This window comes from Dasypus novemcinctus, chromosome 17 (genome assembly GCF_030445035.2).
Source record: "Dasypus novemcinctus isolate mDasNov1 chromosome 17, mDasNov1.1.hap2, whole genome shotgun sequence".
In the NCBI taxonomy this organism is placed as follows: domain Eukaryota; kingdom Metazoa; phylum Chordata; class Mammalia; order Cingulata; family Dasypodidae; genus Dasypus; species Dasypus novemcinctus.
The window spans coordinates 56,360,029-56,504,207 of NC_080689.1; the positions used below are offsets into that span (position 1 = coordinate 56,360,029).

General features: G+C 37.6%; 1 long non-coding RNA gene and 1 pseudogene across 1 annotated transcript; both read right to left on the bottom strand.

Moving 5' to 3' along the window:
• Nucleotides 1–60,022: 60,022 nt before the first annotated feature.
• Nucleotides 60,023–120,324, bottom strand: LOC111759575 (uncharacterized). Its single transcript, XR_009181167.2, has 4 exons — nt 120,048–120,324; nt 104,295–104,350; nt 101,415–101,529; nt 60,023–60,796 (listed from the first exon to the last, which is right to left on the bottom strand). It is a non-coding gene; the product is annotated as an uncharacterized lncRNA (long non-coding RNA).
• Nucleotides 120,325–136,679: 16,355 nt separating this feature from the next.
• On the bottom strand, nt 136,680–137,366 carry LOC101427054 (3-hydroxyisobutyrate dehydrogenase, mitochondrial pseudogene; annotated as a pseudogene).
• Between the last annotated feature and the right edge of the window lie 6,813 nt (nt 137,367–144,179).

Consider the following 144,179-nt stretch of genomic DNA (forward strand, 5'->3'; position numbering starts at 1 on the left):
TTTGATATGTATTTTATAATGCACTCTTATTTTACATTGTTAAATATGAAAAATATTGACAGAATTTGTAATTCCCTCACCACTTGCTATGAAAGAAAAGTCCTTTGTTATGCTGAGCTAGATGGTGGACAGTGACTCAAACTAACAGAACCAAAGTCATTAAATTGATCAGTACAGAAAGGATGAGCAGATTTGGAAAAGCATATCTTGGTTAGGAGAAAAGAAGAACAAATGTAGACAACAGAAATGGTGAGAGAACCTGAAGGGAAAACAAGACAGAGAAAAGGAAGAGTATATGAGAATGAAGGAGAGAGATAGCAACTACTATAGAAATTTAAATGTTAGGGAAAGAGGAAGATAATTAGATAATCAGAGGAAAGTTTGATGTGTGATATGCAATGAAAACGTCCCCCTCGATCTGTACATATATTTTTATTTTTATTTTTAAAGATTTATTTTATTTATTTCTCTCCCCTTCCCCCAACAGCCCCCTGCCCCGGTTGTCTGTTCTCTATGTCCACTTGCTCTGTGTTCTTTTGTCTGCTTCTGTTGTTGTCAGTGGCACAGGAATCTGTGTTTCTTTTTGTTGTGTCATCTTGCTGTGTCAGCTCTCCTTGTGTGCGGTGCCATTCCTGAGCAGGCTGCACTTTCTTTCACGCTGGGCGGCTCTCCTTACAGGGCGCACTCCTTGAGCGTGGGGCTTCCCTACACAGGGACACCCCTGCGTGGCAGGGCACTCCTTGCGCACATCAGCACTGCTCATGGGCCAGCTCCACAAGGGTCAGGGAGGCCCCGGGTTTGCACCACAGACCTCCCATGTGTTAGACGGATGCACTAACCACTGGGCCAAGTCTGCTTCCCCCGTATATATATTTTTTAAATGTACTCTATTCATCATGATTTATACACCAGATTCTTCTTTCTTTGGGGAGGATGGAACAATCTACAAAATGTAACAATTATTTCTAAGTGAAAGGCAGGCTGATCTAAGGAAGCTACATTTGGAAGGGAAATATATATGTTTGTGTTTGGGGCAGGGAGTTATGTGGGTGCATATGTGCACATTTATATCTATTAAACTCAATGTATACATGCACACACATACATATGTAGTGGTTATTTTAGAGTCTTATTTTAAATTTCTCTTTTGGAGGGGAGAATTCTTTGTTGCTTAACAGAATAATCCTCTTCTGATCATTTGATTATTAGATTTTTTAAAATTTTTTTAATTCATTTTTTTAAAATATTACATTAAACAATTATGAGTTCCCATTCAACCCCACTGCCCCCACCCCCACCACTCCCTCCACAGCAACACTCTTTCCCATCATCATGACACATCCATTGCATTTGGTAAGTACATCTCTGGGCATCGCTGCACGTCATGGTCAGTGGTTCACATCATAGCCCATACTCTCCCACGTTCCATCCAGTGGGCCCTGGGAGGATCTACAATGGCCAGTAATTGTCCCTGAAGCACCACCCAGGACAACTCCAAGTCCCAAAAACGCCTCCACATCTCATCTCTTCCTCCCATTCCCTGCACCCAGCAGCCACCATGGCCACCTTTCCCACACCAATGCCACATTTTCTCTGTGGACCTTGAATTGGTTGTGTCCATTGCACATCTATGTCAAGAGGAGGCTTAGATTCCACATGGATACTGGATGCAATCCTCTTGCTTTTGGTTGTAGGCACTCTAGGCTCCATGGTGTGGTGGTTGACATTCTTCAACTCCATGTTAGCTGAGTGGGGTAAGTCCAATAAATCAGTGTAGGTGTTGAAGTCTGTTGAGGCTCAGGGCCTGGCTATCATATTGTCAGTCCAGAGATTCAAATCCCCTATCTTAAACTCCAGTATCAACTACAATTCTAGTAAAGTAGCATGAAAGTCTTGTGACAAGAGATCCCATCTGTGTCCAGCTCCATCACGCAGAAACACCAGCTCCAAAGAAGGGCCAACTGACATGGCAGTGAACCCCATCTGCCATGACCATAGAACCTGTGGGTCTCTTTAGCCCTCAAAAGAACCAATACCTGGGGTTGTATCTACTTTATCTGTCTCTGAGACTCTGCTCAGGTGTGCATAAGGGCAATCCTTCTGACAATCTCCAGACTCTTTTTTTATTTCTCCTTTCCATTTCCCCCTTACATTAGAACTCCTGTTATTATATGTAGACAGGGATATTCTGCTGGTCCGCGTTGAACCTTTAATTCAAGGTCATTTTCTAGTTGCATCATCAGCTGGTACTTGGTAGTGATCCCTCGGTGCCAGGGAGGCTCATCTCTGGGTGTCATGTCCCACGCTGGGGGGAATGCATTGCATTTACATGCTGAGTTTGGCTTCGAGACTGGCCACATTTGAGTAACATGAAGGTTGTCAGGAGGATACTCCCAGGCACAGTGCTGCTCTAGGCCTTGTTCTTATTTCAGGTGTATAGGCTCACGAGCATAGTCATTAGTATCAGGGGCTCACTGTTGCACCCTCATTCCTTCCTGGTCCTTACCGTTGCACCTGGGGGACTGCCGCTGCTCCCCTAGGGACCACGACAGAGCACCCCCGGCCAGGAACCCAGTAACCCCCCCTTGTTGTTTTTAATTGTTGCCACTATGAGTATATCCAAACATTACCATGCACCCTGGACATATGCCCTCTATAACTCCCTGTCAACCATATATCACCTGTCAATAACATCCCATACCAGTATTCCTCTGCTGCCATTGTTGAACCACTCTGTGATCCAAAACTTCCTGAAAAGTGAAGCCCAATATAATGTCAGGATCCCTTACTAGTAAAATGGAATATAGCGATGGGTTTAAAGGTTAGATATAGAATACGTATTGATTTGGAAAAATTCTACATCCTATCTTTTTCTTTTCTTTTTTCCTAATTATTGAGCTTCTCTTCACAAGAGCCTTAGATCACAGTAATTCATATATACAATATACAGTACTCCCACACATACACCATAAAACCTTTTCCCTTCCACAGCGATATTCTTATAACTTATTCATATCATATTTGCTTACACTGCTGTACAGACTCTGAGACAATAGTTTTCAAACAAGGTGACATCTGTGCTTACATTGTGGTCCATACTTTAGGATATACAGTTTTCTAAATTTTTAGCTATCCTATGTTTTACATTATGGTTTACATTATTAGTCTGTTGTCCCCTATATGTTTTTGGTGTAATATTACATGTTTTATATCCATCCTTGTGTACTCTCTCAAAACTCCTCTCTTACCCCCACATTTACCTTGGTTCCATCCATTCAACATCCATTTTCCCCTCCCCTTGGGGCCCACAGCAACAGCCAAATCTCCATTTCCCAAGGAGCCACATCCAGAGATACTTGCAACAGTGTTCAGGGCCTGACTTGCTCAACTGCGCTAATGCCCTGGGAGCCACCCTTTCTCTCGAGAGATACAGTTCCCTCTTTTTTGATGGCATTAGTCCTCCCCAGGATGTGGGTCCACCCCCACTCTCACTACTTGGGTCTCTATCCAATGGTACAACCCACCCTGGCAAAATGAGCATTCAGACATTCCCCAGGAGTTCGTCCCATGTCAGACCATCCCCTCTGAGCATCGTAAACAGGTAACCCTCTTAATTATATTTTGACACGGTTTTCTCAGCATTTTACTCTCACCGACACCTGACACTCTCCTATGTTCATATGTTGCCCCTCTCTCCCCCCAATTTTTTGGGCACTATTACCCATCCACCCATCCCCAGCCCCCCTCAAATCCGCAAATCCCCACTCAAAGGCAACCCCTTGCCCCCATTTTATCTCTTCTTTGTGCTCATACTTACCACCAGCTCATCATAGATTCCACCCCTGCAGACGTCGGCTCACATCCTTCCTCCACCCCCTGATTTCCTGTAAGCCTATCTTCCAGTCTCTGGCTTTCTGAGGCAGCTTGCTTATTTCATATCATTGAGGTCATGTAGTATTTGTCCTTCAATGCCTGGGTTGCTTCACTCAACATAAGGTTCTCAAGATTCATCCATGTTATCACGTGTGTTTGTAGTGTATTTGTTCTTAAAGCCGAGTAGTATTCCATTGTATGTATATACCACATTTTATTGATCCACTCATCTGTTGATGGGCATTTGGGTCGATTCCAACTTTTGGCGATAGTAAACAATGCTGCTATGAACATTGGTGTACATATATCGGTTTGTGTCTTTGTTTTCAGTTCTGCTGGGTATATACCTAGCAGTGCTATTGCTGGGTCATATGGCAAATCTATGGTTAGTTTTTTGAGAAACTGCCAAACTGTCCTCCAGAATGGTTGGATCCTTCTGCATTCCCACCAGCAGTGGATGAGTGTTCCCATTTCTTCACATCCTCTCCAGCATTTGTATTCTTCTGTATTTTTCATAGCTGCCAATCTTATGGGAGTAAGATGGTATCTCATTGTAGTTTTGATTTGCATTTCCCTGATAGCTAGAGATTTGGAGCATTTTTTCATGTGCTTTTTAGCCATTTGTATTTCTTCTTTGGAGAAGTGTCTGTTTAAATCATTTTCCCATTTTTTAAATGGGTTGTTTATCTTTTTATTTTCAAGATATAGGAGTTCTTTATATATGCAAGTTATACGTCTCTTATCAGATACATGGTTGCCAAATATTTTCTCCCATTGTGTGGGTTCCCTTTTTACTTTCTTGACAAACTCCTTTGAGGTGCAGAAGGCTTTAAATTGAGGAGACCCCATTTATCTGTTAGTTCTTTTGCTGCTCATGCTTTTGGTGTGATATTCATGAAGCCATTTCCTATTACAAGGTCCTGTAGATGTTTCCCTACACTGCTTTCCAAGGTCTTTATGGTCTTGGCTCTTATATTTAGGTCTTTGATCCATCTTGAGTTGATCTTTGTATAAGGTGTGAGATGGTAATCCTCTTTCATTCTTCTACATATGGATATCCAGTTCTCCAGGCACCATTTGTTGAATAGGCCATTCTCTCCCAGTTGAAAGGGTTTGGTGGCTTTATCGAATATTATATGGCTATATACATGAGGTTCTATATCAGAACTTTTAATTTGATTCCATTGGTCTGTGTGTCTCTCCTTATGCCAATACCATGCTGTTTTCACTACTGTAGTTTTGTAGTATGTTTTGAAGTCAGGTAGTGTGATTCCTCCAATTTTGTTTTTCTTTTTCAATATGTCTTTGGCTATTCGGGACCTCTTTCCTTTCCAAATAAATTTCATAGTTAGTTTTTCTAGTTCCTTAAAGAAGGCTGTGTTGATTTTTATTGGGATTGCATTGAATGTGTAGATCAGTTTTGGTAGGATAGACATCTTAATAATATTTAGTCTTCCTATCCATGAACAAGGAATATTCTTCCATTTATTTGGGTCTTCTTTGATTTCCTTGAACAGTCTTGTATAGTTCTCAGTGTGTAAGTTTTTTACATCTTTAGTTAAATTTATTCCTAAATATTTGATTTTTTTATTTACTATTGTAAATGGTATTTGTTTCTTGATTTCCTCCTGATCTTGCTCATTGTTGGTGTACAGAAATGCTACTGATTTTTTTGCATTGATCTTATAACCTGCGACTTTACTAAACTCATTTATGAGTTCTAGAAGCTTTGTTGTAGATCTCTCAGGGTTTTCTATGTATAGGATCATGTCATCTGCAAATAATGAAATTTTGACTTCTTCTTTTCCAATTTGAATGCCTTTTATATCTGGTTCTTGCCTCAGTGCTCGAGCAAGTACTTCTAAGACAATGTTAAATAGAAGGGGAGACAATGGGCATCCTTGTCTTGTTCCTGACTTTAGAGGGAAGGATTTTAGGATTTCTCCATTGTAAACAATGTTGGCTGTAGGTTTTTCATATATACTTTTTATCATGTTCAAAAAATTTCCTTGTATTCCAATCTTTTGGAGTGTTTTTATCAAGAAAGTGTGCTGTATTTTGTCAAATGCTTTTTCTGCATCTATAGATATAATCATGTGGTTTTTTTTTCCTTCAATCTGTTTATATGGTGTATTACATTGATTGATTTTCTTATGTTGAACCATCCTTGCATACCTGGAATGAATCCCACTTGGTTGTGGTGTATAATTTGTTTAATGTGTTGTTGAATATGATTAGCAAGTATTTCGTTAAGTATTTTTGCATCTAGGTTCATTAGAGAAATTGGTCTGTAATTTTCCTTTCTTGTGGTGTCTTTGTTTGGCTTTGGTACTAGGGTAATGTTGGCATCATAGAAGGAGTTAGGCAATGTTCCTTCTGTTTCGATTTTTTGGAATAGTTTCAGCAGGATTGGTGTTAGTTCTTTCTGGAATGTTTTGTAGAATTTACCTGTGAAGCCATCTGGCCCTGGGCTCTTCTTAGTTGGGAGGTTTTTAATGACTGATTCTATCTCTTTACTTGTGATTGGTTTGTTGAGATCATCAATTTCTTCTTTCATCAATATGGGCTGCTTATGTGTTTCTAGGAATTTGTCATTTTCCTCTGAATTGTCATTTTTGTTGGAATATAGTTTTTCAAAGCATCCTCTTATGATAGTCTTTATTTCTGTGGGGTCAGTGGTGATATCTCCTTTCTCATTTCTTATTTTGTGTATTTGCATCTTCTCTCTTTTTTTCTTTGTTAGTCTCGCTAAAGGTTTGTCAATTTTGTTGATCTTCTCAAAAAACCAGCTTTTGGTCTTGTTTATCTTTTCAAGTGCTTTCTTATTTTCTATTTCATTTAGTTCTGCTCTTATCTTTGTTATACCCTTCCTTCTTCTTCCTGTTGGATTACTTTGTTGTTTTTTTCCTAATTCCTCCAAATGTGCAGTTAGTTCTTCAATTTTTGCTCTTTCTTCCTTTTTGATATATGAATTTATGGCTATAAATTTCCCTCTCAGTACTGCTTTTGCTGCATCCCATAAATTTTGGTATGTTGTGTTATCATTATCATTTGTTTCAAGATAGTCGTTGATTTCTTTTGAGATTTCCTCTTTGACCCACTGTTTTTCTAAGAGTGTGCTGTTTAATTTCCAAATCATGGTATGAAATCTGGGCCTCTGACCCTTGCAAATTTCCAGCTTCACTCCACTATGGTCAGAGATATTATTTTGTATGATTTCAATCTTTCTGAATTCATTAAGCTTTTCTTTGTGGCCGAGCATATAGTCTATCTTGGAGAATGATCCATGTGCGCTTGAGAAAAGTGCATATCCTGCTGTGTTTGGGTGTAATGATCTATATGTCTATTAGCTCCAGCTCCTCTAATATACTGTTCAAATGTTTTGTTTCTTTAGTGATTCTCTTTTGAGATGTTCTGTCCAGAGTTGATAGTGGTGTATTAAAATCCCCACTATAATTGTAGATGCATCTATTCTTTCACTATATTATTTTTTTAAATGCCAAAATATATAGTCTGGAAAATGTAGGGTAAAGACAAAGAAATAAATTTCTCTCTATAATAAAACAGAAGTTCTAATGTTTTGGCCACCTGAGGTAAAAAGGGCAGCTATGAGGAATGGTGAGAAGCTGGGATATATGAGGCAAGGTGAGAGAAGAAGAGAGAAGCAGAAGGCTGGGCCTTGAGGAGAGAGAATGCATGAGGCATTCCTAGTGGAAGATGCTGTCAAGCAACTTTTAAAACTGAATTTTTTAAACTATTCAATTTTAAGTTTTGTGGGTTTTTTTGTTGTTGTTGTTGGTGGTGGTGGTTTTTGTTACTGCTCTGATGTGCTGGCATCTCTTCTCTCCTTCCCCTGTACACAAACCTAACTTCTACTTTTAGTAAATACCTGTCTTAAATCTCGAGGTATTTTGGGGGAAGTTAAGGACTGGATTTGGAGCAGGGTCTATCAAGGCATCATGTGAGGCAATACAAGGGCAGAGTGTGCAGAAGACGAGAGGAGGTCGGGCTCAGAGCAATAACCCAGCGAAAGCATGAAATCTGAGCCAGAGCTGACTAGAGGACATAGATCCTTCAGCCAGATTCTTCAGAGATACGAGCAAGCAAATGTTAGATTTCGCATGAAGTCTGGATGTAGATGCAAACAAATCACAGCAAAAAAGATTTAGACTACATGGTTTATAAAGTTCTTTATTTCTCATCTTAAAAGTCTGTGATTCTCTGAGACTGAGACTGCATTCTAATTTTTATTGTTCTTTTCTTTACACATGGTATGCTTTGATTTAATTTAGTATTATCATTCAATGAGTACTCAATATTAATTGATGGCAATGATGAAGAGGATGGCAGTGGTGGCTGCTGTGATGAAAATGAGATACCATAGCCATTAAGGAGGAATAGTGTTATTGCTATAGATAAGGAACACTTGCACAGTAAGGATTCCTACTTGGCATATGAACGCATCCTCACAGGAGACAAGCATACACAAAAGAGAGAGAAATCATCATCTTGGTCTCTTATCTCCAACCTGAAAAAGAAGATCACCTTAATTTACAAGTCAAATTTACACAAAGTAGCTCCTTTATAGTATCCAAGTATGGAGTAAATACCTCAGGTTTCTGTTTACCCCACAAAGAAATTCCACATTCTAATATATGCCTCTCTCAGGTTCAAATTGGACCTTCTATGAGAGCATTATATTTGCTGTATGGTTTATACTTTAATTGAATTGTAGTTATTTTGGTTTTCCACTCTGAATAATAAATATTTCCTTATGTGGTTGAAAAGATGGGTGGATGAAGAGAAATCGGGCAAATTCCTAAGTGTCTGAGCACTCCACAGTTTCTTAATCTCATCCTGGTGGTTTTTAACTAAGAACTCTACAACAGAACGAGTTGCTGTAAGGTGTATCATGGGAACGCAGGCTCAGGAAATAAAAACTTTTAGCAGATGATGACTTTATTACTTAAACAGCACAAAGGATCCGAAAGAGCAGGGGAAGAGATCCCATTGTGGTTGCCTCCTGGGGAAGTCAAACTGCTTGGTCAAGGTCAGTGAATGGCAGCTCTGCTTGTCCCACTTTGGGTCAGAGGGGAGAGACCTCATGCTGTTTGATTAAGAAGTATTTTTTTACCCCAGGGTTTGAGGGCCCTGCCACTGAGAATTCCTGCGCAGATCAGTATCTGAGCCTGCTTGGTCCTGGTTTCTGGGTTTAAGATCAGGTCTTTTCATTAGACTTAACATCTCCCCTGGGTTATGGAACAGAAACAGACTGAAACATCCTTGCACAATAGGAGAGGAGGTGGGGTATATGTGAGGGCTGAGAGACGGCCACTAAGCATGTCTCCATGACTTCCCCAGCATCTGATACTGCATCACTAATGTTGTGTGCCAAAACCCATGACTGTGATAATAAACATTCATAGACTTACCTTTACTATATAAAGCCAAAGAGAAACAGAGTCCATAACCAATTCTCCCACATATTTGGCTCGAAATTTCAATATTACAGGGCATGAAATGCAGTCTATTGCCAAATTGTGGTATGGAGAGGGGTGTGCAGCTATGTGTCCATGGGTTACAGGGATTGTGTGGTGAAAGGTAAATCTTAGCACTTTTAAGCTATGTGGCAGTCGAGTCATAGCTAGCCATCCAGTCTAATGGCATTAAAACCCAAACCACATCTGATTTTCTCTATTTCAAGAATGAACCTGTTTTTAACAATACTGATTTTTTATTTTGAGTTTCTCTGTGCCTGCAAACCTTTCACTGTAATTAGAAAGGAAAGTTATAGCATGGGAGACATAGGAAAATGTTGATTTGGCTGTCTCCTGGGGCCTTGTACAAAGCTAGGCCGTGGTGTGTTGCAAAATGTGTTCTGTCTGTCTGTCACTGAGTTGCTGGCTGGCTTGCCTATTCAACAGTCAAGGGAGAATAGGGAATAAACTTGCTTTCTGCTAACTTAGTCCTCTCCAAAAAAGGTTTTCTTTGCAAGCTCTTTTTTAAAAAAATCACATCAACATTAATTCCAATTTCTGCAAACAAAAACTGAACCAGGAAAATTTTATGGGTGTGACTGTTCATCCACAGCATTTCTGTCAGAAGTTCATGATGGTTGCACAAATAGTAGTAAGCTAAGGAAGGCTTTAGGAAAAGATGAAAGGTGGATTTAGTTTAAGATGTTAGCTACTGGACTCATATTTTCATTATGTAATTATCACTCCCTGGGCTGGTTGCCAAACTTTCAGAGAAAGCCAGCAACCATGACAAGAGGTCTAGACTTGGTTTGAAAGTCATTGGATCAGAAATGGGAAACTAAATGTACTGGTTATAAACTAGGACTCTGGAATCAAACAGATTTAAGTTCATGTTCTACTACATGTGACAATGGGCAAGTAGACTACGTCTGTAAGTCTCAGTTTGCTTCAGTTTCCTTACCTGTAAAATTGAAATGATAGTATTTATCTCATTTATTAATTGATATTTTAATCTATGGAATTGAAGAGATCAGTAAGAACTCTCAGTATAATATATATCATTCCCTAGCACTAAGAGGTCCTTATTTATTCTTATTAATAAATAAGAGCTACTTTACTCTTTCATTAATTTACATCACTGTGAATTTGAGGATTTGTATTTTATTAAAATGATCATGACCTATTACTCTCAATATTTATTTTGAAGCTTAGATTGTCCCAGATTAAATGAGTGAGGACCCCTTCAGAGTAATATTTGTGTTCTTTTGAAATAATCCTATCATTTTCAAAGCATTTCCTTGCTTCCTGGCACAAAAGATCTTTTAGTCCCTCTTCTTTCCTTCTTACCCCAACCTTTCCTAAGCCTTAGAATTAGTGGATTCTCCAAGGAGCCTGGGTTCCTTTAAGGGAGAATGGTAAATAGAAACTAAGCATGCTTATTGCTACTGAGGTATCACTGCTTTTAGGACCTCTTACTGCTAGGGAATGGTACATATTATAATGAGTGTTCATATTGATTTCTTCAATTCCAATACAAAACCAGCAGCTTACTTTAGCTTCCCTCCTTCCATAATTGTATTTCCCATCTCTGACAGTGAGAACTGTGGTTCCTAGTATCTTGGATATAATTAATTATATGTGCACGCTCCTGCATGGAGCCAACTTCTGATTCTACTAGTGCCTCCTTGATTGAAGGCACTCCTTGTATGGGCTCTGACTGCCATCACACTGCCTTCCCATCTTGCTTGAGAATGCCTGGTAAGTTTTCAATTAAGAAAGAAAAAAGGAAGGAAGGAAGGCTGGGAAGAAGGAAGGAAGGAAGGAAGGAAGGTAGAATGCAGAATGGAGGAAAGAAGAGAGGAAATATTTTCAATTGAGGACTCAGTATGCCTTCACAAATGTCTTAGCTAGGAGGAGGTATGGATAGTATTGTTTAAGTTATTTAAATGAACTTAATGAAACACAGAGAAAAAGGATAAGAAATGAAATGCAAGAATCTACTTAGGGCCAGCAATTATAACCTCTGCCTTGCTAGAAATGTGTATTAAAAACAGAAATAACTGAAGAAAAACATTATGAGTCTTTCAACTGCAGTTGATGGGTAGAGCCAATAGAGAATGGCTGTATTTGTCTTCTGGAAAGAAATTTATTTACATTAAAGGATTTTCATACTCTTTCAAACCACTCTCTGATGTTATTCAATCTATTCTCTTTCACCCTTCCCTTCTAGAGGTACATAATTGGAAAACATGTTCCACTGTATCAAAATTTCTGAATTATACTTCTGGTTCCTATATTCTGATTTTAACTGAGAATCAGAATTTTTGTGCTCTGAAATATGAGATACTCTGTGCATCCCATTTGTACAATGTTAAAGAATATAAAAGTTTGCAGTGTTAAAATTACATATATATGGGTACTTTAAACCACAGATTTCACCCATAATTTTATACTAGCCACCTATGTACCACTAGAATATATTAAAATGTCATGAATTAGACTCACCTGAAAACTTACAAGGACCATTATCCTGTTTTAAAATATCAGATAACATTAAAACACCAACATACTGTATTTCAAAACATTTTAGCACAAAACCATGTAGAAGACAACAGATCATTTTTTTTAAGTGAAAAAGAAAATAACATTGCTTTAAAAGCACCAAGCCTGGAATATTGAGGAATTACAGAATTACCAGACTGAGATTTGGGAGATCTGGGAGACAAAGGGAATCCAGAAACATGAATCTGGAATTTAGTGACTTTTTTTCTACACCAAAGAAGCAGCATAGAGACTGAGCTGTACTTCTAATATCCTCAGACCTATTGGGGCAGAAGTCACAGTACAGGCCCTATTGAAATTGGGGAGCTGGCAAATTTTCCTCTACTTTGGGCTGAAACTTAGAATAGATAAGTGGTAAATAAAGCAATCCTTGTACACACTGTAGTCCTGCTTTTAGGCATTTAGCTCATTAGACCTTGAATTTGGATTAAAGTGATTCTGCATTCTAAGTCACTCAAGTACCCAGCAAGAGCAACAGAAAATCATCTTAGAAAGAAAAGAACAAGCTAGTCTTTAAATTATTTCTACATGTAGTTTTTACACAATAGCCAGCATGAATTCAAAGATTATAAGAAACATGATTCAATATCATACAAGAAGAGAAACAACAGAAAAGAGAAGAAAAAACAAAGAAAATACCAAAACTGGAATTATCAGATAAAAACCTTAAAACAAGTATACTCATTATAAAAAATTTGATGAATGCCAAGCTTGAACATTTTGATATATTTCATTTAAAACATATCAAAATATGCTTTGTTAAATGAAATAGTCACTTCAAAATAAGAGCAAATAGAAATTTAAGAACTAAAAAATAGGGGAGTAGAGAATATTTAAGAAATAATTTGTGGAATCACAATAGGTAAAAAGAAAGATCAATAAGGAATCACAGAGGCACAGAGTAAAGGAAATTACAGCTATAAGGTAGAGGTATAGAAGATACAGTTGGAAGGCCCAACTTTCATATAATTAGAGTCCCGTAAGAGAGAATGGAACAAAAGACTAAAGAAGAGATTATGGTTGAGAATTTTTCAGAACGGAGGGAAAAAAATCAATCTATGAATTTAAGAATCTCACTGAATCTTAAGCAGTGCAAATAGAATGAAATCTACAGAAAATACAACCTAGTAAATTTGCAGAAGCCAAAGACAGAGAGAGAATATTAAAAGCAAAATCCTCAGGATTGGAGAATGAACAGTGGACTAAAGTGGACTTACTATTATTCTATTATAGAATTATTGTTTCTAGCAGTGGAAGAACTTGAATCGTTGACATAAAGGCAGTGGCCACCAGAGGTTCTGAGGGGAGGGAGAGGATATTATACCTATTTTTGATGTAATATGGGAGCATTTCAGGACATTGGAATTGTCCTGCATGACATGGAAATGACAGATACAGGCTACTATATATTTTGTCATAACTTAAAAAATTACGCAGGATAGAGTGTAAACTATAATGTAAACTTAATCCATGGCTAGTGGCAATGCTTCAATATGTGTTTATCAATTGTAATAAATGTACCTCACTAATGAAGGATGTTGTTAATGTGGGAAAGTGTGGGATGGGTAGGGAGTGGGACATATGGGAATCCCCTATATTTTTTATGCAACATTTATGTAATTTAAAGCTTCATTAAAATAAATAAGTAATGAGAAATTAAACTCAAAAAATCATAAAAGGAATAATGATTTATGAAATGTGAAAATTATGAAAGTTATATGAAATTCAAATTTCCTTATCCATAAATAAAGTTTTATTTGAACATGGGCCCACCTACCAAAAAAAAGCAAATAGGTAGAGAAAAAATATCTACAAAGGCTTAGAAGTCAGAATAACAGCTGTTAATTCAAGCACAGCAATGGAAGTTAGATGAGTATCCCTGTGTCCCTGTGAATGTGTTAAGAGAAAAAATAAATACATCTGTAACAGTCTTCAAGAATGAGGATGAAACACACACAAGCAAATAACTGACTTGCAATAAAGAAAATTCCAGAGGGTGTTAGTCAAGCAAAAGGAAAATTGTGTAAGAGGGCGTTCAAGAATACAGGAAAGTATGAAGAGAAAAGGAAGTGGTAAATGTATGTGTCAATCTAACTAAATTTTAATTTTAAAAACAATAATAATGTGCAGAGATATAGTTATAGATACATAAATTGTTACCTAGAGAGGGAGAAGAAGATAGAGCAAGAGCAAGCCACACGTAGACAAATGGGTAGTTAAAATGCATAATCAAGTTAGCACAGGTGTTGAATTCAGTTATTCTAAGTTCTTTGACTGGCCAGGGAATAAAGAATAATAATAATAATTTTTTTTAAAAGATTTATTTCTTTAATTTATTTCTCTCCCTTTCCCCTCTTCCCTCCCCCAAGTTGTCTGTTCTCTGTGTCTATTTACTGCGTCTTCTTCTTTGTCCACTCTGTTGTTGTCAGCAGCATGGGAATCTGTGTTTCTTTTTGTTGCGTCATCTTGTTGTGCCAGCTCTCCATGTGTGCGGTGCCATTCCTGGGCAGGCTGCACTTTCTTTCACACCAGGCGGCTCTCCTTACTGGGCACATTCCTTGTTCATAGGGCTCCCCTATGCAGGGGACACCCCTGCATGGCACGGCACTCCTTGTGCACATCAGCACTGTGCATGGTCCAGCTCAACATGGGTCAAGGACGCCTGGGGTTTGAACTGCAGACCTCTCATGTGGAAGGTGGACACCCTATCCATTGGGCCAAGTCTGCTTCTCAAGAATATTTATTGATTAAAATTAGTCTTGAATAATTCTTTGAATGAATCTAAAGTTATTGATGTATAATGAAATTTCTGGAATAAGTACTAAAAGAATAGTAAAACCATGTATAAACTCCAAACTACCCAAAGTTAATAGGGGAAAGAGTGAAAAATAAAAATTATTCCAAAAGAAGCAAAATAGGAGAAAAATATAACATAGACAACAGAACAATTAGAAACTACACAATAAGACGTTAAACAAACATATATTTGTGTGTTTATTTATATATGTTTTATATAAATATATCAGTAATTATGTTAATTGTAAAGGGTGTATATGCTCCAATCGAAATACTATTATTAGATTGTATTAAGAAACAGCTCTTTGCTTTTAGGAAAATACATTTCTAAAACATAATGACAACACATGTATAAATGTAGATATAGATACAAATACACATACATGAATACTTTGCATAAATATATATGTATATATAAATGACTAACCAAAAGAAAGCTAGAATAGGTTTATTATAAGGAAAACAAGATTTTAAGGTAATAGCATTATTATATTACTAAATAAGGTAAAAATTTCTATTTATCAGGATGAAAAGTAATTCTAAAAATTTCTTTAACTATAATGGGGTGAACCTTATTATGCACAAACTGACAGTACTGAAAGGAGATATAGACACATTCATAATGATATTGGGAGATTTTAAATCACCTCTATTAGTAATTGACAAAAGATGACTATCAATGATAATATATTAGAGATGAGCCATATAATTACCAATTTAGACTGAATGGGCATGTATAGCAGTGTTACTAAAAGTGTGAACCATATATCAGATTGGTTCAGGCCCACAAACTATCTATAAGAAGATAAGTAAAGAAATTGAAACTAAACATTTAGATGCCTTTATAGACATTTAATGGGAGAAATTTTGTATTTTTCCAAATTTAAAAATAAAAATCATGATTCTAACAATAAAAAAATAAAATGCAATGTCTTTTTCTATTTAATTTTTCTAGTAATGCATTTTTATGGTATTTCACAAAATTATTTGTTCATTAGTGATTTGAAGTGAAAATCTGGTACTTCACTGCAAATAGATTGAGAAGCCCTTACATGTAGAGACTGATCCTATTGACAACTGAAGAATAAACATTCTTTTTAAGCACACAAGAAACATGTATAAAACAATAGACCATAAAGCAAATATAAGTACATTTCAGAGTACTGACACAATATATATGAAGCTAAAAATCAATAATAAAAAGACAACTTGAAAATCCTTGTATGCAACATACGAACATAGGAGATTGTCAGGTGTTCGTTGAGAGTATAATGCTGAGAAAACCTTTTCAAAAATATAATAAGGAAAGTTACTTGTTTAAGATACTTAAAGGGGATAATCTGACACAGGACAGACTCCTAGGGAATATGTGAATGCTCATTTTGCCAGAGTGGGTTATATCATTGGGTAGAGACCCATATAATGAGAGTGAAGGTATACCCTCATCCTGGGGAGGACTGAGGTCATCAAATAGAGGGCACTGTATCTCTCAAGAGAAATGGTGGCTCCCAGGGCATTAGGGCAGTTGAGCATGTCAAGTCCTCAACACTGTTGCAAGTATCTCTGAACATGGCTCTTCAAGAAATGAAGATTGATTGTCACTGTGGGCCCTAAGGGGAGGGGGAAATAGGTATTGAATAGATGGAACCAATGTAACTGTGTGGGCAATAGAAGTGTCTCACAAGAGTACACAAGGATGGATATAAGACATGTAAAATTACACCAAAAAAATATAGGGGCTGATAGGCTAAAATTTAAATCATAATGCAAAACATAAGATAACCAAAAATTTAGAAAATTGTATAGTCTAAAATATAAACCACAATGTAAACACAAATGTTACCTTGTTTGAAAGCTATTGTCTCAATATCTGTACATCAGTTTCAGTATATATGGTATGAATATGTTAAAAGATTATTGCTGTGGAAGGGAAAAGGTTTTATGTTGGATATGTGGGAGCACTGTATATTGTATATATGAATTACTGTTATATAAGACTCTTGTGAAGATAAGCTTAATAATTAGAAAAAAGAAAAGAAAAAGATAGGATGTAGAATTTTTCCAAATTAATATGTATTCTATATCTAACCTTTAAACTCATTGCTATATTCCATTTTACTATTAAGGGAACCTCGCAATATATTGGGCTTCACTTTTCAGGAAGTTTTGGATCACAGAGAGGTTCAACAATGGCAGCGGAGGAATACAGGTGTGGGATGTTATTGACAGGGGACACATGGTTGGCAGAGAGTTCTACAGGGCACATATCCAAGATACATAAAAATGTTTGGGTATTTTCATAGTGGAAACAATTAAAAACAACAACTGAGGGAGTGCTGAGATCCTAGCCAGGGGAGCTCTATCACAGTTCCTAAAAGAACAGCAACAATTTCCCAAGTGCAATGGCAAAGACCAAAAATGAATGAAGGTCCAACAATGAGCCTCTGATACTAATGACTATGCTTATGAGCCTGTGCACCTGAAATAAGAACAAGGCCTAGAGCAGCAATGTGCCTAAGAGTTACCTCTTGAGAGCCTCCGTGTTGCTCAAATGTGGCCAGTCTCGAAGCCAAACTCAGCATGTAAATTCGTTGCCTTCCTCCCAGTGTGGGACATGACTCCTGGGGATGAGCCTCCCTGGTGCCGAGGGATCACTACCAAGTACCAGCTAATGATGTAACTAGAAAATGACCTTGAATAAAAGGTTCAACTAGGACCAGCAGAATATCGCAGTCTACATATAATAACAGGAGTTAAAAATGCTTTTTGACCTAAATCAAGGGGGAAATGGAAAGGACAAATGAGTTTATATGGTTATGAGTCTCTAAAAAAGAGCTGGGAGGTTATCAGAGGGGTTGCCCTTATGCACACCTGAGCAGAGTCCCAGAGACAGATAAAGTAGATACAACCCCAGGTATTGGTTCTTCTAAGGGCTACAGAGACCTACAGGCTTTATGGTCATAGCAGATGGAGTTCAGTGCCATGTCAGTTGGCCCTTCTTTGGAGTTGGTGTGTCTGTGTAATGGAGCTGGACTCAGATGTGATCTCTTTTCACAAGTCTTTCCTGTTACTTTACCAGAATTGTAGTTGGTGCTGGGGTTTAATATATACCCAGGGGACCTGAATCTCTGGACTGACCATGTGATAGCCAGGCCCTGAGCTTCAACAGACTTCAGCTCCTACACTCTGGTTTATTTTGAAGAATGTCAACCACCACACCAGGGAGCCAAGAGTGCCTACAACTGAAAGCAGGAGGATTGCATCCAGCATCCATCTGGAATCTAAGCCCCCTCTTGACATAGATGTGGAATGGACACAACCAATCCAAGGTCCACAGGATGGAGGAATAGAGTATGGATTGGAGTGGACTTACTGATATTCTACCCATTGCAACGGCTTGCTCGGTCGGTAGAGGTGGGTTCTGGCTGCGGACGAGGGGTCGGTCCCACTTGGGACGAGGGGTCGGTCCCGCTTGGGACGAGGGGTCGGTCCGGCAGCAGACGAGGGGTCGGTCTCACAGGGGTTGCGCGGTTTGGCTGACGGGGTCGCCCGGCGAAGCCGGCGACGAGGGGGTCGCCCGGAGAAGCAGGCGACGAACTGGGGACAAGGGAGGCCAGGCCCTTGTCGGGGGCTCTCAGGACTGGAGGGCGCACGGCAGAAGAACTACCGCGGAGACAAGGTAAACAGGCAAGTCCACTTTATTGAGGGAGAGGCAACAGTTTTATAGGGGCTGGGGAAGGCTGATTGGTCGAAGCCACGCCCTGTTCTGATTGGTTGCCGGAGAAAGGTCAGTGGGCGGTACTGGACGGGGGAGGGGTGGTGATTAGGGATTGGCTGTTGCTGTTGCTGAGGGAAGTGGCAGGGTTTAGTGATTGGTGGCTGCTGTTGCTGGGGTAGAGGGCAGACTCAAGTTTCCCGCCCACGCCTGGCTGTTGCTTCCGGCCGGGGGGGAGGGAAAAGGGCAGACTGGATTTTTCCGCCCACGCCTGGCTGTTGCTGCTGTTGGGGGGAGGGAAAAGGGCAGACTGGATTTTTCCGCCCTGCGCCTGCGCAGGGAGAAAGAAGGCATTGTGTGGCGCTATCTGGGAGGAGGGGCGGCCGCGGAAGCATGGCTGCCGAGAAGGGGAGACCCGAGGGCACTCTGCGCCCATGCCGAGCTCCCTTCAGGGGTAGCGGTGAGTCCGACCAGCCACCCTATTATGGGGGCAGCGGAATTAGGCCTACCGCGGCTGCTCCCCTGCCAGGCCAGCAAACCACACTTCAGCCCGAGGGGTGGCCGCAACTCATGAACTATTGTGATTAGTAATCAAAGAAAATGTGGCATTGGTGTGGAGAAAGTGGCCATGGTGGCTGCTGAGTGTGGGGAATGGGAGGAAGAGATGAGATATGGAGGTGTTTTTGGGACTTGGAGTTGTCCTGGGTGGTGCTGCAGGGACAATTACCGGACATTGTAGGTCCTCCCATGGCCCACTGGATGGAACGTGGGAGAGTGTAGGCTATGATGTGGACCATTGACCATGAGGTGCAGCAATGCTCAGAGATGTATTCACCAAATGCAATGAATGTGTCATGATGATGGAGGAGAATGTTGCTATGGGGGGAATAGTGGGGAGGTGTATGGGGACCTTGTATTTTTTGAATGTAATATTAAAAAAATGAATTAAAAATAAATAAATAAATAATAAAAATAAAAATAAATTATGAAGCTAAAAATCAATAACAAAAAGACAACTTGAAAATCCTTGTATGCTTGGAATTAAGAAATACGTTTCTGAATCTATGGGCTTTAAAACAAATTATACTGAAAATTTTTAAAAATATATTTTAATTTGAATTATGGTAAACTATAATACATGTCCTTAATTATGGGATGCTAAAACAGTAGTCAAAGGAAAAGTCTCATCTTTCAATGTATATATTAAGAACAAGTAAAGGCTGAAATTTATGCTCTAAGAATTTACATTAAGAAGTTATTAAAGTAACCTAAAAAAGTATAGAAGACTGGAAAAATAAATATAAAAACAAAAAATGATGAAATAGTAAACAAATATACAATAGAGAGTGTCAACAAAGCCGTAAGTTTGTTCTTTGAAGAGAAAAATGAAGATTAGCATATATCAGGTAAGACTGAAGAAAATAAAAAGAGTGGATGCACAACTACTCAATATCTGGAATGAAAAGGGAGACATTACAAAAGATATTGCAGATATTAAAAATTAATGAATGGATACTATAAACAACTTTATGTAAGAAATATGACAATCTAGCAAAAATCAACAAATTCTTGGAAAAATACAACGTATGGAAAGTGACACAAGAAGAAATTTAAAAAATTATTAGTTCTATCACTATTAGATAAATTAAATTGCTAATCAAAACCTTAACACTAAGAAAACTCCTGATGCTCATGACTTCACCAGTGTCTCCTACCTTTCATAGACAGAAAACATCTCCAATCTTACTCAATCCTCCAGAGAACAGAAAAGGTGAATATACTCCCCATCACATTTTATAAAGTTACTGTAAGCTTGATATCATACCCAATGAAGACACTAAAAAGGTATATAAGAGGTATCTCTCACCAATAAACTAAATTTTAGCAGAGTGATTCCTATAATTTAAAGAAAGAATAACATCATGACCACGTTTTCTCTCCTAGAAATGCAAACATTTTAACATTAAAAAATAGAGCAGAGAAATTTAATGTAACCAATATAAGCAGAAAAATCATATGACCATAGAGGATGATAAATTTTTTTTACAAAATTGATAAAATTCAACAAATGTAAATAATAAAACCCTTGGAAAACTACAGGAATAGAATCTTACTTTGATTATGTTTATCCATTACAGCAATATAATGGAAAAATATTGAACACTTTTCCTCAGTTTGGGAATGAAAGGGTGCATTCTATTATTACTTTTTACTAGCACAGTAAGACAGTAAATACCTACATACACAAATAAGTAAATACCTAAGGATTAAAAGAATAAGTAAAACTTTCACCAAAGATACTATTTGTACAAAAGAAATCCAAAAGTATTCACAAATAAAATATAAGATTAATAAGAAACTTCAGCAAGGTTTCTGAATACAAAATCAATACAAAAATCAATTTTATATTTATATACTATCACCAATTAGAAAACAACAATTAAAATAAGTATACTATTTATAATGGCATCGATAATATAAAGTACATGGAAATAATCCAAGTGTAAAATTTGCAAAATATCTGGGGAAAACTACAAAACTTTATTGAGAGATATGAAAGGGTATATAACGAGTGACAATATATGCCATATTCATAGACTAGAAGACTCAACAGATCAGTTCTCCTCAAAGTGATCTATAGATTTAATGCTGCAGAATGGCAAATTTTAAAATATCTGATAACACCAAGACAAAACTAATTCTATTGTATAGGAATTTATACTTAAATAGTGAAATCATGCAAGCCAGGATACTGGTTAAATTGAACGAGTGAAGAGATTGTGGTGCACAGAAAGCTTCTGAGGGACTAACAATGATCTATTTCTTGACTAGAGTGTTTTCAAGATGATTTGCTTTTTGGTAATTTGTTAAGTGAATATTTATGTTATATGAACATTTCTCTCCCTGTTATATTTCACAGTAATTATTTAAGTACTCACTTTAAACCATTTAGAAAACACTGTCACTGTTAACTTTGTCAAAACAGAAAAAACTAGACAGTAAATACCATAGAGGGTTATTTCATTAGCCACTTGGCATCCCCCCCTTCATCTCTCTTGGACAAAATTTTAATACTCTAGTGACTAATAATTTTTAGGCACATAAACAATAACAAAACCTAGGCATGTTCAGCATATGCTTCCAAAAATAAGTGGTTATGTTACTATTGGTCTTTGGACTGTGTAAGCATGTAAAAATCCATGTTTTTGTGGATGGTTGTAGAAGGATTAGGATCAAGCAATAAGTAAATATTAGTGGTGAAAGAATCCTTCTCTGTCTAGCTCCTTTCCCTGTTTACAATTCCATAGTACCTATCATTACATGACATTATACTTTATATTTTTAGAATGTGTGCAAATCATTGCCCTATGTTGGCTGTCAGGAGGGAACTAATGGCCATAGGAGACCAGTGCTCACTACTGAACTGACTTTGCTCTGTCTCTTCTCTACATGAGTAAAATATTGTTCTAACCAATGCGTGTGTGCATTGTCTTCCTTGGCGACTGTGATACTGTGGTACTGTGGAGAGGGCAGAAATGTTTGGACTCTGTCTCTTGGTGGCTGGCATGCTCATGGTCTTTGCCATCCTCCACATAGTTAGACCTTTTGCCCTGAGATCGGTAGCTGGTGCTTACTTGCTTGACAATGAAAGACTAAAGCCAGCACGAGATGAGACAGTTTGAACTTCAAAGGTAGCTAAGAGAAAGCCTGGTCCTAGCCCTAACCTGCCAGATATTGCCAGAGGTGTTGAAGATTCCAATCCAAACACCACCAAAAGATTGTGAGGTTTTTTAGGATATCCTCATTCTACGTAATCTGAAATAGTGATTAAGCATGGGTTATGGCACCCTTAGGAACATATCTACTGTTTTACTAGTAATATTAAGGTATCTTCCACATTTTCCTCTTTTTTTAATCCCATGAGACAACTTAGTATAATCTTAGTATAAAGTCTTAAAGATAGTTTTAGGCAATCTTTTAAATTCTGATCTCTGCTTTCCAGAATACTACTTTTCTGTTCCTTTTGAGAGTTGGAGGGATGACCTGAACTACACGTATTAGACTCTGTCCCCACTAGAACTTTTCCCTGTATGACTTGGATTTCATATTAAAATTTGGAGGAAAAAAGAATTTGCTCTTAACATTGGAGTTATTTTATTTTTTTGGTCTGCATTTGGAGGACTGAGACTATTAAAAGACTTGTGTAGTTTATTGAGTATTTTTCTACATAAAAAAAGCTGAAAATATAGCTTCTAAATAGTACCTTGAGGCAAAGCCTATTTTCAAGATGAGACATTATCAGAAAATGCATGATATTCAAACAAACTTTTAGCCAAGCTAAAGCATACTTCTGTAAGTGAAACTTTGATAATAATTCTATTCAACTATCAACAAAATTTAAGATTGTACCTACTCAACATACACTGATAAACTAAACAGAAACAATTTTTCCAAGGAAAATGATCAACTTTTGAATATGTCCATCTTAGCTTGTTGAATTACTCCAGTTTGTGGTTTAAAATAAATTCTGAATGTTGGAGATATTGTTCTCTCAATCCCCTGTACTCTCATGGAAAAACTTTCTCCATGCTTGGTGTGATTGTTGCTTTTATTTATAGTCTTCCCCCATATATCCTTTAATCTCAAAATGTCTTCCAATAACTTTTTGGAATAAAGCGGTGATCAGTACAACTATTGAGTTACTAGGCCTTTAATATCATGGGGGGGGGGGGGGGGCGGTGATACAATACATATATGAGGGAAATAATAAGTTTTATTATTAGTCATTCTAGGACACACATCTCATACTTGATGATCAAAGATAGATGAGTTCCTGCCAAGATCAAGAACAAAATAAGGACATCAACTCTTGCAACTTCTATTCCACATTGCATTGGAGGTTCTAGCAAGGGCAATTAGTTAAGAAAAAAAGGCATTGAGATTGGAAAGGAAGAAAAACTATATTTACGGAAGACATGATATTATATATAGATATTCCTAAGGAATCCACTAAAAACTATAAGAACTAAAAAGCAACTCCATCAAGACTATAGGATACAAATATTTCAATAAAATTTTATTTTAAAAAATCAATCATATTTCTATGTACTTGCAATGAAAAATCCAAACATGAATTTAAGAAAATAATTCCATTTACAATAGTATCAAAAAGCATATTATGCTTTAGAATGAATTTAAGAAAAGTTTAAAATGTATAACTTGAAAACTACAAAACAATATTAAAACAAAGAGGATCTAACTGAAAGGAGCCATACCCCATGCCTACTGATTGGGCAACTTAATATTGTTAGGATGACAATACTTCTCTGAAGAGCTCTAGATTCAATGTAATCCTATTAAGAATCCAAGCAGGTTTGTTTGTAGAAATTAACAAGCTTATCCTAAAATTCATATGGAAACTTGAGGCACCCAAATTAGTCAAAACAACCTAGAAAAAGAACAAAGTTGGAGGACTCATACTTCCCAATACCAAACTTTCTGAAAGCCACAATAATCAATTCTGTTTGTTACTGGCATAGGAATAGACACAAAGATCAATGGAATAGAATTAAGAGTCACCTATGTGACTCTCAAATATGTGAGAAATAAACTCACATATTTATGGTCAGTTGATTTTTGACAAAGGTGCCAAGATCACTGAAAGAAAGAATAGTCTTTAGCAAATGGTTGGACAGCTGGATAGCCACATGCAAAAGAATCAAATTGAACTCCTTCCTCAAACCATATAGAAATATTAACTCAAAATGGATCAAAAACCTAAAGTAAGATGCAAAAAATATTTTAGAAGAATACATAGGGATAAATTTTCTTGACCTTGGGTTTAGCAATGAGTTCTTAGTTATGACACAAATAACACAAGCAACCAAAGAAAAAGCTGATAAATTGTACTTCAACAAAACTAAAAATTTTTGCATTTCAAAGTACTACATTATTTTAATTAATTTATATGCATTAAATTTCATTCTTTGTGGTGTACTATGGGTTTGCCAAATACATAAAGTTGTATCTATCACCACATTGATCAAGACTTTGATTATCTCATCTTTAACTAAGAAAAATAAATTTGAGATTCATCCATAGTTCTATGTAAATCAATATTTTGTCCTTTTAATTGCTGAGTTGTTATTGTTCCATTGTATGTCTGCACTCCTCACTTCTATGCAAAGTAGAAGTGAGGAATGCAACAAGACAAGGAACAGAAATAAGAGATACCCATATTGGAAAGAAAGAAAACTCTTTGCAGATAATATTTGTGTAGAAAATTCAGTGTAATCTACAGAAAAACTAACAGAACAAGTAAGTGAATTAGACTACGTTACAAAACTCAAGACCAACACAGAAAAATCAAATGTATTTCTATGTACTATTAACAATCAGAAACTGAAATTTTTTTTTTAATTTTTTTATTTTTTATTGACTTTGTAATAATATTACATTAAAAATATATATGTGAGGTCCCATTCAACCCCACCCCCCCACCCCCTCTCTCCCCCCCCCCCCAACAACACTCGTTCCCATCATCATGACATATCCATTGGATTTGGTAAGTACGTCTTTGGGCACCTCTGCACCTCATATACATTGGTTCACATCATGGCCCATACTCTCCTCTATTCCATCAAGTAGGCCCTGTGAGGATTTACAATGTCCGGTGATTACCTCTGAAGCACCATCCAGGGCAGCTCCATGTCCCGAAGACGCCTCCACCTCTCATCTCTTCCTGCCTTTCCCCATACCCTTTGTCCATTATGTCCCCTTTTCCCAATCCAATGCCACCTCTTCTATGTGGACACTGGATTGGTTGTGTCCATTGCACCTTTATGTCAAGAGGAGGCTCAGATTCCACCTGGATGCTGGATGCAATCCTCCCATTTTCAGTTGTAATCACTCTAGGCTCCATGGTGTGGTGGTTGTCCTTCTTCACCTCCATCTTAGCTGAGTGTGGTAAGTCCAATAAATCAGATTGTAGGTGCTGGAGTCTGTTGAGGCTCAGGATCTGGCTATCACATTGTCAGTCCAGAGATTCAAATCCCCTAAATATATCTTAAACCCCAACATTAACTGCACCTCCAGCACATTAGCATGGAAGTCTTATGAAGGGAGATCCCATCTGAGTCCAGATTCATCACACATAACCACCATTTCCAAAGAGGGGCCATCTGCCCTGGTAGTTAACCCCATCGGCCATGACCATAACTCCCATGGGTCTCTTTAGCCCTCAAAGGAACCAATATCTGGGGGTTGTATCTGCTTTATCTGTCTCTCTGACTCTGCTCAGTTGTGCATGAGGGCAAACCTTCTGCCAGCCTCCAGACTCTTTTTTAGAAACTCGTAGCCATATAAACTCATTTCTCCTTTCCATTTCCCCCTTACTTTAGGTCAAACAGCATTTTAAAGTCATGGTATTTTATGTAGACATGGATATTCTGCTGATCCGCATTGAACCTTCCGTATAAGGTCATTTTCCAGTTGCATCATCAGTTGGTAGTTGATAGTGGTCCCTCGTTGCCAGGGAGGCTCATCCCCGGGTGTCATGTCCCACGCTGGGGGGAAGGCAAGAAACTGAAATTTTAAAAATATTCTTTACAATAGTATAAAAACATGAAACACTTATAAATGTGACAAAAATTGTGAAAGACATGTACATTGAAAACTACAAGACATTGCTGAGATAAATTTAAAAAGGCCTACATAAAGAAAGATATATACACTGTTCATGGTTAGGAAGACTGAATATTGTTCTGGTGTCCACTCTCTTTTCTCCAAATTGATCTACAATGTAATTCCAATAAAAATTCCAGTAAATACTATGAGTAAATTGGTAAGTGATTTATGAAATTCAACTGTAAATGGAAAAGGAAACAGAACGGGCAAGCATTGATAAAGAAGAAACTGTCTAACTTTCCAGACTCACTATAGAGTTACATTATAATACGTGTGATATTGGTGTCAAGGTAGAGAAATAGAACAATGAAACAATAGAGCAAAACAGAGCTCAGTAATAGAGCCATATATATACCAATACAAAGGTGCAAAATGAAGAAATGATAGGCTTTTCAAAAAATTATGATAGAACAATCGGATATTTGTTGGCAAGAAAATGAGCCTTTATCCATACCTTACTGTAAACAAAAATTAACTCAAAATAGGTGATAGATGTACATTTGAAAAAAATATAAATTAAAACTATAAACCTTTTGGGAAAAAAGAGAAAAACTTTATAATCTTGTATTAAGGCAAACATTTTTACACACAGTGTAAAAATCACAATTCCTAAAGAAAGGAAGGATAAACTGGACTTGGTCAAATTTTAAAATGGCACTTTTTTGAAAACATGGTTAAGCATATGAGATCCAGGCCAAATATCTAGTATTATGTCAAATAGAAATGGTGACAGTGGTAATCCTTATCTTGTTCCTGATATTGGGGCAAAGGTATTCAGTCTTTTATCATTATACATTATGATATTTGCTATGGTTTTGGGGAGATGTCTTTTATGAAAACTAACTTTTATTTTTATTTTTCTGAGAGATTTTATCGGAAATGGATGTTGGATTTTGTTAAAGGTTTTTCTCTGTCTATTGAGATGATCACATGCTTTTTTTCTTTTTCAGTTTTTTAATATGGTAAAATACATTGAATGACTTTTGAATGGGAAATCAGCCTTGTTTTCTTGAGATGACCCACACTTGGTCATGATACATTATCCTCTTTGATGAATTAGGTTTGCAATAATTTGTATCAAATATTTGCCTCTATGATTATAAGTAATATCTGTCAGATTTTTTTCTTGGTATATTTGTGTACCGTTTAGATTGAAAGAATTTTGTGATGGCTTGGTGTTATTTCTTCCTTAAATATTTGGCAAAATTTACCAATAAAGTTATCTTGGCCTGTAAATTTCTTCCTAGGAAGGTTTTTAATTATAAATTCACTTTCTTTAATGATATAGGCTAAGAAGTTCATTGATTTCTTTTTGAGGGAGTTTGGTTGTTTGTATCTTTAAGGAATTTGTCCATTTCATCTGTATCATTGAATTTATTACCATAAAATTGTTCAAATTTTTTCTATATTATCCTTTCAATACCTGTGAAATTGGTAATGAAGTCATTTCTCTCTTTTTTTCATATTATGAACTTGTATATCTCTTGTTTTTACCAATCAGTATGTCTAGAGGTTTGGCAATTCAATTGGTATTCTCAAAAAGTTTTTAGTTTCATTGATTTTTTTCCCCCAATTTTTTCTATATCATTGATTTCTGCTCTGACCTTTTAATATTGAAATATATCACTCATACATAAACATACATAAACAATAAATGTGTAATAGTTGAGAACTTACAAAACGGACATATAATATCAAACATATATAACATTTCACCCTACCACCAATAACTTGCATTGTTTTTATTATTTATTTTTTTTTATTTTTTTAAGATTTATTTTTTATTTATTTCTCTCCCCTTCCTTACCCCCAGTTGTCTGCTCTCTGTGCCCATTCATTGTGTGTTCTTCTGTGACCGCTTCCACTCTTATAAGCGGCACCAGGAATCTGTGTTTCTTTTTGTTGCGTCATCTTGTTGTGTCAGCTCTCCATGTGTGTGGCGCCATTCTTGGGCAGGTTGCACTTTCTTTCACGCTGGGTGGCTCTCCTTACAGGTCACACTCCTTCTGCGTGTGGCTCCCCTATGTGGGGGACACCCCTGCTTGGCAGGGCACCCCTTGCATGCATCAGCAGTGCACATAGGCCAGCTCCAAACGGGTCAAGGAGGCCCGGGGTTTGAACCCCGACCTCCCATGTGGTAGGTGGATGCCCTATCCGTTGGGCCAAGTCCGCTTACTGCATTGTTTTTAAGCCTTCTCAACTAATGATTAAAGAGCATTGTCAAAATATTACTACTAAACAAAGTATTTTTCCCCTAACCAATCCGATTATTATCTTTATATCATTTATATATGAACATACATAAACAATTAAGTGTACAGCAAAAGTTGTGTACTTACAAAGCAAACATGCATAACATCATAGAGGGGTCCCACACATCAACCCTCCACCAACACCTTGCATTCTTGTGAGATATTTGTTACAAACTATGAAAGAACACTATCAAAATCTTACTACTTATCATAGTTCTTTTCTTACATTTGGTGTGTTTTTCCCCCAAACCACCCTATTATTTTTTTTAAATATTTTTTTATGACAGAAGTTGTAAATTTATAAAACAATCATGCACATGTGCAAAATCCCCAAACAACACCCCACCATCAACACACCACAATGTGGTGTGTCATTTGCTACAGATAAAATAATATCATCTAATTATTCCCATGGCCATAGCGTACACTTGTCTCACTTTTTCCGTGCTGCCTCAGTATCAACACAGGACATCTTTTGCATAGATTCAAGAATATTATATTTTACTACAAACCACAATTCATAGGTCACTCCAGCTCTATTTTTCCCATGCTTCTCTACATTCCCAACAACCTGCAGTATTGATATACATTTGTTCTAGCTAACAAAGGACAATCTTGCATCTGTACCATCAACCACCTTTTGGTTTACTGTGCTATCCAGTTCCTAGATTATTCTCAAACATTCTGTCAATTGGCATTTACATACCTAGACTACCATTTTCAGTCACGTCCCCATTTATAAACTAGCTGTTACTCAATGTGTGTTACCATCCATTCTACACATTTCCACAATTTTACAGTAAAGCTAATTAAAACTTCTACATACATTAAACATCGGTAGTCCACTCAGTCCTTCTCTTATCTCCTTTAAGAATCCACCACCTACCACCCGATCTTGAAGATATTTTCCAATAATTTCTTCTAGAAGTTTTATGGTTCTTGCTTTTATTTTTTGGTTTTTGATCCAATTTTTGGATAAGGTGTGAGATAAGGGTCTTCTTTCCTTCTTTCAGCTATGGATGTTCAATTCTTTCAGTACCATTTGTTGAATGGATTGTTCTGCCTAAGTTGTGTGAGTTTGATAGGCTAGTCAAAAATCACTTGACCATACCTGTGAGGGTCTGTTTCTGAAACATAAATTTGATTGCATTGGTCTATTGTGTCTGTCTTTAGGCCAGTGCCATGCTATTTTTACCACTATAGGTAGAGATTATGATTTAAAGTCTGGAGATGAGGGTTCACTTTTCTTTTTTATGTTTCTGGCTATTCAGGACACCTTACTCTTCCAAATAAATTTAATGGTCATGTTTTCTATTTTTTCTTTAATGCTGGTGGAATTTCTATCAGGATTGTACTAAATCTGTATATCAATTTGAATAGAATTGACATCTTAATGATATTTAGTCTTCCAATCCATGAGCATGGAATGTTCTTCCAGTTATTTAGACCTTTTTTGATTTGTTTTAATACTGATTTGAAGTTTTCTGAATACAAGTGCTTTACGTCCTTGGTTAAGTTTATTCCTGACTATTTGAGTTTTATCTGTCATATTTTATTTTCGCCACTCTTTTGGCACTTTTAGTTACTTTTATTGATATAATCTTCATTTCTAGACTCTCTTCCAGGCCTCTCTCTTCTGTCTTTTCTTTTCAGGTTCTAGCACACCCTTTAGTATTTCCTGAAAATCTGGTCTCTCGCTTAGAAACTCTCAGTTTCTGTTTGTCTGTGAATATTCTAATCTCACTCTTAATTTTGAAAGACAATCTTGCTGGATATAAGATTCTTGGCTGGAAGTTTTTCTCTTGCAGTATCTTAACTATATCTGACCATTGTCTTCTTGCCTCCATGGTTTCTGGTAAGAAATCAGCACTTAATCTTATTGGATATCCTTTACATCTTATGCATTGTTTTTCTCTTGCTGCTCTCAGAATTCTCTCTTTGTCTTTGGCCTTTGACATTCTGATGAGTATGTGTCTTGGAGTTGGTATAATTGGAATTTTTCAGATGGGAATACTTTGTGCTTCTTGGACAGGGATATCTATATCCTTCAATAGGCTTGGGAAATTTTCTACCATTGTTTCTTTAAATATTCCTTCTGCCCCTTTTCCCTTCTCTTCTCCTTCTGGGACACCCATGACATGCATGTTTGCATGCCTTTAGCTGTCATTTAGTTCCCTGAGCCCTTGTTCAATTTTTTCTAATCTTTCCTTCATCTCTTCTTTTGTATGTTCACTTTCAGAGGCCATTTCTTCAGGCCCACCAATCCTTTCTTCTGCCTCCTCAAATCTGCTATTACATGATTCCAATGTTTTTTTTTAATTTCATTGATTGCACCTTTCATTCCCATACCTCTGCTATTTTTCTATGTATGCTTTCAAATTCTTCTTTGTGCTCATCCAATGTCTTCTTAATACCTTAATCTCTTTAGCCATCTCATTGAATTTATTAAGGAGATTTGTTTGAACATATATAATTAGTTGTCTCAACTCCTTTATGTCATCTAGAGGCTTATCTTGTTCCTTTAACTGGGTCATAGCTTCCTGTTTCTTGGTGTGGATTGTAATATTTTGTTGGTGTTTTGGCATCTGGCTTACTCGAGTATTTATTCTGGATGCATTTTTTTCTCTTTAGTTTAGGGCTTCCTGCTGTTTCTCCCTTTCTCGTTGCACAATAGGAGCCAACTATGTAGTTGGTGCTATAAGCTGTGGAGGTTCAAGCTGCCCTCATTCCACCAGGGACCAATGATGCTTCTTCCAACTTTTTCCTTTGCCGGGGATAGGGACAGAATCACAGCTATGTGGAATAATCCACATGCGGGTCTAGACTGTAGTTGCCCAAAGAGACTGATGAAGGTTCACATCCCTTTCTCCCCTGCCTGGGGCAGGGATGGAGCTGCAGGTATTGGCTGCAATGTATGCCTTGCGGGTCCAAGATGACCACAGTTGCCCTGGTATACTTCTGATTATTCAGTCTGTGCCATCGAAAGGTACCTGCAGTTACCTAGATAGGCTGGTGCAGGGCTCCTCAGCCTCCTCCCCACCAGAGGCGGGACTGAAGCCTAGGCTGGGACTGCAGGCTGATCTGTGTGAAAGAAACTGGTTCCTGCTGACACTGAGAGTTTCAGCCAGCCCGGCTTCCCCTCAGGCTGGTGGTGGAGTCAGAATGGTGACTACTGGCCTCTTTCTGACTTGGGCTGGTTCTCACCCCAGCTGTTCCCAGGGTTATCTCTTAGCCAGTCAAGTCTCCCAATCCATGGCTGAAATCAGCAGCCAAATGTCTCCTTCTCCCTTGTTTCTGGGTAATGGAACTTCCAATTCCCATCACAGAACAGCTCCTGGGGCGGCTTGTGCTGCCAGAGTAGGATAATCACTGGCCTCTGTGGCTTGGCTGATAATTTCCCAGAGAGGCTGGCACAGGTCCCCGCAGCTTCTTCCCTGCTGGAGGTGGCACTGGGGCCTACGCAAGACCTGCAATATGATCTGGATGGGAAGAAGCTGGTCTGCACCAGCACTGGGATTTTCAGTCTGCCTCTATTCCCCTCATGCCAGGTGTGGAGTTAAGATGGCACCTCCCAGCCTCTTTCTGACCTGGATAGGCTCAAAACTTAGCCATTCTTAGGATCATACTGTAGCCCACTGAATTTCCTCATCATAGCTGAAATTGGTACCCAAATATCTCTTCTTCCCCCCATTTTGGGGAAGTGGAGCTTTCAATTCCAGCTGTGGAACAGCTCCTAAGGTGGCTTGTGCCTCCAGTGGAGGATGGGCACTGGCCTCCATGGCATGGAGTGCTGTACTTATGAGTCTTCTGTGCAGATGGGCAGTCTCCTCCTTCTACTCCTTCAAGAATGTTGCAGGATACCCTTCTGGCCTCCTGAAGCCCCCAAACAGGTGCTTCAGCTAGCTCTAGAGAGCTCTGGGTGTTTGCTAACTTCCCTGTAGCAGGAGCTGACTCTAGGAGCTCTTTATTCTGCCACCATCTTGATGGCTCTCTTCTCTGCTCTGACTTTTATTATTTCTTATTCTTGCTTTCTACTTACTTTGAGAATATTTTATCTTCTTTTTCTAGTTTTAAAGGAAGAATTTGAGATTATTGATTTGAGACACTTCTTCTGATCTAATTAAGGTGCTTTTTGGATTATATTCTGCTTCTTTCCAGGCCTGGTAATTTTTAAATTTTATTTATTTTTAATAATAATATTCATTTACTAATACATGAATAATATTTTAATAATAAATGAAGTATATCATTCATACATGAACATCCATAAAAAATAAATATAGAGTAAAATTTTTGAATTTACAAAACCAACATGCATATCATCATATAAGGCTACCGTACATCTCCCCACCACCAACACATTGCATTGATGTGAAACATTTGTGACAATCTATGAAAGAGCATCATCCAAATATTACTACTAATTATAGGTCATATCTTACATTTGGTATATTTTCCCCAACTCACACAATTATTAACACCCTATATTAGTATTATCTATTTGTTTTCATTCAGGAGAAAATGTTCTCATATTTGTCCTGTTAACCATAGTCCATCATCTATCACTGGATTTCCTCTTATACAGTCCCATGCTTTGGATATAATCCATTCAAAATGTTTCGGCAGTGGCTTTCATTTTCATTGAGTTGTGCTATCATCACTTCAGCTAATTTTGAATGTGCTCATTCCTCCAAAACAAAAAATTTCATACCCTCTTATACTGTCCCTATTGTTGTACCTCTGTATTTTAAAAATATCTTCTTGCCATTGCTGCAAAATATTACAATATTACCATTAACCATTATCCATATGTTACATTAGTTGTAATTAGTTGTCATCATATTCTTAGCATTTTTAAAAGAAGAATGTTCTTATATTTATGCTATAACCACAATTTTCACACACCACTGAAATCTCTATGCTATACATTCCCTAGATTATTCTCCAGTTTCTTTTCAATTGACATATACTTCCATAGACTACCCCTTTCAGCCACAATCACATTTATAAATAAGCAGTGTTAGTAATACTCATTATAATGTGTTCCTCTCAACTCTATTCCTTTCCATACTTTTACAGGTAACCTTATTACATACATTAAACATCATTTCCCATTCTCAAGCCACCTTCTATTTCTTAGTAACCTATACTCTAAAGTTTACCTACATGAGTTTACTCATCACATTTAGTTCATATTAGTGAGACTGTACAACATTTGTTCTTTTGTGTCTGGCTTATTTTACTCAATATAATATCCTTTAGGTTCATTCATGTCATATGCATCCCTATTTTTATTGTTTCTTACATAATGGAATAGTATTTCATTATGTGTATATACCACATTTTGTTTATCCATTCATTGATTGACAGACACTTGGTCATGCCTGGTAATTTTTTCTTAGATGCTAGACATCGTAAAATTCACCTTGCTATATATTATATGTTTTTGCATTTCTATGACTATTCTTGAGCTCCATTCTGGGGCACAGTTAAGTTACTTAGAAAAAAATTGATACTTTTGGTAATTTCATTTAAGATTTGTGAGAAAAAAATTATCAGTACTCTTTGAAAAGCTAATTATTCCCCACTACTGAGGCAAGATCTTTCCCACAATTCCCAATGCCTTGGGAATTTTTCATGTCTTGCTGGTGGGAACTGGTTCTAATCCTGACCCTGTATGCTGTATGATCTTTTTTGCACTGTTTCCTTTCCTCCAACCCTTTCCATTTAGATAGCTTCTTTGCACATATGCACTGATCATTATCAGCTGAATTTTTGAGAGAGACCCTCTGCAGATCTCTGGAATTCTCTCCATTTGTGGATTTCTCCTCTCCAGTATTCTTCCTTCTGAATTCTTCCTTCCTTCTTCCTTGTCTCTCTGGACTCTTTATCTCTTCACTTCAACTTCAAGGGTGTCCAGCAGACTGTGGTACCTTCAATTAGATTTCATTTTTAGTAATTCTCTAGCTTTATTATTGTTCTAAAAGAGTTTTGGTCTAACATAAACTAGTTTAACATTGTTGGATACAGAACTCCTATTCTGCAATCAATTTTTCAACTTTATATTTTGCCATCTACTGAATTATTGGTATATTCACTAAGATCATTGATTTATCTTTCCAGTCATACATGGAGCAATTCAGGTGGCTTTCCTTTATTTACAATTGTGTAAAAGGCCTCTACAAAGCAATGTGAGAGATTACAAAATGATGGAAGACTTGGCCCCTATCAATCAGATTTTTAAGGGCCAATTCACAAAAGGATAATTAACAGAGGAAGACAAGTGTATATAATAATACTCTATTTATTTTTATTTTTTAATGTTAAAGGACACTTAATTGGCTGACAAAACATGGAGGTAAAGTATTTGTGAGAGTGTTTGCATTTTCATTAAGGCAAACTTTTGCTACATTTAGGTGTTCATACAACCATTAGCACATCAAAATGATATCATAGCTTGGATTACCTAGAGCAAATCAAAGACTCGTAAAATGCAAATATTACTATAAAATGTAGTCTTCATTTTTCTTACTAATTAATTTATTTATATAACATGAATTTGAATCCTCAAAAGTTGTTCTAGGCCCTAAAGTAGCAAAGATCACTGAAATAAGATATAACAAACAAACCTGTAATAAGTTGATACATAAACTAATTCAGAAATTGGTACTAAAATTAAAATTTTAAATAAAAATCAGATTGGGATTTTTCTAATTTTATTTCAGTTAGATTGATATAAATTAGAACTTATCAAAGAAATCATTTATGAACTCACAAAAATATGTACACACGTATATACATAAACAGATATGCAAAGATTGTTAGTTTAAATTTAAATAGAGCAATAAGCATACCTAAATAAGAATCAGAAAAGGGGCTAGTCATTAGAGCTCTGCTATCATGGGAGATACTGAGTAAGTACCTATGAAGGCTTAAAGTAGTGAGTTTAGTTGTTTGTGTTTTTAATAAAGTTTCAAGATGTGGCTCTTAGAACCATTTCAATTATTCTTTGAAAATCAGGTGACAATAAATACACCACAAATGGCTTTGAGGAAGGATAAGTTTGTTTTTGTGAACAACTCTTGTACCACAACAGTAAGCAGTTTATTAGCCCAGTCAGTCATTGGCTATTCAATTATGATTTTTTTTTTTGAGAGGACAGAGAGTACCCTGTCCTCTCAAAGTATCATATAGGGCATGTGGATCAAAGACCAAGAACCAAACACACTGAGTTTCTTAAGTCCCTTGAGGTCTAGATTTCAGTCAGGATACAGTCGGAAATTTAGATTATTTCTCTGAGCAAGTACTTATGGATAATCCAGATAAAAATATGATTTGCAAGGAACTCCTCATGGTCTTTGATAAATCAGTTTGGGATAGGTCAGTAAAAATATTAAGTCAAACTTGCCTAACCAAAATTTTCTAGTGGCATGATAATAGTTCTTTATATTTTCATCCATATTTATCCCAAACTATTCTACAAGGATCTTCCTTTGCAATTACGACCTTAAAGTTGAAGAAAATGGTGAATTATCTTTCAGAAGCATTTTGGATATTAGCTTTATGAGAACTTTTGCTTTTAAAAAGATTATTCAGTTCTGAGTCTGCAATTAGAAATTGTATATTTCAATGAAAGAATGTTCTTAATAGCCATAATTTCTTTGTCAGTATTACCTTCATATTATACTCAAATCCCATCTTCCCAGTCTACCGTTAGACTTTCTGGAAAATGAATAAAATGGTCTTATGGGTTCAGAAATTTTCCTAAATACATAGAGAAAAATAATGATCTCTTGTTCTCTCTTTAGTCCATCTATCTATCATCTATCTATCTACCTATCTATCATGTATCTATCATCAATTCATTTAAATTTAGATTTATCTAAAGAGATACATATATTTCTCTATATATCACTTTCTATATATAGATAAATATATACACATATATGTGTACATATGGCTATATGCATATGTATAAAGAGATTTTGGTTTACTACAACAATTGTGAAGCCAGATAAAGTGTGGCAAGGAGTTCATAATGTTCGAACATTCATTTAAACAAATTCTTCATTCCATAAACATGGCCTCAGCTTTCAAACATAAATATAGAAAGATGAACTGTTCATATCATCTTTCCAGATGTTTTGTGTTTTGAAACTGCATATCACAGCTGGGCCAATGATCTCTGAATCCTGGGAAACAAGGGAACTCTGTAACTCAACTTGGACAGAGGGAAGGTTTAGTGGAAACAGGTGGACTCCATGTTATACATTTTTACACACAGAGTAAAATCCTCATCATGTGGTAGCTTAAGGAGAAAAAAAAAGTCACCTCAGCTATTATTTCCTGAAGTGCATAAAAAATCTTCAAGAGTTTAGATTTCCAAAATTTTCTTTTTATCTCATAGATCAAACCTGATAGGAAAGTATATATACCAAGAAAATGGTCTCTAAGATCTGTATTTTGTTACAGCTAAGAGTGGGTCTAATTAAAATCAGCCTTTATGGGTTTAAAAATCCAAATACTCATTGGACTAGAATATTTATTAATTTTCTGATTGACTTTATATAGGGAGATGAAACATTCTCTTAGCAAAGGATTTTCCTCCGAAAGTACTCACAATAGTGGTTAGGATCCCAAGGAAATTCTCAGACAACTAAAGTAGGTCATGAAATTTTCTTTCTCATAAAATGGTGAAGAATTTAATATTGGTACCATGTTCTAAAAGATTCAGAAAGACTGGGCAAATTGATGGAGAAATTGTGACAGACGGGAGAAGAAAACTCAGTGAGCAATTTGGTAAAGGAAGGACTCTAAGGGTTCTTTCCCCAAATGGTGCACTTGAACAATTTTGCATTGAAATCTCCGGTGTGCTGGGTTTTGGACCACATCCCAGACCTCCTGGATCAAAATCTCTAGGTATGGAGCTTCTTAACCTACAATTACTATACATATAGAAGCCTGAGAACCACTGGAATAGAAAAAACAAAACAAAACAAAAAAGCATGACAGGTGGGAATTCAGGCTAAACATATAGATACACTGGTCCAATGTGAATATGTCCATAAGACTTCAATAAAGACAACTCAAATTATAAAATACTAGATGGGAAAGAATTTCCATGAAAATCAGTGAAAAAATTGAGTTTCTTTGACTAATTTATGTGGGCCCCAAACGTTCAGCCCATGAAGTTGAAAGATAATTGTCATCTATATTACATCTATAATTGTCATCTGAAAATAGTTTAGTTTATATATTGTTTAAGAAAATTTTTTCTCTAATATGAATTTATTATTCTTCCTTAGGAGGAACAGTCAAGTGAAGATAATCTAATTTTTCTTTGCTGATTGAAGGTCTTTCACTTTCTCCAGGCCATAATTGTGATCATAATTTCATATTTGTCAGTGATCATAAAAGTAAGTGTAAATGCAATAGGAGATAAGGTTAAATATGTATTGATGTCTATAATATTTACAGAGAGCAAATGGACTCAGGAAGGCAATAGTAGGTGCTGAAAGTGTTGTGTGATTTGAGACCTATATTTCTAGAAACACATTGGGTATAAGTGGACCTGGAATGAGGGGTGCCTCGGAGCTTCTGCCAATATAATCAAACCTCAAAATAGTCAACTTAGGGAGCTAGCCCAAAGATAAGAAGATGAGAGCAAGAAACATCATGGCAAGACATGTGGATATTGAGCCCAGTTCTACACTAATTCGGAATATGAATGGATTATTGTTTGTCCTCAGCTTGTTGCTAACAGTGTCTAACACCTCTGTCAAATATACAGACCAAGAAGTATATTAAAATGACTTAAAGCATGAATTGGACATGTATGTGTGTGAGAGCCAATGCGTATGTGTGAGCGAATGTGTGTGAATGTGTGAGCATTAACCAAATTGAAGGTGCCAGTCAGTTAACTGAGCATCAGACTATGTACTCTGGTTTATGGTTTACTGTTTTTCATTATTATAAGAGTATCTTGTTTTTAAAGGGAAGTCTGAAAATATAGAAGAGTAATACAATATTACCAAAAGTTGATGATGGTAATGGTGATGGTGATAGTGACGGTGATGGTGATGGTGATGGTGATGGTGATGGCATAGTGATGATGATGATGATAAATCTCTTTGTTTTCATATAATAAATTTCTACAATCTTGAAGACAATCTTTGTAAGCCTTTCTAAATATTTTTCAGTCTTTATATGTACATGAACATTTGCTTTATTTTTATTATTACAAATATGGGATCATACCCTTAGTTTGAATGATAAGAAACTACTGATATTCAACAACTTTTGACCTACAAATACAATTTTATGTGGGTCAGTCTATGCATACTAGTTTATAATCTGTTTATCTTTCCTTTAAAAATATGTAATGGCTGGAGAATGACCTTGAATAAAAGGGTCAACTCAGACCAGCAGAATATCTCAGCCTACATGTAATATCAGGAGTTAAAAATACTTTTTGACCTTGAATAAAAGGGGGAAATGGAAAGAACAAATGAGTTTATATGGCTATGAGTCTTCAAAAAAGAGCCGGAAGGTCCTCAGAGGGGTCGTCCTTACGCACACCTCAACAGAGTCCCAGAGACAAGTAAAGTAGATACAACCCCAGGTATTGGTTCTTATGAGGGCTACAGAGACCCACAGGTTCTATGGTCATGGCAGATGGAGTTCAGGGCCATGTCAGTTGGCCCTACTTTGGAGTTTGTGTTCCTGAGTGTGATGGAGTTGGATTCAGATGTGATCTTTGTTCACAAGCCTCTCCTGTCACTTTTACCAGACCTGTGGTTGGCGCTGGGGTTTAGTGTATACTCAGGGGACCTGAATCTCTGGACTGTTCATGTGATAGCCAGGCCCTGAACCTCAATAGACTTGCAACTCCTATCCTCTGGTTTATTGGACTTACCCCAGCCAGCTAACAGGGAGGTGAAGAAGGTCAACCACCACATCAGGGAGCCAAGAGTGCCTGCAACTGCAAACAGGAGAACTGCATCCATCATCCAAGTGGAATCTAAGCACACTTTTGATACAGAGGTGAAGTGGACATAACCACCCCAGGGTCCACAGAATGGAGGAGTGAAGTATAGATTGGAGTGGACTTACTCTATTCTGGAATTGGTGTCATTAGTGATGGAAGTAAATGTGGCGTTGAGGTGGAGAAAGTGGCCATGATGGCTTCTGGGGGTGGGGAGTGGGAAGAAGAGCTGTGATGTGGGGGCATTTTCAGGATTTGGAGTTGTCCTGGGTGGTACTGTGGGGACAGTTACTGGACATTGTGTGTCCTCCCATGGCCCACTGGGTGGACTGGGGGAGAGTGTAAACTTAAATGTGGACCATTGACCTTGTGGTGCACCAGTGCTCAGAGATGTGTTCACCGAGTGCAGTGAGTGTCCCATGATGCTGGAGGAGGTTGTTGTTGTGGGAGGAGTGGGGTGAGGGGGGTGGGGGGGGTATATGGAGACCTCATATTTTTTTAATGTAACATTAAAAAAGAAAGAAAGAAAGAAAATTTTCATAGCAAAAAAAAAGAAAATAAAAAAATAAAAAATAAAAATATGTAATGGTAAATTATTATAATGGCTGCATAGTTTTCCATTATCTGGATAGACAGAAATTTATTAACTCATCCTCTTTTATGGGACATTTAGGTTTGTGGTTTTTCCTATTACTAATAACATTTCAACAAACTTTCTTACAGAAAAATCTATCCCACATAATCCCATCTCCTCCTGCCAAAGGATACATTCTCAAAAGTAGAAGTCCTGCATGAAAAGTCATACACAACAAATTCATTTTTTTAGCCTATTATATTCTAAAACATGTCTGTGGCTTCATCAATACATAAAACAGGTTGTGTTATTTACTACTTATACTAAGTACTAGCATATTGGATGTCATGCAATGTTTTGGGGAAAAGCTTTAAAAATGACTGGTTTTTTTCAGTTGCTTTCTTTGAAGAACTAACAAAGCTACAGGCCCTAAATGATTGATATTATTATGTTTTTATACTCTTGGTTCAAAATTATTATTACTGTGATATTTAGAGACTAAGAGCAAGATCTGCACAAACTAGATAATACTTCCTCTCATTCTTCAAGCAGACCCTTTAGGTGAAAACAGGTATTGAGTGAGAAGGATTTAAATAAATTACTGGCTGTTTTTCTTCATTGGGGCTGTAGTAGCCTTGTCTATAATTGTCTTTTCCTTTGCCAGTACCCATGTTTCAGTTGTCCATCATAAACATCAACTAAATCTTGAGTAATCTTTCTTTACCTGTCCTTGGCTGTTTAGTCAGAAAGCAAAGATAATAAAACTTGCAACATCAATTTGCATCATAACTCTGAGCCAGGCTTCACATTGAAGGACTATGGAATTACAAAGTACAGTGATGGGCTGTGTTGAAAATAATAATTGAGTAACTTCAGGCATATTCATTCAGTGACTTAAAAGGCTGGGGCAACATTCATATGACTTATCAGTATTTAAGGTAAATACCAAAGAATGCAGTGTCTTTCCAGAAGTTTCCAAGGTTAGTTTGCATCTGACTTTACTTTCCTCATAGTGAGCAAGAAATGGAAACATCTGAGAAACTGGTGCACCCAGAGACTTTCTCTGGCAACTATTCTAGATGGTTTCTATCAAAGAATGGGTCAATAGGACCAGTTGAGATGTCTTTCAAATTTGGGACCAAACATAGAAGAGTGGGAAATAATCTTTAAATTTTTATCAATTTGACCATTTTATACCAGTTGAAACTATTTAAAATGGGCATAGAGAGTTGCTTTAAATGAGAAGGAAAGTGCCAAGTTTTGGGCAAGTATTAGAGGGCAGAGAATTGGTGGCAGGGATGGAATGGAATAAAACTTTTACCAGGAAACCAGATCCTTTTCTTCCTACTATTTATCAACCGTTTTTTATATGGGATAAATGAGCCATTAACTTCTAACTCATAGAATGTATCTTGGCAAAGCTCAGTTCGTGTTTTAGCTTTCTTGGTGACCAGATTCTGTGGGATATGTTAGAGAAGGAATCAGAGAAATATAGTATCTTGTCAGTTCTGCTCAGGTAACTGGCTCATTTGGCCATGGTTACTCTAAGAATCAGTTATGGGCCCAGGGATCCAGGTGGTGCCTTCAAAACACAGATGTGCGCACATGTTCACCATCAAGGTCCCAACCTAGTAGAAATACCAAGTTGGTCATCCAGTGCACTTATGCTCTGTGTACCAGTCACACTTCATATGTGTCTCCATCACTTCAAACTATAATATTTCCTAACTCCAGGCCTTCTCACTTGCTATTCCTTCTGGTTGCAATGTGCCTATACCCCCATAAGGCAACTTCCTTCTCATTATTCAGCTCAAATGTTACCTTCTCTCCTCAGCGATTCTTCCCCAACTGCTCTATCTAATTGCACTGCTCCTTCCCAAACCTTTCTCATAACAGTTATACTCTTCCATTTTCTTCATGGTGCTCACCAGTATCTAAAAGCACAGGTTTCTGCATTTGTTTACTATCTGTCATTCTCCTCTGGGTTATGAGCTCTAGGAGAACGGGGACTCTATAGTACTAGTGCATAGCAGCCATCCAGACAATACTTGTTCAATGAATAAATGAATAGATATAAAACTTTAGGTCTAGTTTTCTTACTAGCAGTAGAACCACCCTTTACTTCAGACCTTTTTTCTCTCAGTATCTTAACACTTCAATGAATTTCCTCAAAAACAAGGTCAGATGGACAATGTGGAACATGCAACCTCTTCTTGGGAATTCAGGAATGAAGTCCTAGCAAAAGGGAAACACGTGTCAGGGTCCTGGACATGTTTCCTGGATGGGGATAATGAGAAGGAGGCTGCCATAGAAGCAAAAACAAGTGCCCAACTGGAATGCAGTGACTCCCTTCTGATGCGCAAGGATGAGATGCAGTTGAAATCCCAAGCCTATGATGGAAAGAGGCACTATAGGTGTTGCAGTAGTTCTTTCCAGAAGATATTAGAGACCTAAAGCAATTCAACAGGAGATAATTACATCTCAGTTGTACCTGTGTATTAAGAAAATGTCTAGGTAAAAGCAGCTTTCACATGAAAACACAAAAGATCTGTGTTTTCAAGTCTGAATAATGTTTTCTTAAACTTTGAGTAGTTCCATGCCAAGACAGAGAAGCACAAAGCAATTAATAGCTGAAAATGGAGGGTAGGAGAGAACATCAAACTAGAGGATGAAGCTGAATCATGTTTAGCAAGAGGTAAATGGGGCAAGAAGATTTATGAGTGTTACCAAATTTCTGAGATTGACACTCCTCTCAGAAGTGTTTTAGGGTTCTCATCATTTCTTAATATTACAATTATTAAAAAGAAAAAATTGCAAGAGGGCTATTCTGACTGTCACTCAAACAACTCTCCTAATCTCAGACTAGTTTATATTCTGAAACTTGTTCACAGAAAATTCCTTCTAATATCAATAAAGATTAGTCACCAAACACCTGATGAATGAAAGGAAAGCCATGGTATTGGCTGAGAAAGAAGATTGTTCTGCAATTAAGGCACAAATGATCTTTCACTTTTCTGGTTCCAGATTATTTACTTTGGCCATATTTATAATAACCTGATATATGACAAGATTTATGAAACTTGAACAAAACTTCTAAAGCATATACAGGAATGCTGCTGACAACACAGAATCTTGCAGCAGAATCTGCACTAAAACAAAGCCATACGTTTTCATGGTACAAACAGAGAAGAGTGTTTTTAAAATTTTACAGTAAGTGCAACCTTTTCTCAGGTTAGCCCCCCTCTTAATTTACTTTCCGTTGATTCTTGATATTAGCAAGGATTATTATTTACTCTGGATGGTATAAAAACAATGACCCACAAGACAAGGGAGTTCCAGGGCCATGACCCTGCCCCACTACTGCCTCTCCATCTCAGTATTCCCCCATCCCATCACTCATAACACACACACCTTATCCAGCCTCCTTCCTTCTCAAACTTTTGAAGGGTGGTGGAGGAAGAACCCCCTATCCCTTCCCCTGCTGGTGGGCCTACAGGGCAGGGAGAGGGCAGGGCATATGATAGACACTCTCATGCCCTGGGAACTCCTGGGTGGTAGGAAGGGAACACTCCCCAGAGTGCATGAGAAGCTGATGCTGGGGTGGGGGGAGAGGGATTGTGGCCAGAAACAGGGAAGGCACTGGGTCCCTTCCCCAGGGAGGGTTGGGACCCATACGGGTGGCTTTGGGGCCTCTTACTCCTGCCCCATGTGGACAATCAGTATGTCTGACATTGGGATTTTTCGTCCCATTGTGTTTTAGGTCAGGATTTTAAAGAAAGATATTTTTATGGTTAAAAAATAAAAGAAAATAAAACAAAACAAAACCAATGGCCCAGTTAGTCTGAGCAGCACACTTACATGTGCCCATATATGCATCTATATGTGTATGTGTATATATATATATATGAATATACACTTATGAATCTATACCTATGTAAAATAAGGTTGACAAGTAAAAAATTTGGTCACAACAGCTCTTGGCAATATGTACATTATTCAAGTTTGGCTTTTGAAACTAAATGTAATTGGTTCTCATACTTAATTAAGACATTTGCTTTTGTCTTTAAAAACAGAACCATTGTGTAAAGTATGTCCTTTAGTATTTAAAATCTGTGTCTCCAAACCAATATATGCACACCAATGTCCACAGCAGCATTATTCACTTTTGCCAAAAGTTGAAATCAACCCAAATGCCTATTAACAGATGAATGGATAAACAAAATATGGTATATACATACAATGGAATACTACTCAGTTATAAGAAGGAATATAGTACAAACACATGGATAACATGGATGAATCTTGAGGCTCTTATGTTGAGTGAAGCAAGCCAGGCATTGAAGGACAAATACTACATGATTACTCTGATAAGTAAACCAAGCTGTGTCAGAGAGCTAGAGACTGCATGATAGGCTTAAAGGAAATTGGGAGGGGAGAGGAAGATTGTGAGCTGATGCCTAGATTGCTGAAATCTATGATAAAGTGGAGGTAAGTATTTGTACAGGGAAAGGGTAAGATGGAGCCATAGGGATAACTTTGGGTGGGGTTTTGCATGTTTGAGGGGGGTTGGGGTTGGCAAGATGGGTCAGATGGCCCAAGGATTTGGGCGGAGGGCTGGGGGGAACAGTTGACCATGTGAGATTGTCAGGTATGTGGTTGAAACTATAATGTTGAGAAAACTCTTTTAAAAATGTTATATGGAAGGATTACCTGTTTAAGGTGCTTAAGGAGGGGCACCTGGCACAGGGGCAGTTTTCTAGGGAGTGTGTGAGTGCTCATCTTGTCATAGATTGTTACGTCATTGGGTAGAGACTCATATAATGAGTGGGAAGGGGTACCACAATCCTGGGGAGGTCTGATATTCTCAGAGAGAAGGGTGTCTGGAGAGAGAATTGGTGGTTCCCAAAGGGGGAGGACAGTCTAGTATGTCAAGCTCTCAGCATTGCAGCAAGTATCTGTGAATCTGATCCTTCAAGCAGTGAAGACTGATTGTCACTGAGGGCCCTGAGGGGAGGGGGAGAGAGGAATAGAATAGATGGAAACAGGGTAACTGGGGGCAGTGGAAGTGTTCTACAAGATCATGCAGTAATGGATATAGGACATGTTAAATTACACCAAAAATGTATAAGTCTATAGGCTAAAATATAAACCATAATGTAAACCAAATTGGAACCATGTTTGATAGCTATGTTTCAATATCTGTACATCAGCTGCAGCAAATATAACATGAACATGTAAAAAGATCATTGCTGGGGAAGGGGAAAAAGGGTTTGATGTTGGATATATGGGAGTCCTCTATATTGTATATGTGAGTTTACTGTGATCTAAAACTTTTTTGAAGGCAAAATAAAAAATTAGAAAAAAAAAATAGAAAGAATGTAGACACTGAGAAAGAAATGAAAGAAATTGCCTTGCCACTGTACATACAAGAAAACACCTATTACAGTGATGAAAGACAAAACATCAAAAACAAAGTTTTATGATATTTTTCATTTTTTAATACCCCAATTTACTTTTACTTTATTTTAGTTTTTCTAAATTAGTATGCATTCTATTTCTAATCTTTAAACCTATCATTAATATTTCATTTTCTTACTAATTGAATTTGGCAATATATTAGACTTTATTTTTTAATAAATTTTGGACCACAGAGGAGTTCATCCATGGCAAGGGAAGAATGCTGGTGTGGGATGTCATTGATGGGGGACATGTGGTTGGGAGGGAATTCTCCAGGGCATGTATATAGGGTATATAAAAATGTTTGGATATTTGTTGGGTATTTTCATAATAGTTACAGTTAACAAATGACAACTGAGGGACTGCTGAGTTACTAGCCAGGAAAGCTCTGTCACTTTCCCCAATGGAACAGCAACAATCCTCCTAGTGCAAGGGCAAAGACCAGTGAATAAGGATGGTCCAATGATGGGCCCTTGATACTGCTGACTATGCTTATGAACCTGTGTGCCTGAAATTTCAACTAGGCCTAGAGCTGCAGGGTGCCTAAGAGTTACCTCCTGAGAGCCTCCATGCTCAAATGTGGTCACTCTTTAAGCCAAACTCAGCATATAAATGCATTACCTTCCCCCCAGCATGGGACATGACTCCTGGGGATGATCCTCCCTGGTGCTGAGGGATTACTCCTAAGCACCAGCTGGTGATGCAACTAGAAAAAGACCTAAGGGGAAAATGGTAAAGACAAATGAGTATATATGGTTAAGAGTGTTCATAAAAGAATTAGGAGGTCATCAGAGGGGTTGCGCTTATGCACCCCTCAGCAGGATCCCAGAGACAGCCAAAGTAGATTCGACCCTAGGTACTGATGCTCCTAGGGCTATGGAGATGCACATGTTCTACAATCATGGCAATTGGCTCTGGTGTTCAGTGCTTTGTCAGTGGGCCCTACTTTGGAATTTGTGTTCCTGAGTGTGATGAAGTTGGACTCAAATGTGAACTTTCCACACATGCCTCTTCTGTCACTTTTACTGAACCTGTGGTTGGCGCTGGAGTTGGTTGATACCCAGGAGACTTCAATCTCTGGAATGGCCATGTGCCAGCTGGGCCCTGAGCCTCAGCAGAGTTGAAGCTCCTACTTTCCATTTTGTTGGATTTGCACAGGTTGGCTAACAAGGAGGTGAAGATGGTCAACTACCACACCTGGGAACTGAGAGTGCCTACAACTCCAAGCAGGAGAATCACATCCATCAACCATGTGGGATCTAAACCCTTTCTTGATATAGAGGTGTAGTGGGCATTACCAACCCAGGATCCACAAGATGGAGGAATAAAATATGGATTAGAGTGAATTTACTGATATTTTGCTATAGAACTATTGTGACTAGTAATGGAAAAAACTGTAACATTGATCTGGAGAAAGTGGCCATAGTAGTTGCTGAGGGCAGGGAGAGGGAAGAAGAGATGAGGTGTGGGAGCATTTTCGGGACTTGGAGTTGTCCTAAATGATATTGCAGGGACAGATGCTGGACATTATATATCTTGTCATAACCCACTGAATGGACTGGGTAAGAGTGTAAACTATAATGTAAACTATAATCCATGTGGTACAGCAGTGCTCCAAAATGTATTCACCAAATGCAATGAATGTGCCACAATGATGAAAGAGGTTGTTGATGTAGGAGGAGTGGGGAAATGGGGTGTGGGGTATGTGGGAATCTCTTGTATTTTTTAATGTAACATTTTTTGTGTTCTATGTACCTTTAAAAAAAGACAATTTAATAAAAAAATAAAATAAAATAAATTCTATGTCTCTTCCAACTTATTTATCTGTTTCTCTCAAGTTCTTTCATATTTTATTTCTTTGTGTTGGGATCTAATCTAGTTTTCAATTCATGGAGATGTGTATTCTCTATGTATATGTGGATATTTATGTATCTTTAAGGGTTCCTTGAGAACAGAAATCACATCTTTTCAAGACTACATATTATTTTCATAGTTGTTGTATATCTTTTAGAAACAGAGAATGTTAGTCAAATGTGATGCTTCTTTCCAATTTTTTTAACTTTTTAAAATTTTATTGAACTATATCATTCATAGATGAACATGCATAAATAATAAGTGTGTAGGAAACATTGTGAACTTACAAAATAAACATGTACATTACCCCACCACCAATACCTAGTATTGTTGTGAAGCATTTGTTACAAATTATGAAAGATTATCATCAAAAATATTACTAACTATAGTCCATATCTTACATTTGGTGTATTTTTCCCCCAACCCACCCTATTATTATTATTATTATTTAAAGATTTATTTTATTTATTTAATTCCCTCCCCTCCCCCGGTTGTCTGTTCTCTGTGTCTATTTGCTGTCTTGTTTCTTTGTCCGCTTCTGTTGTCGGCGGCGGCACGGGAAGTGTGGGCAGCGCCATTCCTGGGCAGGCTGCACTCTCTTTCATGCTGGGCGGCTCTCCTTATGGGTGCACTCCTTGCGCGTGGGACTCCCCTACACAGGGGACACCCCTGCGTGGCGTAGCACTCCTTGCACGCATCAGCACTGCGCATGGGCCAGCTCCACACGGGTCAAGGAGGCCCGGGGTTTGAACCGTGGACCTCCCATGTGGTAGACGGACACCCTAACCACTGGGCCAAGTCCGTTTCCCTAACATATTTTTTATTACAGAAGTTATGAACTTACCAAATAATCATGCACATGTGTAAAACTCCAATACAACACCCTTTCACCAACACACTACACTGTGATAGAACATTTATAACAGATTATGAGATAATATTATTAGACTATTACCACTAACCTTGGTCCATACCATACATTTGGCACACTCTTTCCATACCCCCCATTATCAACACAGTATATCATTGGTTTTGATGCAAGAATATTACAGTATTTGCTATTAACCACAGTCCACAACAATACTGTAATATTGCATTTTTCCCATGCTTCTCCACATTTTCACCATCCTGCAACAATGATGTATATCTGCTCTAGCTTAGAGAAGGACCCTCCTGCATCTGTACCATCAACCACAATTCTCATCCACTTCTGGGTTCACCGTGTTCTTCAGTCCCTAGATAATTCTCTAGCTTTCTTTCAGTTTACATTTACATCTCCAGACTACCCATTCCAGCCTCATTCCCATTTTTAGACCAATTGCTCCTCACTCTACTTCCATACTTTTACAGTAAAGTTAATTAAAACTTCTACATACATTAAGTTTACTTCACTTAGCATAATGTCTTAAAGATTTCTCCATGTTATATGTGACCTAATTTCCTTTCTTTTTACTGAAGCATAATATTCCATCATATGTATATACCACAATTTGTTTATCTATTCATTGGCTGATGGACACTTGGGTTGTTTCCATCTTTTGTCAGTTGTAAACAATGCTACTGTGAGCATCAATGTGCAGATATCTGTTCATGTCACCATTTCAGGTCTTCTTGATATGGTCCTAGTAAAGGAATTGCTAGATTACATGCCAGTTCTATATTTAGCTTCCTGAGGAAATGCCAAACTGTCTTCCATAAAGGCTGTACCATTTTACAATCTCACCAAAAGTGAAGGATTGTTCCTATTTCTCCACAGACTCTCAAGCAATCATTGTTTTCTGTTATTTTTAAATAGTGGCCTTTCTATGCAGTGTGAGATGATATCTCATTGTTGTTTTAATTTGTATTTCCCTAACAGTTGGTGGTATGGAACATTTTTTCATGTGCTTTTTAGCCATTTGTATTTCCTTTTTAGAGAAATGTCTATTTAAATCTTCTGCCCATTTTTTGACTGGATTTCTTGCTCTTTTACTGTTGAGTTGCATGCTCTCATTATATAAAATGGAAATCAAGCCCTTACCGGATATATGCTTTACAAATATTTTCTCCCATCGAATAGGCTGCCTTTTCACCTTCTTAATGAAGTCCTTTGAAGCACAAAAGTGTTTACGTTTGAGGAGGTCCCATTTATCCATTTTTTCTTTCATGGCTTGAGCTTTCAGTGTAAAGTTAAAGAATCCACCACCTACCACCAGGTCTTGAAGATGTTTTCTTGTGTTTTCTTCTAGGAAAAAAATGGTTCTTGCTTTTATATTTAGGTCTTTGCTCCATTTTTAGTTAAATTTTGCATAAGGTATGAGATAGGGGTCCTCTTTCTTTCTTTTGGATATGGATATACAGTTCTCCCAGCACCATTTCTTGAATAGACTGTTCTGACCCAACTGTGTGGGTTTGCCATCCATGTAAAAAATCACTTGACCATAGATGTGAGAGTATTTTTCTAAACCATCAATTCAGTCCCATTGCTCTACATGTCTATCCTTATGCCAGTACCATACTGTTTTCACCACTGTAGTAAGGTAATATGAATTAAAGTTCAGAAGTGAGAGTCCTCCAACATTACTTTTCCTATTTAAGATGTTTCTGCCTATTCAGGACCTCTTACCCTTCCAAATAAATTTGATAATTTTGTTTTCCATTTGTTTAAAAAATGCTAGTGGTGGGAAGAGGATGTGGCTCAATCAGCTAGGCTCATCTACAATATGGGAGGCCCTGGGTTCTCATTCCAGGGCATCCTTGTGAAGGCAAGGTGGCCCGCACCTGCGGAGAGCTGATGGCGCAAATGACCACAGAGAATTGATAGCCCGTGCCCACAGAGAACTGTGCAGCAAGATGACAGAACAAAGGAAGACAAGCAGACACAGAAGAATGCACAGTGAATGGACACAGAGAGCAGACAGCAAGCAAGCAACAAGGGGGGGGATTAATAAATTTAAAAAAAAACAAGTCATAATAAATTTATTTAAAATGCTGGTGGAATTTTTATCAGGATTGCTTTAATATACAGTTTAAGAATTGACATCTTAATGATATTTGGTCTTCCAATCCATGGGCATGGAATGTTCTTCCAATTATTTAGATCTTTTAAAACTTCTTTTAACAATGCATTGTAGCTTTCTGAATACAAATGATTTACATCCTTGGTTAAGGTTATTCTCAAATATTTGATTCTTTTAGTTGCTATTGTAAATGGATTTTTCCCCCTGATTTCCTCCTCAGATTGTGCATTGCTTATGTATAGAGATAACACTGATTTTTGCATATTGATCTTGTATCCTGGCACTCTACTGAAATTGTTTACTAGCTCTAACAGCATTGTTGTAGATTTTTCAGGAGTTTCTAGATATAAGATCATGTCATCTGCAAACAGTGAAAATTTTACTTCTTCTTTGTGATTTGGATGACTTTTATTTCTTTTCCTTGCCTGATTGCACTAGCTAGAACCTCTAGCACTATATCAAAAAGCAGTGGTGACAGTGGACATCCTTGTCTTTTTCCTGATCTCAATGGGAAAGCTTTCAGTCTTTCACCATTGAGTACAATGTTAGCTGTGGGTTTTTCACATATGTCCTGTATCATGTTGAGAACTTTTCCTTCAATTCCTATCTTTTGTAGTATTTTTATCAAGAAGGAATGCTGTATTTTGTCAAATGCCTTTTCTGTGTCAATCGATAAGACCATGTAATTTTTCTTCTTTGACTTATTAATGTTATATGTATGCTGATTGCTTTTCTTGTGTTGAACCATCCTTGAATACCTGATACAAAACAAACATGATCATGATGAATAATTCTTTTAAGGCATTGTTGGATTTGATTAGCAAGTATTTTCTTGAGGATTTTTGCATCTGTATTCATTAGGATAATGGATCTGTAATCCTTTTTCATGATATCTTTATCTGGCTTTGGAATTAAGGTGATATTGGCTATGTAGAATGAGCTTCATAGTGTTCCTTCTTGTTCAACTTTTTGGAAGAGTTTGTGTAAAATCAATATTGAATCTTCTTTGAATGCTTGGTAGATTTCACCTATGAAAACATCTAGTCCTGGGCTTTTCATTTTGTGGAGTTGTTTGTTGATGGTTTCAATGTCTTTACTTATGGTTGGCTTGTTGAAGTCTTCTATTTCTTCTAGGGTCAGTGGATGTTGTTATAGGTTCCTAGGAATTTTTCCATTTTGTCTACATTGTCTAGTTTCTTGGCATACAGTTGTTCATAGTATCCTCTTATGATCTCTTTTATTTCTGTGGGGTCAGTAATAATGTCTCCATTTTCATTTTTTATTTCCTTTATTTTCATTTTCTCTCTTTTTTCTTTGTCTAGCTAGATTTTGTGAATCTTCTAGAAGAACCAATCGATGGTTTTGTTAATTCTTGCTATTGCTTTTTTTGTTCTCAGTTTATTTCTGCTCTGATCTTTGTTATTTCATTTCTTTGGCTTGCTTTGGGATTAGTTTGCTGTTCGTTTTCTAGTTCCTCCAGATGTATAGTTAGGTCATGGCTTTTAGCCCTTTCTTCATTTTTAATGTAAGCATTGAGGGCTATAAATTTCCTTCTCAGCACTGCCTTTGCTGCATCCCATAGGATCTGATATGTTGTGTTCTCATTTTCATTCACCTTGAGATATTTATTGATTTCCCTTGAAATTTCTTCTTTGTCCCACTGATTATTTAATAGTGTGTTACTTAATCACCTTAGATTTGTGAATTTTCCATTTTTCTTCTTCTTGCTGTTTTCCAACTTTGTTTCATTATGATTAGAGAAAGTGCTTTGTATAATTTCAATTTTATCTGCTTCATGATCCAAAATATGGTCTATCTTAGAGATATCCATGAGCTCTTGGGAAGAATTTATATCCTGCCTTTTTGGAGTGCAATGTTCTGTACATGTCTGTTAGGTTTAGTCCATTTATCATATTATTCAAGCTCTCTCTTTCCTTATAGATCCTCTGCCCAGATATTCTACCCAATGCTGAGACTGGTGTATTGAAGTCTTCAACTACCATTGTTGAGATATCTTTTCTCCCTTCAGTTTTGCCAGTGTTTGCCTCATGTAACTTGGAGCATTCTGATTAGGTGCATATACATTTATGATTGTTATTTCTTCCTGGTGAAATTGCCCCTTTTATTAATATATAGTGTTTTTCCTTGTCTCTAATAAAAGTTTTGCTTTTAAAGTTTATTTAACCTGAAGGAAGTATAGCTACTCCATCTTTTTTTTTTTTTTTTTTTGGTCACTGCATACATAGAATATTTTTTACCACCCTTTCACCTTCAATCTATTGGTATCCTTGGGTTTAAGATGAGTCTCTTGAAGACAGCATATAGATGTCTCATATTTTCTTATCCATTTTGCCAGTCTGTGTCTTTCGACTGGGGAGTATACCCCATTAACATTCAATGTTATTATTGTAAAGGCAGTTCTTATTTCACCATTTTGACCTTTGGTTTTATTGTCATATTTTATTTTCACTATTCTTTTGACAATGTTAGTGATATAACTTTCATTCTAGACTCTCTTCCAAGCTTCTCTCTCCTGCTTTTTCTTTACAGGCTGTAACACTCCATTTAGTATTTCATGCAAAGCCAGTCTCATTGTTATGAATTCTCTTAGTTTCTGTTTATCTGTGAATATTCTAAACTTGCTCTCATTTTTGAATGACAATCTTGCCAGATATAAAATGGCAATTTTTCTCTTGTAGTATCTTAAATATATGGTACCCCTGCCTTCTTGCTTCCATAGTTTCTCATGAGAAATTGGCAATTAATGTTATTGGTTATCCCTTATATACTATGAATTGCTTTTCATTGCTGCTCTCAGAATTCTCACTTTGTCTTTGGCATTCTGATTTGTATATGTCTTGTTGTTGGTCTATTTGGATTTATTTGGATTGGAGTCCATTGTGCTTCTTGGACATGGATATCTATGTCTTTCAATAGGGTTGGAAATTTTTCTAACATTATTTCTTCAAATATTCCTCCTACCCCTTATCCGTTCTCTTCTTCTTCTGGGACTCCAATGACATGTATATTTACAAGTCTCTTGCTGTCATTTAGTTCCCTGAGACCCTTTGAATTTTTCCATTCTTTTCTTCATCTGTTCTTTTGTATGTTCACTTTTGGGGGCCATGTTGTCAAGCTCACAAATATTTCCCTTTGCCTCCTCAAATCTGCTGTTACATGCCTCCAGTGTATTTTTAATTTCATTTATTGTGCCTTTCTTTCTGATAAGATATGCTATTTTTCTATGTATGCTTTCAAATTCTTCCTTGTGCCCACGAAGTGTCTTTTTAATATCCTAAATCTCTTTAGTCATCTAATTGAATTTATTAAGGATATTTGTTTGAATATCTATAATTAGTTGTTTCAACTCCTTTATGCTATCTGGAGGCTTATATTGTTCCTATAATTGGGCCATATCTTCCTGTTGATATGGATTGTGATTTTTTGTCAGTGTCTTGGCATCTGACTTACCAGATGTATTTATTCTGGCTGTGATTTCTCTCTTTAGTTTAGGGCTTTCTTGCCCTTTCTCCCTCGCTGGTTGTGTAGGAGAATCCAAGAATGTGGTTGGTGCTGTAAGCTGTGAAGGTTGAAGTTTCCTGCATTGCCCCAGGGACCAATGAAGGTTCTCCAACCTTTCTCCTTTGCCAGGGGTAAGAATAGAGCCACAATCATGTGTAATAATCCAAGTTGTTCATGCTAAGACCATCTGTAGTTGCCTGGAAAAACTGAGGAAGCTTCACACCCAATCCTCCCCTGCCTGGGGTGGTGATGGAGCTGCAGGTGTGGGCAGCAATTTAAACCATGCAGATCCAAAATGACCACAGTTGCCCAGGTAGACTGACATAGCACTGGCTTCCCTTTCCTTACCAGCGGTGGGGATGGCCACTCTGGAGGGCTCAACAATCTAATTCATGTGGGCTGAATGCTTCTGTCTTTTAATGGGTGGAAATGGTACCACTGATACCCAAATGTTCAGCCCCTGTAGGTCAAGAGTACATATTTGTTGTCCTGAAAGGCTGAGGAACCCAGCTCCTCTCCTATCTTACTTGGGGTGGGGATGGAGTTATAGGTGTCCAATTATTCAGTATATGTGAGTCAAAAGCACCTTAAGTTACCCAGACAAGTTGAGGAAGCACAGCTTTCCTCTTATCCTTTTGGGGTGTGAGGATCAAGCTACAGGTGCCCAAGTATCTAGTGTGTGGGAGCTGAGAGCTCCTGCAGTTTCCCAGAGAGGCTGAAGAAATATCAGCACTTTCTTATCCTATGGGGGTGGAGGGGTGGAAATGAAATTCAAGGTGATCAACAAACCATAACATGGGAGCTGAAAGGGCCAGCAGTTGCTAGAGAGGCTGAGGAATCACAGCTCCTCTCCTATCTTATTGGGGTCTAGGGATAAGCCCCTGGTGTCCAACCCCTCAGGCCAAATGCACCCGCAGTTCCCTGGAGAGGCTGGTTCAGGTCCCACCAGGTTCCTCCCTGCTGAAGGTGGTGCTAGAGCCTAGGCTAGGACTCCAGTCCAATTGGATGGAAAGAAGCCAGTCCCTATCATCACTGTGATTTTTAGTCAGCCCTGATTCCCCTCATGTTAGGGACAGAGTTAAAACAGCAGTTGCCAGCCTCTTTTTGACTTGGAAAGGTTCAAACCTTAGCTGTTCTTAGGGTTATACTTTAGCTAGCCGAATTTACGACTCAGCAGCTGAAGTCGTGGCCAAACATCTCTTCCTTCCCTGTTTTGGGCAACTGGAGCTTCCACCTCCAGCCACAGAAAAGCTCCTGAGGCAGTTTGTGCTGCCAGCGTAGGATGGGCACCGACCTCCAAGGCATGGAGTGCTCTACTCGGGAATCTTCTCTGCTATCTCCTTCCATTCTTTCAAGGATGTTGCAGAATGCTCTTCTGGTCTCCTGGTGACCCCAAACAAGTGCTTTAGATAACTCTGGGTGATCACTAACTGCCTTGTAGGACAAGCTGACTCTTGGAGCTCCTTACTCTAGGCCATCTTGCCCCTGGTTTCTCCTGCTTTTCATTTTAATTGCTTCTCCATTTTATTAAAAATTTAAGTAATAGATCATTGCTGTTTATCATTATCCATTATGCATCTTTGGAATGTGTCATTCTCATTTAAAATGTAGCATATCTATCACTGAGATGTCTTGTTTTCATTCATACTAATCAATACTCAAAGAAAAAAATGAAAGGTTTAATCATATGATGTATCATTTGAAATAAAATATAATACCCATTTGGACAGACATAACATTTTTAAAAATATCAAATTTTTAAAACCAAACTTAAAACCCTTAATTAGAATTTTCTAACCTGAAAGAAAATTCCAGAAAGTCATTTTGAAATAGCTCCCCAACCGTACTTATTCTATAAAGTCTTCCTACACTGAATGGAGAAGTCCTTCTTAATCCCTAATCCTCCAAAAATTATGCAATGGAATGTTCATTCAAATTTTAAACATTACTCTTGTCAGCAATCCTAACGCTTATGCTTTATGAAAAAATAATACACAAAGAATGTAATTCTAGAGTTAACATTTTTCTTCCCTCGTGTCTATAATTTATCTATACATTTATGGCCATCTGAAAGTTAACTTAAGGGAAACAGTGTTTACCTAATATCTATCAGAGATAATGCAACATGATACATTCTATCTTTGTCACTTAATCCTTATAATAGCCCTATGTGGGTGGCTCTTATCATCCTCATTTTATAGACAGTGAAATCGAGGTTCAGAGAAGTTAAATAGTTTGCCTAAAGTTACACAGCTAGAAAGTGGCATAACCAGAATTCAAAACTCTAAAAAAACACTCAGCCTTATAATCTTAGGTTTCAAGCATCCTCTAAGGTGATGACCAAAGACACTCTACAATAGCAAGAGTAATCATAAAATAAACAACTTCAGATAAAAAGGAAGCTTTTTTACTTATCACTTGTTTATTTACTGATCTTAGTACTTTAACAGTGTAAGCCCATGCAGAGTAAAATTATCCTATGGGAATACAATAAAATGTTGGATCAAATAAGACTCCTTTGAAATAAAAACTGCTATAAGACTAAGGCATAACATGCTCCAATTGAAGCAAGAGCCACCACAAAGATGTTCCTTTAGTGACTTAGTGGCCATAACTGCCCAAGACTAATAGAGGACACAAAGGGAGCATGAGGAAAAGGAAAGATGAAGCCTATGAGTCCATGGCCTTTGGAAGAGATTGCCCCATTGTCTTGACTATGATGTTGAACTCATTGACTCATTGGCCACCCCAAAGTAGGAACTCCATTCAGCATCTTCTCTAGTGGTAAGAGATGCAGTTTCACATATTGTTTAAGCATGAAGTCTCTGGAGTCAGGCTGTTTGGGTCTGAATTGGTCGTTTTTTATCCATATGACCTTGGGCAAGCACTTAAATAGTTGCTCGGTTTCCTCATCTGTGAAATGGACAGGAAATAATGGAAAGAAATAATGTGGATAGAACGTGAAGAATGGAGCCTGGCATATAAGAAGCCACATCATTGATATCTATTATTAAAAAGTCTTTCCAAAGCCTCTTAGACCAACACATTTGTTTTTTTCCTCTTCTGGTAAGCTTATATGTGAAGAAAAAAAAAAACTAAACAAGAAATCATTCCTACCTGTCCACAGTCCTGCTCCTTAAAAATGTTATTCATACTTAGCCAAGCCTACTACATCCATGAGAGAAAAGAAGGTGAAGGTCAGTTAAATTTGCATCAGGACCTAGTTTTACTAATCACATCACAGTTTTACCCTTTAATTCTAGCTTAAGTGATAAGGTAAAAAATTGCTATTAATATCACAGGACCTTGACAAAATCAGATCTTAGATTCTCTTTCCAAAAAAGCTAAGCAACCCAAGGGAAGATTACAAAGGTAAATGTGTTACAATAAAATCATGCTCGTGGCACCCAAAAAGAAAATAAGATATCTCCCCAAATCAACAAATAATAAAACTACAAATGTTCCCGTTGCTAAGTAGATGATAGATAAAAGATAGATGTTATAGATAGATAGAGATAGATGGATGGATAGAAGAAGAGACAGAGTCAGAAAGGAGGAGATTGGGAGTATTTATGACATTCTAGCTTAAAACTTTAGGGTAAGATTAAAATATGACTCTTATGTTGCTGGCATTTTGAGTATTACTACATGTGACATTTGAGTATTATGACATTATTACAAATCTCAAGAAACTGGGGTTGAAAACACCCAAGTATTAATGAGTTGGTTCAATTGCGAGTGTCTTAGAGACCTTGGCCCCAGGGAGGCAATACCGTTCTGGCCCACTGGGTATCAGCATCACTGTGACCTTTACAGTGGTGGCCTAAATAAGTTATCACTATAAAGCTCTTGGAATGAAAACCAGCACATAAGTACTTATTGTGCTTTGCATTTTTTATGATTCAAATCATTTACAAGAGACAAGCAGCTCTTAAAGGTATTAGAAGAGTGGTTTATAAATAGGAAGTAGCTACACTTGCAATTCATTGATTTTCTGAAAAGATATAATTGCTACAGGAATATTTTTGTAGCATAAATGTTAATTGGAGCATTCACAAAATAACAGAAAACTAGCAGGCCTATAAATACCAGTGCTACTCAGGGAGCACAGAGGCTTATTTTTAGAAAACTTGAAGGTATGTTTTTTTGTTTTCCTTCCTGCAGGAAGACTAAAAAAGAATAAAGCATTCCCTCACAATACACTACTGTCACTTCTGGCTTATCTCCTCATAGACTGCCAAACCAGCCATCATCACTGATACTTCTACTTTGGCGGAGGGCATGCCAACGGGCCTGCCATTTTGTGCTTCTTCCTGCTGAAGAACAAGCCAGTCGTCTACATATAGCTGTTTTTATCAGCTATAAAAGATAATTTTGCTGTATTAACTCCATAAATTTGATAGAGGCAGCGAGGCTTCCACGGCATAATGGCTTAATTTTTCATTCTAATAATAACTGCCTGCCAGTTGAAATGAATAGGAACAAAAACAAACATTTCTGTTCTCTAACATGATCCATGACAGATGTACTGCTTAGGAGGCCGGGGCAGGGAAGTCTTGCTCCTTCCCCATTCAGCTCAGGGTAGTAAAAGCATGAACACCTAGGAAATATTTGCAAGGTTAAGGAGCTCATGGGAAAGTGCCCCAGCTGTCCTGTACTTAAACCCACAATTGGCCATGGGCCTGATTTCAGACTGAGGCTTGTTTTTAGATCTTCACGTAGTGGCGTGGTTGTTTCTCAATCCCAATCATTTTAGGCTTTGAAAGTCTCCCTGGAAAAATCTAATCTTTTTTTCTTTTCTCCCTCACTCTTTCAACATCCATATGCATGAAAAGTGAGTAATTTGATTATTCACTTGTTTGTATAGATTTTTTGGTTGACAACTTAAAAGTGCTTCTTTTAAAATGCCAGCACAAATCTTGATACATTTTAAGTGAAAATAAGGTCATTCAAGTTTGTGCCAACAAGCTACTCAGGCTTTATGTAGTTATTGATTTATCTACCTAATGACATTGAATATCAGCAAATTGTTTTTCTGTCTTATTAAGGGAGATCACTTTCCAGATGGACACTTTAGTGAATTCAAGTGCAAATTTACTATTTTTGGAATTGCAGTGGATTTATCTTCATTGGCAAATCAACATTGTGCATCTACTCTTGTCCTTCCTATACTTATAACTTTTTTTTTTTACAAATGATTGTTTCTTTAGCCAAAAAAAAAAAATTCAAAGAATTTTTAATTTTTATCTCTCTTCTCTTTCATTAAAATATTACTCAATGATTTTTATTTTCTTTAAAAAATACATTCCTATATTTTCCAAGTATTTTAAAGAGAGTTTCTTTTATTTTAAAAATTGAGATGGGGGGACCCTACATATGTAGTTTCTAAAAATACCTTCCAAATTGCTTAACAGTTTGTTGTTAATTTTTATTATGTTAGCCAATCTGTTGCTTATCTTTTGTGATTATGTGAAACATAATAATAGGAAATCTCATCATAACTGAGTAGTAAACCACAAACAAGCCCATTATATGGAAAAGAGCATTAAAGTAGGAAAAGGATAAAGGACCATGATTCGGTCAATTGTTTTAAAACACCCTTATCACAGGAGAGGCAATTTTGGGCTAAGTTTTTGAAATGTTTATTCTTCTCTTCCATCTTGTGCATATTAATCCTTACTCTTTTTTTTTTTTTAAGATTATTGCCTGAGTAAAGGTCCAAAACACATTTTTCTTAACTTTTCATTTCAAAATAACTTCAAATGCATGCAGAAATTGTAACAAAAGTATACAACATGAACAGACCAGAGATTCAGTCTCCTAGCATACATCAATTCCAGCACCAACCACAGGTTTAGTAAAAGTGATGAAGAGGCATGTGTAGAGAGGTCACATCTGAGTCCAACTCCATCACACTCAGGAGCACACATTCCAAAGTAGTGCCCACTGGCACTGCCATGTGCCATGACCGTAGAACCTGTGTGTCAGAGTGGGGATGGGGTGGAGAGTGAGGGAACCTCTTATATTTTTCAATGTAACATTTTGTGTGATCTATGTATCTTTAAAAAAAGACAATGAAAAAAATTGATTAAAAGAAAAAAAGTACACAGCACTCCTGAATATTCTTTACACAGATCCACAAATTTTAACATGTTGCCACAACCCTTTATCATACTTTCTAGAGCTATTTACATAAGGGAGTAGCTGCATCCATTATGCCATTTAACTCAACAATATTTAAGTTTTTCACACTCAGAAAATTTAATACCAATTTAATGCTGTCATCTCATCGACAGTCCATGTTTCAATTTATTAAATTTTTCCAGTAATGTCCTTTATAATAATTTTTCCCCAGTACCAGAAGCAATCCAGGATCTCCTTAGTATTCTTTAATCTGAAATAGTTCATCAGACTTTCTTTGTCTTTCATGAATGACATCATTGAAAACTACAGGCCAACTGTTTCAGAAAATGTCTGATTTTGGGTTTCTCTGATGGTTCCTCATTAGGTTCAGATTAGGCATTTTGGCTGGAATACTATGTAAGTGATGTTTCCATTCTAGGTTATTATATCAGGAAGTCATGATGTCTGTGTGCCCTTTATTAATGATGTTAATTTTGATTCCTCGGTTAAGGTATTACTGCAACAAACATCCCTACTACAAAGAGTTCAAAAGAGTTTAAGAACTATCCTCTTTCTTTCTCTTTCTTTCTTTCTCTTTCTTTTTTTCCCTTCCTTCTTTCCTCCCTCCCTCCCTCCCTCCCTCCCTCCCTCCCTCCCTCCCTCCGTCCCTCCTTCCTTCCTTCCTTCCTTCCTTCCTTCCTTCCTTCCTTCCTTCCTTCCTTCCTTCCTTCCTTCCTTCCTTCCTTCCTTCCTTCCTTCCTTCCTTCCTTCCTTTCCTTCATTAAGGGAATATAGAGTAAATCTATTTAAGTTTCTGGTTTATCCTTTCAGTGTGTCTTTTACAAAAATAAGCATTGAGGAGCAGAGGAGCTGAAGTGGTTGAGCAACTGCTTCTCCTGTACAAGGTCCTGGGTTCAGTTCCCTAAAAAAAAAAACGAAAAAAGCATTTATTTCTCCTTCTTTCTTACACAAAAGGTAGCATGCTGTTGATACTCCTTAGCACTTTGCTTTTTTCCACTTAATATATACCAGATATCTGTCTCTAACAATTCATAGAGATCTTCCTCATTCTTTTTTATAGCTACCTAGTACTGTGTATTACCAACCAGAGTTTATTCAATTAATTTCCTTGGTGTAAGTATTTTACTAAGTGCCACTAGTTTCCCATTACAAATGATGCTTGTTAGAGGGGATTCTTCAGGGTAAATTCTAGAAATGGGATTTTGGGTCAAACAGATGGGATTTTGGGTCAAATAGATATTACCAGATTTCCCTTTAAAAGGGTTGTCCCATTCTGCATTGCCACCAACAATGAGAGTGACTATTTCCCTAGAGTCCCACCAACTGTGTACTGTCAAGTTTAAAAATGTGTGCCAGTCTAACCAGTCAGAAAGAGTATCCAGTGTAGTTTTAATTTGGATTTCTCTCTCATTAATGAAGTTGAATAGCCTTCCATTTTCCTCAGTCTTCTAGTAATGTTGAAGTTACAGGTCTTGTGTGGTTTTATTTGCTCTCCTATCGATCTCATATGTTTTAAGGAGGATATGTAGAAAAACAGATTCAGGCAGCCACCATTTTCCTAGGCCAAGCTCACTTGAGGTAGGTTCCCTTTAACTTGACTTGGATGTCCTGGATGATCCGGGCAGAATGTCCTTTCAAATGGAACATTTGATATAAAAGTACATTTCTGTACTCTCTTTGGTTCAATTGACCCGTCTGATACTGTTCTTCTCTGGCACATAATCAAAGCTTTTGAAAGGAGCTTCATGGCAATTTTTGCATAATCATCCTTCTCTTCAACCTTAAGTGTTTCTTTTTGGAACGGGACACATATTTCCTGACCCAATTTACGAGGAAAGCTTATCCACTGGCTTGTGCAATGTCTGATATTTCTTCCAAGAAGAAGGTCTTGAGAAGACTCTTGTTTTTCCCATTTAAAAGGTTTTAATCTACCATGTGTGCCTCTCCCAAATAAATACAGAATTAATATTAGAACTATAGGAAATGTGAAAATCTCAGCTTGTTTAAAATTAATATGAATGTAATATTTGTTGCAACCCATAGCAAATGATGATTTGGAGGTATGTAAATCATTGCTCTCACCACCAAGAGCCTAAGAATAAGCCTAAAATATTTGAGAAAAATCATTATCAGCAACCACAGGCATAATAGGAGCTAGTAGGGCAATAAGCTAACGTGGGTTTAGAGCTTCTCTTTCTTGTTTGGAAAGAGCTGTTCTCTGCTGCTACTAAAAACAAACAAGTCACAGTTGGGAACGTGAATGTGGGTTTCAATCTCAAGTAGGTAAAACTAACATCTATTAAATCCAGAAAATAAAAGCTAAAGGACATCATGAAATAAGTTTATGTTGACAAATCTTAGGAAATTTTGAGTCTTTTTAAGCCTTATATTCTCTCCTGTCTGGCAAACATGTTTGAAATTTTAGGACCTCTGAATAGCAGATTATTTTTTAGATTTAGATACTTAAGAGCACATTTGCACTATTTGGAAGACATTGGTCAAATTGGCTAGGCTTTGCCAGTGTTTTATTCTGTAGGAGATGGTAGTGACATCAATGTGTAAAACCTTGGCTATGAGTGATCAATCTGGCTGAACATATATTCAAAAATAGAATAAACTACTGAGCTGTTAAATAGGAACCTGAATAACATGACATAGCCTAGGTAAGTGTCTAAAATATAGTTTATTTATTTTATGAAGTTGAAATCTTCACCTAAGCTCTAGAAAGGCTTTTCTTAGCAATATATAAAGCAGTGGGAATTCTGCATTTGAAAACAACCCAGCACTGGAGAAAATGATAGGGCAAAAGATCCCTGTGTTGAATGAGTGGTGTATTTAATATGATACCAGAATCTGTATCCCTGAAAAAGGTAGGGTATGAATAGCTGATTTCATATCTACTCCAGTGCCATCAATTTCATTTCCTTAGTTACAGCAAGACCTGAAATTAGTCCACAAATTCCTTTCGTTCCTCTGGAGTCAGTAAAGTAAAATCTCAATTAACCCAAGATCAAAAACTTCAGGCATTAGGAATGCTGGTTAATTGTGTTATTGCTGTTACTAATTCAGAGTAATCACTTTCTGCTTCACTATTGTTACTGAAATGCTTTTTAAAAAAATAGTCCACTTAATTTCTTCATCTAGTGACAGGGGAAAAAATATAACATTGCACCAAATACACTGAAAGTATTTCTTGATTTTAAAAAGTCCTGATCTTATGTGCCAGAACCACATTTTACACATAATAAAGAATTAAAATAAAAATATTGAGAGAGTAAATAATTAGAGGTGGCTTATCCATATGAAATGAATGCAAAAAAGGAGTTAATTGCTATTCTTGTTAGTAAAGTTCTGGTTAAAGGTATTTTAAGGTAATTGATTTTAATAAATCCTTCCTATCAAAGAAAGAATGTTTTATAACATCCCACTTGGGGGTCTCAATTTCTGCCAATTCCTTAGAGTGTCTGTGAAATAAGGGATTTTGGTAAGAACTTTTGGGCTCACTAAAGGTCTCCAATTCTCAAAATAATTAACATGCTTAGTGTGTATGATAAACCCACATATATGCTCCCTGAGTTAATAACAAGCCTGGCATGAGGTATTTATTAGTAAGGTGCATAGTAGGTAAGCCTAAGTGTTAGTTGATGGAATCCTGAAGAGAAACAAATTCATTCTTGTTGAAATGGCTTAATCCTCTGGGTAGAAGATGAAGAAAAGGAGAATTCTGGTTATAATAATATGTATCATTCTAAAGCTGCTAATAGGTCAGTTTTTTACATGGCACTCAACTGACTGCCTTTGGGAAATCCCAAATGATTCCAATTAAAGTGGCCATTATGGAAGTCAATAATTATGGTAGTATTTGAGAGGCAATTATTTTCCAAAATGGCATCAATGAAAAAATGCAATCATCGAAGCCTAAGTGACTTTGAGAGTGGCAAGGAATTCACAACCAACATTAATAAAGGTACTTGGGGAAGATGAACTTCAAACATGGCTGCATATGTTGTGGCTCATCCAAAATTCCTTAACTTAATGATCCTGGATCATGTGTGAATATAAGTGTTGGAAACTAAGCAATGTCATGGGGTAAAAGCAGTGGAATTGGACAAAAGCTGCTATACAGAGAGGCCATTAAATAATAGTAAGCCCAGGGAAGCAAAAAGCAATGAGGTAGAACCCATGCTTTGATCTTCTGATGCCTGAATACACCCCTTTCATTGACTTCAATGGGACTAGAGTTCAAAGTTTCCTTAATATGGGTTCAGTACTAACTTCTAACATGCTTTTTAGCTCTTGATGTTCAGCTCACAAAATGTAGCTGTTTATTGCTGGTAGAGATTATTGACATTCTCACCTAACATTGCTGTGGATTACATGGCACTGTCTAAGCATGCCACGGTAACCTTTCTTTCCACTTTCTGCATTTCACTGAAAAGGAAATTATTCTGCTAACTCTCACCTAGCTCCCCATAATGCTTTTGATCTGTTTATAAAGAATTGCTCCTTTGGGGCAAAAACCTGAATTACAGCGAACAGGCACAACTTCTGATTCGGGAGAGGAAGTTCTTCACAGTTGCTGGCCCATGTTTCCGCTCAGTTTCCTGAAGTACCTAGTCTTAGAGTAATTGTCCAGAACTCCTAACACTTCTCATTCAGTTAACTACAGATGGTGGGCCCCTGCCATCTTCTATCACCCCCATGAGTCCCAGGTTCTGTTTAAAAGCCTGTGCCAAAATGAGAACTAACAACTTGTATGATTTTATCATCTTTATGATAATAAAAGTAATACAAAGTCATTTCAAGGCATTTGGGGAAAATAAAAAAGTAAAAACATGAACACTAAAATCACCCATCAACAACACAGAATACGTGTCTGTGCTTCTCAATGTGCATTTATTAATATACCAGTGTGTGAAATGACTGACTTTCCAAAATCTAAGCCAAAATTTGGTCTATGATGATTAGGGATATTTTGATTCTCTACCACGACTGTGATCACTCTCTTCAAATCCAGACAAATTTACCTCTGGAGCTTGGCAATACAACATCTGGACCCATTTATGCCATGTTGCCTCTTGGGCACACAGTTTCTTATTAGGGTGGTGCTTTAACACTCAAGACAGCCCATGTACTTAACATTGGAGAGTGAACTGATGTAAGAGGTTATATTAGTATCTCGTGACACCACAATCTCATACTCTTCCAGAGTTCTGAGATGAGCTTTTCTTTATTTCTGTGCAGAAGAACTATTGCAGTCTTATATAATATCTTGCCTGTTACCCTCATACTACCAGTTGTTGTTTTTTTTTCAGGGCAGCTGCACCAACACTTTCCAAATGTAAGTAGTTTGAGGAATTTGAGTTTAACCTTAATCAAATTCTTGGAACACATTGCTGTGCTACAGACAACCCAGAAATCCTTTGCTTAGTCCATTTTCATGAGATGGTTAGAGGTTGGAGTATGAAGAACATCCACTACTTCCTGGAATGCTTGGACTACTCCCATCCTCACCATATGCTTTTCAATACGTATACCTCAACATGTATGCTTCTTAGTGGCTACTGCCTTTGTCTATAACCTGCGCTATCATTTCAATTTAGCCTTAATTATGCCACAACTGTTTCACAAGAATATGTGAGGGACCAATGAACTCTGGGTTGCATACCAAAGAAAGTGTTGATCTATCTTGTTATCCAGCATAGACATTTTTTTAAAACAACAAACCAGTTATTCTTCAATGCAAAAATCATAAATGACGACTTTTATTCTCAGCACAGACTATGACACCACCTCAGTGTCCACATAAATAATTACCAAAAGCAGAGGGCCTCAGAGTAGTTTTAATGGCAGAACCCTTTATTCAAATGAAATAGTACGTGGAGTTATCCCAGTCAGAAGCAGGAGTGGAGGATCCAGAGCTCTTCCTCTTGATTTTTCTCCTTCATGTCCCATCCAACCCCTTACTGTAGTATTCCCTAAGGTACTTCTGAGTTTAAAATTCCTCCACACTTTAGTCGACCGTTCTTACTCCACAGCAGTAGATTAAAACTGGTGAAATACCTACTGCCTATAAGCAGTGTCTCCTCAGGTGGGAAACCAAGCCTGATGGAACCATCTCTGGTTCATCTGTGCATCCCAGGAGGGCCATGATGGATGCCTAGACACCATTTGCTCCACTGTTGTGACCACCCATTGCTTTGTATCTTTGGATAATACTCTCTTGGTGTTCTACCCCTCCCCACAATGCATGAACCTATTTGCTATTGAAAACCAGCTCCCTGACTCCATACTAATCCAAGTTGAATTGTACTAGATTTCTGATGGTGCCATAGCAAGACCCAAATATTTGGTTGGTTTGTAGAGATTTTACCCTGAGACTCAAATCTGACCTTAGTACTTTTAAGCCAAAACAAAATGATGAAGCCTGAATGCAAACGGCGCAAGAACAACAGAAAGGCGGTAGAGCAATTTTTCACTGAGCAGTCCTAAAGCCAGTTTCTTACTATCTGACTAAGCTCTAACTTCAATCCCTCACTGAACTGCAATATGCAGAGCATCCTCTTCGTGCCACTTCATGAACATGAACCTCAATAGCAGTTGTCACCTTTTTCTGACCTTTGCTACTTAGTCACAGATTGCACCTATGGCCACTCACTTTTTGTCTAGGACTGAACCAGCACCTTCTCCATATCTGCACAGTCACCACACTGAGCCACCGGATACCACACTGAAGCTAGACATTGCTTTCTTCCACCCCAAGCATGCCAATTCCATTATTGTCATTGTAGAACATCCCTACGGCGAGTTATTAGAAAAATGTTTCAGGTTACTACAAAAGCTGGTGCTTCTTATAGTAAACATATTTGCTATGCACGAAAAAATGGTATGGGAAAGAGATTGTATTCTTTGTCTAAGTATACTTTAAAACAGTATAATTATACTTCTGAAAGAAGAAATTATAGGATACACTGGGGCTATAAAATAGAAAGGAGGAAATTCCATATGGAAATGACTTGGAAAATTTTCATAAGTATACTTTATAAATATATATATAAACATAGACAGAAGCAATTTAAACACATGTACATACAGCATACATATTAAATATAGAGAGAAATTCCTATCCCTATCCCTTCATAGCTGTTTTCTCAAGTTCAGATGCATTTTTCCTACATTTATTTCACTTTGTTGCAATAAGCTTTATTATAAAGAAAAGGTGTTGAACATAAGTAATAGTGCCAAACTCTACTATCCATGAAACAGAAATAAAAAAAATCAAAGACAATGTGTACAAAACCTCCAAAGACTAAAATAGTCACATAATCATTTCTTGTGATTAATTAACTTGCATTGCTAAAAATGTATCATTCCACCCAAAATTGTATGCTGCAGATGAGTGGGAGCTAGTTTCTCAGCCATTGTGCTTAAAATCATATTTGAAAATTATAAGAATCTGCTGTCATGTGGAAGATATTTTATCTTCCTTTGGGTCTTAATCTGAGCATTTGGGATTTCATACGACTCCTTTTCTTTAAAAAGAATACATTCACCCTTGTTAAATACAGAGAGAGAGAGAGAAGTTGTATACACACACAAGTAAAAAAAATGCATATAAGGGTTACTGAATGGTTTCTTCATTATTTTGTTTTTAAATATTTTATTCCAACTGCTTAAGGCATCATCATTTTCAAAAATTGGATATATTGCAATATTGGACATATTTGCCCCCCTTGAATTGAGTGAGTACTAATAATTTTTGTTTTGGTTTACGTGGGTTCACACTGCAGAGCTGCACTTTGAAAAAAAGTCAAAGTAAAATAATTGAATCCATGAAACATCACATGACTTTCAAGTAGGCTATTGAAGAGGTGCACATATGGGGCTGCGTGGTGGTAGCAGTTCAGAATAGGCACCTGTCTCAGAATAGATTCTCTGGTTTGTGGGCTTGAATCTTGCCTCTACTAAAAGCCATGTGACTTAAGTAAAGTACTTAGTTTCAGTATCAAAGACTTAAATCTTTAAACTGTATAATGGAATTGAAAATGATTTCTTCCTCATGAAGTATGAGGATGAAATGACAAAATCCCAAATGTTAGTTTTTGAGAGAGCATCCAGAACACAGCACATTCCCAGTGAACGTAGGTTGCTGCACATCGTGGGAGCGAAGGATTTCACAAAGTGCTCTCTTGGAATATTTACGAAGAGAATATTTTCCTAAACTATTTTCCCACCAGTTCATCTGCTGAAATTAAAGCAATAAACCATTTTAATAGTGGCAAATATTTTCAAAGGATCTCCTCCCTGTACTGTTAGCAGATAGCTTGAGTAGGTACTAAACACAAGGTTATTGACAACAATTATGGAGTATTATATTTAAAAACTTTATAATGGAAGTTAAAACAATGGTTTGAGAACAAAACTAAAAATAAAGGTGTCAAGAATATCTGGGTTTGCACTGTGTGCAAAACATGTGGAAACATCCATCGGAAGGAAAATGAATTCTTTTTCTTTCCTGAAGATAGCTGGGCAATATATTTTCAAAGACTTTGCAAGCATCCTTATCTTTACATGCAGTAATTTCCCTTTAGGAATCTATATTATGAAAACAATTGAAAATTCAGAAAAAGATTGATGTGCAAAGATGTTCATCACAACACCATGTATAAAGGAAAAAGTGTTATTACAGTGGCAAAGTCAATCGTGGTCAATTTCTTTAATGGGCTTTGATGAGACCTCTAAAACTTATTTTTACTAAGAGATTTTTAATGATATAGGAAAACGTTCACATTATAATGTTAAAGAAAGAAGGCACAATATAAAATCTGTAAAAGAAAGACAAGAAGGAAAGAAGTTACAATGTTAACAATGATTTCTTCTGGTAGTTGGGAAAGGGTCTTTTTATCTTTTATTCTTTTGGATATTTTCAAAACAGTTATAAAGAACATACATTACTTTTTAGAATCAGGAAAAAGGGAAAAGAATGCAGTGTAGTTCTACAAAATTCTTTGGTGGAGGAAGGTTCAAAGGAAGAATTTTAAGTGAGGGTTTCTCCTTGGCCATCCATCTCTATCCATCAAACTGTCACTTGTGGCCTTCTACATCCTTTCCCTGCTCTCAGACATGTAAAACCATTTGCTTTCCTGACAATGCATCCACTGTGCAGTGCCATCTTTTTTACATTTACTCATATTCTCATGTTCTGGCCTGGGAAGCTCTGAAAAATCTGTCCCCCGAGCATAGAAGGCCTTTTCCAGCAGACACTTAAGGTAGGAACCAATCACTGGCCAGAGTATTTATTGGGAAAAAGATATTCCTTTTTTTTTTGTAGCTGTGAATAAACTCTTACTCAGTCCAACCACCTAAAATTATTCCTGCCTTTTCTTTTTTTCCTTTTGGCATGGTTAATAAAGAGATCCTTTCTCATGACCATATTTAAATTTTATGCCTAAATGCATAGATGCTGAAATTCATCCTTAGGCCTTCAAGAAACTCCCTACATCAGCTTTCTGTTTCAGTCCTATATTGAGTGCAGGTAGAATAGGTGTTGTCAAGCTATGCAGGCCTGAAGAATGATCACTGGGGGTGTTTTGTGTTTCTTTGTTTCATTTCGTTTTTGTGGGAATAAACTATTTTGTTACATAGCCAGAAAGTAAGGTGAGATGGGAAAAAAAGCAACAATAAATGCAAATTTGAACTGGGATTGCAAAGTGGAAGATACAGTTTATACTTTCAAGGCATTTAGAGCTAGACCTGCACTGGCCAATATGATGACCACTAGCCCCATGGGGCTGTTGAGTGCTTGAAATGCAACTAGTCCAAACTGAGATGTGGTGTAATGTAAAACACACACCAGATTTTGAAGATATAATACACAACAAAGAAAGTGAAATATCTCAATAATTTTATAATAATTAAATGTTGAGATGATAATATTTTGGATACATTAGGTTATATAAATATATTATTAAAATGACTTTTTCATTTTTCTGTTTCCTTTTTTTAATGTGGCTTTAGAAAACTTTAAATTACATATGTCGCTTGTATTTTTGACTCATGTTATATTTCTATGTAAAGGTTCACAAACATGAAAATTAAATGACCAAATAAAAATAACAATATTGAAAAATGAATCTGGAAAATGTTAAAACATATATATATACATATATATATATATATTTATAAAGCGACTATATATGTATATATATATATATATGTGTATATATATACACACATATATATATATATAGTTGCTTTATAAACTGGCAATGAAGTCTAAAAGGACTGTTATTCAATGGAAAAAGAGGTGGCCATGGACAAGCTAAGTATAATCCTTTGAAAATGTGTCCAGAAATTCACCATGGTCCTTCAAACTATGGCCTAATCCACTCTGGTAAATGTTTGATTTTAATTCCTCCTGTTATGTTTCAGTTGAATTCCTAACTTTTTAAACAGTAACCCAATGTCTTGGACTTCTATTCTACACTATGATGCTGTCTGTCTGACTTACTTCTAAATTGAAGTGCATATATAAAAAAATTGAATCACTTCAATGATTTTAAATCACTCTTCAATGTGCAAAGCAATTTAAAATTACTGGAGTGCTTCCAATTTTTATTAGTCCTTGAATTTGGAAGTGATCTGGGCTTTTCTGGGCATGTGCAATACACTGTGACTTAAAATTATTAAGCTCTCTCCCTTATTTTTAAGAAGTGATTTCACTTCGCAATGGAAACCATCAGGAGGGGGTATGGCATGGAAATGGCATGGGTAACAAAAAACACAGGGGGAAAATAGCTTCCATTTAATAATGAGAACTATACTTTGTAATTAGATAGTGTCTTGCCCAAGGATCTCTAAGTGCTTCCTAAACATTAGCTCATTCATCATGAAGACATCTTACAGAGAGCATATTTCCAGTGTGGGAGGGTGGTAGTAGGAATGGGTAAAGCCATTTAAATTGGCTTCAAACATTGAATTGGGTAATTTGAATGATGTGAGAGCTATGCCTAGGACATCTATTTTTGGTGCTGTCTCTTCTTTTCACAAAGAGAAGGAAGTAATGTTACACTGTCTGATCCATTTGCAAATGACATAAAAAATTAACTTGGCAATGCAGAATCTACTAAATAAATTGCTTGTTTCAAATAAACTCCAGGAGCAAACACAAAGTGATTGGTTTCCTAATTTAATTACTTTAGTTAAACTTTGGGAGAAAATGTATAAACCTTCTCACCATTTTCTTTCAAGTTAATTCCTCCCTACTTAGCACATACTGAGGCCACTGAACCTAGAGCATTTAACTATAAGATGGATTGTCGGACAATTTCCAAATCATAGACTTTAACTTTGCTCTTGTAATGTGAGAAGTTGTAATAAATACTAGGGGTCTAGTACAACTTGCTTATAATTTGATATCAGAAATAAGAAGATTTGCTATCAAATGTTGACTGAGCAATGGTTGCCTACTTGTTCTTCACTATCATGAAACAAAGATTATTGATACTTTCTATGGCATGAGCCCCATGTTAGTCACTGAAAATGATAATAGCAAATCTGATGAAATGGAGACTGTGACAAGCAGGCTTATTTGAACAGGAAGATTTCAAGGTAACATACTGGAAAAGGGTTTTATATAATCCATACCCTCAAGATCTGAGTAGTTCTTTTAAAACATTATCCGCTATGACTGCAAAAGCTCACTTACCTAGAAGGAGCTAGTCCACCAGTATTATGTTGCACACAATAATAGTCTGACTTGCTCTTAGCAGTGAAAGGGGCCACATGTTTCCCATTATAAACAAATAACAACAATAAGTAACAAGGGAAAAAAGGATACACTCCTGCTGAAGGCTGGGAGGCTGGGGGAAACAAAAAAATAAGTCAGATGAAGAGACTTCCATGAAAATGACAGAATAGCTATCCAGATTAGCTTGCTTAGGCCACAGAAATAAAATTATATACATATATATATATATATATATCCTCTTACATTTAGTCCCATTTGTTAGGTTATATTTATATATATATGTATTCTTATATAGATATATATGTATTCCTGCATATTCATACTTGCACACATGCACACACACACAGGAATAGAACATTTTTATTTCAAGTTAGGCAAAAAACCTCACGTTATTTTTCCAGATTTACTTCAGCAGTCCTATAGAAATCCAGTGGCCCACCTCTCCCAACCAACGCAATAACATCTTAGCAAAGGTGGCCTTAAAGCAAAACCTAAGATGAATTAGGTGCGTGTTGTTTTCCATATATTTTTCAGAATCCCATTCTGAACAGAATGAACCATTGGCGGAAATAGAATTTACAATAATGCTGAGGATTAAAAGGAATGAGTCTCTTGTTTAGAAAATTAGCTAATCAATATGCCAAGCTTATTTTAAAAAATGCTTTAATTTTAGAAATGCAGCATGTCTGCTTCGGCTTCCTGTATTTGACTGATAATAAAACTTTCAGGATGCCTAATGCAGTTTAGCTAAACAAATTAGGGAGCCGCACCGTTTATGCTGAGAAGAAAGTTTCCATTAGCCACTGTGATGCTCTCTGCCTGGTCAGCGAGTAATGACTGCGGACCAGGCCAGGCAAAGGAGGCTTACGTTTGTGGTGGAGAGACAAGAAGCAGTGAACAGGGGGTGCAGAAGAGGGAGTTTTCTCTTACTGGAGACTCTAAACTGCTCTGGGAAGAGAGAAGCAGCAAGGGACAGAGATGACCCTCCCTTCTATATTCTTGGTTGCAAAGCGCCCCCACCACTGCCATTTTTTGTCAACTGAATGCAAGATGAATGTCAAAAAGAATCAGGGAAGCAACTGAGTATCAGAGAAGGAGACCCAGAAGGACTTGCTCTGCTGGCCTCTCCAGTGCCCCTTGACTCTGTAGGCCTCAGCAGATAGGCTCTGGAGTGTGAGCGGTTACCGATTATTCTGGAGAGCCTGGGTATCGCTGGGACTGAATGAGAAGTAAGATGTGTGTTTTAGTAAGATTTGGCCAAGAGCTACCTCCGTGGCCCTGGTTAAATCAGCTCCCTTCCCCAGCTTTCGTGAGACCTCATCTCTATTGTCGTTTCCAGCCTGATGTGGTATAGAGCTACTAGTTGCAGTGGGGGAGTTGGGGGAGGGGGAAAGCCAAGGGTCGGAGAAACCAGGTCAGCTTCTTAGCTCCATGTCGTGTGGGCAGATTGGAAGTATGAGGAGGGAGGATGTCTGATGTGCCTGCTTATTCAGTTCCTATCTGGCTCTTTGAGGCCTGTGGATGACTGCTGCATCATGTCCAACGGCGCTATATTCAATAAATGCACATGGATGTGTCATCTTTTAAAACAGTGTCGCAGGAATGATACATCCGTTTCCAAACAGGATCGAGAAGTCCCAGCTAAAGGGTGTGAAGGAATTTTTCTGAGGCCCATTAGGAAAAAAGTGACTAAAAGATAAAAAAAAAAAAAAAAAAAGCATCATCATAAGGAGGAACTACAGAAACTGGGTAGATAACCATAGAGAAGACTTTTTCACTATTTTTATTTATAGCAGAAATTTAAATTTATTAAAGAGAATTTTGTGTATTTGGAATTTCAAAAGACTATGATTTTTTTCTATATGACCCAGAATAGTAACATCTTTCAGTAACTCATGCTTTGATTTTCTAGGATCACTCAATAGGTCTGATGTTTCTCAAACTTATTCTATTCTTAACAAGTTCATTTACAGCACAGTCTTATTTCTAGTTCATAATATATTTATTTCGCAACCTTTTCTGTTTTTCCCTAATCATAGTGTGTGCTTGTCCACAAAGTCATTTGATCAGATTCATTCAGCCATAATTCTAATCATTCCTCAATATGAGGCCAGAAAAATGTCTGCCCCCCTCATTTTATGAATTTAGGCAGAAATGAACAGTATCTCCCAATCTCTCTAGATGGAAAAACAAACAAACAAACAAACAACTTTGCATGCCTTGGTTGAGTTGGACTGATCAAAGTTCATCTGTCTAACATACTGCATTTCGGACAAGGAGGTAGAGTTTCTGCAAGGTTTCTGGATATTATTCACAAGTTCAAGTGTGTGGCTATCCTTACAAGTTTCATGGAGCAGTAAGACATGTTGCGCTATAATTTGGTCAGCATAATGGAGAAGCAGCAATTTTCAGAAAAGGTGACACTATGTGAGCAAGACCAGTCCATCAGATGGTTGAAAATACAGCTTAAATCGATAGTAGAGATCAGGGGGCTCAAGGGTCCAGAGATATTATTATTTGCACAAGAACACAAGTTTAATAATCTGATTAACTTTGAACTGTGTATTCTTGATTTGCTACAATCTTATTTCTTCCTTTCTACTTTAATAATGACTTTAGAAAAATTTGGCATTCTCTTAATTATAAGCATGAAACAATTTCCTAAAGATATATAAAGGTAAAAAAGATAATAGAATTTCCATAACTTCTTCCTGAATATATGAATAAATAGAAGAATAAATAATTGAGGAAGAGAAAGATAACTTTTAAACTTTTAACTATTTTAACTACAAATCCTTTACTAACTACATTTTTAAATGTTTTTAAGTCATTTCCTACTCTCTCATTCTTACATCCAACCCTTTCTTACAACCCATCCCATTCCACTTAAAATTTCATCCATCCAACCAATATCATAGTCCATTGAAAAACTCTTTCCAAGTGATGTCCTAGAAAGTCATGATAATAAATAAATAAATAAATAAATAAATAAATAATTACGGAGCTCTTAAAAGAAGAAGAATAGAATAAGAATAGAGTTTCATCACCCCATAAGAACAATTACTGAAGGGAAAATATTTTTTATGTAACTGAAAAAATATATCATTTTATAGTAGGCCTCTTGCATTCATAAAACAAAGAATAACATGTTTTTGCATCATAACATAAGCAGTAAAGAAAGGTTTGCTAACACATTTGTTGTGTCGAGTTTGAAAATGACTCATAAATTAAACATAGGTTTGAAAGTATTCTTGTATTTAAAATAGTTTTATAACTTCAAGTAAGCTGTATAAGATTACAAAGATCTGAAGAAACTATAATAAAACCTTAAAAAATAGAATGAGTCTAGTCTCTCAAAATTAGCCCATGGGAAAAAGTTAAATTCCTCTAACTTTCTGACCAGAATCAAATAATGTGAGGACTTGGCTACTATTCAAAGAGTTGTTGATGCACATTAGATACACAATCTAGAATTCTTGGGAACTCAAATTCATCAGATACAATTCAAGTTTCTGTTTTGTTAAATTCTTGATGTGCTTGTATTTAAGTGAACCATGTGCCTCTCACAGAGGCCACCTTTCACATTTCCACCTATAGAAATCAGAAAACATACATTATATACTGCAGGTCTCTTTTCAAACGCAAATCCTCAAGAGACCATAAATTAACTAGGGATATTCTCTGGAGAAGTGCTGAGACTCCTTCCTGGAGCCGTGCAGTGGTTCAGAAATGTGAGAATTCATTTAAAACTGACATCAATCCAATTGTTTTCAGATGTTAAAATGAGATTTCAATGATTCTTTCATTGTATAATTACTGCAAGCAATTGCCCTAGTACTTTCATACTATAAATAAGAATGTATTCTAATTAATTATATCCAAGAATTGAGCTGCAAAGCTGTAAATGCCAAATTGTGGCCAATATTTCACATCTAGTGATGTATTCTTGTGGTATGGTTTTTGCTGTCCCAGAGCACTTTATGGGAACAAGCTCTCTCTCTCTCTCCCTCTTTCTCTTGCTCTCTCAACTTCTTTCAAGAATTTGTATACTATGACATTAACTAACCAGCCCAATAAAATGGATGCTTTGGGAGTGGGTGTAACTCAGTGGTTTGAGCTCCTGCTTCCCATTTACAAGGTCCTGGCTTCAATCCCTGGTACCTCCTAAAAAAAAATAATAAAGGAAATGTTGGAAAACTTTTCCTTTGGATTCATTGAGAAATTTCTTTGGACAGAATAATTCACTTTGGATCCTATCCTAGGACCCCAGCTCACTTTTTTTTACCAAAGACTTATAAACACCCACTGTAACACAAAATTGCTGACATTGGCAGCACTTCCAGGAATCATCTTAATTAAGACATACAGTACCAAGAAGGGTTAATATCATTTTCAAGTAAAAGCTTTCATGCCAATGGCAAGACCATTCTGTGAGCACTGCTGGGTCAGCACTGTAATTAAGAAAATTGCCTCTAGTGTGCTTGTTTGGTAATGTTATTATCATCTTTTTTTCTTTTAACAAGAGTAAACTACTTGGAGAGGCCCCCATTTATTCTTCTTGCTTTCACTAACCCCTGATCCCACCAAGGCCATGCTCGTCTAGCATTTAAATGGCTAAATGAGTTACTTTATCATCTGGTTCACCCTGAAGCCTTTACATATTTTTCTTGACCTCTAACCCACGACTATTATTTTGACAGCTATCATTAATGCTGTGTCCTGAGGAACCACACATTGACTAAGATGGATGGTGAAAGAGCCGAGGAGTTGAAAGAAATGGACACCCACTTTCATCTTCCTCTTGATTAAATCGAAACCACCCAAAGCTATTGCATACAAAGTATCCTGTGGCAGTGTTGGAACATATTAACTGAGATTTTAGTGGGATACCCCATTTGGAAGGAAGAAAAGAACGCAACTATTAAACAAATAGACCACATAAACTGAACATCTATAACTCTATAACTTTGATAAATTATGACTATTCAAGTATGAAATTAGATGAATTAATATGTGGTTAGAATTAAAACACTCCATAGTGCTCTACTGAAGAGCAGCCTTGCTGGTAAATTTAACAAAGAGAATCCCAATGTCAAGAGACATAAGCTAAAATGACATTGCTAACAAAGTTTTGTCATACATCTTTTAAGTACAGACTCCTATTTGAAAGGCCATGTTGGTTTGCTGTGATCGTTTATATGAAACACCATGGTCTATGGTTGCTCTGCAAATGTGAACTCATTACCAGCTTTGGACCCACACAGTTTAATTGCCTCTCTCTGCCAGGAAATGACAATAACTAAACTCAGTGACTTAATTTACACTATAGGAAAGGTATGTAATACACATGGCAATGATAACATTCCTGTTTCAAATATGATAAAGATGTTGGCTAGTATGTTAAATCTTTTATATTTTTAAGATTTGTTTTTATTTTATTTATTCCCCCCAATCTTGCCACTTAGACTGGCTGTCTGCATTCTGGGTCCATTTGCTGTGTGTTCTTCTGTGTCTGCTTGTCCTCTCATCTTTTTTTCTTTAGGAAGCACCGGGATCTGATCCTGGGACCTTCTAACATGGGAGAGAGGTACTCAATTGCATGAGCCACCTCAGCTCCCTGGTTTGTTGTGTCTCTCACTGTCTTTTTCCTCTATGTCTCTTTTTTGTTGCATCACCTTGTTGCATCATTTTGCTGCCTCAGCTCTCCATACAGGCTTGTTTGCCTTTTTATTGTTTTTACCAGGGGGCCCTGGGAATCAAACCCAGAACTTCCCATATGGTAGATGGGAGCCCAATCGCTTGAGTCACATCCACTTCCAATGTTATTGTTAAATCTTGATAAGGTAAAAATGCACACCAAGTACAGAGCCTGCAATGGTAAGAATATAATTGATGGGGAAGGATATACAGTATTGATAAGAAACTGTATTAAAACTGGGATATAAAATCTTACTTAGAAACATTATGCCATAAGAATAATTACTTGAGAGTAGAGATAGGGAGAAGTAAACAAAATGCCATATACCATACTTGAGGAATGATACCTCCTGAAAAGAAAAACTCTGGAGCCAACTGCTTCTAAATATATTTCTTTGTCTCACATTTTAAAGATTCTAGTAATGTAGTATTTCTCAACTTCTCCTCTCCAGTCCAAATAAAGACATGAAATTAAAATGTATTCATGGATTGTTGTGGAATCACTGTCCATGAAGAGCTTTTAAAACTTGGACATAAGAATTTATACAGACTGCTCTTGCTATATTTCCCAAAGCCTTGGAAAACAGATAAAATAAGCTTTTGGGATAACATCTAGTATAAATATTCTATGCTTTTCAAAGAGTTTTCTGAAAACGCCTTAATATATGAAATATTTGAAGTTTGTATCTACTTGCTGATTCTAAGGAGAAAACAGTTAAGCATGAAATTCCCAAGAAATGTCCCATTTTCAGATTCTCCACTGACAGTTATTCAGATGAAGAGAGGCATTTTCTCATAACTGGCCACACTTTCTTCTGTTCATGACGATAACCTCTCATATTTGAAAAGTCTCTCAATCAGAAAAACACCACCAAGAACTCTAAAGGACATCCTCCATGCACTGAATTCTAGGTAGCCTGGGTAGCTACTACATTATATACCAAGAAAAAAAATCTCCTCAAGGAGCTTGGGTTTAATGAGAAATGAAAAATGGTGTTTTGTTTTCTCTTCCTTTTCATTCAGTGAAAACATGGATATCTTCCAAAGGCTGCTAATTGAGCTGAGTTCAAGCAAAATATGAAAAGTCAACTTGGAGTTTGTACAACTCTGAACAATCAGATATAATTCTTAATTGGCTCTTTTGGCCATGTACAACTACAACTTCAACCTGTTCACTGACTTTCTTCCAAACATTCACTCAAACGTAGCATCTATTGAGCACTCAGATATACTTAAGATAGAAAATGAGCTTTAAGAAAAGACTGAAGAAAAAGGAGTCCAGCAGTACATGTATACTAGGCACTAAAGATGATCCTTTGGTAGGCTAATAAGGAAAAGTAAACCAACAACAAAAACATTGAAATAAACTTCTCAGCATATGAATGTGTTGGAAGCAGGACATGAAACCAGGATAGAAAGCAAAGGCTTAAACGGAAGAAGTCTATTTTTTTTTATTTTTATTTTTTATTTTTATTAATTTTTTTATTTTTTATTGACTTTGTAATAATATTACATTAAAAATATATATGTGAGGTCCCATTCAACCCCACCCCCCCACCCCCCCTCTCCCCCCCCCCAACAACACTCGTTCCCATCATCATGACACATCCATTGGATTTGGTAAGTACATCTTTGGGCACCTCTGCACCTCATATACATTGGTTCACATCATGGCCCATACTCTCCTCTATTCCATCATGTAGGCCCTGTGAGGATTTACAATGTCCGGTGATTACCTCTGAAGCACCATCCAGGGCAGCTCCATGTCCCGAAGACGCCTCCACCTCTCATCTCTTCCTGCCTTTCCCCATACCCTTTGTCCATTATGTCCACTTTTCCCAATCCAATGCCACCTCTTCTATGTGGACACTGGATTGGTTGTGTCCATTGCACCTTTATGTCAAGAGGAGGCTCAGATTCCACCTGGATGCTGGATGCAATCCTCCCACTTTCAGTTGTAATCACTCTAGGCTCCATGGTGTGGTGGTTGTCCTTCTTCACCTCCATCTTAGCTGAGTGTGGTAAGTCCAATAAATCAGATTGTAGGTGCTGGAGTCTGTTGAGGCTCAGGATCTGGCTATCACATTGTCAGTCCAGAGATTCAAATCCCCTAAATATATCTTAAACCCCAACATTAACTGCACCTCCAGCACATTAGCATGAAAGTCTTATGAAGGGAGATCCCATCTGAGTCCAGATTCATCACACATAAACACCATTTCCAAAGAGGGGCCATCTGCCCTGGTAGTTAACCCCATCGGCCATGACCATAACTCCCATGGGTCTCTTTAGCCCTCAAAGGAACCAATATCTGGGGGTTGTATCTGCTTTATCTGTCTCTCTGACTCTGCTCAGTTGTGCATGAGGGCAAACCTTCTGCCAGCCTCCAGACTCTTTTTTAGAAACTCGTAGCCATATAAACTCATTTCTCCTTTCCATTTCCCCCTTACTTTAGGTCAAACAGCATTTTAAAGTCATGGTATTTTATGTAGACATGGATATTCTGCTGATCCGCATTGAACCTTCCGTATAAGGTCATTTTCCAGTTGCATCATCAGTTGGTAGTTGATAGTGGTCCCTCGTTGCCAGGGAGGCTCATCCCCGGGTGTCATGTCCCACGCTGGGGGGAAGGCATTGCATTTACATGCTGAGTTTGGCTTCGAGACTGGCCACATTTGAGTAACATGAAGGCTGACAGAAGGAAATTCCCAGGCACAAAGTTGCTCTAGGCCTTGTTATTATTTTGGGTTTATCAGCTCACAAGCATAGTCATTAGTATCAGGGGCTCACTGTTGAACCCTCACTCCCTCCCGGTCCCCACCACTGTACCTGGGAGACTGTCGCTGCTCCCCTAGGGACCATGACAGAGCACCATTGGCCAGGAACCCAGTACCCCCCCTACTGTGGTTTTTAATTGTTGCCACTATGAGTATATCCAAACATTACCATGCACCCTGGACATATGTTCTGTACAGCTCCCTGTCAGTCATATATCATCTGTCATTGGTATCCCATACCAGTATCCCTCCATTGCCATTGTTGAAACACTCTGTGATCCAGAACTCCCCGAAATTTGAAGCCCAATATAATGTCATGGTCCCTTACTAGGGAATGGCATATAGCGATGAGTTTAAAGGATAGATAAAGAACTTGGATAAAGTTAGATAAAGAACTTAGATAAAGAATGTTGACTTGAAAAAATTCCACATCCTATTTTTTTCTTTTTTTTTTTTTTTTTTTCCCCCCCCCCTAATTATTCAGCTTTTCTTCACAGGAGTCCTAGACCACAGCAATGTATATATATAATATACAGCACTCCCACACATCCACCAGAAAACCTTTTCCCTTCCACAGTGATACTCTTACGCCCTATTCATATCATATTTACTTAAAGTGATGTACAGAGTCTGAGACATTAGCTTTCTAACAAGGTGACATCTGTGTTTACATTATGGTGCATACTTTAGGATACACAGTTCTTTACATTTTTAGTTATCCTATGTTTTACATTATGGTTTACATTATCAGTCTGTCATCTCCTATATGTTATGGTGTAATATTACATGTTTTATATCCATCCTTGTGTACTCTCAAGAAACTCCTCTCTTACCCCCCATTTACTTTGGTTCCACACATTTAACGTCCATTTTCCCTTCCACCTTGGTGCCCTCAGTGATAGCCAACCTCCGTTTCCTGAGGAGCCACTTCCAGAGATAGATGGAATAGTGTTCAGGGCCTAACTTGCTCAACTGCCCCAATGCCCTGGGAGCCACCCTTTCTCTCGAGGGATACAGTTCCCTCTATTGGATGGCATTAGTCCTCCCCAGGATGTGGGTCCACCCCCACTCTCACTACTTGGGTTTCTACCCCATGGTGTCACCCACTCTGGCAGAATGAGCATTTAGACATTCCCCAGGAGCCCATCCTGCATCAGACCCTCCCCTCCGAGCATTCTAAACAGGTAACCCTCTTTATTATATTTTGATATGATTTTCTCGGCATTTTACTCTCCACCAACACCTGACCCTCTCCTGGTTCGTATGCTACCCCTCCCTCCCCCCACTTTTGGGCAACGTTACCCACCCGTCCCTCCCCAGCCACCCTCAAACCCGCAAAGCCCCAAGCAAAGGCAACCCCTTGCCCCCCTTTTATCTCTTCTTTGTGTTCATACTTACCACCATCTCGTCTTAAATTCCACCCCTGCAGACATCGGCTCATATCCTTCCTCCACCCTCCGATTTCCTGCAAGCCTATCGTTCAGTCTCTTGCTATCTAGGGCAGCTTGTTTATTTCATATCATTGAGGTCATGTAGTATTTGTCCTTCAATGTCTGGGTTGCTTCACTCAACATAAGGTTCTCAAGATTCATCCATGTTATCACATGTGTTTGTAGTGTGTTTGTTCTTACAGCCGAGTAGTATTCCATTGTGTGTATATACCACATTTTATTGATCCACTCGTCTGTTGATGGGCATTTGGGTTGATTCCAACTTTTGGCAATAGTGAACAATGCTGCTATGAACATTGGTGTACATATATTGGTTTGTGTTCTTGTTTTCAGTTCTGCTGGGTATATTCCCAGCAGTGGTATTGCTGGGTCATATGGCAAATCTATGGCTAGTTTTTTGAGAAACCGCCATACTGTTCTCCAGAATGGTTGGATCCTTCTGCATTCCCACCAGCAGTGGATGAGTGTTCCCCTTCCTTCACATCCTCTCCAGCACTTGTATTCTTCTGTTTTTTTCATAGCTGCCAATCTTATGGGTGTAAGATGGTATCTCATTGTGGTTTTGATTTGCATTTCCCTGATAGCTAGAGATTTGGAACATTTTTTCATGTGCTTTCTTGCCATTTGTATTTCTTCTTCGGAGAAGTGTCTGTTTAAGTCTTTTTCCCATTTTTTAAATGGATTGTTTATCTTTTTATTTTCAAGATGTAGGAGTTCTTTATATATGCAAGTTATAAGTTTCTTATCAGATATATGATTGCCAAATATTTTCTCCCACTGTGTGGGCTCCCTTTTTACTTTCTTGACAAACTCCTTTGAGGTGCAGAAGGCTTTAATTTTGAGGAAGTCCCATTTATCTATTAGTTCTTTTGCTGCTCGTGCTTTTGGTGAGATATTCATAAATCCATTACCTATTACAAGGTCCTGTAGATGTTTCCCTACACTGCTTTCTAAGGTTTTTATGGTCTTAGAAGTCTATTTTTTTAAAGAAAACAAACATTCAGTTTGAAGCAACTCTTTTACTTGTCTTTCCAGCCATGCAGGTTTTGTTAAAATACATGAAAAGCAGTATCTGTGAAACATGTTTTAAAAAACTGAGGCTACTTTGCTGAAAAGCAGCAAAATATAATCATGGTGATATGTATCTTTAAAAACCAGGATGACCAACTAATTTTTAAAACTCTACGAAGGACAGAAGTTAGATATGGTCTGGCCTGTAGCATTAGTTTTGTGGTTATAAATGTTAGAAAGATTTCTTTATCAAAGAAATAAGGAAAATTTTACTGGCACAGAGTAAACTTAAAAATAGGCAATAGAAATCTGCTCTCAGTAACTTATTCTTTGCTTTTATAATTTAAGCTACATTCATTTTTGGTTCAAATACTGTGCTTTCAATATAAGAATAGACTCCTTTTTGCTCTCCCTTGGAAAATGATTCTTGGCATTACAGCAACCTGAGATTTCCATTGAGAGCTTCCTCCTCCTCATTGTCCTTTCATCATCAGCACCATCATCAAGCTGTGCTTAAGTACTTCTTCATGTCAGACTCTGTGATATATACTCCACCCACACGATCTCCTAAAATCCTTATAGAAATCTTATGAATTAAGTACAATTACCATCCCGTTAATGAAGAAAAAACTTCAATTTAGAAAGTTAAATTAGTGCACAAAGACATTAAGCCAGTAAAAGCTGGGTCTGGATTAGTAAAAGCGGGGTGCTAGATTAGCAGTGTGAGCCCCGAAACTCCCCATGCATGACTACTTCTCATAACTGACAGGATGTGCACATAAAGGAAAACGTGTATCAGTGGTGAACATTAAGGATATTGGTATACAAACAGCAGAACTTTCCAAGAATTTCTGCAAAATATAGACCGTACTGCAGTAAATCCTGCCCTAATCCATATGTGAATGAGCAGGTGGCCTAGGATAAAAGAAGAGAATATCCAGGTAGAAAATTCCTAATATTTCCTGAAATAACAAGAGCCAGAGGCATACTGTATATCCCTTTTAAGGGGGGACTTTGTGATGGTCTGACTCCCACCCAGCTAACTCTTATCACATCACTGAAGGCCTAAGGACCAGCGAAAAGGAAAAGGAATCATTAAAGTCAGCTTTTTAAAAGAGGGAGAAAGCATGTCATGATATGAAAGACTAGACTTGAAAAATAGTAAAATCATGGAGAATGGCTAAAAGTCACCAAATCTTCTAAGGCGGCATCAAGAATCAAAATCCAACTATGGGCCTTTTCAAGGTAAAAATGGCACCAACCTCAAAGCCTCAGAGAGGTGACTGGATAAAAAAAAAATGTGTTATATATCCAACAGAATACCAAGCAGTCATTTAAAATTATGACCTAAGATATTATTTATAAATACTGAAGTTCTTCAAGATATAATTTTTCTGGTGAAGTTTTCATTTTAAAAGATGATTAGACAATGTAGAACCCTAAGTTTATAAATAAAATATAAATATACTTATTAAATAGAGAAAAGATTGAAAGTATGTGCAACACAGTAGTACTCCCTAATGTGGTGATTCTGAGGCTGATCTTGATTCATAATTTTCTACAAAAAAAAATTTATAATAAAATAATAGTATTTAAAAATAAAAAAGAGAAAATTGAAGGCAGTTCACAATGAAAAGTCATCACAAAATGAGAAGAGAGAAACTGCCCCAGAATAAGAAAGGTATGGTATTATATTAAGAGGGTTAGACAGAATGTTCAAGGAAAAAAGGAACAAAGAAGTGAGAACACCAACTCAAAAAAAAGTAGAATGTCAATGTAGGGCATTGTGTGTCTTAATAAGTAGTGAGTCCTGTTAATGTGACACTTGAAAGTGCAAGGATTTCTCAAATAGAGACGAGAATGGGTTGGAAAAAGACCACTAATCTCAATCTAAGATTCTCAATCCTTGGCAGGAAAGAACCATCTGGGGAGCTATTTAAAAATACTGATCCCCTAGGTTCATCCCAAATCAATTAAATCAGAATCTCTAGGGTGGGAACCAGGCTTTATATTTGTTTTTAGTTCTACAGTTGAATGTAATTGGCAACTAGGCTTGAGGACAACTAATCTATCTCTAAATAATTTGCTAGTTAAATAGTGTGAAAACAAGTAATTTTTTTAAAAGATTTATTTACTTATTCCCTGCCCCGCCCCCCCCCCCCCCCCCCCGCCCGTTTGTCTGTTCTGTGTCTATTTGCTGCATCTTCTTTCTTTGTCCGCTTCTATTGTCAGCGGCAGGGGAATCTGTGTGCTTTTGGTTGTGCCATCTTGTTGTGTCGGCTCTCCATGTGGGCGGCGCCATTTTGGGGCAGGCTGCACTTTCTTTCGCGCTGGGAGTGCACCCCGTAAGGAGAGCCGCCCAGTGCGGAAACAAGTAATTTTTAAACTTTATTTTTCAAGAAGTTTTAGATTACAGAAAAATTACATAAAAATGTGGAGGATTCACATATATCCCCCCTCCCTCCCCCTCCCACACTTTTCCCTATTAAACATGTTTCTTTGGTGTAGTACATTTCTTACAATTGATGAACACATATTGAAGCACTGCCACTAACTATGGTCTATAGTTTTCATTATGGTTTACACTTTACACCACACAATTATATCGGATTTGACAAATGCATAATGACCCGTATCCATCACTGCAACATTGTGTAGAACAATTCCAATGCCCTAAAAATGCCCAATGTTCCACCTATTTTTCCCTCTCCCTTCCCTCAAAAACTCTGGTAACCACTGTCTTTAAATCAATGATACACGTTCTTCCATTACTATAATAATAGTAAGTCTACTTTGATTCATGTTTGCATTTCCTCCTTATATTTGTTCATTCCACAATCTTGAGGATTTGGGGATGGTGATGCCCGCTCTGCTTCAGTTTGTAAGGGGGCTTAAATCTTATAGGGCAGAACAAGTATTCTTATTTCCCACACATTCTTGATTTTTCTTTCTCTCCTGAGAATTGTTGAATACATGTTTTAAAGTGAATTCTCTCATGGTAAGAAATATGTATCTTCCTTTATTACGAACAGCAAATCCCCATCTGAAGCCACATCAACCAATTACAGGAGTATGAAGTGGAGCATTAGTATCATTAGTAGGTGATCACAAGAAGGAAACAACCTCAGAGGAAGGAGTACCTTCCACTCCTCACACAGATTCCCACTCTGACCTTTGTGCTTCCAAAGCTTCTGTCACTGTCGATACTTAATTGTGCCCTTGTGTGTGTATTTCTCCTCTTGGCCCTGCACTCATTCAAGCATGGCATGTGCCTTCTTAGGCATTTTGCCACCAGCATCTGGCATATAGTAGGACTTTAATAAATGTTTCTTAATTGGATACAGAGGTGAAGTAGTAGATATTATTATTTCTACTATGTTCCTTTCAGTTCCATAATTCTAGAATTCTGTGGTCTCCCGACTTCCCCATTTCCCTCCTTTTATAATGTTGCTTAGTAGCAACCAACTGCCCAGGTCATTTTAAAATGCTGTAAACAACTCTGAAATATGTTATGATATTGTCCCCAAAGAGAACATTTTAAAGGCTACAAATAATATTTATTAGTGCACATAGTGCACTAATTGGTTTTTTTTTCCCTCCCTTCAAAATCCCTTTGACTTAATGAGTACCAAGTTATGTATGTATATCGAACTAGACTGCTTTGGGGTAAAAATAACTGTGACAAACAGCTTCAACATGTTCACATAGGTGACCCATAGATCATGTGGTCTGGAACTCCCTCAATTAAATGAAGAAAAAATTCTGGAGGCAAATGGCTTAGATTTAGACAAATCCAATGTGCTCTAGGTTAACCATGCTCATTCTTCATTGATACCATCCATCCTCAAGGATGTCAGTTGAAGTTCAATCATTCCTGTACCCTTGTGGGTTAAGGTAATTCTGTGGAAATTTAAAGCTTAAGATGTGGCACAATCCAGGTGGACAATGGATTGTTTTACACAAAGGTCAATGATCAGAAATTCCAGGATGAGGAAGGATGTGCTAGTCCAGGAAACATCTGCAGTCTTTAGCTATGGCCACTATGTGATGCTGATTTAAGGTACTCAGTTTTTTAGAAAGAAGGCACTATCACTTTTTAAAAACCATAGTAATTATAATTAATCACTGCAATGAAGAGACTATGAAATGAATTTTCAAAGATGCTATATGTCCTTCCTATCAAAACAGGGTATTTTAGCATCAGAATTAACATATTTGTCATAGAATGTTTTGTGCTTATCCTGTTGCATATATTGAATTGAGTTTTCAGGTTTCAGAAAGCTGTTGTGAGAATAAAAATGCTTGAGTTTATTTCACACATTCTGCTTCTTTTTCTTCATTCAGTTCCATTCATCATTCTATGAATCTTGATGTAACAAAGTTGAATGGAGTTAAGATCTTAAAACTTAGAATCAAAAACAATATTCTATAATCTTTGTTTTGGCTTCTTCTCCATCAAGTAATTCAAATTAAATTGCTAATGCCATTGCTGATATTGAATAACAGTAAAAGCTTTATTACAGCTTGCATTATCAATCGAGAAGAGTAAAGAGCTACTGTAGTCATATTTCAGGGGATGTTACCATGTACATCAATCAATGCATCTCTCTTTCTCTAGTAACAGCAAGTTCCAAAGATTCATTATATTCATTAATTTTTATTTGACGAGTCACTAATATTTGTTGAAAAGTATTGGGGACTATTTACACTATAGAAATGTCATATGTATTTTTCTGTGTTGAGGAAATTGCTTGCTATATGTTGTAATTTCCATACCTCACTGGAAATGTGTCAAGGAATCACTGCAAAGATTTTTAAATGACCCCCATGTATACAGCTGTATGTTTGGGTGAGCCTTTACACTACATATTAAGGTTAAAAACTTACCGAGCAATTATCAGATAAATGTTTTTCCTTAAGAGGCTATGTCAAGTAAAATTGAGACAGTATGACCAGAAACAAGTGAACTGCTAATGCTTATAGAATAGTGTGTCTTTATCCTCCCCACAAGTGTATCTTCCCAATACTAAAGTTTAAGAAACTTTTATTGAGATAAAAATGTAACATCCTAGATGACAAAAATATTAATATGTGAAGTTATGTATATTTAGCTCTTGGTGGAGGAAATGAAACAAACATGTTCATTTCTCAGTACTCAGGGACCCTCAAAGGCTTTGTGACATTCTTTAGACCAAGACTCTAAGAGCCCACGCCTGTATGAAGAAAATTTGATAATGTTCTTATTTAGCCATAGTATGGTTCACTTCCTTTTTGCCACTAACTTGGTAAAAACTCAAAGATACACTTTTCGGATGTCATGTACTATAAGTTGTTTTTTTTCCCAACATTTCCTTATGAAAATTTTTTAAAATATAGAGAAATTGAAATAATTATACAGTGAACACCCTTATATCCACCCAAATAGGTCTATTTTCTAAAGTTGTGAAATGCGCTAGCTATTCTTTTTATGTAAGCAATATCATTGAAATAGAGATTTTCATATTCACACACTCATTTAATCATACCTGGCAACTGGGCATAGAATTGAGCAAAATGATAAAAGGCTGTTTAACCTAAGGGAGACTGTAAAGCAAATTATTAGCAACATTTATTGTAACTATGGATGTATCTACATTCTTGGTGGTAGAATGATTCAAATACAATTTAAAATAGCATTCGGTTGAAACCAACCATCATTGAGATATTGAAAAATGAAGATAAGAACACTTCTAGATCTCAGCAAATTTGTGGTAAAATATGAATAGAAGAGAGTTGATGGATTTAACTGCAGTTTACTGTTTTAAGGCAGTCTTTTCCAAAGCGTGGGAGGTGTATCACTAGTAGTATTGGCTTCTACACAAAATAATTATAAAAGTATTAGTGCTACAACCGTCTTTCAACTCTTCTTATTTCTCAAGGAGAAAACCTTAATTTAATACCTGTATGTACTAAAGTCCTTCCACCCAAAAGAATGTCTTCCATAGGCATATTTGGCTAGAATTAATAACATTGATTTTCCTTTTTTTCCAATTGCCTACTATTTATGATTGTTGAATATGGTTTTTCATTTGTAATTATGATATAAAATTTCCTTTATACATATGTATTAAGTGAAAAAGTGAGTTCATTTAAAGAAAAATTAAGCAAATAATAGTACACAGACTATGGCAGAATTTATAAAAGCATTCATCAAATGCTTAAAGTAGGAAAAATAGTTTATTAACAGTTGTTACTAGACAGTATTTTGACAAATCCAATGCGAAGACATTACATTGATGAAATCTTTCAAAATACTGTAGGTACAACTCTCTGTTTATTATAAACTGATCTCTGGGCTTCCCTTGCCTAAAACTTGCACCTGTTCCCAAAGATCTTGTTCACAAATAAAAACTTCAAAAATGACCAAGACTCCCATTTCCTTGAGGACCCTCAATCTTTTCAAGGGACTATTTTTATTTATTAAGAGGGGTAGAGAAAAGTACTTTAATTCCTTCCCTAACTCAATGCAAGTACATGCCCATCTTTAACATTTTAGTTCTGTAATTTGAAAACAATTTTCTATAATATAACAAATTACCATCACAAACAGATCATGTGATTTACATGCCATAAAAACTATAGGTGGATAAATATAGATTGTGATAGCTTAAATTATAAAGTTAGTACTGTATCATCAGAAGTCTTAAATTATTGGCACTTGACTCCCCTGCTGATGATGGGAATAAATTTCATCGTGTATCATGATGCCATAATAGTCTATATAACAGATGTAGAGTCTAGGAGGGTTGACTGGAGTCATTATATTCTATAATATGAACTATTCGTAGACAGATTTCCTCAGTGAATCAGTTGAACAAAAGATTTAAATTCAGTAACAGTTTTGAATCCCTTATATTTTTTTGTGTAACATTTTGTGTAATCTAAGTATCTTTTAAAAAACATATTAAAAAACAAAATAAATTCGATAAGAGTTTTGAATGTTCATTTAATTCCAGCATTTTTTAAGGAGTTTGAATCAGTCATATTCCTTGCTTTGGTAATCTTTGGCAAGATGGACTTGGTTAGCAGAAGTAAAGAAAATATGTGATCTCATGTGGTAGAACAATGTCTTTTCTAAATAGATAGTCTCTCTCTCTCTCTTCCCCCACCCCATACACATGCACATGCAACCCACAAGAGAGGGAGAGAAATATCTTTCCCAACTCCAATTGTTTTATGTAAATCAATTATTTTTAAAATGTTCTGTGATGCAGTTTTACTGGATTATATTTACAAAATAATAAAAAATATTTTTTATGTGGGATTTCAAACCATTTCAAACAGTGTTCCTTTATACATTTGACCATAGTTCTGAAATCTTTATAAATATCACAGTGGTTCTGCTGGTATAACTGAGGCCCTTCCTCCTGTGAAGAGGAGATTTGGACCTAATCTCAAGTAATTTATACTTAGAGACAGACACTAGGATCACAGTTTCTTCTTCTTGCATACCTTTCACTACAGCCTAGCAGGCCTGAGGTTCAAGGTAAAGGTCAAATTTTTCTAACTCATATATGGAGACTTCCATTTTTTAATGTTTCAAGCAATTTTTTGTGTTTTATATTGCATTCAAAATTTACTTTTCAATGTAATCCCTCATCCAGGATCATATTAACCACATTAACCCCTCGCACCACGATGTGAATGTTAATGGACCATGGCTAATGGACCAGAGTATTAGTAGCTCTACAATTATTTTCCAAGACCTGGACTGAGTCTATATAACAGAAAGGAATATGGGACTAAGAGAGATTTGGATGCTTAGAAAAATGAGCACCTTAGAGGTAGTTGATCATAGTATCGTCACTGTCCTTCTAGACTTCTTTTATTGTTGCAAGAGCATCCTTCACAGTCAGGTAGACCCAGATATCATTTTTCAATGGACAAAAAAAGAATCTCAAACAAAATATCTTAGGATCCAAGTGAATTGCTCAAACTGATTATATCCAATAAGATTTACGTGGAAATTGTCTATACCCAAGTAAGACTTAAGATCTATAAGAATCACTGTACTATTTTCGATTTTGAGGCCTTTGATTAGGAACCCCCTTCCAATTCAATTTGATGATTACAGGAATGGAACTTAACTTAATCTTAAATAAAACAATCCTCCTCAAATTTCATGCCTTTCTAATTTGTTATTTAAAATGGCTGAATAGCCTAGTAGAAAAAAAAAATTCATTCTATTCTGAGTTTCAGTCAAGCCAAGAGCCTTACATTTTGCTAATGTAAAGATAAAACTATGGGGAAAAAAACCATCCATTGTCTTGTTCTTTCCAAATATTTAGTAATTCAAAATATCACATAGAAATTTCTTCTATTTTCCATAACTAAACCAACCAAGCTCCTTGCAAATCCATGCCTTCACTTGGGATCTGGGTCCAATGTCATCTTGCTCTTTTGGGGATCTTTCATCATCCTTTCATCCCTTCTCTTACTTGCATTTCAAATCCTTCTTTACCATAGTCTTTCCGCCAACACTGGAGAAGCTCAGGTCTCCTTCATCTTAAATAAAAAATCTTCTCTAAAAACCCTCCTCTTCTTGTTTTTCCATCTATCTCTCTGCAATTTCCTTTGGCATTCCTTCTGCTGATGTATCTTCTCCCTGACCTTCAAATGTTGATTTTATTAAGGAAAATACTCTACCTTTCTCTCCTTACTAATATTCTCTCCATAGATGATCTCATTCATATCATGGCTTCTTTATCCCTTTATTCCCTGACATATTTCAAGAATGTATATCTGAAGTTGTTGTTGTTTGGATTCCCCAGAAGCAGATCCTGGGACAAGAATCTGAGTGCACCTAGTTTGTTTGGGAAGTGATCACAAGAAACATCAGTAGCGGCATGGGGAAGTGAGAAGGGGAAGGAAGCCAATCAAGGATGTGAGCAAGTAGAACTCAATCCCACTGCGGAGCTCTGGGAGACAGTGTAGAGGAGCTCAGGGACATCTCGCCCAGACACCCATGCCCCCCAGACATCCCTTAGAAAATATTTGTGGGAGTGGATGTAGCTCAAGTGGTTGAGCATCTGCTTCCCATGTATGAGGTCCCAAACTCAATCCCAAGTACCTCCTAAAAACAAAACAAACAGACAAAAAAAAACAACTTTCATTGGGGAACAGATATAGCCCAGTGGTTCAGTGCCTGTTTCCCATGTACAAGATCCTGAGCTCAATCCCTGGTACCTTCTAAAAAAATTCGACATGTGTTTTTTCCTGTCTGAGTGTGATATAGGTTACATCGATATATGCAGTAACCCAGAATATGCTGTGGAGGCATGTATATCATTGACTCAAATTGGTTTAGAAGGCATATTACCCTATCTTAAGGGAAGAGGAGACACTAATACTTATTCAACATCAGTAATAGAGTATTATTAAATTAATATGTGCCACATGGTTTATCAGATAGATCTGTACCCTTTGAACTGATGGCAAAAGGATACCATTTCCCCTTTCTTTCTAATCGCTGCTCATGTCCTCTGTTTCAGAACTTATTTCTGTTTATTGGTCCACCCTCTAATTTACCATTTCATCAACAGAAAATCTTCCCTTTTACCCTACTCTAGAATTTCTTTACTTCTGAATGATTTTCCCAGAGCTCTTTGTCATCTTGCCTCCATCTGCTAAGTTCCTTGGCCAGTGACAACTGAGTGCACACATATCCCCCTGCTCATGAAGCCTGTGGTACAAAATCATTATAAATACTAATAAAATTAACTAAATGGGGTGGGGGCAGATGGCATATGTAGGAGATAATAATTGTGCTGCTATAGCCATAAAGTAGGGGCAGCCTGAAAGAGCAGGCTTCATGCTAACAAAGGGATCAAGTCTTAGCTTCCTGCCCACTCATTTTAGCCTCAAAAGAGCAGAGCCAGATGTTACTCTGGGATGCAGGTAGCTTATTGATTATGTGACTGGGCTTTATTACCAAACTGCTCATGTGAGAATCCCAACTCTACCAATTTGTAAGATTTGTTTCCTTTCCTTTCCTAGAAAACAGGAATCATAATAGTACCTGTACCATACTGTTACGGATTCAGTGAGATATTTCACGGAAACAACCAAACTCAGTGAGATATTTCATGGAAACAACCAAACACAGTGCCTGGCACATAGTAAGCTCTTGATAGATGTAGGCTGTTACGATTAAATAGATCCAGTCAGCACTTGCCAGGAATGATTTTCCCACAGGTAAATGTCCTCAATGTGACTGACATTGAAGCATCTGCTCTTATTTCCTCTTTCTGGCAAAATGGGTAAAGAGAGGAGCTCAGTTTGGCATGCCTAGGTATTCCCACTTGGGGTTCTCCAAGTCCCACTTTCAACCTCACCAGATGTATCCAACTCCAAAAGATACGTAAAGCATATGACTTCTGTCTTCTAACAAGAAGCAGTATAGATGGTGTCTGCCTTTGTGGAACTCTCCTTGGAGGACTTTAATAATGCTTTTTGAGATTTTTGTTCACATATTAATTCACAACCATTGTGCATACATTGATATATCTGTGTATATTACATGTATCACCCCTTTAGTCCTCACTTTAGGATCAGATGTGCCTGGAGAATGAAAAGAGCCCACGGATCTGTGATCATAGCATTCACTTGAGGCCCAGTGGTATTATGGGATATATGCTCCACACTATGCTTGCCTGTTGTGAGCTGCAGATCTAGATGAGAGACACACACCCTCAGACTCTTGGGGTCTTGACCTTATACTCACTACCTGGAAGTAGCAGAAAACACAATCCTTCCCTGCAAAGAGTTGAACCCCTGATAGATGAGTCATAACATAGGGTGAACCTCAGATAGAATCAGAATTTTCCTCTTTAAAATAAGAGGGAGACTTTTTTCCTCTGAGTTTGTTTAGGTCAGCAATTTTCTTATTGAGTGAATGCTAGCCTTCTTAAGGGCTGGGCTTAAGTGCTAGGCTTCCTAGGGCTCTGAGGTCTTACTTTTAAAGTTAAATATCCATATTAAAGCAGAAATCTATAAACAATTTAAAAAGTTTAAGTGTCAATATTGCACTTCACTTTAAAAGAGCCATCTAATGAAATGTGTAGTATCTATATGTATGTGTAGTACACACACACATACATTCATGTGTATATAACATATATATATCCATGTATGTGCATCGATTAACCATAGGTGGACAGTCATCAGGCAATGCATGCACCTCTGAAAGCTCAACTCCTCAGGCTGTATATGCAGGAGTTGGGCTACAGCAAGTCCTCCCATCATGAGTTATGGCTTATACCGTAATTTGCTCCACTGAGTAGAGGTCTAATGATTTGCAATCAGCAGTGGTTTCTCCGGATTCAGCCTATGTCTCTGCATCTTCACAGTATTCATTAAGTAATTTTTTGATATTTATGCTCCACTCTTATACTTCATTTTCTAGTACTGTCGTTAGCATGTGGAAATGACAGCTAAGTTTAATCACTACAAAGAAGAGACTCAGTTCATTACATATTTGTTTATGTTTTGTTATTTGAAAATTGCCTGTGACTGAATAATGTATTATGATCTGATTTACTCTGTTACTTTTGTCGTAGTTGTGGAAGGGACAGTGTGAAAGGGCTCTGGGATCAATGCCGCAGGAGCGAGGGGCAACGAGGTGAGGGCAAGATCAGATTAGAACTGCCTTTGCAGCAGCCACACAAGAAAAGCAGACTTGAAAGAAATTAATCTATCTCAGTACAATTTGAAACTATCTAAGGGCAGACAAAGGGAATCAGCAGGGACTAGTAAACAGCTGGTGGGATGAATGATATGATATTAGATGTAGGCCCTAGCCTAATGTGTGTATGAAAGTAGCAGTCAGAGAAATAGCATTTATAGGGAGATCATGTTTCCAAATTATTTGAAAGATCAGGTTCATTTGAAATGCTTGCCATGCCTTCACCTTCACCCTTTTGTGCATCTTGGGATGATAAGAGCACCATCCTGCTTGGCACATGGTGAGCCCCTAATAAATGCTAGCTATTAGTATTCTTGGGTATATGCTAAACATTTTATTCCCATGTTTAAGTATTTATTGCCAGAATTTAGAACTTCAGAAAGAGCGTATACTGACACACTATTAATAAAACTATTAATAGAATAATGTTTACCTGTGCTATTTAGGAGGCTTCTCCCATTATTAGACTGATTTGCACTTTTGCTGGAACAATGTGCTTGATTTGATTTGGGCATTGGGGATATTTAAAAAAAAGAATATTGTGCAAATATTTTCACCATGTTAGAGATCAGGCTATTTGTTACCAGTAAGGTTTGGCTTTGAATAATGTTACAAAATTTATTAGAATTACAATCTACATTTTATTAAAGACACTGATTTCTTTTTACATGCAATTGTCAAATTACCTATTTAAAGAACACCCATAATAAGCCTGACTGGTTTGTCAAAACTTAACATAAAAAGACTGTGTGCAAGGTTTTTATCCTCCTGGCTAGGAGAAACCAAAACCAGGAGTAATTTTTTCTGTAATTGCTGGTTGCCTCAGCTTGAATAAGAAATACAAATAGCAAATCCATCTTAAAAGAGTCAAGCCAACACACATGTTGCACTGGAATTAGAGAACAAGACTGTTTTAGGGCCTCATATGGTCAGGAGACTTGGTTCATTCTATGTCACTGTGATGGCAACTAGGCACAAATGACACAGACCTGTTTAGCCACACCTAGAATACTTTAAATATGCTAACAATGCTCTCACTTCTCCAGATACAATTCTCATTATAATCTTCACTAGTCTACATCCCAATATAGCAACAAAACCAAGAGGAATATTTGAACAGCGAGTCAATGCTATTAGAAAAACCCAGAAGGGGCAGATCAACTTGCCCCTTAAAAATGTTACCTGGAGCTCATTTGTCATTAAAAAGTGTTCTGGGCCTGCTTGGTTTTCCATTTTGAACTCCCAAGAACATCCAAAGGATCCAAACCTCTGCTTTATCTCTCACTTGTTTCAAAATAACTTGGATGCTCTTGGTCTCAGCATTGGGATTTTTTCTGAAGCATCTCCCTCGATTGCTTTGCCTCACCAGCAGGTACACATATTATTAGTCGCTATTACTGATCCCATCATTTTTCACCTTATTTCTTTGATTTATTATTGTTTTGCATTTGAATGTGGAATGCATTATTGTTGCATACTAATGAGACTTTCTGTCTCAAAAGTGTGTGCCAGCCACCACCACCCCTTTTTTGTATTTGTATACAGCTGGGAAACATTAGCCATTAGAGAAGTAGTCAGGTATATTGACACTTATTCTATAATGGGATAAATCAGATAATGCAACATCGAGGTGCAATGTACAAAAAGCGGACAGGCAAACTCCTTGATTAAGTCAGGTAAGACTTCACAGAAGAGGTGATATTGACATGGCTCTTGAAAGACGAAGAAGAATTGGCCAAATGCACCTGAGGCTAAGGGTGAAGACATTGCTAAGGAAGCAGCAAGGGCAACGGAAAGAAGGTAGGAGAGGGAAGTAGATTTGGCTCAACTGATAGAGCATCTGCCTACCATATGGGAGGTCCAAGGTTCAAACCCAGGGCATCCTGACCCATGTGGTGAGCTGGCCCATGTGCAGTGCTGATGCATGCAAAGGAGTGCCGTGCCACGCAGGGTTGTCCCCTGCATAGGGGAGCCCCATGCACAAGGTGCGCACCCTGAAAGGACAGCCACCCCACGCGAAAAAAAAGTGCAGCCTGCCCAGGAGTGGCGCTGCACATGCCGAGAGCTGATGCAGCAAGATGACGCAACAAAAAGAGACACAGATTCCCAGTACTGCTGACAAGAATGCAAGCGGACCCAGAAGAACACACAGCGAATGGACACAGAGAGCAGACAACAATGGGGAGGGGAGGAGGCAGAAATAAATAAATAAATAAATAAATAAATAATAAATAAATGAAGGTATGAGGAAACAAGCACAGTCAGAAAATTATAACTAGTTGGTAGTTGGAATTATCAGAGTGTAGATGGAGTGCTATTAAATTAAGTTGAGCAGTTTAGGATCTGACTGTGAAGTACTTTATAGTGAATCCTAAAAAAACTTGGATTTTTATTTATAAGTTTACATACTTAAGACTCATTTTAGGAGAAAGTTAAAAATATATGTGTTCTCCCCACTCACTTTTTCCTAAATTTTACTTCAGTAGCCTGGGTGGGCCCTGGGATTCTGTATTTTTTAAAATCGCTCTATGTAATTTTTGGATAACACTGCAAAGGAAAGCCTTTGAAGGAATCTGAGCATGTCAGGTAGTTACATAATCAGAATTGCATTTGGAATGCTGTGGTAATATTGTAAAGAATGCCAAAACTATTTGATCAAGGCATTCATACTACTGATCAGAGCAATAAAAATAATTGCCAAACTGCTTGACCAATTCAGTCTGAAAAGTGACCCAATGATCTTACTTGGAACCATTTTAAAGTATTTTTCCAAGCTTATCATTCTACAGAATAGAAGTATTGTTTGTCTTTGAATTTCCTTCAGTAATACAACTGAATATCCGAATTTTGGTGGTTTATATTTCAGAGGTTCTCCTCCGGTGACTTTCAAGTGTTACTGCCTCAATAGCTGTGTCAACTAAGATCAGACATTCAACACTGGAAATGGTTTACTTGAGCTCCCATTGGGGATAATGAAAGTAAATTTGCAAAATCTATGCAATCTATATAATCTGGTAATCCAAAAAGCTTTTCCAGTTCTATCTGGTTTTTAAAAATACTATATTCTCTGATATGACCTCATGGACCAGTGACTTTATTAAACTATAAATGGTATATTTGAAAGTGTTATCATATCCCAAGCATTTAGCTCTATCTGGTCTGTCAAAGGTTTTTCCCATGCAATTGGGGACCCAGATAGACAAAAATATGATTTATTTGCTTTAGAAGAGTAGCTATTTCATCATATGCATAGCTTAAATGATGCAATTAATCTCTGACCAATAGTATGATTCTCAAAGTTTGGAATGAGGAACCCTGTTCCTGGGGTCTCCAAGATTCTTTTAGGAGTTCTGAATTATCCTTTCACTTCTAATGACATATCTGCTTGAGGCTGGATTTTCTTCATATATTTCAACCAAAACAACTTATCCAGCAGAACTGAATGCAGAATCTGATATGAGAATTCAGCTCTCTTTTATTAACTAAAACATAAAAAGGATTAGCAAAAATGTAAAACAAGGTCATACTTTACTTTTTTTTAATAATTATTTTCATAAAATACATTATTTAGGTTATTGTATATTGAGCCTTTGCTATTTTGAATGAAATAAAAAATAAAATTTTCAAAATTTCTCAGGTTTAATTTTTAATATGTTAATTATTGATAGCTATAGCCCACATAAATAAAAACTTGGAATTCTCAATAATTTTGAGGGTATAAAAGAATCATGAGACCAAAAATTTGAGAAACACTGGCCTTTAAAAAAAGGTGATGTTCATGAAAATGTACATTTAGAACTCGTTTCTTCTGAGTTTTATTATGGCCTATTCTCTCTTGAATCACTTCTAAAGACTATAGTGTAGGCACAAAAACAACTTTCTCTCTCAACAGTAAAAGTAACTGGTAATAAATCAATTCGATAAGAAAATATGCAATTGCTTCAAAAATTGACTGTTTTCTTCTTGCAGGAAGTGCATGTGCCTGCGTGTGTGTGTGTACATCCACGTGCGTGTACATGGGTCTGGAAAGGCTGGAAAGGGAACAATTAGATCTCCCAAGCTTCCTAGCTAGTGGATTTGCATTATTTTATGTGGTCTTACTAGGCTGGGTGCCCTAACAAGGCCCTTCCTGCCCCACCCTCTTGTCAAGTCTTTTACAAAATTGCTACACATGTTGCTTTCTAGATTTTCTTCTTAAAAAAAAAGAAATCTTTGTTTACAGTGATTTTCTATTCCTTTCCACCCAGCTTTCGTTTTATTTTCTAGTCCAATTTCTAATTTCTAAAGATTCCTTGACATCATTTCTCAGCTTTCACTGAGGTTCTCATTTCAATTTAGATGTGCAGATTTCATGAATACATTATTGTTTACTCCTTCCTTCAGAGCATTGATGAAGATGTTAAATAAGACCAGGCAAAACATCAGGCCTTTGAACTCTGCTTTTAAAATTTCCTTTCTCCTGATATATTGTCAGGTATTGTTGCCCCCTTCCATTTATTATTATCAGTTCAGTTTCAATACATGTGACAGTGCTTGTATCTGAGCTAATTTGAATTAATTTTGCAAGTGAGATTTTGTGAGGCCTTGCATAAAATGATTCACTAAAATCACAATAGATCATCTCCATATTTCTAGGAAAACTGGTTTCTTTGCTAATTTTGTAACTCTTCTCCATCCTGGAACCCTAAGCTGCCTTTATGCTGCCATCTGCCAACATCCAAGTTCTTCTTTTGGTGGGAGTGATTTGTTTGTCTATATGGTTATTGTCCATGCTTGTGTCATCTTCAAGTTGCTCAGATGTGGGTTCTTTTCACTGCTTGCCTTTAGGGGGAAGCTCAGATTTCAAACCTCAGTTTCTGACCCCGAACAATTATCTTTCCTTGGCAGAGACCTGGGGCTTATTTCTTACACTCACTTTCATTTTGTATATGTATGCATAAAATTTGGGATCATTTTCACTCATTTTGGTACCTTTATAGATTCCTTAGTTAGAATCTCGTGCCCTCACTATCTTACTCACCATCTGTTTCTTCAGAGTCTCATCCAGTGAGTAAAAGGACTTCCTTATAGTACTGTGTTCTTTGGCAGGAATTACAATGTAGTTAGAGATGTCTGATGTCAAGAAAAATGTTAAAGATATGGCAAAATGTTAAAATTTGATAAATTTGCATATCTGGGTATATTGGAGCTCTCTATATTATTTTTGCAACTTTCCTATAAAATTGAAATTATTCTTAAATAAGACAGTTTTTTAAAAAGTAAATTATGTGAGGGGGAGGAGAGAAGAATGAATAGCTAAAGTGCTGGGGTATTTATGGCAGTGAAACTCTTCTGTATGCTACCATAATGGTAGATAAATGACGGCATGCATTTGTCAAAACCCATAGACCTGCATAACAAAAAGAGTTAGCCCCAATGTGAACTATGGCTTATACTAAATAATGTATCAACATTAGGTTGTATTAGAAATAGGGAAAACTGGGGGAAGAGTGGGTTATATGGGAAATCCCTATAAATTTCTGCTCATTTTTTTTCTGTAAGTATAAAGCTGCTCTAAAAAGTCTAATTTTTTTTTAAAGTATATGATTAACATTGAGTCCATCGGCCTCATTACTAGACTTAAGATTTGAAAGCCCAATCTAGTTCCTATCTTCTTATTAGGAAATGGGAGAATGAGTGGTAATGGAAGAACATAATTTACTCTGTTGATGAGGCAGGAAGGTCACATCTCTGTGCCCAATCTCTGCCTGTGAGAGAGGGAGGGGGTGACATTATGGCAGAATTAGGGCATAGTGGGGAGTCCAGCCCCCAAAACACACGATCTGTCCATTGTGAGAACTTAGCGATAGTATATTTTAGGTTAATCCTGGCATCATCCTTTAAAATGAATATGCCTGGAAAAAAGTGTTAATAACAGTTGACTAGAGCTAATGCTGAATGAGCATCCCACCTACCTGAAGGGACCTTCATACCAAAGGGGCAAGGACAGCAAATGAAGAGATGAGATTGTGGGATGCAGGAAGGAGAAGTATGGGAAGTGAGGTTCAAAGCACAGTTCTGCAAAAGCCAGTCCTGACCAGTAACATCCTAAAAGAATTTCAGGAAGAGAAGTTACTTTATTATGGAAAAGTTGAATAACCCAAAACAAAGAACAAGGATGAGAGTGGTGAAGAAAACTGATCCCTGACACTAGTCAACAGGATATTATAAAGAGTGACAAATCATGCACTCACTTCTTCACTTACGCATCATGTATCCATCCACCACCCAACCCCATTTTTAAGCACCTTTTATATCCCAAGTGCAATGCTAGGGACAGTAAAGTACACAAAATTGGTACAAAGAGATCAGACTTTGCCCTTAAGTGGTTCACAATGTAATGGTATTGCTTCCAGAAAGTTGGGCAGAAAGGCTAGATTCTAGGTTTTAGAACAGTTTCAGAAATATCAGTGAACACCAAAGAGAAGCAATTAATTACCCAGTGGTCTAGGGAATCAAACATTCTGTCTGTTCTTCTACACAGGTGCTGAAAGGGAGAAGGGGGAAGGTAGTGAGGGAAGGGCATCAGCGGTGAGGCTGTTGCCTCATGGAAACTTTGCCTGTTGGCCTGGCACGATGAAATCCAACCACCGTCCTCTGAGGAAGGGATCCAACTCTGTTTCAGGTCTTAACTGAGTAAGAACAAAAAGGATAATGCCTTCCTTAACTATCTTTTATTATTACAGAGCCCTGGCTGGAAGAGAAGAGGGAGGCAGTTACAAAGGCAAAATAGAATCAAGTTATGCTGATGCTGAGTTGATTTTAGTTTTATTGTGTTTTAATCTGAAGCTGTAGCAGACTGTGCCATAGCTCTGCTCAGGTTATTTTGTTTGATTGTGTTTTGTTTTTCCTGCCCAGGAAGCATGCTTGACCTAGATGCTGGGCAAAGGGAGAGTTAATGCACCCAGAAGCAGCCTTTCAGTGAATGACAGGGAGTTGGTAGATAACTGTTCCAGCTTCATGGTGCATCAACCAACTGGAAGACTCTGAGGAGTGGCCTCCATTGTCTACTAGAGCTCTCTAATGCACCTAGTCTACAGTTTCTGGCAGTGGTAGCTGACATGGTAACATACCTTCACTGGCTTCATTCCTTTCCCTGACTCACTTCCTCATTTCCCTTCCAGTGTTTCCTGGGACCATCTTCCAAATAAGCCATTGGTACTTGAGTCCTCATCTTAGGGTCTGCTTCTATGGGAACACAGAGACATAGACAATTTCTTGATCTTTTACATCCGTTTTTGCCAACAATGCTTAAAAAGAACCAATCCTATATCAAGAGGGGGCTTAGATTCCACATGGATGATGGATGCAATTCTCCTGCTTACAGTTGTAGGCACTCTTGGTTCCCTGGTGTGGTGGTTGACCTTCTTCACTTCCCTGTTAGCTGGCTGGGGTAAATCCAATAAACCAGAGCACAGGAGTTGCAAGCCTGCTGAGGCTCAGGGCCTGGCTGTCACATGGACAGTCCAAAGATTCAGGTCTCCTGAGTATACACCAACCCCAGCACCAACCACAGGTCCAGTAAAAGTGACAGAAGAGGCATGTGTAGAAAGGTCACATCTGAGTCCAACTCCATCACACTCAGGAACACAAACTCCAACATAGGGCCAACTGACATATCACTGAACTCCAGAGCCATCTGCCATGACCATAGAACCTGTGGGTCTCTGTAGCATTCAGGAGAACCAGCACCTGGGGTCGTACCTACTTTGGCTGTCTCTGGGACCCTGCTGAGGCATAACCATCTCAGGGTCCACAGGATGGAGGAATTAGAGTATGGATTAGAGTGGATTTACTGATACTCTACTACAGAACTATTGTGATTAGGAATGAAAGAAAATGTAACATTGATGTGGAGAAAGTGGCCACGGTAGTTGCTGAGGGTAGGAAGAGGGAAGAAGAGATATGATGTGGAGGCATTTTCAGGACTTGGAGTTATCCTGGGTGGTACTGCAGGGACTTATGCTGGACATTGTATGTCCTGCCATGGCCCACTGGGTGGACTGGGAGAGAGTGTAAACTATAATGTAAACCATTATCCATGTGGTACAGCAGTGCTCCAAAATGTATTCACATTCACCAAAATGCAATGAATGTCCCATGATGATGAGAGAGCTTGTTGATGTGGGTGGAGCAGGGTGAGGGGGGTGGGGGGTATATGGGGACCTCTTTTTTTTTTTTAATGTAACATTAAAAAAAAAATAAAGAGAGAGAGAGAAAAAAAAGAACAAGCCTAAAGGTAACCTCTTTGGATCTTTACTCAACTTGCCAAGTGCTAGAAATAATTCAGCCTTTTTGCTCCCACAGTATTGCACTTTGTTACGGCAACTGCTAATTTGTTTTTTAATTAATTAGGTAATCAGTGGTCTAGCTGTGGCATCACTGTGCTTAATCCTCTTGGACAGGTCTGAGTCAACTGCCCCACTCCATATGCAATAGAAATCCCAATGCCCTCCCCAAGGTTACTGCAAATTTTAGGGGGGCTTACAGTTTTGCAGCTGACTCTAGGTTCTAGTGAATGTGAATTTTTGACCCCTGCTCTTCAGTTCGTGACTGTCCTTTTATCTCCACCCCATCCTTAATTCAAATATGGAACTCAATCTTTTTCATGATTTCCACCAGAAAAAACAAAAAACAAAAAACAAAACCAAAAAACATTTATCACTCATTATCATTCATTCATTCATTCAAAAAAGATTTACTGAACATGAATGCTTTTTCAGACATCATTCTAGGCTCTGGGAAAACTGAACAAGACTAACAGGTCCTTGTTTGCTGTGGTCAGATACATTTTAAATATCATGCCCTACTTTTGTTGGTGCTATGTTTTGACTGTTCTAAAATGTCATTTTTCTCATTTATTTGCTCTTTCATTCTTGCATTCATTCTTCGAGCATTTGAAAGTTTCTTCTATGTGCCAATCACATAGAAGACTGGCCTACAGAGATGAACAGCCCTTGCCTTAAACAATGAAGGCTGCCAGACAAATATCATCATGAAAGCCTAGGGGTCCTTCATTTGCAGACCTTTGCAGTTTATGGATTCTAGGTCCAGTCTAATCTTCTGGGTAGCAAACAAAAGGGCTAAGAATTTGGGCTGCAAAGATAAGGCAAGAAAGTCACTGGATTCAGGGCCAGGAATAGAGCTGAAGTATGGGTCACATAGGCAAGAACTGTGCTCCCTGAAGAAGGGCTCAGACATTAGGAATTATGAGCACAACCGGGGGGGGGGGGGGGCAAAACCAAACCGAACTAACCTCACAGAGTTCTCTAAGAACAGTCACCAGAGCAGAACGTTGAGTGACTCAACGGCAGTGACCTGGTGGCTCTAATTTCCCAGTCCTTGTAAGTCTATTCATCCATCATTTTTGTTTTCAAAGGCTTGTTAAGACAACTGATTATGGTATCATAAGTGCCAATATAACTGCTGCAAGGAATTTATTGGAAATCCAGCTAATTGGGTAATTTGGAATATACTTGAATAGGTCAAACCTGAGATACCCTGATTAGGGGTTTGTGGCTTTCCTATTCATGTTGTAATCATCCTCCTCACTCAGAAGAATGAAGGTCCTTGTGTATAATAAAGAGCTGGTTGATTTTCTCTTAATTGAGCTCATAGTGTAACTGGACCCCCTCATTCACTGGGAGTTGGCTCTCAGCTTCTCTTACTTTTGGTTAGGAGACACCAGTACTTTAGCAGGCATTGCAGTGTTCTTTTATGCTTCATGAATCTTGCTCTCTCTGTGTGACTATATAAATCCAAGAGAGAAACTTGAGACTGCTACAATAGATATCACTCTTAAATTATGTTTGGGTCAATTTGGCAGGTTGGTCCTATTTTTCCTCTTGACCCTTCTCTTTTTATTTCTCTCGGTCTGCATTCCACTTGGGGAGACTATACACTCCCCAGTGATTACATCTTCTCTTCCTATCTTGCAGAACATTCACACCTACCATCTTCCCTTTCAGGTCTTCTCTATTCCATTCCTCTTTTCCACCAGTATCTTCACCTTAGTATGAAAGGAAAGTAAACATTAGACACTTGTTACCAGTTTTCAATAACATCTGATGTTCAGTCACTATCTATATATTTTTAAGGCATTGGTTTCTTCTTCTTCTATAAGTCCTCAGAGGACCTAGAGGCTGAAGAGAATACTATGCTTTGAAAAAATGTTTTCAGTGATTCTCATTTTTCTTACAGCAGTTTAAAACGTCCAATTAACTTATAACTCTAAAAAATATATATACTCATTTAAGAAGATTTGGGAATATAGGCAAAATAATATCCTGTTTAAGTTCAAATTTTAGTGACTATAGGAATCACTGGGGATCTGGTTAAAAATGCAACCTTCTGGGTTTCACCCCAAGAGATACTGATTGAGTAGGTCTGGGGCGTTTCCAAGAATCTGAGTTATTTAAAAAGTTTCCTAGGTAGCTCTCATGCTGACCAAATTTGAAAATTAGTATGCTAATTGATAGAAACAAAACCTTTTATTATTTCCTATTCGTATCTTGTTGTTTTGTTGTTCTGCCAAAATACCTGTAGGTATCAAAAGGTATTTGCCTGAATTCCCTGTACTAGACTAGTAGTTAACATTTTCTGCATAATGCACAACCACCAAAATTAATGGATTAAACAATCAACAAATTCTGCATGTCACCTAGGCGATTCTTCCGGCATGGGTTGGCTCAGCTGGGGCTGGCGACTCTAGGATGGCCTTACTCATATGATTTGTAGTTAGATGGAAGTCAGCTGGAGCTACAGGGATGGTTGGTCTCTCATTATTTCAGCAAGCAAACCTAGGCTTCTTCACAAGGTGAGGACATGCTTCCAAAGAGCAGCAAGAGAAGGCAAGCCCCAATGCACAAATACTTTTCATGTTTGCTATTGTCCCGTTGGTCAAAGTAAGTTATATGGCTAAGCCCAGCGTCTAAGTGGGAGGGGATTATCCAAATATGTTGATTCAGGAAGGGAAATTATTGTAGCTATATTTGCAACAATATAATTTCCATTCGCAGCTGAAAATTCAATTTACTTCTGAGTATCAGTATAATATTGATCTTGAAGATCAAAGATCAGAACTAAAGTCAGCATTCCACTTAGTAATTGTAAGATTAGTAAGTCTTTTTTCTTTCCTACCAAGATTTTGACCTACTACCTTAGCTAGTTTCCTATTGCCTCCTATCTCCAAGAGTTACCGTATCGTTTATGATACCCTTGAAGTTGTTGTGACATTAACCAAATACAGTGATGACCTAGAAAAGAGGTTAAGAACTAATTTTTGTTGGATGTGCCTATCAAGAACCTTACTAGACAATTTTTCCCTACTATTTTACATTTGGAAACTGTGACTCAATGAGATTAAATAACTTACCCAGTGTCTCATGGTTAAATATGTTTTATAAAGGATTTTTAACCCAGTTTTATCTAACAACAATAACAAAAGTCTCTTCTGTTCTTTTAACTATACCACAATAATTTGGCAACTTTTAGCCACATGTCTCATTTTGAAAGGTTAACATCCAAGAAAGCTAAAGATAGTATTATGACTTGGAGATTATTAAAGGTTTACATTTGTCTGCTTTAACTATGAATCTATGACCTTAATATCAAGAACATATGTTAAGAGGTTGTGAACCAACTTTAAAAAAGTACATAGACACAAAATCATGTGTTGGTAGTATTATAGTAATAGTTATTTTTCCTCCCACATTTCTAGCTTATCCAATATTTTAGAGTAAATGTGATGTAAAAACATAAGGGTCACTTCAAACAAAAAAATATAAAACTTCAGGACTTCTGCTTAAACTAGTAAGTTCAAGATTTTATCTCTTTTCTGGGCAAGAAGAAAACTTCTGTTTTCAGTTTACTAAAAACAATAAGTATGGATAAAATAATTTAGTTTAAAAGAATTGGTTCTTATTTCATCTTTGGAATTTCCCACCCTACACAATCCTTTTTCTCTCGGCAAAATATGGTATAAGGATTTGAAAGAAGAAAAAAAATTAACTTCTGGCCTCAGTTTTTGAGGCCAGAAGTTAATTGAATAAGACCTTAGATTCTGATGAGTTTGTGCTTTATGGTTGATTAACTTGTTTTAATACCAAAAAAATGCTTAGGAAACCCAATTATCATGCCACTTAATCTGAGTTATTGGCTGATTTCTGCTAGTTTCTGGATATCGTATTGACCAAGTTACATTTCCTACTATGAAGTACTAGAGAAACTGAGCTTCAGTTTAGAAAGAGAGATTTAGGTTCAATATATGAACAATTGCTTGATAACAGAAAGATTAAATTCTTAGAAAATTTGAAAAATAGCAATGACCTGAGCTTCTAATTTCCAGTTAATAAATTTCTCCTGGCTCTAATAATAGGATGGATAATGTGAAAAAATTAAGACTCTAACAGCTTTTCTTTAATTTGTCTATTTCTACTAGGGTAGCCACTGCCATTTCATTATTGTCTTTTACTATGTTTAAATAATATAAAGACAATGAAGCCAACTGTTTGGTTATGAAATGAGGAAATAAAAAATGAGAAGAGTTAATTACTGAAATCACAGTATCTCATTCAGGAAACTGCTGGCCACACTGTAGAGAACAACTCACCAATGGCATGCATATGCTACTGGTTCTGCCTCTACCAGAAAAATATCTACTCTTATGTTGGATGGCCACCTTCACTTGCTGGACAGAAGCAAAAAAGGGGGCTGAACATAGGCCTGCTAATACTGTAGGACTGTTGGACTATCTTGTATGATTCTTAAAAAACTAAGTCTGAGCCCAGTACATGAGCTTTAGGAGACTGGTGAGCCTCCCATCCCACAGTTGATTGCAAAATTGTTCCATGCACTTGTCTGACAAGAGGTTCCATAGAATCTGGGGAGAAGGTCTATCAGATTCTAACAGGACTCTGTGACTCATAAAGAAAGGTTAAGAACCAACACTTTAAGTTCTTTGAACTTCTAAGCATAGCTATTTTTCTGGGTTATTAGGGACTTATAAGAAACAATGGAGTGACAAGTAAAACAGAAGAATGAGGCATGTCTTCATACCTAGCAAAAATGGAGGCAAGATGGGACTATAGCTTTCTAGCACAGAATTCTAAGAAGCCAATTTGGCAGATTGTCTGGAATGAAGGGAACTCTTGTGACCTGTGTGTTTACTGTTCCCCAGGATCAATGACCCAGATGAGTAATACAGAACCCTGCATAGGGTGGTTCTTCTTTCTAAAGAACCAAAGAGAGTTATCTGAGGAGAGAGTTGAAACAATTGAGTTACTGAGGTCTGTGGGTTTACCCTGATTCATGTTTTCCACAGCTATTGAGTATCTGCTGTATGCCATACAGAATGGTAAACTCTAAGGATGTGCTGGTGAGCAATAAATTGGAAGCGATGAATGAGCAAGTCTTGGTCCAGCAAAATTTGTAGGGGCATTAGCATGAAAAGTCTTACACAACAGAAGATGTTTGAGCAGCTTTGTTAATCCCAAATTCTCCCAGAACCATAGAATGTTAGAGCTAAAACAAAATTAGCTGATTTTGTTTTAGGGACTGATGATTATCTAATGCCATCCTCTTATTTAATAATAAAGAAATGAAGGCCTTGTTCAGGGTCACTCAGCTGAGATGATAATACTAGGACTAAACCCTAGGTTTTCTTTCATCTAGTCCATTCATCTTTCTACTGTTTTAAATTGTGTTTTTATAACCTGTCTATGTTCCTCTTTATTTGTGAAATCAACCAAGTTCAGAACTATCTGTACAGATGCCAATATACAATATACAGATGCCTAGAACTCCTTTCTCTGAATTCCCATCCTACATATTAAGAAGGAAGACGATTGAGAATTAATTGTAACATATACAGGATGGCAAAGAATAGGAACTAACCAATTTAAAAAGTAGACTGATTTCCATGTTGAAACTCAGCTTTTGCTCACAAAAAGCATCCCCTGTAGCTTTAAAATCAGTTTCCACTGGTCCACTCCCTTATGATGTCATATTCAGTTTGATGTTGTCTGGGCAACTTGGTAAACATACTGCTTCCTCCATTGTTTAATTCCCTTCCCTGAGTGAGATCCTTAGGCAACCAGGCTTCATTAGTTCAGGTGCTAGCCTCAGGGAACTACTTGTTTTAATTAGAGGGATGAAATGGCATTTTAATTGTGCACAATGATTAATAAACATGCTGAGCTGCTGCATAATGATCTGCTGCTTGAAGAGCTTTCTCCACTATTCCTGATATCTACATCCATTAACTGATTGTTATCCAGGTTGAGAGCTATCAAGCTCTTCCTCCATCCAAATTGTATGTTGTCTCTTCTCCCATTTTTCTGCTAATAACAATTATTAGACCTAAGCCCCATTTTTTTCCATAGTAACAGAGAGACAAGGCTAGAATAGAGAGAGCTTACAAAGTGGCGTACAGTCTATGTAATTTCTTTCACTGAACTTCCTTGTAAAAGGGAGATAATAATAAGACCAACCTGACAGGCCTTTGAGAAAATTAAATGAGACAATGCATGCAAAGCACTTAGCTAGCAGAGTGCTGGCCCAGAGTAAGAACTCTGAAAATGTAGCTACCATTATCATTAGTAGTTTTATTGTTATCCTCCTCTTCATCATCATCAACTTCATCATCACCATCATCAAGACCATCATCTTGGTCAAGATTAGACACTCATAAGTGTCCTCTTAGAACTCATGATATTCAATACATCACATGGACATTCTAATTCAAGAAATCATTTTCTAAAGAGTTGAGGTTATCTAGAGATTTTTCCTAGTTTGTACTTTATGTGTTATGAAAGTAATTTGTTATGACTTATGGAAAATATATGCTAAGAAGGTCATGTATATTAAGGATTAATCTCAGTCCCTCAGTAGTTAAATAAAATACTAGGTGTGTACCTGTCTGAAGTTCAATGAAAATAGAAACCAGAAAATTTGATGGTAAAGTGACCTCCCCTATAAAACTATTTGCTTGGGATTTGCAAGAGTTTTACTGACCACATATAAACTTAGGTAAATCCTAAGAAACTTATGGCTTTTTTTCCCCTAATGCTGACACTACTAAATTGTTTTCCTTTATTTTTCTTGGAAATTGTTATTCAAGGCTCTATACCTCCAAGTAATCTTTACTTGATTTAGGGGAGATATTTATTGATGAAACCCAGGGCAGCTGCCAATATTCATAATTGGCTACTTTTCATGTTGGCTGTTACATAACTGATTTTGTCCTTAGTTTGAAATACTAAAGACAGAGTCAAAAATACAGGCCAGCTGATCTACTGACCTAGTTATCCTTTGATTTTACAATAACTCTACACCAATGCAACTCACTTCTTCCCAAGAAAAATTAGAGCAGATTACGACTAAGCATGGTAAAAGCGTTTTATCCCATGAAATATTAAGGACCTCATTGAAACAAGTCTGCCCCAACAAAGACGTTTCTAAGTACACAGGGTCATGATATTTTAGTAGAGCAGATATAATTGGCTACATGGGCCAAATTTTAGCCTGCCTCCAGGGCACTCCTAAGTCTTGTTGTTAGCTCCTTTAAGGGCCCATAACTGTCTGTAAGAGTCAAAGGAGGATAGGTGAATGAATCATTTTGGCCATGACAGAACTGAGAGAAAAGTTGTAGAATAGATATTGAGCCTGAAATATAGCTAGGACAGGGCAGGAAGGAAAAAGACTGAATTATCTTCTTTCTACATTTTCTAGTAACATTTTTAAAATCACGTATCTGAAGTTCCACTAAAATACAACTACATACCTATTAGAATAAAAATCCTGGCCATATGAAATTTGTTTGTGAATAGGGAGGAACTGGAACTCTCATACTTTGCTGGTGGGAATATTCAACTTGAAAAAACAATTTTGTGAGTTCTGAAAATGTTAAATATGCAACTACTATACAATCCAGCAGTTAATTCGTGAAGCACATGTCTACATAAAGACTTATACATGAATACTCACAGCAGCTTTATTTGCAGCAGCCCCAAACTGGAAACCCAAATGGATATGTTTTTGTACATCCATACAATGGACTACCACTCATCAAGGAAAAGGAATAACCTATTGACCCATGTAACATCAAACATGACTCTCAAAATAATTATACTGAGTGAACGAAGCCAGGCAAACTCTAACTCTAATCTATAGTGTCAGAAAATAGTCATGGTTGCTCCCTGGGAGGCAGGTAGAAGAGAGTTTACAAATGAGAAAAGATTCTTTGGGGGGTGGTGAATATGTTCATTACTTTGACTGTAGTGATGATTTCAGGAATGCATACATATGTCAAAATTGTACACTTTAAATCTATATTTATTTATTTATTCATTTGTTTGTTTATTCTTGAGGTACTGGGGCTGGGAATTGAACCTGGGACCTGTTTGTGGGAAACTGGTCCTCAGCTATGAAACTATACTGGCTCCCCTGTACATTTTACTGAATGCCAATTAATACCTCAATGAAGCTGTTAAATATAATAAATAAAATTAGTTACCCAAAACTTTTTTGAGTGTAGTATATGTGCTAATGGGCCTGGATCGAATGTATTTTACTCTGAAATATAGTCCCAACATAGTGTCTTAATCCCTGGTGAGTGTGTGTGTGTGAATTTCTATTAAAGGGTAACAATTGTTACCTAAAGAGATAGACTTAAAAAGTCATATCCTTATATGGATCTAGGCAAAATTAAGTATATTGAGAATAATCTTCTCTAAAAGACTACCATAGTAATTGAAATATAGCTGTGTGTAAAATGTGCTTGTGATATACTCTTTGATTGTTCATGTTTTTTTGAATAACCAGACAGGAATGTTGCACTAAATTGAAATCTTAGCTTATCTTTCTGATTTTCTCTCCAAATTTAAAAAGTCTGTAAGGAAACACTTTTTTGAGGAATCCTCTTTTAATACTCTGCCTATCACTGCCTAGTCCCTCAGCATAGCAGAGTCAGTCAATTCTTGCTAAAAATTTTGCTCACTTAATGTTGATCTCAATAAGTCCATCATTAATGGATTGGATCCATTATTGCCAGTGGATCCTTTATTCACACAGCTTACATTTACCTTCTCAACCACACCGTACCTGACTTTCCTTCCAATTCTTCTTTGGTCTTTACAATGCTAAGTTATGGAGAAGCAGTTCAACAATACTCATTAATGACATGTCTACATTTTTAATATACCATGTTCTTTCAAAATACCCCAAGCCCTCAAGAATTGAACCATAGTAAAATGGTTCCTGAAAAAGGATCTTTCCTGAGATAGATACTATCTCGGGAAAGAAAGACCATTTCAATATAATGTAAATTGATATCTATTCATATAACTGCCAAAGCAGATACATACATATTTATATTATTACTAAAATTATACTATACATGAATGCACTTTAATAATCAAGAAGTAAGTAGATTTAGATAGAAGTAAATAATTTAGATAGATGCTTTTGTATTGATTGCTTAGTTTGTTATTATTCTATCCTTGTTAGGAGACCAACACCCATCTTAAGTACATACTTAATCAAAAGTATTAGAAGAATAGTTTAAAATTATCTCACTGACAAAAGAAAAGGTAAGAAGGAAAAAAGAAAGGAAGGAAAGGAGAGAGGGAGGGAGGTAGAGAGGAAAGAATAAAAGAAAGAGAGGGAAGAAGGAAGAAAAGAAAAGGAGGGAAAGACAGGGAAGGAGGGCAGGAGAAAGGAAGGAAGGGAAGAAGGAAAAAAGGCAGGCAGGCAGGAAGGAACAGATAGAAGAGAAGAGAAAGAAATTCTGTTAATAGTGGTTAAAAAAATTTTTTTTTTGTTAGACACAACACACATTGTTTGAGTTAGTTTAGATTCTCCACTTTAATTCTCAATCTTGACTGCACATTTTAGATTCACTTGGGGATCTTGAAAACAAATTTAATGTCTGGATCTCATTCCAGACCAACTGAATAAGAATCTACGAATGGGGTCCAGGGACAAATGATTTTGACGCAAAGGAGATTTCAAAACTCTGTTTTAAAAGGGCAAGACTACACAATTCAATGTGCAAACTAATAACAGAAGTGCTGATGCACATCTAATCTTCTAATCAGATACTGATGTAACTCTAACAGCAGCTGTCCTCTCATTCTGTGGCCACTTTGTCTACCAAGTCCCCTACAAGTCACATTTGACATCCTTCTGGTCCTCTTCCTATCCAGTCCCCCAAGTAAAATCCAAAAGGAAAAAATATCTTATTAAGCAATGGAGACTTTGCTGAAGATGTTGGGGAGTCAGAGGAGGTGCTTTACATCACATACTCAATTACTGGTCTCCCCTACTGAACCTGAGGTTTATTTTCTTTCTACTTTTCTCCCATACAATACTGACTCCTGGCTCCTCTGTTTTGCACAGCAATTCAAATCCACCCCAAATCTGTATACTCCCAGGAAGAAACAAAAGGTCATGCGATCAATATATCTCTCTATCCTTAGAACACATTTTAATCACCATGTTATTATTTGAGCTTGCCTTTGCAACTCCATGCACTCCACACAGCTTATCAAAGAACTTCTATCAAACACAGTGATCGCCACAAAGAGAATCTTCATCCCATCTGCTAAGATAATAAAACAATCTTCATACATTTTACTGACACGTTAATGCTGGCCAAAAATATACATATTAATCATATGCTAGGTAAAGCAAACTCAGAACTGGAAAAGGAGACCCAGAAAATAATAAATAAAACAACTACAGCAGAGGCCAGAGAGGCATGATAAAAAAGAGAATGGAAACAACTGCTGGCAATCTGGTAGTTCATGATCAATAGTTTTACCATTCCAGTGTAGAAGGATGATTCTAAAACTTCAGTGAGGATCAAAACAGATTCTGGGGTCTCATCCCCAGTGACTTTGACTAAATACGTCTGGGATGGGACCAAGAATTGACATTTGTCCAGCTCCCAGGTGATTTTCCTGCAGGTGATCTACAGACATCATTTTGATGTCTCAAATTTTAAAACGCATTGGAAACGTCTGAGGATTGTGTTAAATTGTAGCCTCTGATTCAGCAGATCCAGGGGGACCCCAGCTTCAGCATGTCCAATAGACTCCCTGGTGCCTCTAGTGATATGATCTGTGCAGCACACCTTGAGTGGCAAGGTAGTCAGAGTTTGAAAGTGGAGTTTGGAGAAAAATAACATACGATTTGATGGTACCCCTAAAAGGTAACATTATGGAAAATTCACTTAAATTCCTTGCTTTGTCCAGTGTATCTCCTCCCTGCATTGGCCTGGTTCAATTCCTCAGATTTGCTTCCCATTATAGAGTTAATTAAGCTATAATTAAAAATTATGGGTTCAATAAGTCCTTCTCTTTCTTTGTTCAGCATCTCTTTGGGTACCATCTATGATAGGGACAGGTAAACTACTACGGGGAAGCCAAATCACAGCATTTGCCTCTTTTTGTAAATAAAATATAATTGAACATAGTGACACCCATTTGCTAATGGTTGTGTTCCAGCTACAAAGGCAGAGGTGAGGTACTTGTCACAGAAATTATATGATCCACGAGGTCTAAAATATTTATTCTCTGACCCTTTAAGGAAAAACTTTATGACCCTTGACCTTTGAAGCCCACAACCTTCTAAACCTCATTTTCTGCTATTAATCCAGAAGCATTTTCAGCATAAGCTGAAGCAAGAGAAAAGGAAGAAAATTCTCATCATTCTATACTTTTTCAGAGTTCAGGAATTTCAATTTCTCTCACCTTCTTCCTTTAACGTAACTCACTCTCTGCTGCTGTTTCACTCACTTAGATATTTGTTTTGTTCTTCTGTTCAACAAATAGTTAATCCAAATATTTATTAAGCTCCTAAGGAGTGAAAGAGATATTCAGAGAGGGGACAGTTTATTTTACACTTGGTGCCAGGAAAGTCTTCATGGAGAAATTAGGATTTCAGGTTTTTTTAAGTAGACATTTGATTGCAAAGAAGCAAATAGAATATCTCAGGCGAAGCAAATGAATAAACAAAAAAAGTTAAAGTTAGAACACCCAAAGGTTATTCAATAAGCAAGCCAGGACTCTGTATAATTAGATTGGAGTGTTCTTTTGGACTGGTGGAAGACAAAGCTAGACTTCGAAGCATCCTGAAAGCCAGTCTAAGAATTTGACAGAGTTATTTCGTCCTTATTTCTCCAATTGTTGTCCCCAAATCAGCTTCAGCCTCCCCTGGAACCTTCCTAATTAGAAATGCAGACTTTCTACCTCACCCCAGACTTACTGAATCACATTTTACATTTTAGAAAGATCGCCAAGTCATTTCCATGCAAGATGAAGTTTGAGAAGCACTGCTCTAGGAGAGGAGAACCTTACAGAGGAGGAAAGGCTGGCCTGGGATTCCAAAGGATCCCAGAGCTATCATCTTCAAAATGAGTGTCCTCAAAAAGTCACAAAGTCTCTGAGCTTCAGTTTCCTTACATACAAAATGACGATTTTTGAGCCTTCCAACTCTAACACTCTATTCTCCCATTCAGTGAGAATCAAAGAAAAGGGAGGTTTTGATCTGGGAACTGAGATGATCACAGTTATTCTTCAGGGAGACCAACCTGAGGACTGTTTTCAACGTGAATTGGAGATGGGGGAGAAAAGAAGAGGAAAGAAACTGGAATACCAATAAAAAAGCTCAATGTGGCACTCCAAACATGAGGTTATAAGAATCCAGAAACAAATGTTTTTTTGAGTGAAATAATTTACCATAGATAACTTCTTAGCCTCAGCATTGTATTCCATGGTCTGTATATTTTTCTTAGTGCCCTTTCATTAAATGCATTAAACTGCAAGACCCAGGTCAGACCAAAAGGGACAGAAGCAAAGGAGACAGAGAAAGAGCTTGAAAATAATATTTTCCAAAAATCCAGTGGCAGCAAAGAAATACAAGTAATTTCAATGGAAGTATAAAAACCAGATAAACAAACAAAAAACAAACAAAAAAACCCAACTCTAAAATGGATTTTTTTTAAAGACACTTCTTTGAGATGTCTGCCGTCCTTCTGATCGGAATACTATGGCATAAATCACAAGGAAAGTTCTTGTGCCTCACTCAAAACTAGCTGTGACGTGAGCATTGCTAAAGGCATGAAATTATTTTTAAAAGGCATGAACAAGATGACAAAATAATAGTGTTTTTTACTGCCAAAGAAAACTTTTACTTTAATGTATTACGTTGTCTAGTAACAAAGGTGGGGGATTTATATTCCAACTTTAATTTTTCAAAACATTTTCATAATAAAATTTCTTCCAGACCACAGGAGGGGTCTTTAGCCATCTCTTCCAGATAAGTACAGAGTGTCTATCTGAATTGATTGAATTCAAAGGATTCACTTCATGATATTTTATTTATGTCCCCCCACATTTAAAATAAATAAGGTTAATACTGATAGAACAAGGTTATATGGGTCTTAGGAGGATCTATTTTTTCCATCACATCTCTTTTGTTCCATCTTGCTTAGCAAATCAGATGCTAGATATATTTTGATTAGTTTGTACTTTAATGGATCATGTATGGAGAGTCCACCTTTCACATTGGGACCATTAATTTTTCTGGAGTCTGATGGAAAAAACAGGTAGAGCTTTTTTGTGTGTGCTGATTGAAAAGTGATGGATTATTTTCATGTGGTAAGAAACACAATGTTTTCTTTAGCACAGCAGGATATAATGTTTGCAAGGTCTAACAGTGAAATATTATGCATATCTGCTGCTGGCCAGCTGCCAGAAATGGAACTGCAAAATCGGAGGAGATTTTGAATTTGAATCTTAAAACCAGTGCAGCCTACAAAGAAACTAATGAGCCATTCTAAGCAGAAAAAGCATTTGTACTAATAGATGATGCCTGCTGTACATGCCAGCATTTAACAAAATGGTAAATAATTATTCATTTAAATGTTACCTTGAACTTTATTTCAAGAAAAAAAAGGTACTTATGCCTGGTAATTTCCAATATGCACAGCTGCTAGGGTTTTTTTTTTTTCTAGCCCCAATTCAGAGGCCTGTGACATATCCTTCCCTGTGAAAGTTAGAGTCATTTTCCATATAGCTTTTCTCCTCACATAGCTGAATAACTGATTCACAGAAAATTTTATTTTGCTATTACTTAGTACTTAAAACTGGTATTTTCAAATCAGTACATAGCATAACGAAAAGCTTTAAAATGTAGTAAGAAAAAAAATTTAAACGTAAGTATTTAAAGGGCAAGGAGAGTGAATTTTTAAGTTGTAGAATGTCAAATACTTTTGTTTTACAAAGTCAAGGATCTGGCAATGGGAATGCTTTCTACAACCTAGTATTCTTTCATATCATGGTACAGTATATTGGTATATTAAGGCAAACATAATTCATATGTTCATTTATACTGAATTGATCACGATACACTGTTTTTTAAGAAATATTTGAAAAGAAGGTTGATATTGAACCTTCTTTTCTGGGCTTTTAAATTTATTTTATTTTATTGTATCTTGGGGCCAGGAAATTTCATTTGGTGTGCATTATAAGAAATGTGTATCTAGTGGAATATTTGCTCAGTTTTAAATATGGAAAATACACTTGATATTACTGACCCCTTTTGTAAATAGAGAAATCTGATGGGAAGAGACACTTGCTACGTCTTGATGCCCCACACATTGTATTTTATATTACTGTATTTTGATCTCCATTTTAAAGGTGGAATTATGACTTTAAATTACAGGCTTTCATCCTAAGACTACAATAATTCCCCAGCGCAGCACCACTGTCAGGAAGAGCACAGGAGCTCTATCTAGTTGAAACATAGGGTGGAAAGAAGAGGGGAAAAGGCCTGATACAATGTCGCATCTTGCTCTTTAATTCACAACTGAGACGTGCTTGTGACACATTTAATCAGGCCTTCCCCCTGCCTGAGTTACTCACCAGGTGTTCCTTTCTCCTGGAAGCTGCATTAACTCTTCTGTGCCTCTAGGGTTCTATAGAGTAATTTACTGCTACGCTGCCCCAAATGTTGCTTCTGTGGCCACGGCCTGGTCTATCTCAGAATTGACACAAATCCTCAAAGACCTACTAGGGGTGGTTTCTAAATTAGGACAATACTGGTTTATCGAAAGTCCTATAGCATATAGTTTGGTTTGTTTAATAGATCTCAATAATAGATTATTTTTAAAATATTTTAAAGTAATTTGGATATCCTAGAGTCCATGAATTAAACTCCCAAAAACATCTTAATTTAAAATTTGAAATAACATGAGAAACCCCACAAAATATGCAAAAGAATGCAATTTAAATTTAATTGTATTTTCTTATGTTTGATAGTCACATTTGAAAGGAAACACACTCCTGATTTTTTTTAAAAAGGATTCTACAAGGGCTGCCCAAATATTTTAATTTATGCTTTGTGGAGCTGGTAAAAGTTTAGCTCATTGGTTAGAAACTTACTTAAATGTAAAAATAAAAAAAATATGTTATTTAAGAACATATTAGTAGAATGCTTGAGGACATACATTTCTAAACGAAATAGTAAGTGTCAAATCTTAAAAACATCTGAACTTTAAAGAAATGGGTGAGTTATGCTGAATTCTGTTAACAAAACCAATAGATGACCATAAAGCCGCACTGAAACTACAACATAATATTCAGAATTTAGAGGTGCAAAGGAAGACAATGCTGCCCATATGTTCTTGATTTGCATCGGAAATTTTAAGAAGAAAGAAAAAAGGAAAAAAAAAATGTAGCTACACTGATAATGTGAAATATAAAATGACTAACAGAGAGATGCTTCTGTCCTGATTAAATTAAGATTATTGAATCTCTTTGTACAAGACAAGGAAAAAGAACATACAAATATATAGTATATAGTTGCATATATATAATTATCATATATGTAATCTATAATTATGTAAGAATGAAAAATGACCATTTTTTGTTTTATTCACAGTTTACAATTTTGCTTCCTGATCACCTATATTTTATACGTGATTAGGTTATTTAGTGATTAGTATTTCCTTCTGGTTCATCTCAGCCTATAAATTCCAAGTGGTGCCCCTTCAGCTGTTCTCTCTCCTTCTCCCCAGGCCTTCACTTTGGCCTCTGAAAACTCTTAAATAGAGTAGTTTATTAAAAAGGAATGAGTGGTCTTTCTATATTTAAAATTTAAGGGAGTTTAAAAGTTAAACTTCAGAGCACAATAAATACACAAAATTCCTAAACTAGAGATATATTGTTTAAATGCTCAATTGAAATTTCAACATGTGGCTTTAGGACCTTTTATTTATTTATCCTAAGCAGCTTAAAGGCTGAACGTGAGAAAGGAGTCAGATCACAAACTTTACGTGGAAGAACTCCACTAACATGGCCAAGCTTGCGAAGTTAAAAGCATATGGCTGATTAGCCATATACATGTTTTTAATAATCGCACACCAAGCATATTTTGTTACTGCAAAATCAAATGCCTTAGGTGCGTCAAATATATTTTTCCCACAAGAATAAAAGAATTTCCAAATAAGAAAAGCAATTGCAGTTCCATTTCATGTCCCTGATTAGAAAACACTAAAACGAGTCGGATTTCTTTTTCTAATGTCAGATTTGAATTTACCATCTTCTCTTAAGAGCGATTTCCAATTACAACCATGATTACATCTTTCTCTCAAAAAAAAAAATTGAGTAATCCTCTGTAAACTTTTCCCTAGTATGTCCTTGGTATGATCACTTTTTTTACTGAAATATTTCTATATTTTATAGAAGCTATATTTGTCTTTACGCCTGTCACTTTTAACTATAAATCAAAGAAACTCACAATGAGTGTTAGATTAAAAATCACTTATTTTAGTAATTTTTGGAAACTTAATAGGAATAAGAGTTTTCATCAAAAATTTTAACAAGTAAAATCCATTTAACCTTTTACAACCTTAAAAGCGAATGGACTTTAATTTTGCCCTGACAAAGCCCAGCAGTAGAGAAATTTTAACTGATCAGTTTTAAAATGCTTTCTCCTTTAAGAACTGTAGAGTTGGAAATGTTTTGATAGTAAAAACCAACTGACAGATCTTTTATGAATATTTGTAAAATCATCCTTCGCTCCTTTGTAGCCCGCCAAAGATAGAAAAAGAATCGTAATATGCATTTTGGAAAGCTGTGTGGTGATATAAAAGAGTCCCATGCTAAGAGCAGACGGAAAATGGTCGTTATTATTAATTTAGAAAAACAAAAGAGCAGCCCAGCATTTCAGTAATGTGGCAAGTTGTGTGCTCTTGAAGGAGAGGGGGTTTTATAATTGGATTTTAGAGTAATTTAGAAGACGAGATAAGATGTAATGGTTGTATATTAGAGGTTAGAACTACAACAGAAACCCATAATGTAAGGGTTCATTGCACTGGGAGAAAACAGAACAAAGAAAAGCAGCGTCAACCGAAAATGGCCTGACTGAGGAAGCAACAAGGTGAAGCGGCGCTGGGAAGGCCGGGCCGCGGGAAGGTTCTCTCCACGCAGGCTAGAACACAGGCGCAACCTCTTCTCCCCAGACAGTAACCGACACGGGCTTCCTTCAGCACATCTCTTCTTCAGTGACCTCGTCACTCTCCCCAGCCCCCTCCTCCTCCCTCCCGGCGCTGGGCATTTCTTTCTCCCCAGCAGCCCGGGAACTCCAGGCCGTTTCTCCGCCGCCCGGGCTTGGGCCCTTCACCTGCCGTCCTGGGGGCTCACCTGCGGGATCCCAGGTTTGCTCAGGGGCGGTTTGGGGGACTGTGGCGCGGGCGCCTCACCACCACCACCAAACGCCTCCTCTCCTACGCTCACACGTGAGCCGGGGCCGGCTGGCCTGACCTCCCGGCTCTCCCCTCCCTTCCCCGGGGAACTCTCAGTGTCTGCCCACGGGGAGGAGAGGGGAAGTCGGAGTCAGAAGGAAAAGTAAAACCTGCCTCCCATCCTATCAATTTTCATGCCAAGCCTTGGGCAGGGAAATGTGCTCTCACATCCCTTTCTTGGGATCCCTTTCCTAAGAATCTGTTACGCAAGGGCCAAGCCTGCCGGTGAAGGCCTCAGGTGAATGGCTCCTTTTGGAGTAAAATAATCTAAGCACAGGCGAGGAAGGGCTGCTTCTAGAACGCGAGCCGCCTTGCTGGCCCTGAGGGAGTGGATCCTGGGGAGCGGAATTCCTTCCCAGTTACCGGCGCTTGGCTACCCCCTGCTGGGCGGGAAGCTCCCGGCCTTCAATCTCCCGCCCTTACGCTCCAGGGTCAAGTCTCCTCCCAAAGTCCAGGACAGAATCCACTTACTTCCTGTCAAATTATTATCACACATTCCCCACAGGAAGCTGGAATGTGAAGTTACCTTAGAAAGCCAAGAGGTGTTACAGATATTTTTTTTCCCCAAGCCCTTTGTACACCAGTTTAAGCAGAACAGATCTATTTATTTTTTTTGTGTGAGGATTCAGTTTATTAAAAGCAAACACATAACTCAAATTGTATAGTAAAATGACGTTAGGCTTTGTTGAGCATGGAAAGTGGGATGGCTCAAGCCCCATTTCCAATCCTTCCCTGAAGCAGAACACAGGCTATGCAAGAAGACATTAGCCCAAAGGCCTAAAATGGAGCATAACTTTAAAGAGTTCTTTAGTCTTCTCCTTCCCATAACCCTCTAAAGAAACCCCAGCTACATGATACTTTGGCAAATATTAGTGGACAGGAAACCAATTTTTGACTGGATCAAGTTTTCAAATGCAGATTAACACATTTTAATTGTCCTACAAACAATTCTGAGCCACTCTTAACAAAACCCAGATTGGAGGAAATTCACTGCCATCACCATAATGTGTATATACTATTTAAAAAGACAGTTATTAAGCCTCAGACACACTTGGAAGACATGGCTTTAAATCACCCTTAATACAAAATAAAATAAAGTAAAATACAAATATAAAGGGATTGGTTGTTATAAACTGTAGTACAGCTGCAGTGACAGAAGCTGCAGAAACATGTAAACAGAGGGTGCTTTTAGAGTGGCCCAAGTATCTTTTTCAGACCCACACAATTCTAATTCTGACACACTTTTCCATTTCATTTATTTTGCAGACCAAGCAGAAAAAAAATGGACATTCAGATTAAGTAAACAGGGCCTTTATATACAACCGCTAGACTTCCAGATAGATAACTTCTGTTTACAGAGTGTACAAGTGTGAAGAAACAATGTCAAAACTGCATCCCTTCCTGCATTTATTGGTGTGAAATGAAAACCTAAATATATTCAATAAATTACAAAGGGACCAATGGGCTTCCAACCTCACATGGTGTGTTAAGTGTCAGAACACTTGGACTTCCACATCCTACCACAGCCTCAGAAATAAACATAAACATTTCTCTGGGTCAGAAAGGGGTAAACAAATTAGGATTTTGCTAAATCCTCCAGTTGTTTGGTCCATGCTGTGGGCTAGAACCAGCCCTCCACTGTTTTCAGATTCTCTGGATGCCTGGAGCAAATGAGGCACAGGGCAAGGCTCTCTGGAAGGGGCTGCCTGGAAACTTTGCTTTGCTGTTCTCAGAGAGAATCAACACCCACATTACCCTCTCTTCAAAATCCTGCACACTAACCCCATTTTTCCTTGATGACCTCTGTGTCAATTACTGCTCTCGTTTCTTATAAAAGTCATGCTCAGATAGTTTCCTGAGGTCTGGGGAAAAAAGCAAAACAGAGACAGGTCCATCACTGATATAGGAGGTGCTTACTTAAAATGAGTTCAAGTAATCCTGCCCCCTCCCAAATCAGTTGGAGAAGCCCTTTAGCCTTTCCACCGTGTTCTACCAGATAATACCCAGTAGTTTAATTTCTTCTTGATCATCTAGTATTTTCTGTGCTCCAACAGCTTCTGATGAGGCCAACCCTTTTCCTATTTGAGTCATTTCCTTTTGCCATTTTTATTTTGGACCATTCAAGTCAAATCAAGCCTACGTGTTCTTTAATACTCCTTTATAGTGAGTTAATCCATTACCCAAGAGAGATCTGAGGTTTTTGGTTTGTTTGTTTGGCATTGTGCACTGAGCAATGGAGGATACAAAATTAGTGTAAAATATTGTCCTTGATCTAAAATATATTATAATGTCATTGGAAAAATCATAATAAACTAATAATATACAATGGAATATAATCAAAAGTGAAATGATAAAATAGTGATTGTCAGGGATAAAGGACTTCGAAGAAGAGAAAACCAATGGGCCAGTAGGACATTTAGATGACTTCAATAAGGAAATAAAGCTTAGATGAGCAAAATAATGAAAAACATTGTTTGAGTACTTATTCTATGAAGAATTATTGTAAATGCTTTTATATGTATTATCTCCTTTAACCCTCTCAATAACCTGATGAGTAGGTATCATCTTCATTTTAGAGGTGAAAAAACTAAGGCCTGGTAAACTTGGAGTCATACAGCTTGTATGTGGAGGAGCTGAGATTTGACCCTTAACCCAGAACTTGTAAAACTATGCCATTGTAATAGGACAAGAGAATGGGTTAAAAGAGAGAGAGCGAGAGAAAGAAAGAGATGCTAGCCAAAGAGTATTGCCAGCCAGCCTTCTCTTTTGAACTGTGTGGGTTTCATTGTCCCCTAACTATGAAGTCACATTTGCAAAACTTGTTAACCAACAGAAACTCTGACTGCTCTGTATCCCAGAGAGTTCAGTATTGCATCATCCAATACACATATTAAAGGTCTCAAAAAACCCCAAGTTGCATATGAATAAGTCATGTGTGGCAAGTGAAAGAGATTCATATAACAGGGACAAAATGCATGCAGCTGCCAAACAACTCTCCACAACTAAAAAGTTTTATTTCTTCCCTTGGTCCTTTTGTCATTTGAAGTTAAAGCTCAGAATGATCTAGATGAGGGGTGAAGTGTGAGCACAAATACGGGTGCCCTCCTTACTGGTTCACCTCTAACAATTTGGGGGTCTAAGGCAAGAATACAAACAGAGGCCATGGATAGTAGCAAGTTATATATAACAAGGCAAGGTATCTAACTCAAAATAAAATACCTTCTGTCCACTTATATTAACTCTATACCTTCATAAGGTATAAGGCTGAGTTCTTTTTTTTAAGTTTTTACATTTTTATTTTTTAGAACAGTTGTAAAATTTACAGAAAAATCTCACAGAAAGTAGAGTTCCCATATACATACCTACACACACGGTTTTTCTATTATTAACACTTTGCATTAATGAGGTACATTTGTTAGAATTAATAAATCAATATTATTATAGTTACAATATTAAACTGAAGTCCATAGTATACATTGTTTAACTCTTTGGGTTGTATTGTATACTTCTATGGTTGTTGGGTTGTTTTTTAAAAAATGTTTTATTGTAGTAACATATATACAACATAAAATTTCCCATTTAAGGTGCTTGTAAGTATACAGTTCAGTGGTGTTAATATTCACAAAGTTGTGCTACCATTGTCATCATCCATACCAAAACATTTCCAACTCTGTCACAATTAAGCATTAAGTCTCCATTCCCTACCCTCCACCTGGCTCTGGTGACCTGTATTCTAGTTTCTGTTTCTGTGAATTTGCAGTCTGTTTATTCCATACAAATGAGATCATGCAACATTTGTCCTTCTGTATCTGATTTATTGAACTCAACATGATGTCTTCAAGGTTCATCCATGCTGTAGGATGCTTCAGAATGTCATTCTTTTTTAGGGCTGAATAATAATCCATGGTGATATATATATACCACATTATGTTATCCATTCTTCCATTGATGGACACTTAGGTTGCTTCCACTTTTTGATTATTGTGAATAAGTTGCTATGAACATCAACATGCCAATGTCTGTTTGACTTCCTGCTTTCAGTTCTTTTGGGTATATAACCAATGGCAAGATTACTGTGTTATATGGTAGTTCTGTTTAACATTTTGAGGACCTGATAAGGCCAATTTTGAATTTAAAATTCTTGGACTCCCTGGAATTCTGTGATGGAATATGGCAATGTGTGGAGATTTCCCTTGTGGCTTCTGATCCCAGTCCCAGTGCTGACCTGTGATCTTCTCCATTCCCCCTTTTCTTCTGACCTCTTACCCTATCCTGCACTTTAAGGACCTCACAAATTTAAGCTCTGCCCAGAGATCCTCACCCTGGCTACCCTCCCCCCCAGTGAAATAGCCTGAATAGCTCAAGCCTAAGGGATACACACTGGCAAGATAATCTATCCTCAGAGGAGAGACCCAGGGAAGAGACCATGCAGGCTTGGAAAGCACGCATGGGGTCATTTGCTAAGGGAATTACAGGGGCATGGGTGCCTGGAGTGTGATGTTCACTTTCGCTACTCAAAGTGTGTTCCACAGTACCAGGAGACTTTATAGAAATGCATAGGGGAGCAGATGTGGTTGAGCAACTGCTTCCCGTGTACGAGGTCCCAGGTTTGATTCCCAGTAACTTCTAAAAAACAAAAAAGAAAGAAATGCATAAATACAGAATTAGAATCCGTATTTTAGTAGGAGCCCCAGGGGTTTCATAGACATTCAAGTTTGAAAAGTGCTGGACTGTTTGACCTGCGGGTCCAGTTGTCCCATGAGTAGAAAGGCTCATGACACAGGAAGTTTGGGGGGGGGGGGGTGGATATCGAGGGAGCTGCCCTTCCTACAGGGGGCAGCCAGTGCTCAGCTATAGCACACTGTGGCCCTGAGGGAACAGTGTTGACATCAAATTGTAAACAGGATGTGATTAATGTACTAGACCAAGAGTTGTCATGATGGGGGAGGGATGAGGAGGATGTGAATCAGAATCTCCTGAAGAGGTATTAAAAGCATTAGAAAATATCTGGAGGGATATTTAAAAGTATTTACAACTTTGGTTAAGGAGGGAGTCAAATACATTTTTATAAAGAAATTTCCCAAATGACTTTGAAACCCTGCCTACCCCCTAACCTCCACCTCCACCCCTGTCATGTTAAAAATTGTTTTAGACAACAAAATACAGTTACCTAACATTGACTGTCCCTGTTCAAAGCCTGGGACTGTACTTGTAAGTGGCTGATGACCTTTCTTAGTCATTCTCTTGACACGATAATACTTTAGGGAAAAGCCGAGTCTCCATCTCCACTTCGCAAATAGAATCAAAGTAGATGTTAACAGTTTTTGGATTCTTTGGTTCCTCTATGAACCTCTACAGAAAATGCATCTTGCCCTGTGCATCAGGGTTTTATCAAAGAGAAGGTTTATTTCTACCCAGGATTCAGTTTTTGCAAAGTTAGATTCTTCAAAGTAGGTGAAACCGTCCCAGGGTCCACAGGATGGAGGAATAAAATATGGATTAGAGTGGACTTACTGATATTCTAATATAGAACTATTGTGACTAGTAATGGAAGAAATTGTAGCATTGATGTGGAGACAGTGGCCATGGTAGTTGCTGAGGGTAGGGAGAGGGAAGAAGAGATATGATGTGCGGGCATTTTCAGGACTCGGAGTTGTCCCAAATGATATTGCAGGGACAGATGCAGGATATTATATATCCTGCCATAACCCACTGAATGGACTGGGGGAGAGTGCAAACTACAATGTAAACTATAATCCATGCAGTGCAGCACTGTTCCAAAATGTATTCACCAAATGCAATGAATGTGCCACAATGATGAAAGAGGTTGTTGATGTGGGAGGAGTGGGGTGGGGGTGAGGGTATACGAAAACCTTTTACATTTTTTAATTAACATTTTTTGTAATCTATGTATATTAAAAAATATACAATTAAAAAAGTGATGGGGGTGGGGGGTAGGGAATGGGCTTTATGGGAACCTCTTATGTTTCTTAATGTAATGTTTTACATGATCTATTACTTTTAAAAAAGACAATTAAAAAATAAAATAAATAAAATTTTTAAAAAGAGTAGGTGAAAGACGAACAACAGGGTAGGGAAGCAGATGTTGTTCAACTGATAGAGTGTCTGCCTACCATATAGGTGGTCCAGGGTTCAGTACCCAGGGCCTCCTGGCCCATGTGGTGAGCTGGCCCACATGCAGTGCTACTGTGTGCAAGGAGTGCCATGCCATGCAGGGGTGCTCCCCACATGTGTGCTCCCCACACACAAGGAGTGTGCCCCATAAGGGGAGACACCCTGCACAAAAAATGTGCAGCCCACCCAGGAGTGGCGCCCCCCACACGGAGAGCTGATGCAGCAAGATGATGCAACAAAAAGAGACACAGATTCCTGGTGCCGCCTAACAAGAATGCAAGTGGACACAGAAGAACACACAGTGAATGGACACAGAGAGCAGACAGTGGGGGCCAGGGTGGGGGAGGGAAGGGGAGAGAAATAAATAAAAATAAATCCTTAAAAAAATAGGGTAAATCAAAAGGAAGTCAGTATAATTATTGAAGAATATCAAGACAATCACTTCCATTCCATTATCCACATTCCTACATGAGTATAATTGTACAAATAATATCTAACTCCAATTCTAACAATAATGTATCTTTGGCACTGGAATGCAATGCTACTTTTTTCTCTAACAAATATCTATTGAAAACACACTACATACCAGGCACTTTCACATATATTATTTTATTTAATCTTTACAATAACTCTTGGAGTGAGGCGTATAAGCAATTTGAGACACAGAGAGGATAAATGACCTGCCCACATCATCCATCAGCCAGCTAGTGGGGGAGTATCTCTAACTCACCCAGTGTTCTCGCTACATTCTTTTACTTAGTTTTCTGGCACTGTTGAGAATGGGATATTCAACACACATCCTCTCTCATTATAGAAGCTTAGTATACCAAGCAACCAAAATCTAAAACTTTGAGCATTTTTTAGGGAAGACCTTTTTAAAATATATTGTGTGTATTTCCCTGCCTTCTACATAAAGTGTAGTAAATATGATTTAATCTTCTTCCAATAATTCAGAGCGATCATCATGAAACTGTTTTATTGTGCTCTATACAAATACGCTTACATATTTTAACTTTTCTGTCCTTTTCTTGCTTGTGTCTTATATGTCTAAATAAGCATTAAGAAGGGCCTGGGAAAGAGCCAAGGGGTAAAGTGCATGGAATTGGTGTAAGGGCTGTGTGACTATTTCATGAGCCCCAAGACCCTTTTCATTTCCAAATTTGGGGATAAGTTTGTTGGTAAACTGGCTTCTAGATAGTTTACCTAATCCTGTCTAGCTGAAGAAATTCCTTAGATTAAATATAGTTCATATGACTTGTGTAACAGAAAAGAGAGCAAAGTCTAACAGTTAAGAGTATGGACTCTGGAGCCAGGCTAGGATATTCTGGTTTTCCCATTCGCTAGCAGTGTGACCTTGAGCTAGTTACATAACTCCTCTGTGCATCATTTTCCTCACCTGTTCCTAGGAGTTTTTATGAGGATAAAATGAGTTACTTGTACTTATAAAGCTCTTTGACTAGTGCTTGGCATGTAGGAATTGCTTTTTGCTTATAAAATAATATAAAATGGGGGGAAAAGTCACAGATAATCCTGAAAGTTTATAATCAAGGATCAACTGCATAACTAGAATGACTCTAGATTTGAGGCTCCCCCTCCCTGCCATTCTGTGTGTGATGCCTATTAAAAGGGTCCCTCAGAAGTAAGTTGGTTATTTCTAGTGAACTCCATGGCTTGTGGTAACACAATCCATCATGAGATGCTGCAACAGGCTGACATTTTCCACATGTAAATCCTGCACTTTGTAATGTAAGAGCAATTACTTTTATGAACAAAATCTTTCCAATCCACCATTTCAAATCCTTGTCTTGCCATGTCATAGTCAAAACATCTGTCTATTAAGGCCAATGTAAAAGTGTATTAAACCAAGTGTGTTTGGTTTGGGACATCTGCTTCTTTCTACTGGTATGAGAACTATTCCAAATTCAATGGGTTCAGTCTGCAGGGATTTCATGAAAACTTTTCTGTCATATTCATGGGAATTATCAAATAGCTCACAGTTTTGATTACTCTGTTAGGTTCAAATAGAATTCAGAGTTCAACAAGGGCCTCAATCAAAATAATGACAATAATAACAATAATGCTAAGGTTAAAAAAACCTTTGTATGACACTTTTACATAAAGAATTCATATATTACTGTTAAGTATTATATAAATACAACATAATACTCTTCTTTTACTGTGTTCAACCAATATTTGGCACATAAATATAAGATGCACAGTTTTCTAAAACAATAAAGCCATGTGAGCCTCCTCAACCATGGCATTTTTACTTATCACTCTCCATATTTCATTTTCTTTCCAATCTATCAGCAGTAATTTATAGTAAAACCTATAGAAAACTTGAAGTCAGGATAAACACTCAAGTCCCAATGTTATCTTTCATTGACTACATGAATTTGGGCAAATCAAGTTACATTTCTTCTCTGTTTTCTCAACTCACAGAATGGTCAAATGATGATTTAAGTCGCAACATGTAAGATGCTATGCATTCACCAAGTATGTACTACGTGCCAGACTTTCTACAAGGTGTGGTTAAAAGTAGTCCCCAGTGAATCACACCTTCCTGGGTCCACGCAGTTTTTCCTTTGCTCAATAGAATGCAGGGGAAAAATGGCATTCTGAAATGGCCTTGTAGCTCCTTGTGTTTTCACTCTTGGACTCCGCCAACATAGTAAGAAGTCGGGCCTATCACACTGGAGAAAGACACCACCTGGAAAATGTGAACCCACATGGACAGAGAAGCCGCATGTGGATGAACACAGAGGCGCTCCAGCTAACACCACAGGAACAGAAATGAGCAGACCTCTCTGGGCCCTCCCTGAATCCCTGCCTCACGTCATGGGCAATAACATGGTGGTTGTCCTCAGCCATTCAGCTTTGGTGTGATTTGTTACATATCTAGTACTGCTAGACAAAGTGATATTCACTATATTGTCAATCTTCAGAACAACCAAAATAGGGATTATAATCATTTCACATTTGGAGAAACTGTGCATCAGATTAGAATGATATTGAATATAAAGACTACATAAACCCCCGAACTGACAAGTCAGTCATCACTGGCAGCACAGCCAGGAAACTCGACTCCATTTGTCTATGAGTTCACTGAAGAGAAACTTTTGGTATCAAAGTAATGTTCTGCTTCATACAAGGGCTCAGCCACCCCAAATGTTCCTAATCAATCTCTGTCCTTTCCCAATAGACTCAAAGCCTATTGCTAGGTCTTAGAGATGGCAGACTCCAGGCTGATGTTAAGTTCCAGGACTATCAAAACCATTTGTATTCTAGCTAAATATTCGGTTTCCCACATTAATGGAAACAAGATTCAAATTTATATTAAACATTATTCAGTAGCCTTTTGATGGAATTGGGCTTAGCTCATACAATTGTAAAACTGAAAGGAAGGTTAGACAACTGTACCAAGCCTTGAATATCATGGCTGAAGAATCAGGATCCCAAAGACTTTCTCAAATCCATAAAGCCAGCTCGGAACAGCAGGACCATGCCAGCTGCCTGTCTCGCAGTCTACTTAGCACTGCTTTTCAGATGCAGTCACAAGGTCCCTGCATCCTTCCCGAGGGCACCCAAGTACAAAGTTATCCAGTTCTAGAATTTTGGAGAGGATAAATAATTGCATTTCTTTTTATATCACACAGCTCCTTCTATTTTCATTAAATTTTATTACTTAGTGATTTGGGGCTAGAGCTAATGTCTTCCAAAAAAATAGACCATCTACCTTACTTTTTTTTTTTTTAAATGAAGCTAAGATGAATTTTAAAATACCATTTTGGAAAGTACACAGAATGGTCTGAAGGGCACTTGATCAGATGAAAGTACTATTTAACTGGGCAAAATGGTTCAATTCTCAGTTCATTATTGACAACGTTTGTTGACATTTGAGTGAACCACCAATGTTACCTTCTTAGCATAAAAAAAGGTGATTTGGGGAGCAGATATGGTTCAAGTGGTTGGGAGCCCAATTACCACATGGGAGGTCCCAGGTTTGGTTCCCAGTGCATCCTAAAGAAGACAAGTAAGACAATGAACTGATGCAAAGAGATGCCACAGTGAGATGACACAAGGAGGAAACACAACAAGAGACAAAACAAGCAGGGATGGATGTGGCTCAAGCAATTGGGTACCTCCCTTCCACATGGCAGGCCTTGGGTTCGGTTCCCGGTACCTCCTAAAAGAAGACAAGCAGACATAAAGAGCACACAACGAACAGACACAGAGCAGACAGCACAAAACAAGGGGGTGGGGGAAGATAAATAAATAAAATAAATCCTTTTTTTAAAAAAGATCTAACCTCTGGTTTGAAAAAAAAAAAAAAAAAGTGATTCAGAAGAAATACCATGCAAGCTAGAGAACGTTTTTAGGATGTTTTCATGACATTCATTCTAGAGATGTATCATGCACATAACTTAGCAATACCAGTAAAGAACAGAGGCTGCATTCCTAAAGCCAATTTTGTTCAAATATATTATGTTCTTAGATGAAGGACTCCTGGGAAATAAAAAACAAACAACAACAAAAATAACTATATTAGGCTCATAGACTGGGGCTGGCCCATGAGGGGTAGGAATGAAGCTATTTGTCCTGCAAATATTTATATATATATATCAATATCTAGATATCTATATATTTATTGATATCTAGATATCTATATCTCATTCTCTCTCTCTCTCTCTCTCTCTATATATATATATATATATATGTCCTGCCTTGAGTTATTCCTTAAACCCTTGAAATGTTACTGTATGCTTCATGTATTTATGTCTTACCTTCTGAGCTAGGGTGTGTTGCACGAGAGCAGGGCCTGAGCCTTAAATATCCTCCACTGTGCCTACCAAATTCTATACTTTTAGAAGAAGCAAATTTGCTAAAAGTATAAAATAAATGACATTTAAAGTTTGCTGCCCCCTTCTCCTGTTAAGCATTTTATGCTTCTTTTACAGAAGGAAATCAAAGGAAGACACTAATTTGAGATCGAATACAGGGATTTAGAATATAACCAGTCCCAGTGGGCCCTGCATTTTAACAAGGAGTGATTTTCAGGTTTGAAATCACCTGTAACTTATAGAGGGCTCCTTGGAAAGCACCAGTTGTAATTGAGATATGTAAATGTAATTTGTGGGGGAGGGTTACATTAGTGTAGCCACATTTGTGATGTGAGCAGAGGAAGAGACATTTTCAGGTTGGGAGCCGGGTAAGCGCTGCATTAAAAATTCTCAAATTACCAGGCGACAGCCAATTCTACTATTGGGTAAGCCTGAATCTGCCATAGATGCTTGACTACCCCTTGGTGACCCAGGAAGGAGGAAGAGAGGAAAGAAAGGAGAGGCGGGGACCTGCATTTATCTAAATAATGCACACGAGGTTCACAAATGGCCCTATTTTTTTTCCTTCCCTTTAAGGTGTGCCAGGAATGCCTCCTGTCGGCCTCTGTTATTATTATTTTTTTAAGTTAGATACTTGAACTTCTGCCAGAAAGGCTTTCTATTGACAAAGTAACAGAAGAGTAAATTTTAACTTGAAGATTTTCCGTGAAGCAGATGTCTTTTCTTGGGAGAACTGGCATATTTTTACCCTCGGAATGATCTCTGCTTTCATATGCCTAATTAAATTTTAGAGGTCCCTTGCTTAAATAAAGATTTATTAGCTGTTAAAGTTGTAGCATAATACTTCTGCCACCTACATGCTATCCTTGAACATATTTACAAGCAGACTAGCTTATCCACTATAAAAATATGGGTGATTTAATGCTGTTAGGTTATTGGTGTCAATTACTGAAAGTCAGCTTCACAATAGAGCTTTCTGAAGATACTGTTACTTGACTTTCGGGCTGTCGATTTGCTTGAAGAAAAAGGGTCTGTGACTTTTAGCTATTAAGTGTTTGAACTAGTGAAACCGATGGCGGTAGTCAGCAGGTCTGGGTCCCAAGATCTGGGTCCACACGAAGATACAAGCCGTTGTGTGTACAAACGCAGGCACATCACTGAACACGCCTCCTCCGTGTCAGGGGATGCGCAGGCCTTGGCATTCGTGTGTATATTTAGTGAGACAGATACAAACCTCATAGAAAGAACAACCAGAGGATTTTGAAAAAATACTGACACGCACCAACAGATTCAACGTCTTCCTTTTTGTTTTTCTGGAACTTTGCCAACCTTAAGGTTGAAGCAACGCACCCAAAATATTCAGGATTAAATTAAAAGTGGCCACATTTGTTCGCTTCTGAAGTCCCATTTACTTTAATGAAGAAATGTCTAAGCGTGGATTGTCTCGTTCCTATTTCTCGGTGGAGTTACTCAGCTAATCAGACCTTTGGATTCAATTCAGCCAACCCAAGGAAAGTCCTTGGTTGACAAAGGGACGAAGCAGAGCTTACAGGCAAAATCAGGTCCCAGAGGGGCACTGGGTAGAAACAAGGTGTGTGTTCGTTAGTTCTTTAATAAACGGGAATACTTTGAAAGACTTAGCTTCTATTTTCTAATTCACAGGAAAGAAGAAACTTTTTTTCAAGCTTTGTTTCTTAAATCCTCAAGCCTTTGCTTCACATGCCTCCCAGGCAAGGTCTAAATGTACAGATGGTAGTGAGTAGAAGGTGAAGGTCAATGGATTGGCATTCTAATAAAAAACTAGACCACAGAATTTGAGAATTATAATTAAAATGGCCTTTTTGGATCCTGTGGCACTGCAATTGAAAGACAGTGAACAAAACTCCTTCAAAATGATTTTCATAAAAATACCTCCCCTCGTATTTCCTTCCATCATGAAAGCATTCCAATCTGAATAGCAATTATATGCTACGTTGTTACTTCACTGTCAGGTTTAATAAACATGGCTTTTTGCACCTCATGAGTTCAAATAAAATTAGAGGCTTTGTCTCACTGTGTTATTTAACTACAAACATACACAAAAACAGACACTTTCTGTGTGTCTGCTTAGCTGGTGTGGCACAGGAGCACCTTTTTTTTTCCAGTGACATCCATAGACTTAGCATTTCCACCTTTACTGACTCATTTGGTGAGTCTTAGAATTTCACACGGAAATGTGTGGGCTCACACACTTTGACGCTCAAAAATGATAACTATTGAGAAGTAAACATATTTTTCTTCTCCTTGTCTTTCATGGTAACGTGCATCGACTTCGTGCTCTATGCAACTCACAGGCATCACAGATTTCAAGGCCTTGAACCTTTAGAGGTCAGCCCAGATCTGTGAACCTACTGGAGAATTATGAGCTGACCCTGCCGTGATTTTATCATGTTTCTTCCCTTTTGAAATCACTTAAGACTCTATTATAAAAAGCAGCATCCATAAAATAATTGCATTTATGTGCTTATGGTTCTTTGATTATTAAAATTGTTTTAAAATTACCATAAATACCACAGAGAAAGGTATCAGGATATGAACTGTTAATATTGTACCTCATTTACAGGGAAGAAAACAACCAGCCACAGTGTGTGAATACACGTGTGTGTGCATAATCTTTGAAACTGTTGAATCACTTTCTTGCAGTATCTTCAATTATTACAAAAATAACTATTTACAAATTCTCCTAAAATAGAAACTATATTTTGATAGCCTCCATGACTTATAAACATCTAAATATTTGATTTTGGAAATTCAGTTACCACAGAGTTTAATTCTATAATTTTTAATACTAGTATGTATAATAAATTTCCACATTCTATTTGGAACTACTACTTGACTAACTTCCTTTGCTTGATTAATAATAAACACAAAACATCTCTAAAATACTCAGGATTAAAACATCTTCTATATTTAGTAGCTAAGCAATTTATTATATTCTGTGGATTTCTTTAAAATATACATTACTTGCAATTGGCTATTAAAATGGAAGTTCAGGGAAGTGGATGTGGCTCAAGTGATAAGGTCTCCACCTACTATATGGGAGAACCTGGGTTCGATTCCTGGGGCCTCCTTGTGAAAAAGAAGAGAAAGAGTGTCTGTGCTGTGAGCCAGTGCCCGTGTGGTGAGCTGAGTGCTTGCATGGTGAGCCAAGTGCCCACACAGTGAACCAAGTGCCTGCACAGAGCCAAGTGCCCATGTGGGTGCCCACGTGGGGAGCCGAGTGCCTGCACAAGTGCCTGTGTGCAGCCAAGTGCCTAGGTGAATGCCTGTGTGGTGAGCCAGCGCCCACGTGGCAAGCCGAGTGCCCACCCAGCAAGCTGAGTGCCCACGCAAGTGAGTCACGCAGCAAGATGATGACACAACAGGGGAGAGTCAAGGTGAAATGCCGCAGAAACTAGGCACTGAGGTGGAGCAATTGACAGGGAACCTCTCTCCACATCAGAGTTCCCCAGGATGGAATTCTAGTGAATCCTAGAGGAGAAAGATGAAAAGAGAAGACAAAAAAAGAGAAGAGAAATAGATACAGAAGATCACACAGTGAAGCAACACAGATGGCAAAAGCAGCAAGGGAGGGGTGAAGAGGGGAAGGAAAAAAATCAGTTAAAAAAAATGGAAATTCATTTAAGACAAGTAGTATGTCCTTCCTATACTCTTAAAAGAGTAACCTGGGTTTCCCTGGCTGACTCAATCTGACAAAACTGCTAAAAACTGTAACAAAAGGTTTTTTTTGTTCTATGTCTCCTGTAAGTGAAAGAAATCCAGTTCCATGTGAAAATCACATCCCTCATCCACCCTTCTCCCCGCAAACTTTGGTAGTCTCCTGGGCGTGTCCCACATGTGCTCCTGGTTATAACCTGGCATCTACCAGTTTTCTCCTTTCTGGTTTTGGTTCTCTCCAAAAATGTCTCTGTCAGCTGCCTTTGAAATGCATCCAATTCCTGCTGAGCCTCCACCATGGGTGCTCATCGAAAGCCTCGATGATGCCAGTGTAATGCCACTGATCACCTCCAAGCAAGCACGTCCATCCCTGTCTTAGTTGCTCTTTGTGCCACCAACAACGCAGGGGATGCTTCCCAGACTTTCCTTTCTTTGGATTGCAGGCTAGTCTACTGTCGCTGGAGCCCTGGTATTTGCACTTGAATGTGTTTTAACTTTGTCATACCTTCTAGCCCTGCTGTGTTATACTTTCTTACATTTCCATAGATTCACAACAACAAAAACCCAGCTCCTACTGATTTTTATTTTTGCTTCACTTTTATTTATTCACAATCTCCTCTCCTTAAAAGTAAAGCAGAAATCCAGGTGTGCTGGGCTGGAGGCAACCCTTTCTCTCCCAAGCCTGGTATCATGTCATTGTATTAAGTTTCTTTGCCTTGATCTCTTCTTGTGACTCAGTTTATCCTAAGACATGCCTCCATTCCTTATGCAAAGACCCTCTAGATGCATTCAAGGGCCATGCAAATCTACACAAAAAATTTTCAATTTATAGTAAAGATATATAATGTCAAGATAAGAACTCCTTCTGACATATGTATTTCAAATAATTCTCTGAATGTTCTTCTTTTATTGAATTATTAGTAGCATTTCTTAAACCTCACAAAAGACATCACATTTTACCCCCAAAATATCCTAGCCCTTTCTCTGATATAATGTCAAGGGACAGGAAGAACCCCCCATTATGTTTTCTTAAAATTTAAGACACTTTTTTGTTTTTGTTCGTTTCTTTGTTTCTTCACATCTTTTTATCAGCATAGAAATTTATTTGAATTCAAAATAATGTGGCTTTATTTAGAATACTGTAATATTCATTTAAAGTAACTATCATAGTTGGATCTGAAACAGGTCTAACTATGTCATTTGTTTGAAGTCCAAAAATATGTAATAAGAATGTACAAGGAAACAAAAATATAAAAAACAAGTTTGCTGAGCATTGGGAGTTGTAACAAGAGGGATGCACATTACAATACTATAATGGAGTCCAAATTTTAAAGCACATAGCAACAAGCTTGTTTGCTTTTATCTACTCTCTGGAAAGTAAGTTGGCAACCTCAGTGACATAAGACTATCACCGCTTTGTCAACGGGACAAGCTTCTTGAGGGATGCAGGGAGTAATTCACTGGACTTCCTTATTCTAATTTTTTCCTCAAGTCATTTTCTTTTCTTTCATTTAAGACAGGGTTTTTCTTGTAAAAATATTTGGGTTTACTTGTAAAGTGGGGTATAGAATATCCTGATTGAAATTTTATTCAATGATTTAGTTGAATGTGCTTAAAAAGATCAATCAGCAAGTTAGTGGCTTGCAGAGAAAAAAAAAAGTCAGTTAACATGTTTGCTAAATATACTAATAGAATAAACAGTTAAAAATGGGTGGAAAATTCTAGGATTTACTGTGACCTAGAAAATCAAAAGCAATCTGATGACCTTTGATTAAATTCATTTACTTGTGGAGTGAGCTATAAGGAGGCTCCAGGATAAAAGTTTGGTTTCCGGCAGTCTCCATGGCTAAAGGACAAACTCAGAAGGTCTCTTCCTCTAGTAGGAACTGGAACACAGATGAGATGTTTTTCTTTGAGGGCTCCTTTGCACACATTATCCTGTAGATCTGATGTGTCAGGTTGCCCAGAAAGATTGGGCTCTTTGTGTTGGTAGCAGAACCTTGTGCTAATCCCAGATCCCGGGCCATGAGTGTTGTTCCGAATCTACCCTGGTAATCATTCGCGGAGGGAACTCCATCCATCACCCTGGGTTTGTGTCACTTGACCAGCACCGTCCTGAGCTTATATTCAGGATTTAGCCAATAGTTTTGGGTCAAGCCCTAACCTTTTTCCAAGATTCATGGCTTCAGCAGTTCCAATCATACTAACAGCTAACATGTTATTGCAGATCTTAGCAGCCTGCCCAGCTCCACCACCTCCGCAATACACCACATTGGAGAACCCCAGCAACTGTTGGGCAGCAGCAAGTTCTTCTTCAACTCCTCCCACCGTAATGTGAGGTTCCCAGGCCAAGCAGCCCCCACACTACCAGAAACAGGGGCATCCATGAAAACTGTTCCCATTTTCTCAAATTCTTTGGCCAATTCTTTTGAAACTATGGGGTCAATCGTACTGGAATCTATTAGTAATGAGCCTTTCTTCAATTTCCTTAGAAGACCATTTGCTCCAGAATACCCTTCAATTGCATAGATACTTGTGGGCATCATTGTAATAATTCTGTCTGCTTTTTCAGCTACAGCTGCTGGGGAAGATACTATTCACCTCATTTTTTAAACTCTTTGCATATGTCATAAATAATGAGTAGATAGCCATGTTTCATGAGAATTTTGGACATTGGATTCCCCATGTCGCCCAATCCAATGAATCCAACTGGAGTCTTAGAAGCCATTGACCTAGAGCACCCTGCTGCAAGGCCGGTGGTAGCCACCCGCTGCCTGCGGCTCCAGTACTGGAAGCTGGAGCTGTAAGGAGGTTGCCATGCTGCCCCCACCCCACCTCCCCGAAAAGACCTCCTCAACCTCTGGCCTTGCACCTTAGTTTTCACATTTTAACATTTCTAAAATCAAGACATTTCTTGCAAATGATAAGCACATTTAATGTTTTGGGTTTTTATCTTTTTTTTTGCTTGGAAACAATAGAGGGCATATCTTCCAAATGATGCTTTCTTTGGCTCACGAAAATACAATATATCAAGTTTTGACTATTATTTGGTTATTTTTAATCTTAAGAACTATATTTATCCTGAGATATAACCAAACAGATATATTAACAAAGTAATAATACACTGTGATTCAGTCGAATAAAGAAGTGAACTTTGACCTAGGCTCCAGTGACCAAGACTGAGGAATCCACCTTGAAGGAGATATGGGTTGTTAATACCAAAAATAGTTTCTATACCTTTGATGCATATTGTGGATAATATTATTTTCATGTGAGTCTACATGGAATGTACATTATCCTTAGTGAGCAAACAAATATTTTGCTTGCTTAAATCTGACTCTCATATAGGTTGGTTTTTTAGCGCATGTTGCTGAGGTGTCAACATCATGTGTATGGTACCTACGTGGACTAGTAATCTTTGTCCTGTTCCATGGCTATGGACTGTACCCTGATTTCAATCACCTGTCTCTCAACCATACACAGTAGTTTTAAATTGTTGCTTATAAAAGGGTATGACTAAATCATTACAAATCAATCCCCACAATGGCGAATTAAAAGATATTCTCAAAGAGCATTCCATATGCAGAGTCTTCTTGATTGGAACTAAGAATGAGAAATTGGTTCTTATGCTTCAAACTACAAAGCCATGTAGTTAGACTGTTACCTCAATTCTTCATCAGCATTAGCATCTTTGTCACTTCCCCATTCAGTTACAGATGCCTTTGATCATGAGGCCATGATGATGAAGTATGTGGAATGACTCATACCAATGATTTGTTGGTTATTTAACTCAGTATCCAACTATGTGCCAAGGGATGTCATTCATCTAGAAAGGGCACACTGTGCTCCAAGGGATGCCATTCATTTAGAAAGGGCACAATGAGATTGTATCTCCTGAAGATGTATAATTTGGTACTGGAAATAATGGGCTCATGATGCTCCAGATGTTTTACCAGAACTATGCTGCCCGTACTACATTAGGTTTAAACTCTTCCATCTTTATTTTAGCTAATATAATACAGGCCTCTCCTTATTACCAGACTTCCTTGTAAGTTGTAACAAGTTCCAAAGAGGAGCATTTGTTCCTCTTTCAACTTTCATCATACAGGGTCAACTTGGACTTTGAGGAATCAGTATCATTTAGTGTAGTTGATTTCTAATTAATATTCCCTGAAATAGCTACATCTAAGCCACCTGGAATACTGACTCAAAACACAGATGCCTAGTCTATTCAGTTAGAACCTGCAGCGGTAGGGTCCAGGCCCCCAAAGCATCCCTGGCTTAGAAACTACTGATTTAGTGAGACAAGGAGCAATACACTTGACCACACTGGGTTTTTGTTTGTTTGTTTAAAGATTTATTTTATTTATTTCTCTCCCCTGCTCCCTCACCCCCCGTTGTGTGTTCTCTGTGTCTGTTCACTGTGTATTCTTCTGTGTCTGCTTACATTCTTCTCAGGCAGCACTGGGAAGCTGTCTCTTTTTGTTGCATCATCTTGCTGCATCAGCTTTCTGCGTGTGCAGCACCAGTCCTGGACAGGCTGCATTTTTAATGGAGGGTGGCTCTTCTTGAGGGGCACACTCCTTGCATGTGGGGCTCCCGTACGCAGAGGGCACCCCTGTGTGGCATGGCACTCCTTGTGCGCAGCAGTACTGCGCATGAGCCAGCTCACCGCATGGGCCAGGAGGCCCTGGGTATTGAACCCTGGGCCTCCTATATGGTAGGTAGATGCTCTATCAATTGAGCCATGTCTGCTTGCCTTGATAGCACTGTTGAGTAGGGTAGTGATTTACTTCTCCTCCTCAGGGTAATAGGCAGGGATGATGCAAACTGTCCCTCTTTGGGTAACGTAATGACACTCATATAAACTGACCTCATAGTTGTTGTCATTCTCTAGGTCCAACTTAAAGAAATGTTTGCATCATGGGGGAAACCAGATTTCTCCACAAACAGGACCTTATAGTTAAAACTTTGCTGAAAACAGGCACTTGCCAAAGACCTATTTCCAGAAGGCAGCCTAGTCCAAAAGAAACAACCACAAAGACAATCTGAAGTTTTAATAACAGCACTTTGTCCAGTCTCTGGTTAAAAAAGCAGTTCTTTGCAGCAATCCAGGTTTAGCTGTCCCCAGGGCTCTGGTTTGGAACTAAGTTTGATGTTATTTTTTTCTAAGCCAAAAGAGCATAGAAACAACAGACAAGATACCTGGTCAGGAGCACTGTAACTCATTTATTTCTCACGAACTATTTATAGCCCTTCCTTTTTGCCCGGGTTTGTGTCCTCAGATGCCATTTCTGTGGGCTGCCACTGCCATCACAACACTCCAGTCCGGTATCTATAGGTTCTTGTGTCAAGCAGCATAAGGAGAAACAGAGTTTGACATCCTCGGAGGCAATTTCTATCTTTGGGATTGGGCATGCTTGCATTACTCTGCCTTCCTCTTATTAATGTACCTGGCTAGGTCTCTTTACTGCTCTGTTTAACTGCAACCAATCCATTATTGATCACATTGTGTGCAATGGCACATTTGCTGAGGAAATTGATGATTATGCTGCAAAGAGAGGGCAGTGTATGGGATCTTGGGTCTATACAATTTATTGATGCTATGGAGTCTACACGAAACAGATAAATCGGTGATTCATTCTGGATGAATGGTGATGGGAGCAAAACCAATTCCTGAGATCAAGAAAAATCTAATATTTCCTTCTACACTGCAAGCCAGGACCACTCCAAAACAGTTGTTTCATGGTTTGGCCCAAAAGATTTAACACTGGAAGACTTTTTTGTAATCTCTAAGTGGATACCCTGCAATTTTGACATGAGACAATATGATCATACCATAACCTTTTTGCATTTTCTGCATTTTTGGTCTTTCTAATTTTCTGCTTTGTTTACTAGATGGTAAAGTTAAGAGTCTGGGTACATGTTTTTGCTTTGTTCTTTATACCAAAAATTGCATGGGGTTGCAATCTTTTGCAGTTCATGTCTACGTCTTCTGAAAGCTGCCAATCGCTTTAATTATAATCGCTTTTTCATCCTTCTGGTATTATTAATACCTTCTGCACACCTAACCTTTTATATTAAACTCAAACATTCATGATAATAAAGGAAGACATGTACTTCTTTTATAAGTTATTGACCTAAGGATTGAGGATCTTTGAATCAGTCAGATTTCAAACAGGAGACAGAATCCATATATTAATTTGAACAAGGAAGGTTTAATGAAAGGCATATTAAATACAAGTGGGGATTAGAATACAGGACTAACAGATATATAGAGAAGCCACTACCACTAGGGATAAGGCAAAGGACCTAGTCAAGTCCCTCCTCACCCAAGGGCTGAGATCTAGACCTCTTTGGAGAGGGCAGGACCATAGTCCACTGGATGGCAGAGAAATTGGATACACCAGTGGAACCTTCTGCCAAGCTGCCCTCTTGAGTGTTGGGAGACTCCTCCCAAGAGAAAGATGCTGCTGAAACTCACTGGTGGTGAGCATCATTGGCTTTCTGAAAATCTTTCAGTGGTTTCCCACAAGCTCCAGGAGCAGCAAAGTATAGCATACCAGAACCAGAAAGAAAAGCCTTTTCCTCTTCTAGTGTCCCTCTAGAGGCCTCTACTCAGAATGTTTAATATTGTGCAGGACAGCAAAGGAGACATGCCATTATTTCCAGCAGGGCAATGGGGATGGATTTGGAGCTGAGAGACAATAGACTGATAAATGGCATAGTCCACTCCTTTGGCTACTTAGCTTCTATATGCCCTCTGTAGAACTGAACTTTATAACAATACAATTCTATCTTTCCACCTAACAAGAAAAAGGTATCCCTTATATCAGCTCTTACTCTTCTCCAAAAAAGAAGAGGTGCATAGTCCCAAATGCCATTGATCTATCATCGGCTATTAATTATTTCTCAAATTTCCATCCTAGTCACAGTGAGTAGTCTGTTACCTAAAAACTAAAGATATTGGTAAGTGACACCACCAGTAAGAACATGGTCCCCAATGTGTGGCAAAGACACCCCCTCTAACCTCCATGGCTCATCTTCCCCTACTAGGCTTTCCATGATCATTAAGCCTTCTCCTTCCAAGGAACTAACCTTTACCTCCCTGCCCAATCTGAGGTGAAGGGGTCCACTTGATGCCCACCTCCCCCTGATGCTAATTCTGCCACTTTCCATCATCCTTCTTACTGTGCTTAGTAGCAGACACCTCTTAGACAATGCCTTAAGCTGCTAATATAGTGGCCAGGCTTATACTCATGAGATGGGATGTGGATGACAGAGAAAAATCACAAAAGTAATTGTTAAATCTCATTTTATCAAATAATTTCAATCCCCTTTTCCATGATTAGTTTCGATCTCCTTCCCCCAAGTAGGGCAATTGACCAGCTTGAGTTAACTTATGTACCTCCTTCTTCTACCACATTCATGAGAACTAAAGTGGTCTAAAGTCAATGACGAGAGGGATATAGGGAAGGAGACTAAATCATTAGCCCATGAGACTTGATTATACAGTTTGCTTTTTTAAATTTTAGTGGTTTTTCTTCAATTTTTTGCAAATCTATGATTTATGTATTTGACCCAGTGGAAATCCTGCAAGTCACACTGGCCTATTAACAGAAGCCCAGCCTCCTAACAACTTGGAAACAGCTCAGACCTGCTTTATTTCTCTACTTGCGCCTCAATAGTGACAGTGACCTTTGTCTATGGTACACCAACAATATGGAGGGCATCATATTTCTACTGACATCTCTCTTTGGTATGTGAAGTTTTTTTTCCAAAAGCCTTCATTTATTTAATCCTTCAGCTGTCTGAAAATCTTTATGGGTGACCATTTTTAACTTGCCCTTTACCCTTTGCTCTCTGAACCCAGCAAAGTCCTCACTTGAGGCTCGCAAAGGTCTAAGATCAGTAGGCGACGAAAGTGAAAACTGGCTGCCTAATGATTCAGAAGTCAGCTGGTAAAGTTCCATAAAATTACTTGGGGGAAAAACCGGTAGAAGAGATGCCACCGTGTTTTCATTTCTACTATCACAACACAAAATAATTAATAGGTAAAAAATACTTTTTGTTTAATAATTGCTATTCGTCATTAGTGTGAACCAAGGGCACAGTCTATCTAAGACAATAACATCTGCACCCCATATTTCATTATCACCAAACTTCACATTTCACACAAAAGCATTGCTAGCACAGCCTTACAGCTTTAATTAGTTTCTGCCATAGCTGTGAAGGTCAGCCAATTATTGTGTGTGAAATTTCAATATGAAGTGGCTGAATTGAAGACAGCATTGCAACAGTGTGGAATTCTGCAGTGCAGCAAATATAATATTTTGGATCCATTTATTAAAACACAAAATAACAAAATAATCAGCAGGTATGCAAGGCTTTGAGGCTTACTGGCTAATTTAACCTGTGCTTGGAGGAGAAAAATATCACATAATTTTTAATCGTTTCTTAAATTCTTTCTTATTACATTGTCATTATCCATGACACAATTGTTAAGGCTGAATCTGTGTTTTTATGATTAACCTCTTTTAACTGACTTAGAACTCCAGCAGAGCATTAACTCTAGAAGCGAAGTCTCATTTACCAGATTTTACATGACTGAAAGTCAAAGCACACACACACATACGTATATATACCTATTTAGACATTTATTTCATATAAATATATGTTTAAACCACATTTCAGTCCATAATGAAGTAATTGTGTATTAATTAATTGGGACAACTTAAAGATGACATTTTAGTGAAAAACTTGCTGGACTAAAAAGTTCTTCACTAGAGATTCAATTTTTATGAGTCTTCTTTTAAGGATCAAATTTTAGAATTAGAAAAGACCTTAAAGCTCATCTGTTTTAACCCCTTTATTTTGTAAGTGGGGAAATAGGTCCAGGAATGGTACAGAATTTACTGAGGTCACACAGCTGTTTAGCAGGAGTGCCAGCAGCTAAACCCATACTCTAACTCCCCCTCTGGATGCCCCCTCCTTACAGGTCCCCATGGGTCTATGTTCTCATCACATAACTATTTAGATAGATGTGATACATGATGTATAAAAGCTCTAAATTTTGCTCAAGGATTTTCATGAGTTTGAAGGTTGTTTTGTTTTGTTTTACACATAGACATATGTACAGTTTAATACTAATTCAAGTAAACAAATATTTATTGAACCATCCACTATACAATGTACCCTGCAAGGCATGACAGGTGTTTAGGATGGTTTACAATCCAGGAGTGTAGAAGCAACAAGAAGAGGAGAATGCAGAATTAATAGAAAAGGATCTGTCAGGTTGGAGGAGGATAAAGACCCAGAGGGAGACCAATGGTGGAGAGAAGAATGAAGGTCAGGCTGGC